Consider the following 125,963-nt stretch of genomic DNA (forward strand, 5'->3'; position numbering starts at 1 on the left):
GGTGTTATCAAGATTTACAAATGCATTTAGAAATATCCAAGTCAGTTTCCCAAGAACCGAATTCAGGACAACTTCTGAGGATGTTTTTCTCGATAAATCTTTTCATTACTCCCATTCTCGCTAACAAAAACTATGCAAAAAATTATTACAGCTATTCAGCACAATTTGGATTAACATAAAAACAGTTATTTCTTTAATTATTTACCCAAAAGTTTGCAATTTCAAATCTGTTAGCATAGAATTGCTTTAAAATGCGCCAGTTCTTTTAATGTTATTATTTCCTTATTCCTGTAAATAATTTCTAATATTACTTTGCACACCAAAACTACTCGTTAACTTTTTGAGAATATAAACCCAAAAGTTTGCGATTTCAGAGTTGTTAGCATAGAATTGCTTTAAAATGCGTCATTCGTCGCTGCATAACAAAATTCGATTCATATGCCTTCTATGACGTACAGAGATTATTTTCAAGCCCATCGTTGAATAAGCGACATTTCATGGTCGCAATAAAAAATAAAACTCATTGATGAGACAAAATGCCTTTTTTATTTATAGCTTATCTACATTGGACATCGCTAACTGGCATCCATAAGAGAAAACACGCTTGGTTCACCTAACATTTCGGAAAATTGTGCATTGGAGAAAAGTTGTGACGGAGTACGTGAAAAATTGCTTAGAAGTTTTCGGAAAAAGCTGCGGACATATATGCGTGACTCATTACGTGAACTTGACGTGCAATCAAAAAAAAAAAATTGTTGAGTTTTTACAAAATATTTAAAGCATAAAAAACAAAATATTTAAAGCATAAACAACTGAAAACAATGAATTCACGTAATGACCGACCAAGAATCAGTGAATATTTTTAATCAGGTTACTTGCAGCTGCGCCTGTTTGAATGACATCGAAAGAGTTTCAGTTTCTGCTGCGTTATCGTTCACTTTTACTTTCCAGATTGAACGATTGTTTAATCGCTTCACAGATAATTTCATACTTTATATAAATCATATAAAGTCTGGTTAATTTGAATGTATCAGTTTGTCTGGAACAAGTTCGGATTTTATTGATTTTTTTCACAAATTCTCGCAATATTACACTGAATAATTATGAGAAAGCTAAGAAACACTAGATAAACTTGCAAACCTGGCTACTAAGTTTCTGGAAATTTTAATTTTTTTTCTATTAGTGATACATAAGGACGATTTCGAAATTATGATATGATAAATGGCATATATTTCAACCTTTAATATTACCTTTACAATCATAAATTGACACTAATTGACAAGAAATAGAAAATAAATAAAAAGGAGAAATATGAACATACAGAAATAATATTAAAAAAATTATACTGATGATAATAAAGGTTGAAAAAAAAAATATAATCATATTGAATATTAAGCAAATGCAAATGAATAAATCAAAATTTTAAAATTTCTTGCTCTCTCTACTAACGTTTGCAATTCAGAAGTAAAATAACACAGAAATGTCATGGACAGATAAAAGATAAGAAGTGAATTAAGAAATGACAAATTATTTTATTAATAATTATCTATAGATTAAGAATAATTCGAGTTGTCTTCAGCAATATAAATACTTGATCCAAAAGAGGAATTAATAGTAACAGACTCACCGCTCCAAGAAGAATCATTTTGGAGTGCAGATAACAAACGAAATTTATTTTTGAAATTCGAACATTTTTCAAAGCGAACGACTTGCAACTAAGCGCATCATAACACCTAAATTTCAAACCTAACAATTATTAAATATGCCGGAACACGATTAACAAAAATCAACAATAAAAGAAAGGGTTAGAAATGCTTCAAACATTGAATGGTTCTATTCTTTCTAATTAGACGAAAAAAATTTCCCATGATTTCCATGACTTTTAATCTAAAAATCATTTCAAATATCTTTTCAATTATCATCGAATAAACAATGTACCAACAACTACGTACAATACAAATGATTAAATTAGCCATACAAATTGTTGTAGATATATGATAACAGAACAAATCTGACAATCTACTTAATGAAAATTAACGAAATTTTGAGAAGCTACTAAAGGATTATAAAAGCTCTATTAATTATATATATTTTATGCAAAAATGACTAAAGTAATATGAAAGGAATTATCGAATGATTTCTAAATTCTTGAATGAAGAATATCAACAGTCATTTCAGAGAAGTTCCAACTTTCCTTATAAGATCAAAAGATGGCCGCATGCAAAAAAAAAAAAAAAATTGGCGCGAAATGAAAATTTGAAATAGTACAAAACAAAATTCTAATTTTTTAAAGAAAAAATGAAAATATTCAGGATATTAAAATAAATCTTCAAGTTCTTTTTTTGCACAAATCAATGATATGCAATAATAATTGAAGTCTAAGAGACCGTTCTGATCGTTATTATGGATTATTCAGTAAAGAATGTCGCATAACTGAAATAAAACAATTTGAATATGAATTAGTTAAATTTCAAAACCGAAAAGCAAAAGAGGAGACGAAATATATGAGAAGGTAATAAATGCAATAAGAATTTTTCAAGCGAAAAAAAGAAGGAAAAGCAAAACAAATTCAGTGAGAATAATAAATTTTTGAGATTGATTATTTAATAATTTGACGTATAGAGAAAAGATGAACGCGTGGAATGTCAATCGTGCAGAATGCAAATTCGTGCAATAATGATAGTAATTAATAACAGTAGCTATAATAATAATAGCAATAATAAAGTTGAGAAAAGGTGCGAGTTCTCCGAAGAAAACTGCAAATTTAACAATGATCGAATATTATTTCCCATATGCTGGAATACAGACACAAACAAAAATCAACAATAAATAAAAGGATGGGGCAGAAATGCTTCATACATTAAGTGGTTCTATTCTCCATCAACCCTAAAAGAATACTGAAAAAGAGAAAGAGAGAAAAAAGCTCCTTTTTGTATAGAAGAGTGCTCACATAGATTACTTAGTTATACTGATTACTTAACAGTCTATATGGATCAATGTCAGAGCTCTCATAAGTCATAACTCTCTCTCTAAGGATCAAACGAATGATGGAATCTTTGATGCGTATTTGCACTTAACCCTTTTCCTATGACATTTATTTCTATCGTATTATTATGATTATTTTTTGCTTAATTAATGAACTTTGAACTAATTATTGCTTATTTCAGATTGCTTTGAAGTCGAAGCTTTGAAGAATGCTCTCTGCAAATGAAGAAGTCCCGGTAGTACCGGGAATATTTGACGTTCTCCGCTATTTGGAGAACGAACCTGTAATGCTACATGCATTACAGGAATTTATGAATATGAGGCAACACGTAATTATCCCATTTTTCAATTCATTTATTTATTTCTCACAAATTGATTAATCCCTTTCATTTATTCGTTTTTACTTGGTGTTAGTACTTTATCGTGCTAGAGAAAAATTATAAGAAATGTTATTAATTCATATTATGGGTTCTGGAAATAATGATAAAATAATCGTCATAAGTTTTTCAGTGTGAAAGCCTGCTATTGACCCGCTTGACCGAGGTAGAAGGAAGGCTGGCTGAGTATGAAGGGCGAAAAGAAGTGGGAGAAGAGCGGGATGAGGAAGAAGTGGAGGAGAGACCGGCACCTCAAGAGCCGGGATTTAATATTGAAGAGGCAGAGTGGGCATCTCTGCCGGAAAGTGATGATGAAGCCGATTGGCTAGCGGAAGCAGAGCGTGCCCCTCTGCCAGATAGCGAAGGCAGGGAAGAAAGCCCTGAGGTGCCGGTGGCAGGGGTGGAGGCAAGTGGTGAGGAACCGGAGGAGGAAATTCGAGAGATCGTCCTGTAAGCTTTAATTTAATGTATTGAAAAGAAATTAAAGCAAAATTAATTTTGCCAGTCATACAAAATGGATAAATCAGATTAAATCAAAATTTGTTTTAGAAGATCAAGGACGATAAGAATTACGGTTCCAACCACGAATGCGACGTTGGCTACGGCAATACCGGAAGCATTCCGCCCCGCAGATCTAGGGGAACTTCTGGAACAACTTCGAAGGGAGTTGGAGATGCCGCAGGTGGAGCCGTACACGGTGGTACGGGCGGAAGGAAGTGTCAACATCGGTAATTTTTTAATTTTAGCATGAAATGAACCATGTATTTGTATTTTAGTTTGCTTCACTTTTATCAATGAAATCAAAGACAAAACATCTATGCTGATGGATAATCAGCTCTGTCTACGCAAATAATATTTTTCTATTTTCAGTGTGCGGCATCTGCAACAGGCAATTTGAGACGCTGAAAGGGTGGCGCATCCATACGTCGAGGATGCATAAGCAGAATGGTAAGTAGTTTACGGCGATATTCCTAGTTATGCATTTGGCTTGGTCCAAAAAACAGCACTTTAACTATACATATTCTAGGTTTCTGTGCCCGTTGTGGGCATTATCTCCTGTTGCCGCCCTCATTTACGGTTGTGCAGAAAACTGCTGCAATGGAATTACACGCCCTTGACTGGTGCCCAAGGGCATGCGCAACCGTAATGAAAAAAAGACAGGTGAAACGCCGCCGTCTGAATCTTGTGGGGAGAGAAGAGGACACCCACCACCTCTTCGTTCCAGGTGAGAAATGTTTGAAATTCATGAAAAATTGGAAAGTTTGAAAAAACAAAACCTTGAATGATTAGAGAAAACAGAACATTCATCTCTTAAAAAAAAAAAAAAAACAGTGATTCAATAAGTTTTCCTAATCAGTGAATCGCTGTTTCAGACCAATAATACCGTCTGGCATTCTCCATGCGGTCGACCTGTCACTGCCTGTTTCAACAAGTTCTCCACCCTCTATTCAGCTAGACCGGTCAAGTGGGTTAGTAGATTAAAAAAATAAAATAAAGTAAAAAAAACAAAAAAAATAAAAAAACGAAAAAAGATTAGAAAAAGATAAAAAATAAAAAAAAAATAAAAAAGATAAAAAACAAAAAAAGCAAAAAAAAAAAAAAACAAAAATAAAAAAGACACTAAAACGAATGGAAATTAAGCATAATTTTAGGTAAGGATCATTCATCTATGCCATAACGCCATAATTTTTTCGATTTTTAGATTATTTTTAAAATTTTGGATTTTTGAATTTTAGATCATATGTCAAATCTCAAAGTTCCTTATGTTTTTGAATTTTAGATTACTTTTTAGATATTTCAAAAAATGAACTTTTTCTTTCAATTTTCTAACTTTTGAATCATTATGTTTTTGGGATTTGATCCTTTTTTTGGATCTTAAATTTTTTATATTTTCGATTATCTTTTTGAACTTTTTTTAAAGCTGTTTATCTTCTTTTTTTTAAGCTGTTCACCTTTTAAACTTTTATTTTTCTTAATACTTCGCACGAATTAATTTCAAATTAATTTTTTTTTTTAGTTTTAATTTTTTTTTTACGATTTTTTTGCAAAATTTTGTTCTGTTTTCATTTTTGATGCTACAATCTTAATTAATTTATTATTTTATATTATATTTTTTAAAGGAATATTTCACAATTTTTGCATTTTTGGGCCTTTTACCTCGTTTTTAAAATTCTTTGCCAATTTTCAATTTTCCAGATTTTTTTTGTCGCACATTTCCTGACTTTGCATTTCTATTCTTTCTGTGTTTTCTGTTAGTTTGGTTCATTTATCGTAAATTGACCTCATTTTTGACATTTTTTTCAGTTGTAACTTTGTTTAGTTTCTTTCTTGCATGTTTTCTGAGTATTTAATTTCACTAACTGCATGATTTCCGATAGATTTTCCTATTTCTCGTGATGCACTTTTGGCTGGTACTTAGTTAACTTCATATCTGCACGCAGTTCTGTTCTTTTAATTGTTGCATGCTATTCGCTAAATTCACACACATTATTCTGGAATTATAAATAAATTCGTTTTCTTTTTCTTTACTTTTGTGCATTTTGAAATAGCTACTAACTGCATCATCTTTCAGTTTATTATTTATTGTTATTGCATGAATTTTACACGTTCTAACTGCATGCTTCTGTTTTTATTTATTAATATTGCATGAAATTAGTGCAGCTCAACTAACTGCATGTTACTTACAGTTCATGCGTTCATTTTATTAGCTAATTGCATGCTTTTGTTGGTTACTTATATTTATGCATGTACTAACTACATGCTTTTTGCCGCTTACTGCCACTGTAAGTATCATATGTAATTTGATTGCTGCTGCATATAGTTTGCGTATAATTTGCGTGGTTTGAGTAACTCCATGCTTTTCTCTGTTACTAATTGTTGATGCATTCATTTTATGTGATTTCACAAGCTGCATTATTTTGTTTGCTACTTTTTGATGCATGTACTAATTGCATGCTTTACTTACTACTGATGCATAAGTTTTATGTAGATCTAACTAATTGCATGGTATTGTTTCTTAATTTTATTGCACTTATTTTACGTTTTTTAACTAATTGCATGCTTTTGTTTGTTATCTATTGTTAATGCATACATTTTGCATGGTTCATGGAATTAACAAGGTTCAACTAACTAAATGCTTTTATTTGTTAGCTATTAATGTCGCTTGTATTTTAAGTAATTCGATTAATTATATGCTTCTATTTCTTTTTTTTTCGCTGTATGTATTTTACGGGTTCAACTAACTGCATATTTCTGCTTTTTATTTATTCTTGATGCTTTCATTTTATGTAGGCTAATTGCAAGTTTTGCTGGTTACTTACTGCTCATCTGCTCGCTTTACATTTTTTTAACTGATTCTATGCCTTTGTGCATCTACTAACTGCACGTTTTCGTTTGTTATTTATGCATGCTGCATGTTCAACTAACGGCATGCTTTTTTGTTGTTTGTTGCTATCGCAAGTATTTGACATGATTTGATTAATTGTATGCTTCTGTTCATTACATTTTGTTGCTGCATGTATTTTACGTAGTATGAGTAACTGCATGCTTTTCTGTGTAACTAATTGTTGATGTCTTCATTTTACGTGTTTCAACTAACTGCATGCTTTTATTTGCTGCTTATCCATGCTGCATGTTTAACTAACTGCTTGCTTTTGCTAATTATTGTTTACGTGTTCATTTTACGTGGTTCGATTAACTGCATGCTTCTGCCTGCCACTTATTGTTACTGCATGTATTTTGCGTGATTCAACTAGCATGTTTCTGCTTGTTAATTATTTTGCATGCAATGCAACTTAACTAATTGCATGCTTTTGGTTGGTATTTCTTATTGATGCATTAATTTTACATCGTTTAACCAACTGCGTTCTTCATTTTAATTCTTATTGTTACTACACGTATTTTACGTGTTTGATCAACTGTATTATCTTGTCTGTTACTTATTTTATTGCAAGAATTTTATGCAGTTCAGCTGGCTCAAGCTTGTTCAAGATTTACTGTTCGTGTATTTCAGATTCAATTAGTTATTTAAGTGGTATGTTCAGGAAAAGAGCAAGAAAAGGAAATGTACAGAATGCAGAACTTTGTGTGCATTTTCAATTGGATTTCCGATACTGTTAGTTTATCATGAACTTTTCAGAGATTTTCGCATTTTTAAATCAATTGTGAAGCTAAAAAAATTTTTATTTTTTGAATTTACGAATTGATACCATTAAATATTTATCTTGTAACTAGCTATTAGAAATTACTGTTATTATGTCGGTTATCGTGCCGGTTCCCGTTTTATTCTATCTGAAACAAAAAACGAATAATGTGAGAAAATTGTCAATCTCTGTTTATGTCCCTTTGGTACTTTTGTTTTCAAATCAATTTTTATCATTTTCTTATGTAATGGTTCTCAAACTAATCGATTTGGATCTATCGTAAGCAAAATTTATGAATTGGTTCCTTTTTTTCTTAAAATTTTAATTGAATGCAGATTAGTGACATAAAACCAATGGATTTAGTAAAATTTTTATTTTCAATCAATTTTTGCACAACAAGGAATTACTTATTTAATGAAGATATTTTGCATATTTTTATACAAAAATTCTTGCAAATTTTAAATTGATAGGATTTTTTTTTCCTTTTTCTGCGTCCTTCTCTATTCATTGAAATGTTCAAGTTTGATTTTTGTAAAATCCCTTAATATTATAATACTGTGTTAATTTATTTGTTTGTCATTTTGAAGCATAATTTTGAATTACTTATCGGATGTGTATTGAGCTCTATTGTACCAAAATATTAACAAAAATGAGTTTCGAAATATTAAAATTCACTAAATATTTTGTTTCAAGTAAAGCATCTAATAACTACATGCGAATGCATGTATGCCAATGTGTGTCCATGTTTTTTTATGTAAATACGATTTATTTACCATTAGTGAATGTTGTTGTTATTTAATATTAATTATTAACTTTAATAAATCTATGTCACTTTTAATTCTATAACTTTTGCTGCAATTTTATATTATTTCAACAATTTTTTTTTTTTTTTGCAATTACTTTTATTTTTTGATAACATGCTGTTGTTTTCATGGCCTTCTTTCCCCTGATTTTTTTATGATTTGGCTTTTTTTTTAATTCATATTGTTATACTTCAATTCTTTTCCAAATTGCATTATAATGTTTTTAAAATATAACAATTTGCAATACAGTAATTTCTTTCTCTAATTGCATTACTGTGTATTTTTAGTATAAATGCTAGTTTTGATTTATTTAGTTAATTAGTAACTGTAAATTATTTTTTTGCTTCACATTTTCAATTAAAATTTTTCTTTGTATATGAGTTTTTTTTTTTTTTCAATGAAATTAAATAATTCATATTTTATTTGAATAAAAGTCATTTACATTAAAACTCTTTTCTCTTATGAATCATAAATCGTTTGAATTGAATCTTTTTCCCTTTTCTTTTTTTTTGTCAAAAGTGCTTAAACGTTCTCACTGTTTGGATATGTGTTTATACATGGAATAAATTCTCAGTAATAAAAAAATGTAGATGTGATATCAATCTCAATTTTTAAGACTTTAATTTATGAAATATGCTTAAGAAAATATTTCAAAACGATAAAAAATTAAAAAAAGATGTATGTACTACTGGAAAACAATTTTTTATTCCAATAAAAATGAATGAAGTTCATTTTTACAATCATTTCCAACGATTAGCCAATGTTATTGCTTGAAGTATTTTGCTGAAGCGAAGCAACGTTTTGGTAAATTTTGATTAAATTTTATTAAACAAATTTTTTAAATTTAAACTAAATGCAAATTAGGTTGGAACGGGAATAATTGAAAACATTGTATGTAACTGAAGTTGAAATAGCTGCAAGTACAAGTGAAAGTTTGTTATAATTATGATAACAAATAATGTTGTCATGATATTTTTATTATGATATAATTTCACTCATTTTTAGTCCTTTATCGCCAAGATATTAATAAATTTCTGTTTGAAAAGTTCAAGATCTACCAATATCTCATTTTTGATGGTTTAAGAAAAACCTTTTTGTCTGACTTCATTGAATGATTATTTCAGTACTAAATTTTGCTGGAGTTATACTCAAAACCATTTGAAATTATTAAATATTCAAAATGATAAGGATCATTAAATGTGTTTGAACTGATCAGTCCGAATTTTTACCACATCTACTATAATTGTACAAGCATGGGAAGAGTAAAATATAAAATAACAAAAAAAAAAAAAAAAAAAAAACAAGGGTAATGATAACTGGTGATAGTAGTCGAGAACATTACAATTTGAAATTATTGAATAAATGAGATGAAGAACAATGAATTGTCTGTTGTAATTTCAATAAAATGAATGTTTAATGTAGAAACTTAAAGACATTTAATGGTACCTGATTTCGATTGAGATTTTAAACATAATAAAAAAAGAGTGACAATGAAAATTTTATTAGTAATAAAGAGTGCAAGCACTTATTATTTTATTCTGCTTTTTTCATCAAAATAAAACATTAACAGGTGATGAATTAACAGCTTTCCTTCCTTTTATATGTGACTTTGGACGAATTACTTATTACTTAAGTAAAGACATAATTTTCTACATTAATATATTTGTTACATACCTACACAAAATTGTAAAAAATTTATTCTCAAATTTTTTGTAAGCTTTTGTCAAATACATTGCACGACACAACCTTGATGAGTAGATTTCATCCATCTTCGATGACTTTTACATCGTACATTTTGCATTAAACAGAAACTTACGTAGACTTCGACTTGATTGCTTTTACTTTTGATTGTTTATTATTTTTTTCTTCTAAATAAAATATCGTTTTCAGCTAAATGAATGACACCGTTTATTACAATGAAAGTAATTATATCGAAATAAATGTAAGCTTACCTTATTGTACAGGCCAGGGTCTCTCATGCTGTAAGTTTACAATTTTCATTTCAACTTACTTTTCGTTACGATTCTTTGTAACAAAGACATAAAAGATATTTTCAATAGCTCTTTTCATGAAAATATTGTTCATTGTTCTAATCAATGAATAAAAGAATTTTAGAGACAAATATGATAGATTGTTTGTGCCATTGATTGTTTATTTTTTAAATCGGTTGTGAAAAAATAGTAGCATGAAAATTACTGTATTCCCAATATTCTATTTATATTAAATAAATTCAATATTGTGCTAAATCACATATTTTGATAGTAAACAAAATCGCGATACGTTTGTTTAGCAGCTTTATACAACAGACGCCACGTGGTAGCGTGTCTCGCAACAGTTGGTAATGTTATTATTATTCCTTTCATATTGTTTTTAATATTTACAAAAGTGAAAGATGGATTTTTCAAATATTTCACACTGAATTTAATGATTGTTTGCGTAACATCGGCTATTGCTGCTTCTATAATTGATGCAATTAATGTTGCAAAACTATTTATTTCTATTACAGTAAGCAAATTACATTTGTAAGTTTCGCTTTCAATTCATTTCGATTCATTTTCAATTCATTTAGATTGTCACAAGTGTCTCTTTAGTTTCAGTTTGCAATAATAAAGTGTTTGGGATAATAAAGTACTGATGTAAAATTAATACCTACATAAGGATGAATAGAAAAAGATCAAATTTCTCACATTTTTTTCACAATTCAAAAAAATCAGATCTATTTTGTATTAAAATGATCGATATTGGAATTTCATGATCTGACAATTTGATCAACTTATAAAGCAATCGTTATTTTTAGATTTGAAATTCGAGAATGGATGCGATTTTATGTCAAATTAGGAAGCATTTGGTTTCATGCCTTAACACTCTATGCAGTCATAATTTGTTACTTACCCTACGTGAAACCTTTTTTTTATACAAAAAAATTTTCCAATAGGTAAGTATTATTCTTCATTTCTTTTACTTTTTACGATAGAAAATTATTATTATATTATTTTAATGTGAAATCTCAAAATGTATGTGTTGAAATAAAGCTTTGATTTGGAGTATAATATATGAAGGCTATTTCATTTTCTGTTCTTTTTTCCGCACAAAATTTCATTTGGTTTTTCCTACTGAAATGTATTTTCTGGATCTGAATTGAAATTATTGATGGTTTATTATCTTTTCTCTATTTTCAGGAGTCAAAAACCATACTATGTTGCATTACATACTTCAATTCTTATTTGGAGTACTTCTGTAACTTATCTATTTACAGAGTCCATATATCGTATACCTTATTTTCTAACACATATCACATTGTTTATTTCATTATTCATTGCTGCTCTAATAGTAAAATTTTATAAATTTTGAAACTGTAAGAAATTCCATCAAAATAATTATATTCCTTAGAATGAGGAATATAATTACGATTAGTCAGGTAGAAGTATTTGAGAAGGTAATTTTTTTCGTAAATTCAAGTAATTTCATTTTAACTATCACACACTTTTCTAAACTCAGTGATAACTTTAAATGAAATTATCAATGATCTCTGCAACAATAATCATTTCGTTATTGCAGGGATCGTTTAAAATAAGTATGTATAAACCACTCGGTGTTGACTCTATTCGAGTTGCAAAAGCGCAACAGAAGCGTTTATATTCATTCATTTTATATAGTTATTCCATTGAATTCATCACTTTGCCTATGTTTGGTAAGTTTTCATCATTTGTACTAATATCATTTTAAAGATGCTAAACTTTAATTATTAACAAATAAAAACTTATCACAACATTGATGCATTTTCACTGAAATTATAATTTGATTAGAAGATTTGCCAGAAGTCCTTTCAGTTCTCCTCAAAATTACTATCGTATCTTAAATTAGAAATGACGAGTTCATAAAATTATAGCTTAGCCTATTTCTTTTACTCTATCATATTTTTTTTTTACTGAAAATTGAGATTAACACAAGTACATTTTAGTTAACGCATGCGCAAATGTTTTCTGTATATCTGCTGGTTGCGAAAGCGATTTTCTTGCTAGTTATTTCAAAATGATACTTAATTTAATCATTTACTACTTTTATGAGGTAATTAATTAATCATTGCTTTCCATATCATTGATTATCTTTTATCTTTCCAGTAATTCCTCTTTCTTTCAGTGTCACATAATTTTAGATGCGATCGATCGCTATTATCACCATTACTATTCTTGCCCTTGAGCCATATCGCCATGCAACTTTTTCATTGTTTAGTAGAAGAAAATGGACTTCGGAAGTGAAATCAATTCAAACAGTGAAAATATACTCTGTAAAAATACCAAATGAACGAAAAATAAGACAGAATTTTCTTCCTGATTTTGCATTTGGATTCCATTTCTATAATAATAATTTACATATAGCGTAGGAACATTTGTGTGGGAAGAAATGCTTTGGTCGCTAAAAAAGACCAATACGAAATAAGCAAGTGCTGTCACAAAATGACAACGAAAGGTCACATCTGGCGGTGTTGACAGAGCAGAACGGTTTTTAATCTTTTCTTCGCAAGATTCCACATAGTTCTCAAAGGCACTAGCTGGCCTATGTATAATAATAATATATATCCATATCGTCCGATTTGAGGCCAAGTGGATGGCTGATGGTGATGGATATGTTTAAGGCTGAGATTGTTGCGATAGCCAGTAGCGAATTCAACACAGATCGCAGTCTTAAGGCAGCGATTATTGTTCACCCTGGCGATGTGAACCAAGCAGCTTAACTATCTCTCAAGCAGCCTCTATACTGTTCATCCTTGCTTGTTCGAAGATGATAATATTGGTCGCGTAACCAGTACAGTGGACATTTAGGATGGTGCGGAGGGAGCGCTGATGGAACGTTCAAGATCTGCTGTCGTGAAATTCGAAATAATCTCGCGAATGTCCAAATAACTTATAATATATATAAAATACTCACACTCATAATACTAAAATTTGTCTTAATTGAACATTAGAACTGTAAAACTGTTTCAAATTGCACCATGTAAGCAATCATCTATTCCCATTGTAGTTGAGCTTATCTGCTTGTCTAGACGTTTTCATCTCATAACAAATGGTATATGCATTGTTTAACATGTTAAAAACTGCTCCTTTGTTCCAAACCAAATTTGATTGCAATGTCGAAATACTGTAGAGGTTTTCTAAGCTAATAGTCCTTCTTTGAGAAGCTACAATATTAGAACCCATCCCTTACTATAGAAAGAGTAAAGATCATCTGATAGCTCTTTAATCACATAAGCCATCCATTTTTTTCATTTCATTCGTAGATTCTCTACAAATTTATCACTGTATCATTGCTATAGATTAATACCTATATACTGTGGTTACTAGCGAATAAAATCTTTATAACAAACCTTTCATTCAACACATTTGTCTATACCAATCGCAATAAGAAACAAGGATGACTCTTGAGTATACGAAAATCCAATTCAATCTCTGAGTCACAAGTTATAATCAGACTGAACCCTAAGTTTACGGTAATTAAATTGCCATGAGCCGGGAAATATGCCTGAAAGTATAATTAAAAGAACCAAAATATCAAAATCAAGAATTCGAGAACTTCTTAGCAAACTCGATCTAACCCTCTCGAGTCAAATACTTCCGCGAGAGGAACTCAAGCAACAATATGAAATTAAATGGCGGATCGTCAAAGAGAAAGTCACATATCTCGAATATTATGCTGAATTGTTCGAAACAGCCAATCAAATATGGTTGGAATATCATTCAGGGGATGACTGCCACAACGAAGAGGAAGGAGGAAGAAGCGAAATATGCCAATATGGTTGACGATTGACAAGGTATTTTAAGCTTGAGTACTAGAATTAGAGAAACTATCATTACCCTTGAAATATATAGTAATGATTATTACTTGCTACTTCAACATTTAAATCAAGAAGATACCAGAGAATCATTCTCAGAGAATGGTGTGATTCTCTGAGAATGATTCTCTAAGTAAAATACGCACAATTACTACTGATAATTTAGTGGGATCCAAATTTGTGAGGCAATTTCAGTAGTATCAAAGTAGCAGTTCATGAACAAAACATCCCAGTCATTCAGAAGTTAAACTACTTGATATCTTGTCTAAAAGGAGATGCATTGCAAACTATAAAAGATTATGATATAGAGCCAGAAATTTACGATGTAATAATGGGTTTACTAATGGAAAACCTTTCATTATAGAGAAAACACTTTACAATGAACTGAATTCCATCAAAAGAAATGACCGTTATTGGAAAACAACCATCTAAGCCATGCAGAGAGTACTTTGACAGCTTAAAAATTTAGAACATCCAAATATCGAAATTTTAATTGAGAATAAATTACCAGCATGGATAGTGAATAAATTATACCAATTAAAAAAAGCGTCGATGAGTTGATCAGTTAAAAAGGTATCCGACAATGCTTGACAAGAAATGAAGAAATTGCTAGAAGTCAAGCGGAGTCAAAGGAGAAGAAAGCAAATAGATATAATGTTAAGGATGAAACTTTAGCCTTAGCCACAATTAATTCACTAAAAGGAGACAATACAATCAAAACAAAAAGATCGAACGGATGGATTTGCCTACTGATGGAAATGAATGTAGCTGAATGTTCTACGCTCAAATTCCAGATGGAACTTTGCGGTGCATTACTTTTGTGATCTATGTAATTCGCATGGTAATTGTGTACACAGTACTTTGACAAATAATACCTCGTATGTGTTCTGGTGAATTCTGTGATGTGGCAGCATCGAAAGCTTTAATGATACCACTTGTTATTCTGACAGTTCTTTTCCTTCTACTAACACCTTGGTATCTTTTTTGATTTTGATTTTTCAAAAATTGAAATAAAATAGGAATAAAATTTGAAACTTTTAGCTTTTTTTTCTTCTAAATTATATATTTATACATTTTACAGCTGTTTGCTGCACGAAATGTATCTGTTTCAAGCGTCATAATTTATTGTATCGTGAACCATTCACATATCGCAAAGGTGCTTGGCCTTGGTCAACCCTAGAAGCATCAACATCAAGCGAAAGTGGTGCTGATTTTTCAGCAATGAGTGCCGCAGGTTATGAATATTATCCTGAAATTGGTTAGTTTTTTAAAGCTAAAATTGTGAGCAATAATAATTTTAATATATAATATTTAACGATGCTACCAATTTGTTGTGTATAAATTTTTTTTTTCTTTCTCTTGAGAAATATGTAAAACATACACACACTTTTGAAGGTATGAAATTAAACAATTAATTGTTTATTATTTTTTTTTTAATGACGTTGTTTCATATTGATGAAAAATCGCTTGTAAATTTATGCAAAAATTTATTTTTCAATTTTTCTTTCTCAGATATCCCACGTGCGAAACTAAAATCTGGAAATGGTATGATGGATGATCAGCAGCATCGATCGTTAGCCGTATCAAGACTTCATGACTATCTCGATGATGGTATGCGTATTCCACGTGTACATCTCGATCGTGATAATGATGCATTTGATTCTACGTCACAGTCATCAAGCGAATATACCATACGTGAAGAAATTAAACGACACGTGATCACTGATGTTACAAGAAAAGAAACCAAAAAAACATTAACCACTGCTGATATTCACGGCACTACCGCGGAATTTCACGTATATCCACCAATTGAAGTTACAACTGAATCACATTCATCATGCCAGGTTGGATTTATTGTATAAAATAGATTTCATTTATTCCATTAAAATTTACAATCATTATTCATTTTTTATTCTAAATTTATTTTGTGAAATTTCAGGTTGGAACACATAATTCTAGTTCATTGCTGGATAAAGATGAACAAGAAAGAGGTGAAAGTATAGCAGAATTTAGCATTGGTAATGCACGACGTGATTGGAATACAACAACGAGTAGAAATTGTGAATTTAGTACGGTTAGTGATAAATAATATCTATTTTATTTCAATTAAATAAACAAAAATAAAAATGATAAACGATCAATAAAGAAATTAGCAAATATTGATCCATACAAATGGATAAATATAAATATTTTCATAATTAAAGTAAAATTATTTGTACTAAAATTAATGATAAGTAAGAATATAAGCATATGATGTAATTTCATTTCATAGGATCGTGATTTGGAATCAGTTATTAGTGATTCAATAGCTGAAGATGAAGTTTATGATAAGAAAACATCAGTGAAACGATCACATAATTTTGAACCAACTATTGGAGGTGGTACTGAGCGCTATCGGACCGAAATTACTACAACGAAATCAACAAAAGGAGTTTCAAAATATTAAAATTCATTAAATATTTTATTTCAAATAAAGCATTTAATGCCTACCTTACGATTTACCTATTATTAATGAATGTCTTCTTTTTTTTATTAATTATAATAAATTTATGTTACTTTTAGTCGTATAACTTTTGCTATAATTCTATATTATTCAACAATGTTTTCTTGCAAAGTTTGCTAGCTTATATTTCTTGATAATATGTTGGTTTTTTCTTTCTTTTTTTTTTTTTTTTTTATAACGGGATTTTCTCCTTTTGCTGTTTTTTTTTCGTTTGTTTGTTTGTTTGTTTTGTCAAATTTTGTAAACATTTTTTTTTTTTTTTTTCTATATTGAATAGCTGCCTTTTTTTCATATATTTTCACATTAATTTGTTCCAATTACAGGATTGAGAATAAGTTTTTTCTTTGTAGATCCTCTGAAAAAATGTTTTGCAATACTTTTTGATCCATAAAGTATATGCAATATAATTTTGATTTAGAAGCAAACATAGCTATATTCGATAAATTTTTAGCAATAATATTCCTTCTTTAAATTGTAACTAACAAATTTATATTGTATGTTTGAGATAATAAATTCACATTGCCATAATTTTCCTCTTTTCATACATAATTTTTGAAATTTACAAATAAAAAGGAAAAAAATAAATTCAATTGGTGTTTTAATATGTACTATTATATACTAATTAAAGTATTTTTATTACGAATGTAAAAATTTTCGACTAGATTTGATTTATTAAATTAATTAATAATTGCATAAATCACTTTTTTTTCAATGAAATCAAATAATTTATATTTTATTTTAATCAAAAGTCATTTGAATTAAAAGTATACATCATGTATCGAATAAATGTCCTTTAAGAAAAGAGGTGAATGTGACATTAAGCTCAATTTTTAAGATTTTAATTTATGAATTATGCAAAAGTTAAGTACATATTCAATATGAATAACAAGTAAAGAAGATGTTAGAGAACAATTTTTTTCCAATAAAAATAAATGAAATTCATTTTGACAATAATTTCCATTGAGTTTAGATTCTATGTCTAGTGTTATTGTAGAAAGTACTACTATGATATGAAGTGACGACTGCTCTCTGTGAAAAATTTTGATTTTTTTTTTTTAAAGAAATATTTAGAATTAAAATTGGATGCAAATTATGTTGTATAAATAAAAAAAAAAAAAAAAAAAAAAATGAATGAAATAAAAAAAAGCAATATGTAACCGGAAATGATTAGAATAATAGCATAAATTAAAATTTTTTAATGCTAGTATCTCGACAAAACACAGGTGAAATATAATAATTTTAAGAAATATTTCTACAAATGTAAACACTTGCTTATTTAACATTGCATCACTAGAAATAGATGAAATTATAATTTTAAAAATTTTATGAGATTATTTGATGTCATTATAAATATCAAATGATTATATAGTTTAATATTCTTAATAATTCACTTTGAATGTTTTAGAGAGAACTTCCTCGTCTTACTTCATTTAACGACTATTTCAATAACTAAGTTTTATTTGAGCAGTATTCAAAACCATTCGAAATTATTAAATAGTTGAAATAAATGAGATCATTAATTTATGCTCGACATAATTAATGCAAATTTTCACAATGTCTACTACAATCATATAAGCATAGGACGACTGGATAATAAAAACAAAAAAAAGCAAAGATAATAATAAGTGACGGAGAGTTGAGATGAAGAATAATAATGAAATAATTCAGTTCTGATTTCAATGGAATAAGTATTTCGTGCAGAAAATTAAGGGCACTTAATGATATTATGATTTTGACAGAGATTTTTAAATTGATAAAAAGGAGAATCCTTCCAAATTAAAATAGTAATAATAAGTGCAAGCACTTCTTATTTTCTTTTATTTTCTCCATCAAAATAAAACATTAATAGATGATGAAGAACAAACGCTTTCTTTCTTTTTTATATATAACTTTTATTTATTGTGCAATAAAGATTGAGTAACGACTCATAACATTATAGATTAATATATTTGGCAGATATCTACAATACTCCACAGCAGAACTTCATTAGCTTGATGAATAGATTTCACCCGTGCTTCGATGACTCTTAGATGGTACCTTTTGATTAATTAAACGGAAACTTACGTGATCTTTGACGTTACCGCCTTTACTCTTTTAAATAAAATATTGTTTGCAGCTAAATGAATGACACCGTTTATTACAATGAAAGTAATTATATCGAAATAAATGTAAGCTTACCTTATTGTACAGGCCAGGGTCTCTCATGCTGTAAGTTTACAATTTTCATTTCAACTTACTTTTCGTTACGATTCTTTGTAACAAAGACATAAAAGATATTTTCAATAGCTCTTTTCATGAAAATATTGTTCATTGTTCTAATCAATGAATAAAAGAATTTTAGAGACAAATATGATAGATTGTTTGTGCCATTGATTGTTTATTTTTTAAATCGGTTGTGAAAAAATAGTAGCATGAAATTACTGTATTCCCAATATTCTATTTATATTAAATAAATTCAATATTGTGCTAAACCACATATTTTGATAGTAAACAAAATCGCGATACGTTTGTTTAGCAGCTTTATACAACAGACGCCACGTGGTAGCGTGTCTTGCAACAGTTGGTAATGTTATTATTATTCCTTTCATATTGTTTTTAATATTTACAAAAGTGAAAGATGGATTTTTCAAATATTTCACACTGAATTTAATGATTGTTTGCGTAACATCGGCTATTGCTGCTTCTATAATTGATGCAATTAATGTTGCAAAACTATTTATTTCTATTACAGAAAGCAAATTACATTTGTAAGTTTCGCTTTCAATTCATTTCGATTCATTTTCAATTCATTTAGATTGTCACAAGTGTCTCTTTAGTTTCAGTTTGCAATAATAAAGTGTTTGGGATAATAAAGTACTGATGTAAAATTAATACCTACATAAGGATGAATAGAAAAAGATCAAATTTCTCACATTTTTTTCACAATTCAAAAAAATCAGATCTATTTTGTATTAAAATGATCGATATTGGAATTTCATGATCTGACAATTTGATCAACTTATAAAGCAATCGTTATTTTTAGATTTGAAATTCGAGAATGGATGCGATTTTATGTCAAATTAGGAAGCATTTGGTTTCATGCCTTAACACTCTATGCAGTCATAATTTGTTACTTACCCTACGTGAAACCTTTTTTTTATACAAAAAAGTTTTCCAATAGGTAAGTATTATTCTTCATTTCTTTTACTTTTTACGATAGAAAATTATTATTATATTATTTTAATGTGAAATCTCAAAATGTATGTGTTGAAATAAAGCTTTGATTTGGAGTATAATATATGAAGGCTATTTCATTTTCTGTTCTTTTTTCCGCACATTTGGTTTTTCCTACTGAAATGTATTTTCTGGATCTGAATTGAAATTATTGATGGTTTATTATCTTTTCTCTATTTTCAGGAGTCAAAAACCATACTATGTTGCATTACATACTTCAATTCTTATTTGGAGTACTTCTGTAACTTATCTATTTACAGAGTCCATATATCGTATACCTTATTTTCTAACACATATCACATTGTTTATTTCATTATTCATTGCTGCTCTAATAGTAAAATTTTATAAATTTTGAAACTGTAAGAAATTCCATCAAAATAATTATATTCCTTAGAATGAGGAATATAATTACGATTAGTCAGGTAGAAGTATTTGAGAAGGTAATTTTTTTCGTAAATTCAAGTAATTTCATTTTAACTATCACACACTTTTCTAAACTCAGTGATAACTTTAAATGAAATTATCAATGATCTCTGCAACAATAATCATTTCGTTATTGCAGGGATCGTTTAAAATAAGTATGTATAAACCACTCGGTGTTGACTCTATTCGAGTTGCAAAAGCGCAACAGAAGCGTTTATATTCATTCATTTTATATAGTTATTCCATTGAATTCATCACTTTGCCTATGTTTGGTAAGTTTTCATCATTTGTACTAATATCATTTTAAAGATGCTAAACTTTAATTATTAACAAATAAAAACTTATCACAACATTGATGCATTTTCACTGAAATTATAATTTGATTAGAAGATTTGCCAGAAGTCCTTTCAGTTCTCCTCAAAATTACTATCGTATCTTAAATTAGAAATGACGAGTTCATAAAATTATAGCTTAGCCTATTTCTTTTACTCTATCATATTTTTTTTTTACTGAAAATTGAGATTAACACAAGTACATTTTAGTTAACGCATGCGCAAATGTTTTCTGTATATCTGCTGGTTGCGAAAGCGATTTTCTTGCTAGTTATTTCAAAAAAACACTTCATTTAATTATATATTACTCTTATGAGGTAACTAATTTGGATTATCATCATTATCTTTCTTCCTCGTCTTTAGTGCAATGTTTTAGTGTTATGTAATTTTAGATACGATCGATCGCTATTATCACCATTACTATTCTTGCCCTTGAGCCATATCGCCATGCAACTTTTTCATTGTTTAGTAGAAGAAAATGGACTTCGGAAGTGAAATCAATTCAAACGGTAAAAATATACTTTGTAAAAATACTAAATGAGCAGAAAATAGACAGAATTAAATGCTACTGAAATGATAATTGCACTTTGACCAATTTTTTCTTCCTAATTTTGAAGTTGCATTCCATTTCTATAATATCTTTTATATTATGGCTTGGCTTAGCGAACGAACATTTGTGTAGGAAGAATTCGCACATTCTTGCTGCAAATGCTTTGGTCGCCAAAAAAGACCAGTACGGAATAAGCAAATGCTGTCACAAGAAACCACAACGAAAGGTCACATCTGGCGGTATTGACAGAGCAGAACGGTTTTTAACACGTTGTCTTTTCTTCGCGAGACAGATTCCATTTACGTTCTCAAAGAGGCTGGCTGGCCGATGTATGATAATATGTGTCCCTGTCGTCCGATTTCAGGCCAAGTGGATGGCTGATGGATGTGTTTAAGGCTGAGATTGTTGTGGTAGTTTATTTGAAGATGATAATATTGGTCGCGTAACCAGTACAGTGGACATTTAGGATGGTGCGGAGGGAGCGCTGATGGAACGTTCAAGATCTGCTGTCGTGAAATTCGAAATAATCTCGCGAATGTCCAAATAACTTATAATATATATAAAATACTCACACTCATAATACTAAAATTTGTCTTAATTGAACATTAGAACTGTAAAACTGTTTCAAATTGCACCATGTAAGCAATCATCTATTCCCATTGTAGTTGAGCTTATCTGCTTGTCTAGACGTTTTCATCTCATAACAAATGGTATATGCATTGTTTAACATGTTAAAAACTGCTCCTTTGTTCCAAACCAAATTTGCTTGCAATGTCGAAATACTGTAGAGGTTTTCTAAGCTAATAGTCCTTCTTTGAGAAGCTACAATATTAGAACCCATCCCTTACTATAGAAATAGTAAAGATCATCTGATAGCTCTTTAATCACTGTAATCACTGCTTGTTGCAAGTCAATGCCCACTGTAGAAGGATTTAAATCCTTTGTTTTCATCTGTTTTTCTTTACCAATAAACTATAGTTCGACCAAAGCTCTCCGAAACCCAAAACAAATTCAATAAAACCTTTTCTAGGCCTTTCTCCCACCTCCTTTGAAAAGGCTTCTTAATCGTCATCTCCAAAGATGACAGTCGCATAAAACAAAGTTTTGGACCGCCTCTGCGATTTTCAATGATCAATGCATCTTACACCTGTTATTTTGTTCCTTACACGCCGTTCAGGTACTTTGTATCTTAAAGGATGTAATCGTTTCTTTTTGCTTTTTTAAATGATCTTTTTAGATAAATTGCTGTATGTGCAGAACTGATCTCATCCTTTACACCTGAAGTTCATCTACCAAACTGAACAAAATAGTAGCGAATAGATTTGTTTAGAGTATCATTCCTGTAGACGGACAGTTTTGTCTTCTTGTTCTCCTAAGTGATTGCCCTAAAGCTAATCAGTCTACCTGACCCATGGACATACTTTGTTTGACTGTGCACTTCGGTCATAATTGACTTGGGAAACCGCACCCGAGACATATGCAGTGCAACTTCAGAAAGGTCACACAAGTTTCCATGACACAATGAAGAGTTGCAGAGGAGATTTTACATGTAATCTATAATTAAGCTACAATTCAAAGTATATTTACATATGATAAATGATAAAGAAACTTATCACAGATCATTATTCTTTGGTAGAGGATGCATTAGAGCTTTTAATATTTGTAGCATTTATTTACTGTTAGTCTTTTTTTTTTTTATAAAAAATTCTTTTTACCATTTTATCGCTGAACCATAAATGAATCTGCATTCTGCTTGACTTTTTTATTTTTATTTTTTAGATTTTTATTTTAAAATTCAATGTTAAAAACATTGTAAAGAATATATTTTATCATCCATTCACAAATCAGTTGCAATTTGAGTCGTTTGTTTTATATCTTTCATTCAGCAATGGATATCTACCAAAATAAGAACTACGGAGTAGCTTTTTCATTGTTTATCTATAAATCAAAAAAAAAAAAAACAGTGAAATATTTTAATTTTTGATAAGACAAGCGATGAGCAAAAGAATTGATAGGAAAGATAAAATAGATAATATGTTCCTGGTTTTCTCATTTGTCATAGATGATAACTGCAATAATCGGATTAATTAATCCTATCACTTTTTTAAGTAAGAGCAGTAAACTGATGTTAACTTCTCGTGGCTTAAAAATCTGGCATGATTTTGAAGCAAACTGACTTACTTTGCCACTAGCAATCGTAGCAAATGGCCATTTTCCAATGATTTTGACCTGTTGAAAACTGATAGATGCTTAAAAAATTATTTTTATTTATATAAAAAAGTAAATATTATCGATGGTAATTAAGCTGTTGAGAGCCTTTCATTTTATGGAATAAATATTTAATTAATTATCATTTCCAGCTGTAGTCTGAATTTTCTAATATATTCAGCAGTTGTAGTCAGCATTTTCTGATGTATTCAGTAATAATCTCGATGAGCAGATGGTCTGTTTCTAAAGTTGTTTTCAGCTGTTGATAAGATATTTTACAATATCATTTAATTTGATTTAAATTTAATTATTATAAATGAGATGATGCATTCACATAAAACAGATAGCTTAGCTTCATATTTACTGATTTAACAATTTTGGAATCAATTTTAATTTAACATAGCTATGAATTTTCTAAATCTAAAAAACTAAATTATATTTTATTCAAGAATAGCAAGAAATTTCAGTTATGAAACCAATAAATATTACACTTTCTTCTAATCGAAATTGAATAGTACAGGAAAAAAAATTAAAACTTTCAAAATAATCTTTTTTATCTGTTTAATTCCATCTTTTTTAATGTGAATATTACTAAATATATAATTATTTAAGTAAAATTTATGTAATTGCTGAAAATTTCAAGATTCTTCTTTACGCAGTAAATTAGCAACGACAATGGCTGAATGCGATTGGTATATCATATTGAGATTTCAATCGATTATCACTGAAATTTTTAAAGCAAAAACCTAAAACAATTTTGTATTTTCCCTTATAAAAGGAAAAATACAAAATTTAAAGTATAAAATTCATTTAGAATATATTTTTGCTTGAAATGATCAAGTTAGTTTTACTAATTTGCCATTATTACTATTTAATAACTTGATAAACTATCATATTTGAAGAAGGAATAAAAAAAAAATACGCATATTTCGACTTGAGAAAGAAAGGAAATTAGCAAAATTTATGATCACTAATGAAAATGAAATAAAAGTTAAAAATTTATAAAAATTTATGTGAAAGCTACTACCATCAGCAAAAATTTCATTTCACATTCAGTGCTAGTCAGAAAAATTAGTCAACAAAAATAATCAAATAATAAGTCATTATTGATGACGAATTTTCTATCTCATAAGTCATTTTACAACATTCATATAGCAGGTAGCTATTTTCAAATGTCATACTAATTACCTTAATAAAGTTTTTAATGACTTAAGTCATATCATACTAAACGATAAACAACCCTAATGACGCGTGAGATAATAATTTCAGTAATGTCTGAATAAAGTGACATGAAACTTTAAATTGCAATTATGTCTTATTGGTGAGATTATTACCTGCAATAATTACTACCGCTATTGGCATCAGTTTTAACGCGCTATTAATATCATAAAGGTAAGACAAATCGATACCTGTCGATCAAATCAAAAATAAATTTACAGTATTTATTGTCCGAAATAATTTAAGCTTTCATATTGAATTGCAATTTAAACTTTCAAAAAGATTATTGAAGCCAAAAAAAAGACAATTCAAATGTATGCTTTTTTTTTTTTTTTTTTTTTTTTTTTTTTGTATATTTAAATAAGATGAATGAATAATCTTTTTTTGTAATGCTTCAAATTTCTACAAACATGGCGCATTTATATAGTTTTGAAAGTGCATCCTCTGACCTGGTGAGACTTGCAATAGTGATCGAAATAGTAATTACGTGATTAGTATTTCTATGTCACGTAGAAGATTACGTCACAGTTAACTTAAATACTTCCTTGATAGCGTGAAGAAATTATTGTTTTTAGCGGAATGAACGACACTTATTATTCTAACGATACTAACTCCAATATCAATAGCATTGGTAGTTTGAATATGCCTATATGTACAGGCTTGGGGCTGTTATGTTGTAAGTTTATAGCCCAATCAAACTTTATTTATCTATTCGTATTTAATCAGTTTTTAAATTAAATGCTCGAGAATTTTGTTCAAGATTTTTCTTGACGATTTTTTAAATTAATTTCTCGTATGAATGAAATGATTTAGAAACATCCATCATCTAGTATATTAGATTTTCATCTTTTCATGAAATGATTGTACATGCTAATTAATGAATAAAAAAATTTATCAACAAATATGATATATTGTCTTAGAAATTACTAAAATGATATTTAATGAAAAGTTATATTTTTCTCTGCAATGATCGATTAATTATTTTTGAAATCAATTGTGAAAATAACGACATGCAAATTACTGTATCATCAACTTTATATATTTTATTTTCATTAAGTAAGTTTAATATTGTGATTAAACTATACAAGTTAATATTACAAATTAATGTAACAGAGAAAAAGTATTAATAAATAGAAAAAATTTCTTCGAACAGAATTGATCATATATATTAAGCTTGTTTAGCAGCTTTATACAACAGACGCCACGTGGTAGCGTGTCTTGCAACAGTTGGTAATGTTATTATTATTCCTTTCATATTGTTTTTAATATTTACAAAAGTGAAAGATGGATTTTTCAAATATTTCACACTGAATTTAATGATTGTTTGCGTAACATCGGCTATTGCTGCTTCTATAATTGATGCAATTAATGTTGCAAAACTATTTATTTCTATTACAGAAAGCAAATTACATTTGTAAGTTTCGCTTTCAATTCATTTCGATTCATTTTCAATTCATTTAGATTGTCACAAGTGTCTCTTTAGTTTCAGTTTGCAATAATAAAGTGTTTGGGATAATAAAGTACTGATGTAAAATTAATACCTACATAAGGATGAATAGAAAAAGATCAAATTTCTCACATTTTTTTCACAATTCAAAAAAATCAGATCTATTTTGTATTAAAATGATCGATATTGGAATTTCATGATCTGACAATTTGATCAACTTATAAAGCAATCGTTGCATTTTTAGATTTGAAATTCGAGAATGGATGCGATTTTATGTCAAATTAGGAAGCATTTGGTTTCATGCCTTAACACTCTATGCAGTCATAATTTGTTACTTACCCTACGTGAAACCTTTTTTTTATTCAAAGAAATTTACTAATAGGTAAGTATTTTTCATTATTCTTCAATTCTTTTACTTTTACTTCTTTGGCAATTTATTTTTAACTTTTTTTGATGGAAAATTATTTATTTTTTTTAGTGGGAAATTTCACTATCTCAAAAGTAAAGCTTTCATTTGAAGTGTGATATGGAAGCTATTTCATTTTAATTTGCTACTTTTTTTTTCCGCACAAAATTCCATTTGGTTTTTCCTACTGAAATGTATTTTCTGGATCTGAATTGAAATTATTGATGGTTTATTATCTTTTCTCTATTTTCAGGAGTCAAAAACCATACTATGTTGCATTACATACTTCAATTCTTATTTGGAGTACTTCTGTAACTTATCTATTTACAGAGTCCATATATCGTATACCTTATTTTCTAACACATATCACATTGTTTATTTCATTATTCATTGCTGCTCTAACAGTAAAATTTTATAAATTTTGAAATTATAAGAAATTCCGTCAAAATAATTATATTCCATAGAATGGATCATTCCTGAACCAATCACGATTAAACAGTAAACAGTGCAGAAGTATTTGAGAATGTAATTTTCCAGGTAACTCCAGGTATTTCATTTTAACTATCACACACTTCTCCAAACTCAATGATAACTTTAAATGAAATTATCATTGATCCCTGCAACAATGATCACTTCATTATTGCAGGGATCAATTAAAGTAAGCAGATATAAGCCATTGGGCGTTAATTGTATTCGAGTTGCAAAAGCGCAACAGAAGCGTTTATATTCATTCATTTTATATAGTTATTCCATTGAATTCATCACTTTGCCTATGTTTGGTAAGTTTTCATCATTTGTACTAATATCATTTTAAAGATGCTAAACTTTAATTATTAACAAATAAAAACTTATCACAACATTGATGCATTTTCACTGAAATTATAATTTGATTAGAAGATTTGCCAGAAGTCCTTTCAGTTCTCCTCAAAATTACTATCGTATCTTAAATTAGAAATGACGAGTTCATAAAATTATAGCTTAGCCTATTTCTTTTACTCTATCATATTTTTTTTTTACTGAAAATTGAGATTAACACAAGTACATTTTAGTTAACGCATGCGCAAATGTTTTCTGTATATCTGCTGGTTGCGAAAGCGATTTTCTTGCTAGTTATTTCAAAAAAACACTTCATTTAATTATATATTACTCTTATGAGGTAACTAATTTGGATTATCATCATTATCATTTCACAGAATTCCTTCCTTATTTTCAGCGCAATATTTCAGTGTCACATAATTTTAGATGCGAACGATCGCTATTATAACCATAACAATCTTTGCCCTTGAACCATATCGCCGTGCGACTTTTTCATTATTTAGCGGAAAAAAATGGACTTCGGAAGTGATATCAATTCCAACTCAGAAAACAACACGAAATCAAATTCCGTTTAAGTAATAGCAGATGTTACGTCAAATTACGTTCTTTTTTTGGCTGTTTAATTGCTTTTGATAATAATTTAAATACTCACTTGTACGATCTATAATTATCAAAACAAAACAAAAAAAAAAACTTATTATTAATATATCAGCAGTTTTAATGTAATATTCTTATTGAGATGCATTTGTTTTCAAAAGCTATTTGATTATGCAAAAGTTAGAAATAAATTTGTCATTTATTGTTTATAGTTTTATCATTTGTGTTCAGCAGAACTTATAATCTAAAAAATGTATGAAACTTTTCAAAGAAAGGAAAGGTGTAGTCAGGTTATGATGAAGAGAGATAATAATGAAATTTGAAAATTTTCAAATCTGAAAAAAAGAAGAAAATTACTTCTTTTTTTCAGATTTGAAAATAAATTCAGAATTACTTTATTTTTTTTTTTTCGCATCATTCATGTTACGAATCCTATATAGTCCTAAATTTTGATGTTATGTACATTTAATGCATTTGAATAGTTTCAGTAATTCGTTAAAAAACATCAACAAAATAGTTCGTAATTTGAAAAAAGCATAAGTTTGCATATTTCGAAAATTAAATATTAGTTTTACAAAAGTTTTTTGCTAAAATTGTATGATATGGCGAATGTTTTTCAGTAATTGACCTAAAAAATATTAAAATAATTGTTTTAGTTCATTTAAAATATTTATTTGTGACATAGTTAAATTATTAAAACATTCTGTCGCATTTATTTTTATAGTTGTTTGAATTGACACAATGTTTTAATTCGTTAAACTTTTGTAATTTAAAATGACAGTTCAGACTTGAAACGAACTATTTTAATTGCTACAATTAATGCAAAAATGATAGAATAAAGAGGAGAAAGATGAGAATGAAGGAAAATTTATTTAAATTTATTTATTTAACTAGTTTTTCTAAAAACAAATTTCAGAAAAAAAAAAAAAAAAAAATAAGCAATAAAACGATTGATACGATGATATTGAATTGGCTTATCTCAGCATTTTATTTATTTATTTATTTATTTATTTTTTGCCGCATAGGGCATTATTTTCATTATTCAATACAATAAAATTAATTTAACAAAATATTATTTATTAAAAGAGATATAAAATCTTTAAATTTTAGTTAAAAGAAATAAAATCTTTAAATTTTATCTAAAAAAAATATAAAATCTTTAAATTTTAAAATAAATTCTTAAATATAAAATCTTTAAATTTTATTTTTTGAAATTGTGCATATCAGTTGCTGTAAATTAAAATTTGAGAAACCTCAGATACTCATAATTAACCAAATAAAATTGAAATACAATTAATCAAGTAATTTCTATGAAATATTACTTTGTTTTTATACCAAATTTAGAAAAGTAGCAAGTAATCAATTTGAACATAAAATGCTGAATCATTTTAAAAATGAATTAATAGTAGGCCAATGATTGTTATTTCTTTAAAAAAAAAAAAATTTCAGTAATTGAAATATTGTTCTGTGATTGAAGAAAGAGTAACAAATATTTTAAAAACAGTTGTTTTAATGAAATTAAAAGTATTATATATTTGATAGATTTGTTGATGTAACGCAAATGATATTCATTGTTAAGAACAATAATAGATAATGTTTGAAAAAAAAAAAAAATCATTCATTGTTGATAACAACTGATATCAGCTTTTCTCCTTTCCTCGTTTTTTCTTTTTTTTTTTTTGATAATATCATTATTAATCTTCAAACATTGTTAAGCACAAATTATTTAAAATGATAATAATATTGCATTGCACATACACTTTCTTATATATTTCAATTAACAATATCGATTAAAATATAATAAAACGATAATTTCACACTTATTCATTAATTTCTCTTTTCCAAATTTTTTATTATTCTAATAATTTTAAAGATTAGCGCTTAAGATGAATTAAACTTAATATGCAAAAAAAAAAAAAAAACAAAACAAAAATAGGAACAAAAAAAGAAGAAAGAAATAATAATTCAAGTATTTTTTTTTTGAAATTTGACTCGAAAAATTAAAGAATTTGATGTGTATCTAAAGCTAACTAATTTATAAATTTGCATAAATTTCCAATTAAAGAAGATGAAAATTTCATAGCATTAAAATAATTGTTTATATTAAATAGCATTATTATACATTACTTCCTTAAATGAGTATAAATCATCGAATAAACATCAACACTAAATATAATATTTCCCTTATTTTCTTCTTTTAATTGAATATAGAAAAAGAAGAAAAAAAAAAAAATTTCCTCTATAAGAATCTTATATAAAGCAATTTTAAATTAAATTTTAGATGAACTATTTTTTGCATGTAAATATTTAATGAAGGGGAATGTAAGATGAGAAATAAATGAATATTCTTCTTTTATTTCTCAAACTCTAATGACATCCACTTGTTGACACTTTTAGTACTTCATACTATTACTATTATTACTACTTTTATTAAGCATAATGAAAAATACGCTAATTAGATAGAATTATTTTAACTAATTACTCTAACTTAGAAGAGGTCAATCTCATCTATTTATCTACCTATCTATTTTCGCTTCTAAAAATTTTTTATAGTAACTTTGATAATAGAATTAATCAATATTGCCACAAATATCATATAAAAGTAAATTTTATGATAGATATATGATTACAATTATTAGTAGCATTTGCATTTCCTTAATCTATTAATGGCTTCCTCACTTTCCTTTTTTTTTTCCCCTTTTCACATCAAATTACTTTTATTACAACATTTTAACTAATTAACAGTCAGCTGACTAACATTTTAATTATCATTCTATCGGTGTACTTAAATATTTCATCAATTGTTTAAAGTAGAGAAGGTGCATTTATTTGTAACATTTTTCCTTCTTAGGTTCATTTATCATTACATCATTATTGCAGTACGATTTTTGACTAATATCGGATTAATTTGAAATGAATAAATGAATTCAAGTGTATCAAAGAGTGATAGAGGTTGTGTAATATTTGATCATATTTTCTTTTTTGTGGCATTTTTTGCAACAATTATCGATTTAATTTCATGCAATCCACGACAAGAAATTTGTATACCACATAAGTAAGTTAAATTTTTTTTATCAGAAAAGAAGTGAAATTTTAATTGATTTTTTTAAAGAAAAAAAAAAATAGTAATAAAACACTTCGAATTTTTTGTGTTTCCTCTATTCATTACTCTCTCATCTTTCCCAAATAGTAATAATTGATTCTCTCCTTAAAAAAAAAAACAAAAAACTTAATGATAACGATGAACGATAATTCCATTTCTTAACAGCAATTCAATCATTTATATAAATTTAATTTAATCCATAAATCTAAGTTAACTATTTATAGTTCTGTTGCTAATCATTCATTATGCTATAACATAATTTAAAAGAATAACGCGAACCAAAAACAATATTAAAATATGAATTAGTATTATGTCAATTTTCATTAGTTGTAATTAGAGTTCTCAACTAATCAAACTCTAACGCTTCCATTATTTTTATTTCTTGAAGAAAACGAAATTTCAGCTGTCCCGAAGAAACTGATTATGTATACTACACATGCTGTGAAAATCAGTGTTGTCAACGATGGCGAGCATGGGTTGTGTATGTTTTTAAAAATTTCGGTTTCTTAATATTCTTATCACTTTCGAAATGCTCTCTCACCTTTCCCAAATAGTAATAATTAATTCTCTACCTAAAAAAATTTTGAATAAAGTATAAGGATGTAAGTTTAAAAATTTCAATTTCTTAACTTCTTATCACTTTCGAAGTTTTGAAAAAAGTATAAGAAAGGTTGATATACACATATCACAGAATCATTTAGAATAAATTTTCGAGTCATAATTTGATACAATAATTTTTGATTACCCTATAATTAAAGTTATCTCTCGAGTATATATGCCTAAACTTAAGCAACATGGTTACTTTTCTTACTCTTCCTTTATCAGCTCATCTGTCATTTTCTCAAGATTGGAAGAAAAAAAATATATATATATATATAATTCCAGACCTGCTTTATTTGCATCAACCGCTTTCACTCTGGGTGCGTTCTTTGCATTTTGCTTTCAATGCCGTTGACGCTGTGATCAGTATATGAATTAAGTGAAAAAGCGAAATTATACGAAATATGCAAAAAGTTTCCCAATTCAAGTGATAATAAACAGTTTAACAGATTTGAAGGAAAGTGGAATAAACGAGCAAATGAAATAAGACAAATTTGCGCGTATTTTTTTTTTTTTTTTTCTATTAACAACTGTTGTGTGCTAGCCCAATTTCACTATATGAATAAAAATAATTAAATAAAATAAGACAAACAAATAAAGAGGACAAAAGTTTAACAAGACAACATGAAGCAATTCTCTTTCACATTTGGCAAAACAACCGTACATAAAAATTCGAGAACTTTGAAAACAGAAAGTTTTGAAAAACCAAAACTCATTCTAAAAAATATAAGTCATTGAGAAACAAGGAAAAAAAAAAAAAAAAAACAAAACCAAACTTTTTCTTCATATATTTTGAATCAACAAAGCAAATGCAGCAATCAATTAAGCAACAATTTCCATATGATGTTCTAAAATTGATGCAAGAAATTAAACTAAAGAAAAAAAATACCAGAAAAGAGACATATTTCACGACAAGAAATCACTGAAATTTGTATTTTGTAATATGTCATCAAATGAATTGGGTAACAATGACTGCTGCTGCTGTCCCAAATAGTAACCACGTACTGTCGATTCCTTAAAAAAATAGATTAACAAAAGTTTGTATCTTACATGTCATATAAAACTATTTGTAGTACAAACAAGTAATATATAGCAATGTGACAAATTAAATTTTATTAGCTCATGAATATGCCTTAAGTTATTTATCGGTCAAAATGATTGCTTCATCTCGGCAAAATATCCAGTTTTAAATTTTCTGGAAGATATCTTAATTTACCACGTAACTTGAAAACTCATTGTATGTTTAAATTCCTTATTTCAACTCTAAAATTCAACAATAACTAAATGCATGCATTTTTTTACGCTTCACATTTATTCCCGTGCTTTTTCATTCATCCATTTATCGTTTCATACTTGTGCAGTTTCTTCTCTAAGTCATTCAAAATCTTAAATCTATCAAAAAGTTTTTAAAAGCATTCAAATATTGAAAAATCTACAGTTTCAGAGATGAAAAACTTACCCAAGTTTCAAGGAAATCTGTCACCGTTCGTAGACCCGGTCGAGCTAAGCGTTCATGTATCACATTTTGCAAATCATCAAAGAAAAAAGAATCTAAAAAGAACTGATTTTTTAAAATAATAAAATCAATATCTCTTGACAAAAATAAAAATTCAACTATCCATAATGAAAAGAAATTAACTCCACTTTAAAAAAATGGCATGTTTCCCGAATATTTTCCTTGAGCAAATAATTATAATTAAGCTTTGAAATTTGACTTTTTTCTCAAATATGAAATCATTCAAACCATAATTTCTACAACAATAAAATGACAAAACCTAGATCTAGTGCAGCACGACCCACCATAACTTCACCATTGGGATATGCTTTCGGTATAATTAACTGTAGCGGTGGCACATTATGTGAGGCTTAAAAACAATATTACTGGACTCCAATATTCAAATTTTTGAAATTCTAAAAAAAAATGTTGAAATATTCAAGAGCTTGCAAATTATTTCATATAAACCTCTTCAATTTAATAAAATATAATATCGAAAATGTTGCTGCTATTTACATATTTTTCCAAACAAGCAAAAAAAAAGAACTTACTTAATGAAAATTTAACAATAACAGAATGCGAATCAGTCATCTGCTCTATGTTAGAATCGGCTAAAATACGATCTCCAAATGCTAGCAATTCCTGACGTACCGCTTCCGGCAATAGACCCTCCATCTGCAATAAGTAAAACATGATCTAACAGTTTCTTTTAAAGTCTCAAATAATTCAAAATACACAATATCTACAGTGATACGTTTCGAAATTTCTTACAAGACATCTAAAAGCAACTGGTGGTATATTTTAATGCATTATGTACCATCCTTTTATGCAACAAATAATTTATTAATGATAAAACTAATAAAAGTTCTACTTGTCTTAAAAATATTTCAAACACATAATTCAATTTCAAGACCAACCTGTGAAGATGTGTTATTCGATACAGCTTCTATAGGAGTGGGTAAGAAATCATCCATTACATAGAGATCTTCAACTCTACTACAGTCAGTAGTTGCTGGTGCACGATTTGCTTCTGAGAATGGTGGTAAAGCTGCTACTGTTGCTGCTGGCTGCTAAACATTATAAAAAAAATTATATATTTTTAATCTCAAAAGTTTAATTTGCATTGTGATGTTTTAAATTTATAGGTTAAAAAAATGTAAAATATATAAAAAAAAATTAAACTATTAGAACTAATAGAGTGATTCTTTCAACTAATAAATATTAATACAGGATCAAATTTCCAAGCATGTTCAAAAACATTTACAATACATTTTATTGCTCTAAGAATATAAAAATATATTAAAATTTATAAACATATGGTATTTGATACATGTAATGGAAAGACATATTGTCTAACATTTAAAGAGAATTATGGCTCAAAAAATACTAACCACCCTGGACAAACCATGATGCAGCACTACTGACTGTGTACCGGAACGTAATCCAGCATTTGGATTTGGATAGGGTGAATGTCGTTGATAGGTATGTTCTATTGAATGTCGTGCTACCTGTTGACCACTAGTCGTTTGCAACGGAATTGATGACTGCATAAGAGTACTTCGCACTGGACAATGAGCTACTGGAACTGATGATGGTACCATATTAGGTAACCCTTGCGATGATGCTTGCTGTTGTGATCGACTGGATTGCACTGACCACTGTCCTGCCGATGGTACACCAGTATTTGTCTGTACACGATCACCGTATCCAACTTGTGCTTCACTGTTTATTAACAAAACTGCATTTACCGCATCCACTAGTGGCTGTGGTTGTAACGTTCCAGTATTCAATGAAACCTGCTAAAAGCAAATTTTCAAATATTTCGTTGAACCATCTAAACAATTTCATAATTTGACATTGTCAAGACAATACAGCAGTCATTTATGCAAGAAATTAGACAGTTTCAAAAGTCACCGAATGTCACTGGAACACTATATAAAATAATACAGAAGCTTATAGCAATTTGGAGAATGCATTGCTTGAGGATATTTTAACTGATTAATCAATTTTAACTTTCGAGTCTCACAAACTTTTCTCTGCAAGATACTACTGCTAACATACTTTGTTGTTAAATCAATACGTAACATACAGACTATATTACTCACCAGAAACTGCTGTTTTTTGTATATCCATGCTTCTATTTGCAAAAGATACTCGAATGATACCCGTCTGCAAATAATAATAACTTGCTTAATAGCACCATTCTTTACTCATTTGCTACTACTCATTTTTGAATAAAAGAAGCAAGAAACATGAATTCATAGAAACATGACAGCTAAACTTTCGTAGCATAAAACAGTTAAACCAACGTAACTAAGCATTTAAACAATTTATCCAGTGATGTTATTAAATTTCAATTATTAAATTTCAAATGAAACATAAAATCACTAGCACACATACGATTTGCCATCAAGAACGTTGCACATTGTATCAAATTTACTTGCAGCAATTTCGTTGCCTTCCAGTCGACATTGCTGCGCACGTGCTCTTAAACTTTCAACATAAGGCCTTAATGAGCGTAACTTCTCGGTATACATACGCTGCAATATAGGTTAATTGATATCAGATTGAATGTTGTCACAAAAGAAAAAGCTTTAACTAAAAAATCATTTTGATCGATAAGACGAAACGTTAAATTTTAGAGAGTAAAATGAACAATGTATTGGATTTAACAAAGTTCTGAATATTTTTCTGAGATTTTAGATTCACTATCATATATTCTCTGTAATTAACCTCGTCATTTTGTTGCATGGCATTTCCAAATGGCAAATCTGAAACGCTTTGATTACCCGATCCATTGACATGCTGTGAGGACTGCATCGGCGATCCATAGTGGGATGAATTGATAAGATTTTCTAAAACCGATGGTTGATGCTGCTGATGGTGCTGGTGATGGTGATGTGGTGAAGCAGTAAGCTGTTGTGAAGGAGAAATGGGTGTTCCTCGTGGCATAAACGGTGCCGATGAATGAGTACGTTCAACGTACTGATTGGAACTTGTAGCATCGTAGAAACCTGTAAAGTCCATGGTGATGTATTATGCAATAATTAAAAGACAACAAACAGTATATTCATTGAAAAAAGGCTAGGGCTAATTTGTTATAGATTATTTCTTAACTATAAGCCAAGGAGGAGCGTATGTTGACATTTTTTGGAAACTCATGCATGACTGCCATGATTTTAAATCGTGCTAAGATAAAAAAATATTATGAAGAGTATGATGCAGAATCTTGAAAAATCAAAAATTTTTAAATTCAAATACCTGCTGAATAATAGTTGCCAGGAGGAGGAACTTCACGCTTCCATACACGAGCAGACATTGCATCCGATATTGGGATTTCTGCAGCACCACCATCATTGCCACTACTTTTCTGCTCAGTTTTCACACGACTATACATTTGATGATTAGGAGAGGTATTCTGTGATCCAGGAACAGAAGGAATTGGCGAAAGCATATTATACGGCACTTGGGGAACTACTGGATGTGTTACCGGAGAATGTTGTTGCAAGCTAGATTGTGACAACTGCATATTACCGCCAGACAATGCACCACTTGGTGATTGCTGTGACTGCATCATTGGCGGTGTTTGACAAAGTGAAGTATGATACCTATCCTGCAAAAAAAAAAAAAAAGAAAAAAAAAAAGAAAGAAAAAAAAGCCAAAAATTCGGCAGCAAGCATGAGTTTCATATGGAAAAAGGAAATTGAATATCAAAGTCAATACAAAAATAGTATCATATATGCATTATAAACTAATTCAAATATATACTATTTTAATACTAATTATATTTTTCTCATCACGTGAAACATTTATCAACAACTGAAATTTTGACAAAATAAACAACCAGAAACGTAGCAGTCAAATAAAACAAAAAATTATTTAATTGAAAAGAAAGGGTAATAAAGAGAATAAACTATCAAGTGTATGTATTACACAAGTTAATCTTCTATATGCTTACCATAACCTTTTGCTGGTGCTGCTGATGGGTGGGTTGCGGATCAGGTGGTATACCAAGACCCGCACTACGATAGTTTTGAGATGCCGACTGAATGCGAGACGGTTGAAGAAGCGACGGTACTGCTGATGGTTTGGCTATAAAAGGAAAAAAAAAAAAAACTATTACTGAAAAAAGCAAACCGATTAAGCTCCTCTAACTAGTACCCTTTAAACTTAATAGCAAAACTCTAATTAAATTGTATATTCCTACTAACGATCTATTTTGCTATCTCAATAGAACTTTTTTCCTATTTGTGAAATAATTTTAATTAATAATTAAGTAGATTAACTGAAACGACTGAATACTGCTACAGGCGCCCTAATAGTTCTGAAATCTACCTACATTTTTTAACAATTTCCTTGAAATTTCCTTACTTATGATAAATTTTCTCAGCATTATTCAGATTTCTTATGAACAGCTTTTAAGCTCCCTCTCAATTATATTATTCATATTTTATATTAACTAAACAAACATGTTGAAAAATACTTAAGATCATCTCAGATTTTGTAATGCCAGAAACAAAATACTTACAGTTACAATTGATTGCATTGATAACTTTAGCAATCGTTCGCATATACTCATCTTTGCTAACGCATTTGTTGAAAACATACTCCTCCACCTACAAAGTGCTTTTATTTCATTTCACGCACTGTATAAATACATTATTAATAAACAGTGTACTACAAATTTGGAAAAATGAAACAAATTTTTCAATAGTATCACATCACGCAGCAAGGTATTGAAAATGTAATTCAATTATGTCTAATTTTATCCAACAAAAGCATATAAATCTAATTAATCAGAATGTTCATGTGTAAACCTAAGTCTAAATTAGTTAGATTAGTTAATTAATTAGAATAACCAAAGGAATGAGAATGAGATCCTAAATTATGTGAATGTCAAATCTTGATATTTGTAATTTAAATTATGAACAACAATAACTAACCTGTCTTGCATCACCGGGTACAGGTAAATTTGGAGCATTTTGACGATTTCTCGCTAATTCCGGTTCCAGTCGATTAATAACATGATCGCGGAATCGTTGTGATGGCCAATCATCGTCCCCCATCTATTTAGCACATGACCTGCTCCTGACTCATCAGAGCCCGGTGCACCCGAATAAATCCAGTGCTTCGTACTGCTTACCCGAATTTTTTTTTTTTTTTTTTTTTTTTTTGCTCGATCTTATACACCGTCCACGATACCCAATGACAAACCAATCCTGAAAAAAAAAAAAAAAGAAAAGTCATAACAAATACAGAATGCTATGACACGATAAATTCGTAACAACCCATACTCCAGTACTATTTAATTTGTCATCTGAACATTCCAATCCTTACAAATTTTACATATCTCTCAATTATCATCCCAGATTACAATCATAATGGAAGTTCACAGTTCTTCCGAACCCTAAATAACCTTTCTCTTCCTAACTATTCTCTCATAAAATTTTATCTCCTACTCTATAGATGCAATTTTAACAAAAATGTTAGGTGTAAGAGAGAGAGAGAGAGAGAGGGAGAAAAAAAAAATGGGTAACAAAATGTGTAACTATTACTATCATTAAATCCAATCCCAAAAATTATAAAAAAGAAAAAATCAAGCCAGACTCTACCTTCTAATTTTTTCCATCTCTCTCTAGCACTTTTTAATTTCTCGTCATAATTATTCTATCATAACGGAAAACAGATATAATAGGAGGAAAAAAAACGTCTCGCAGTTATATTTGAAAGTCATATCTAAAGTATTTTCTCACTCATCGTAACCTATATGACAATAACAACTTATCTAATCTATATAAATTACTTCAATAAAAATGAAAACAAAGGACATAACATCCAAAAATGAGAATAATTCATAACTCGAATCACGTCCCAACTGATGCATGAATGGAAATAATAATAATAATAATAACAACAACAACATTAGCAATAATCGCTTCCTAGTCAAAATCAAAATTTTCTATTTATCCATTTAAAACTGAACTACTGAACTAACCTATCATTTAAATTTTACGGGAAAAGTACTATATCCAAATGTTTCAATCTAACAATATCAAATATATCATTTAATCCGAATTCTCATACGATTCAATTTTTGTTTTACTCTCATTAAAAAGTTGAAAAAAAAAAAAGTATTGAATGGAAATAAAAAGATTAAAAGTAATTAATTGTATCAATATGTTACAAAACAAGCTGAAGAGTTATCAACTGCTACAAAGAAAAGAAGAAAATAACAACGAACGATAATTTTATTGCAATTTTAAGGAAGTAATAGAATAACGGGCTTGAAAACAATTTCTAAATTAATTCAATCACTTTTTGCTTTTTAGTTTTCAAATCTCACCTTTTTTGATTCTGAAATTTCATTTTTTTTTTTTTTTTTTGAACACAAATTCATGTTTAACAACAGTATAATTCATGGTCTTAAATAAGCTTCTAATCTCCTTAAGCTATTCCCACCTTTTCTATTTAATTATAACTTACTCGTACTGGAAACTGTCCACAATGACAACTTCCAGAAGGCAATCCGAAACGTGTTATTGCAATTTGCAAACCATAATCAAAACGTAAACCATGCAAAACTTTTACAATCTTATAGTTATGTCATCTTTCACTAAAATATGATTAATAACGTATCAAATTTTCATCATTTTCTTAAAAATTTCTTGCTTTATAATTTGAAAAAAAAAAATCTCTTTTTTTTGAAAAATTCATTAAAACAAAATTCTATCTTGTTAATTTATTTATTTTTTATTTTTTTTTTTTTTTTTTTTTTTTAAGAAACGAAAGGCCTTCCTTTAAAGGAAACAATTTAGAAATATTTCAATAAAACTGAGAATCAATTTTATCAAGCTCAACTTTAAAAAAGATGTGATATTTTCTTATCCAAATAATGCCATATTCAAATCAATATAGACGTGCTCGATGACAATATACTGTCATCTCACATATAACAATATATCTATCTATCCATTCATATTAACCAATCAAATTCAGAAATAAAATAAGCAAGCATTAGAACAAACATTACTTACAATAAAGTAATAAAAAAAAAGCAACGAGAAACAAATAATAGCAAGGAACAAGATTAATTACGAAATAGTGTTTCTTCCTGTCGTTTCTTGGGAACATATGTACCCGGCTTATGTTGAGCCTCCGGATGATTAGCTAATTCCGGTGGACAAGTTGATACTGGACTCTCTAGAAGGCATTGCTTCAAATCGTAGAAGACTTCCTTATCTTCAGGTGTCAAAAATGTTATCGCTTTACCATGCTTTCCGGCACGTCCTGAAAATAGAATAATTACAAAGAATTAAGAAAACTAACTCATTTCTAATTTATATTTGAAACAAAATGTTTATGAATGATATAGAATGGATTATCAGAAAAATTAGCAACGTTCAACAAATAAAGAATTAAAAAAAAAAATGTCTTGATCGTATTTATCGAATACAACTGAAAATATATCTCTTCATCCAAACTGGCTCATTCTATTAATTTCTCCAGTTATTCACTCATTTTTCATTAATCTGTTTCATTCGTTTCCCAACCATACATATATATATATAAACTTTTTTTCTTTTTTAAAGAATGAATATTTAGAAATGAATTATCAATTAGTCATAAAAAATACTTTCATACTTTGATCCAATACAATAATGTTACTACTTTTGCTTCTTATCTTTATTGTTTTTCAACAGACTAATCAATCGATCACACTTTTACCAATTATTTTTCATTCACTCTCATCCCTTCCATTAAATAATTCCCTTCCTGTCCTATATAACAACAATCAATATAAACATTTAGCAACATTACAAAAACGTGGAAAAAAAATTGAAGTAAGGAGGTGAAAGTAGAAAGAGAGAGAGAGAGAGAAAAAAAAAAAACAAAGAAAATAAAATAAAAGAATAAGGAGAAGATGAAAGAGGAAAGCTTTTAATGCAATGAGATGAATGAATGATTGTATGCATAAGGGAGAATTTTAAGAAAAATCAAATTTTTTTTTCCTTCTTTTTCGCTTTGAGGAAGGAAATAACAAATGATTTTCATTTGAAATAATGAAAATCGTTTTAAAGAAGAAATAGTCTTTTTTTTTTTTCTCTCTCTCTCTTCTTCTTCTTTAAAAGAAAGAAGAAGAGAGAGAGAAAGAAAAAGAAAAGATAGAATGTATCAGTATTAGATAATAAAGTTGCACCGTTGAAGTGCACAATTTAATCGCTAACATAAATATAAACAGAGAAAAGCAAGAAAAAGCAAAGTTGATATGCTCTTTCATTTTTTTCTTTTTTGAAAATAAATTCATAAATGAATGAAATAATAAAATCAAAAAAGAAAAGCCAGCTTATTCTGTTTTTTTTTTTTTTTTAAAGCAAACTTCTTTGTTGCTTTTTTGAAATGAATTAAGTACTCTTCGCATTACCTATTCGATCAATTCTGTGAGTATAGTCTTCAATTGCAACGTTTGTCAGTCTTTTACCTTTTCTTGAGATACCACTGACCAACTTAACCATCTTATGATTTCTTTTGATTCCTTCAGTGATATATTTTCACTACTTCCAGTGAAACATATATCGTCAGAATATACTGATCTTAAGCTTACTTATAAACATTAAAAAATTCATAGTATTACCTGTTCGACCAATTCGGTGAGTATAATCTTCAATTGACTTCGCCATATCATAATTGAGAACCAAGGAAACATCTTTGATATCAATACCACGTCCAGCAACATCTGTTGCCACTAAAATATCTTTCGTTCCATCTTTGAGTGCTGCCAACGAATATTCACGAGCATCTTGACCTTTACCACCATGTAAAACACAAGGTTGAAAGCCCAATTTTGTAAGGCCTTTAGCCAACATATCTGCTCCCTTGAAAAACAAAAATAAGCAAAACTGAAAAATTACAAATGTTAAACTTGAAATTCAAAAAATCAAAACAATTTATATTTTTAAAGTAGGCTATAAATGTGGTAAAAAAAAAAAAAAACATACTCGTTTCTGATTGACAAAAATGATAATAGGCGGTTCAAATGCATCAGATGAGATCAATTCAACAAGTTTCTTGCGTTTACTTTCTTCACCAATCATATAAACGATTTGTTCAACGCGTTCTGTTGGCCTTCCAATAGAACCAATGTATACAACAGCCGGGCGTCGAAGGTATGCTCGAGCTAATCGCTCAATTGCTGGGCTCATTGTTGCAGTAAACATAACGGTCTAAAAAGAAATTCGAAAATTTTCAAAGCTAGGATTAAATTTCAAACTACTTGCTTTTTCTGTTTATTTTAATGCTAGTCTAGCTAAAAATTTCACTTATTTTTATCAATCTAAATTTGCAATTCAATAGATTATCCTAGCATTAATATCTTTATACAATTATGTGAATTGAATTACGATTAGCTTCAATTTACTGCATCGAAAAAAGTAGCTAAGAGTGCCATTCTGGTTACATTATTCATCAGAAATGATACTGCATTAATAATGTTACGATAATACGAATTCCATAAGACATTATCTCATTTTTAACTATACCATTATAGTATTATGAACTCGAGAATTCATGACCCAGAAAGCTCAAATCAATAATTAAACAGCAATTTGTGCACTTTATACTTAATGTACATGCACATACTAAACATAATAAAGTGCTTCTAATGAATTTCCTGGTTTTTCGATATTGAACACAAAGAACGTATCTTTAATTATAATCATTAAAAAAATTATATATATATATAAAACAATTTTTTCTTGATAAAATTCGATGTATTATATATGAATTCATAGAAATCTTAAAAAAATGAATTTTTTTTTTTTTTTTAGGTAAAATGTGTCATTCAAACTTTTACTAAAAAAGTTTTTCATCAGCAAAAAAAAAAATTTACCTGACGATATTTCTTTTTCGAATAGAAATTTTCCATTATGGATTCTTCCTTTTCTGCCTCTTCCGTGTCAGGTTTGAGATTCGTCACCGGAATATATTCAAGAACCTGTAAGAATTCAATAAAAATAGTAAAGGACAGATCATATCAAAAAATGAATAAGAACAATAATAAAAAAAGCAATAATAATAAAAAAAAAAAGTTAAGAAAAATACTTTCATATTTTAAAAATAACAGGAAAATATTAATATCTTTAAAAATTCACATTTATTTCTTTTTAATTTTTTTTTGAATTTAAATTATGAAACAAGAAAAGTATGAAAAAATTAGAGCAAATTAATGTTAAATTTACAACTCAAAAAGAAGAGAAACACAAAATTCGAGAATTCTCTATTTTACACGGACGTACTTTCTGTACTTCCGGTTCAAAACCCATATCCAACATTCGATCAGCTTCATCCAAAATAACATAAGTGCACTGATCCAATGATAAATAACGATTTTCCAAAACATCTAACAAACGACCTGGTGTAGCAATAACCACCTGAATAAAACGTCATAAGTTTCCTATGAAAGTTAAGCAAAATTAATCCAATTCAATAAAAAAAGCAGTAGTTCAAAGAAAATTGGTATAAAATAAAACCAATCCTATTTAACTATTAAACTGCATTACATTCGATCCTCATAAATTCAGTTCTCAAGCAATGCAATACAATTCTTTCATAATTTCATTTATTTCCAAATAAATAAAGAAGAAAAATTTGAAAGAATTTCTTTGAGAAAGATCTCAAAATGAATTGCCCAACAGCTTTTCTCGCTTTTAACAGCTTTGAAAACCAAAGAAATTAAAATTTCATCGCATCATAATGAAATCAAGAATTTATGATGTGCCTAGATTTCAACCTTTAAAAAAAAAAAATGAGAGAATGCGAGAAAATTGAAATTATAATCTTGTTTAAGCAAGAGATATGGAAAACACAGTTAGTAAAATATCAAAAAAAAAAAGGAAAAAAGGAAAGAAAAGAAAAGTTGCAAAAATTGCCACAATAATTTTCAGATATTATCGCTGGATTTGTAAATATTTCATTTGCAATCATGAAGAAAAATGAGTAAAACGAAATTACAATAAGTGAATTCACAATTTTTCTTCCTATTTCCTAAGGGAAATTATCAGTTATGAGAAGAAACTTCTCTAAAATAATATTTTAACAAAACTGAACTCAATAATCGACCGTGACAAATACAACGAAAAATTGAACTAATGAAGAGATGAAATGAAATTAACATGCTAATATATATATTATTTTGATATATCTCAACAAAGTTAAGATGTACTTTTTAAGCTGAAAACAGCAACAACTGAGATAATGAAGGATATTCATTTGTTTTGAATGTGGAAGATTAAATAAATATAACAGTTTAAAAAATTTTAAATCAAAAATAAGTATACCTCAACACCAAGACGAAGTTTTAGACCCTGCTCTTCTCGTGAAGCACCACCAATTACTGAAACTGTTCGAATACCAAGCAACTGCCCAAATTTAACCGTTTCCTCCTCAATTTGTTGTGCTAACTCACGTGTTGGTGCCATGATAATAGCATAAGGTCCCTGAAATACAACAATATCACTAAATAAAAGATAAAAGGAGAAGAAAAAAGTTCATAATTTCTACTTCTTGAAAATCTCTTGAAAATAAAAACTTCAAATTTTTCAAATTACACTTTTCTCATAAAAGTTTTACTGCAATAATTGACAATCTTTGATTTGCATATAACTTTGCTCAAAGAAGAAAGAAATAAGCGGATGATCCGGAATAGCTATGTAAGGAAAGGAATAAAAGCACTGCGAGAAAATCTTTAGCAGACAAAGTGATAACTTTGTCACTGGTCATTGGATAAAAAAAAATGGAGAAATTAAAAACTTATATGCAGTCAAAAAATGTTTCAATTAAGATTAGATATTAAATCATTAATTCAATTTCATGATATCTCAGGTCGGATGCACAAGCGTAAAACATATCTTAAAGCAAACAAAGTCATTTAATAAGGAAAACTGCAAAAAATTACAACTAAAGAAAAAAAAAATACCGAATCATAACCATCTGAAAATTAGCACATGCAAAGCAAATAGTAAAGCTTCAAACCATAAAGAATTACAAACATTTGCAACAGTAATATCGTAAAATTTGAAAATGCAAAAAACTTTTAACAAACAATAGAAAAAAAATAAAAAATAATGACCTTTCATATACATTCTTTATGTTTTATAAAATCATATGAGAAATATCAGGTAAAAATTAAAAAGAAAAAAAAAAAAAAAGCATCTAAAAACTAACCGTATCTTGATCATCGTTACCATGAAATTTTGGTATTGATGTTATCCATACAAGAAGCGGTATTAAAAAGGCAGCCGTTTTTCCAGATCCAGTTTCCGCTACGCCAATTATATCTCTGTTTTGCAAGCCGATTGGAATTGCCTGTCGTTGAATTGGCGTTGGCTCCTGAAAACAAATTATGTCATAATCAATTCTGTCAATTTCAAAAGAAAAAAAAAAATAAATTACAAAAGATGAAGATTTTAGTTTCAATAAGAACGCTATTGATGTTTCAGCAAAATAAATCTAACTAACCTTATAACCAATTTTCATAATAACATCAAAAACTTCTGCTGGTAGACCTGCTTCCTCCCAATTACGCAGCGGTTTCGGAACACGACCACCTTTAATCGAAATATTGAAATCTTCCCGGAATATACGCCAATCACGTTCTGTCATTTGATCTAAGCTTTTTTGAGTCCAATGTCTATTATCAAATGCTTCTTTCTTCTCTTTCTTCTTTACACCAGCCAATCTATAAATGAAATATACATATATAAGCAAAGGGAAAAGAAAATTATGCAAAAAATAAAAAATAAAAACTTGCAAATAAAAAGTACCGTAATTCTTCTTGCTGTTTCTCTTCTTTGGTTCGTCGTTTTTCCATTAAATTCGCATAAAATTCCGATTTTTGCTTCTTTTGAGCATTAACATCCATCCCAGCTATGGATCCTCGACCAAAAAATTGTACTTCATGTCTCTAAATACAATTCACAACTGTAAATTACAAAAATGATTTTATAATATATGCATATCAAGAAAGAAAAAAAAGCTACTGTACCACATGTCAAATATAGGCTATATATGGTAACCTTGACATGAGCCAATCATTTTTTCTCAGCATTTCTTGAAATTAGTATAAGAAGAGGAATTAGATATTTTATTAACAATTTTATGAGTTAATTTATGACTTTAAAAAAAAAAAAAAAAAAAAAAAAAAAAAAAAAGAAACTCATAACTAAATTACAAGCAAAAAATTGAAATTTGATCTTAAACTTATAAAAACATTCTTACATTTTGGTATAATTTGTTGTAGTCGTTTGATGTGTCTTCGCCAGCATCCCAATCAAAAATGAACTTTCGCTCATGCAAACGACGACCACGTTTTCGTTTCTCTCGTTGTCCTCCTAAATTTCGAAAAAAATATTTAACATTTAAATTTCTACGATCAGGAAATAAAATAAATGAAGTATAATTATATTGAAAAAATTGTACAACGCAATTCAAATGCAAAAAATGTAATATGAAAATAGGAAGAAACACAATAACAGTAAAGTGAAGAAAGCATTATACGGAATATTAAAAAACCCGAAGTTGCTGAAATAGAACAACAAAACAGTTCCTTCTTTACTATAATTCTTATTCATATGAACTTATTTCAGTTTTTCAAGATTGTAAACCCTATCATAAATATCTGCTAATTTCAAAATTAAAAATTTTGTTGAATATAGCAACAACGCAACACTGAAACTTACAGGCCAGATAACAATACCAACTTTAATATATAAACCTGAAATAGCCTAAAATTTTGAAAGCAAAAACTTGCCAAGATAACGTTGGCGGATAGCTTCATTAAGCTTCTCCAAATCTTTGTCGGTTTCTCTTTCATCTTTCACTTCCCCATTACGATCAATTTTTTCCGCATCTTGGCGCTTCTCACGACTACGACTACGTCGTTCACGACTTCGACTTCGTCTTTCACGACTGCGACTTCTCCTTTCTCGACTTCTACTTCTTCGACCTGATGATAAAAGTCAAAAATTGTCCGCAACCAACAAAAAACTTCAATAAAAAAAGCTCTCTATCAATTGAAAAACATTCCTTCAAAAACTTTTCACCTTCTCGATCACGACTGCGACTTCTACGACCTCGTTCACGATCCTTATCACGCTCCGTGTCTTTTTCACGTTCACGCTCACGTTCACGCTCGCGTTCGCGATCTTTGCGTTCCTTCTCACGTTCCCGATCACGCTCTTTTTCTATAAATGGTATGCAGAGTAACAGTGCAAAATAAGTAATGAAAATTACAAAACTATAATAAAAAAAAGCATATTTTATCTGAAGATAATAGCTAATAATACACAGAAATATTTGGAGAAAAACTTTTGAAACCTGTTCTCTTAGCATCTTGAATAAATGCTTTTCGTTTTTCAAGTAGTGCTTTTTGAGCTTCTCGTTGTTTTGCCACTTGTTCTTCACGCTTCTTCAATGCTAAAGCTTCACGTTCAGCACGTGTTAAAAATTTTGGCTGCAAATAATTAAGAGATAAAATCTTAATGATAAAACAATGATTACCATAAACTACATACATATAATGATATTCTCATTAGTATTATATCATAAATATCGATTTTATAATCACAATGGCATCGATATTTATAATATGAATAAGCGCAATAAAATTTCACCTTGCTGAATTAAAAGGTTTTGTAATATTGTCACATTACAACATATATATATTCTTATAATACTGAAAGATGCAATATGCATAGAATACATTATTTTCAACTTGCAAGATTTTGAAAAAAAAAAAAAAAGTTGTATCCTGGATTCTCTTTTCTATCAAATCTTTTAAGTCAAATATCATTCTGCAGTTTAGCAAGAGTACAGAAGGTAACATTTGCTATTCATATATCTCATAAAATGTTTTCAGGAAAATATTTTGAAATGTTATTACTATTTGATAAAGTTCGTAAAATTTCCTAAAATTTAAACAATTTTCTGCATATATCTAATATTGAATATTTCTAAAAAGAAATGAAACTCGTTTTCTCATAAAATTTTGTCTAGAAATTTGTACGTTAAATAGTAATAAAATCATAATAAAAATTTATAAAACGACTTATTTGCTCTTAACAAATTAATTCTCGCAAACCCATCCAGTTCTCAAGTATCTTTTTCATCTATAATGTAATTATGAATAAAATTTCAGAACTTTACAAAACTTTTACATAAACTTAAAGCAAATTTTATTAGCAAGAAAATGGAGAACAATTGAGTTTTCGGCGAAATTACAACTTATTAAAGTTAATAACGACATAAAAATAATAGCTAAGTTTATGACAAAAGCTATTAGATGCAAGATATGAAAAGGATGCAAAAAAATACACAAGATTTTAAATTTAAATACCGAAAATCATTATCAACATTTCTGTGTATTCTACAGACAAAGTTATGAAATTAGTTTCGAGAGTACTTTTGATTCAGATATTTACAAATAAATTGTTTTCAAAAGTTTGTTATTCATATTTGAAAGTAGTAAATGAATGAAGGTCGAATTTAAATTGATGATTCGTAGTAATTCGCAATTCATCAGTACATTATGCAGTAGGAATCAGAATTCAATATCTATCTATAATCTTTATTTCAAAAACTTTACCAATCTTTTACTTCCTTCTCTCACATTTCAACTAATCTTTAACAAAAAATAGAAACATCGTTTTCATTTTAAAAATTTCAGAAATATTCCAAAAATTTCAACGGCCATGTAAATCCATTACACAAATTGATAAGCGTTTTTCTTTTTAATTGGAATGAATTAAATAAATAATCAGTGTCTGTTATACCTAATTAAAGATTTAAAAAAAAAAAAAATAAATTTGTTATCATACCTATAGGCATTAAAATTACTCAGCCATAAATGGCAACTCAAATATGAAAGCATTACTTCGCTTGGATTCATAATAGATATAAAGAAATTATGAAAAGAAAATTTGATAAAATTTATTTTATGATATTCCATTTGCAGATATGCAAGAAATTTTTAATAAAAACAAAATTGAAGTGTTTTAAAATGAATGCATTATTGCAGATAGATGCATAAAATAGCATATTAATGCTTTATTAACTTTTTTTTTTCCCTTTTAATTTTATTTTGCTATGAGATAAAGAGATACTTTAGGAAGGGAATAAATGAATTTCATATTATTCATTTATATAAAGTAGTCAAAATAACTTACTGTTATTCCATTTGCATAATTCCTCTTTTCATTCTATATCTAATATAAGCAACTTAATTTATCATCAGAAGAAACGATGCTTGACATTTTTATCAACAATCCTAACAACTACAATGACAAATTGTCACATAAAATGTGAACACCTATTCTTTATCAAATGATATTTAATTTCGTGTCAATCTTTCAATTAAACAGTAAAATGTGAACACCTGTTCTTCATCAAATGATATTTAATCCTAATATGATTAAGCTGTCAACTACAGTCTCTTAATAAACAAGTAAAGCATTTTCAATTTCTTACAGTAACTCTTCTCTTATTACATTCTTTAATTTCTCTTTTTACGGTGTGAAGGCCTTATAGCCATCATTTTCCTTTCATTTAAAAAAATATTGTCAAATAATTGAAAAAGTTAAACTTCGAAAAACTCTATCGAATTACGAAAACCTTTCGAAAGTCCCAAAAAAAAACACTTATTACTATCAGCGAAGAAAACTGTTCCCATGGAGAAAAGATGACAAATTAGCTTGAATTTTGCCAAATAAAAAATCTTTTCTTTCTTTCTTTTTTTTTTTTTTTTTTTGTTTCGTAACATAATGACAAATAATGCCCAAATTTGTGTAAATAAATATCACTGAGAGATGGTTTGTTCAATTTAACAAATAGATTTAAATAAAGAGATAAATTTTTGTTGATTAATATAGCCATTTTCATTGAAAGAGACTAATTCTACCAGTTACAAATGATAATAAGTGATAACAAGAAATCAACATAGAAAAGTGTAATATTAAAATTCCAAAAAAGAAAAAAAGAAAAAATAACATCTAATATACCATTGATGTTGTCAGAATGAATGATTTTTTTTTCTGCTAACAAAACTATCTGACAATCACTATCATAATAAATTATAATGATATAAGAAAATAAATACCTTTGTTTCTGCTTCTTCCAATTCCTTCTTCTTAGCAATTAACTCTTCAATTGCTAATGGTTCTTTTCTTGTTGTAGACATCGTTTTTTTTTCTTCCTCTTTCTCTCTCTCTCTCTCTCTCTGTTTTCTTCTTTATCACTTTTCTTGCTAAAATGATGAAATTTTTGATCAATTTATTTCCAGTTAAATGAACAAACTATAAAATTTAAATTGAATAAATGATCATAAATAATATACATAAATTTAAAATTAACACATTAACATAACAGTATGACAATATTCTACAAAAGTTAAATAAAAAGAGAAAATAATGAGCGTAAATCACATGGTGTGCATTGAAATGTATTTTGGAAATATGCAGGACGAGAAATCCCTTTGCTTTCTTCCTTCCTTCCTTCTCCTCTTCATTCTCTCATACACTCCTATTCAATAATCAAACCACGAAACAAAATTTATTCTCTTTCATCACCATCATCACCATCATCATTAATAATTTCTTCGTAACCTTTCTCTTCTATTTCATTCTCTACAAAATAAACTTTTTCAACTAAATGAATCAAGTCCTAATTATGAACCACAAATGAACCTAAATGTAAAAAATTGAATCAAAATATTCTGCAATGGAGGATGCTAAAAAGAGGGAAAAGAAAAATAAAGATAAACAAATTTCGAAAGTCATATGATTGGCCGATGATGGCTAATGGCCGATGCTGCTATTTCTTTGAAATGTTGCCAAAAATTTCATTGAAAATTTTCAAACCACATAAAACATCGTCAATGTTTAATTATTGAAACATTTTTTTTTTAAAAAAAAAAAAGATTGTGTAAATTTTTCAATATGATTTTTTTTTTTTTTTTTTTGCAATATTTAGCAAACAAAAAATAAAATAATAAAAGAAAATAATCATACATAATTATTTTATATCTTCAAATTAGCAATAATGAAAATAAAATCAATTATTTCCTAACAATATTTATAAAAACATCAAAAAAAAAAAGAAAAAAGAAAGTTAAATCTTACAATTATTTATATATACTAAATTTCTACTATCATATTATACTTTACTATCAACATTATTATTAAATATTCTAGCTTTTTTAATCACTTTATTAACAATTGCTAAATAGATAAAGCCGTTCCCATCTTTATGTATATATACAATTTAAAACAAATTTTCCTCCCTCTCCACACTTCCATTCAATCTTTCTCTCCTTCTTCATTTTCATCATTTCCTCTTTTTCCTAGAGTTACAATTTGTAATGTATATAAATTACATGCAGTAGTTTTCAAGAAAAATTATTCTCTCTTCATTTCTCGTCTCCTCTCTTCCATCCTTACCGCCTGTAGATGAAATGCCCAGGATGTATTACTATTTACTATCATTGCTATCGATGCTTTCTCACTTTTCCAATTCAATTCAATTCAATTTTTGCAGTACTAATCATTCCACTTCAAGCAATTTTACAGCTAAAACATATCTTCTCCTTCTCCTTCTCCTTCTCCTTCCTCTATTTCTCAACAAATTTCAAACATTCCGTGTTCCTTTCAATCCAACAACTATCAAAATAGCAATTATTGATGGCAGAAACAGAAATTCATTCCATTCTCTTCTTTCATTCTTTTCTTTTTAACTAAACTTAATACAAACATACATACATACACATATTACCTTCCTCTTGCTCCAATTCACAATTCACATACAGCAGCACATATAATACATATTAACGTTTTGCAATAAATACACACATACACGTCACACACACACACACACACACACACACACACACACACATGCATACATATACATACACGCATAATACGCATTCATAACTGTCAACATTTCACTTTTTTTTCCCATTTATTGATTCTCTTTCATAAATGTCATAAATACCAGTCTGCGTCTATTTGACCACATAATATTATATTATAACATAATAACATAATATTATATTATAATATACGCATACATATGTATGTATGTATGTATGTGTGTGTGTGTGTGTGTGTGTGTGTGTGTGTGTGTGTATGTGTGTGTATGTATGTGTTGGTGTGTTTGCATTTAATCCGCTCCTTTTTCACTCTTTATACTATTAATTTTTAGCGCTTGCTAGTGTATCTTTCCAGTCATTTTATTTCAACGTTTAATTTATTCATGCGTTAGCGTACGTATATAGACGCATACGTAAACATACATATATTTATATTACGAACACATTTTATATAATCAAATATTGTAATTAAAAAAAAAAACCGGAAATTATATCGTATCTCAATTATCTTTTAGATATAACTGTAACGTTATTCAGTCATATTATATAAATTGAAAAGCATAATTTTTCTCCCTTCTTCACGTACGTTTAAGTTCATTTCATCTTCCGTAATTTTAGTGAGATAGAGAGAAAAAAAAAAGAAAAAGTCAAGAAAGCGAACACAGCATAATACAATAACAAACTAAAGTATGAAAATGGAATTTAGAAGTACTTTTCCAAAAAAAGAATCCATCCAGTTTACCAACAATATATTACTCGTTTTATGTAACCTATAAACTTACCTTTCCCTTTTTTTCTTATTTTTGTTCGTTTCTTTCTTTCCTTCTTTCTTTTTTTCTCTCTCTCTCTCTCTCTCTCTCTCTCCGTTTCTCTCTTACCAATATGATTACTCGATTTTGAAAATTTCAAATTTCTATAATCCTTTCATTTAATTCATTATCATAATTTGCATCATTTTAATTTCCACAAAATGTGAGGGAAAGAGAAAGAAAAAAACAACAGCATCTTACCTTTTACAATAGAAAACAAAGAAGTGAAAAAAAAAAAAGAGAAAAATTAATTTATATAATAATTAATAATTTCACTGAATTACCTGAATTTTTTTTCCTTTGAAAACACAAAATATTATTACTCTTTGCATTTACATTTCTTATAAATCAACCATTATTCAACAGACATTCTTACAATTTACCCTTCCCTTTATTTCATATTCTCAATGTGAATAATTTTATCAATTCCTACATCTTCTAGAAGCTATCAAGTCAATCAATCCATCATTTCCAATTTTCATCTTTCTTCAATCACTCATATGCAACGTTATTCCTGAAAGCAACATTTTCAATTTTATACTTTGCTCTTTTTTCACTTCTTCCTCTTTTTTTCTTCATTTTTTTTTTTTGCCAAGAAAGATTAAAAAATTAAAAAGCCTTTGTATAACTCAAATAATTGTTGCATTTAAAACATTTTAATGACTATGCAAGTGACACATACACATTGCTCACTAAATTTTGCTTAAAATTTCTTGAAAAAGAACCATTAAAACTTTAATAAAATAAGAAAGAAAAACGAATAAGATATCTTGAACAAACAAATAAATAAATAAACATTGATAGGAAAAAAAATGGATAAAAAAGAAATACTGTCCACACTAACTTCATTGTTACAATACTTATTGAATGATAAGAATCAAACAATAAAATATCTATTCAAATCAACCGTATAAAATATTATTATTACATCTAATCCATGATCAAGTCATTAAAAGAACATGTTAACATTGATTGATTGCTCTTTCATTTCAAAAAATTTTTTTCTTTTTCAATAATCTATGCAACAAAAAGTTTCCAAAGTGAAGTATTTCACATCCGATTATTACCATGACGACGAAATAAATAATCATAGCATATGCAAAAAATGTATATATTTATATTTAAAGAACTATTATATCAAAAATTATCTAATCACGTAGGTTTAATATATCAGATAATATACTGTCATAAAATACTATAATTCTATTGTTAAAAAGAAGGAAAATATTAAATAAATCTAATTTTAATCTTCTAATTTCTTTGAAAAGCAATCACTTAGCTAGATTGCAGCAATTAGTAATGTTGAAAATCATATTAAACTAATTAAATTCAGGATTTAGAGAATTTTATTGCATATAAGCAAGTGAAAAATTATTGCAAAATAGTCAGAATTAAAAGAAATGAAGTGGAAGCAAAACAAACGTTAAATAATTTCATCCCTACCCCCTCCCCCCAGAAAAAAAAAAAAAAAAAAAAAAAACAAAAAAAACTAAATGTAGCAAATGAGTTTAAATGATACATCAATTTTGAAAAAAAAAAAAAAAATTTCTTTATCTCTTGCTTAAAATTTAATTTACATAGAAAAAAAAAAAAAACAAAACAGATAGGAGCTCTTAGCACAAAGAAAAGAGATGTTTTTTTTTTTTTCTTTTTTCTTTTTCCTTACAAAATAGTGTAATTATAAGAGCTAATGATAAGAGAAATTGATTTCGATTACTTGAAAAAAAAAAAAAAGATGTAGCACATTACATCTATTACAGTTTACTTTCTATTTTGTCATACCACAACACTAAATTGGAAAATTAACCGAAAACCGGTATAATTTTAATGTTGATGAAAAAAAAAAGATAAACACACAAAGTCGGAAATGGAAAACTTTGTTACAATCTTCTAAAATGCCTGTTAAGGCCCATAAATAAAGAAATAATCTACTTAATAAGAGGAAAATGAAAGTTGAATGAATTAACACTGCACTTTTCGTTCCTCTCTCATCAATAAACTTAACTTATTTCAATAAATTCATTCATTCTTCAAATTTAATTTTATTCCTAAATTCATATCTTTTACAATTACTATTTGAGAGAAACACACACACACACACACAACTAAATCCATTATTGTGCTTCGATTTTATTTAAATTTGCATACATTTCTAAATTCAACCCAAACATACCCTAATCGCTTGTTATGATAACATTCCTAGTATTCTATGATTATTTTTGATCATTTTTATAAATGTTTCATCTTTTCCAATTTCAATCTTTTTTTCTAAATAATGATTCAATTCCTATATGTCTATCAAATTTTTTTATCAGTGATGATAACAATAGTGATCGTGTGATAATAGTGATGATAATTACGTTACATGTAAAGTATCAATGAATTAATAGTTGTTAATATACTAAAAAAAGAAAAAAAAAAAATGAATCCGCTTATAAACACACGTGTCGTTTTTTTCTAATTCTTCATGTATAACTTTTGATCTATATAATCAAGACTTTTTATTTTTCATTTTATTCACCTTTTAATTAGAAAAATAAAATTTAATTACCATCTCTGAAAAGTTCTATTTTCATGCTTATTAAATTGAATGAAGAGATATTAATTTGAAACATAATGAATATGAATAACCATTATAGTAGTGAAAAGATTAAAATTGCAAAGAAATCAAAAAATAATACAGTTTAAATCAAGAAAAGGAAATATTAAAATTTTAACATTTTAACGTAGACATTACTATCTTTCATTACCGTAAATAACAGTCTAAACTTTATTGATTTTCATTCACTTTAAATACAAAAGTAAAGTATGATTTTATTGTTTTTTGAAAAGAAAAAAAAAAAAAAAACTAGGTATAATATAATTAACCTTTATAATACTGAAATCAAATATTAATATTTGACAATTAAAAGCTTAATTAACTAACTGATAATAGCTTGATTACTTCGTCAATTAAAAACTTGTTTGATTAATTTGTAACTTCATAACAATTAATTGTATAATTAATTGATAACTTCTTTATATAGCAAATGAAAAAAAAAAAAAAAAATTCATTGAAATAATCTGTAACTTCTTAACGTACATTTTGCTAAGATTTGAATATTAAAAACTGATACAACTGACTAATTCCTAATTTTATAATTATCAAAATTATAACACAAAAAAAAAAGACATTGCGTTACAATGATAATAAGAATTTATGGATAATAATTACTACTACTTGTTAATATGAGATAAAGCTAGAAGAGTTCGAGAATGATCAAAATTGCAAAAATATAAACAAATACCTGTGAAATAAGATAAAACTGAATGATATCTCTAAATTTCATCCAAAAAAGAAAGAAAATTATATAATTGTTACATGCAACATATAAAAGTTAAAATGAAGGCAAAGCAAAAAGAAAAAAAAAAGAACTGAAATTGTTTATGTTAAAAAGGAAAAAGAAAGATAAATTTTCACTTGAAATGTTTGCTCGAGGAATAGCAAAGATTACAATGAAATTTATTAATTGCTAGCAGTAACTGATACTTAAATTAACTAATTCAATAATTTTCAATACACGTTTCGGGTTCATATTCAAGTTGCCGAAAATTCAATGTTTCGTATATTGTGCCATTAATTTTTAGGAGTTATATATGAGTTAATCTAATCTAGAAATCATTTAATTACAACTAGATTTCTAAATTTGTAATAATTTAAAATGTCGGAAAAGTAAATTATATTTTCGAAAGATTATCTTTTAAAAGCACAATTTGAGCTATTATTATCAGTATAAAATTTCGCTTTTAAAAGTAATTTTTAAGAATGTATTATTGAAGGAAATTTAGATAAGTAAATTAAAATTATAGTAATTGATAATTGAATCAAATATGAATGAATTTGAGGAAAAAAATTATCAAATTTAACTGAAAGTTAGGTAATTTAAAATTATTTTAAAATAATTTTGCTGAAAGTGAATTATTCTACTGATTGGTATTTGCAGTGTATATTTATTCTTAAAACATCTTATCATTGCTTAAAAATATTTTATTATTGCAGAACTATGATATCTTTCACGACACGAATATCACGGGTTACATTTTCTTCTAAACGTGTAGCACTTCCGGATGGCCCTTCATTGCATGATTTTATTGAAACAGGTTATTTTCTTCCTTTCTTTTTTTAATATATTTTTGTTCTTATTTCAGTATAATATCAAATACCTCTCATCTTATTGAATCCATTGAACTTTATTTACTTTCCTTTTACTTAGTTGCATACTTAATGGGTGAAAATTTTTCCTGCTACCTATCAAGCACAATTTGTTTTCAGTTTTTGCATCAATGAAAGATTATATTTCATTTCTTCTTGCTTATTAATCTATTGGATATTTAGAATGCCATAGTCTGAAATGAATAATATTAGATGTATTATTGGAAAAGTAATTTAATATGTTTTTTTTTTTTTTTTTCCTAGAGAATTTATTCATTATTTCTTCTTTTCAGGAAATTCAAATGATGCTGTGGAAAAATACGGAATACAGATGAAATTGGAAGCTAATGCTAAAAGATTGCGTTTACCACCATGGCTAAAACGTAGCATACCTTCCGTGGATAATACAAATTTTACTCACCTCAAGAAACAAGTGAAAAAATTAAAACTTGCAACGGTATGTAATCAAACACCCTCCATTTTTAATTTTTTCCTCTTTTTTTTGGTTTGCTGAATCTAGTTTATTATTTTGATCTATTGTGAAATTGCAATTATGTTATTTCCAGTTGAATCACTGAAACTTCCACTTTTTACAACTGAATAACTCTGTTCTTCATTATTTAAAGAACTTACGAGCAATTAAATTATCCTATTTAATGCATTATTTATTGGTGACTTGAATTGAGAAGTTGTTTAAATGGTTTTTTGAAATTTAATCCAAGCTTTTGAGTTTTATTTTATTTCTCTATTTGTAAAATGTTAAATTTGAAAAGTTTACAGGTTTGTGAGGAAGCTAGATGCCCCAATATTGAAGAATGTTGGAGTGGTTCAAATAACGTACCATCGACAGCAACTATTATGTTGATGGGTGACACATGCACTAGAGGATGCAAGTTAGTTTTTTTTTTTTTTTTGCATGCAACATGCTGTATTCAAAATAGCATTCTGATATATCTGTGCATTTGAAGTCATAAATTGTTAAATCACTTCAATTTATCCTTTGGTGTGATAGTAACTACTTGATTTTAACTTTTGAAAATACAGTATTTTAAATTTGGAGCAACATTTTATGAGCATGTCAAATATATGCTATCAAAATTGGAGTATGAATAGAAATAATCGTTTCTATATGAACATTTTTTTATTGTTTTGTTTAATCTTTTTATGATTTTTTAGATTTTGCTCTGTTAAAACCTCACTCAAGCCGCCTCCTCTTAATCCCGAAGAGCCAATAAATACAGCTAAAGCTATTGCTGATTGGGGAATCAACTATGTTGTGCTCACATCTGTAGATAGGTCCGTATTTATGTTCTCTATTTTTTATTATCTATGAGCTATTTTAATTTCGATGTTAGTTTTCATTGGAATTTTTGATTTCAGTTTTGATAGGGTTGAATTCCAGAGATGATATTGAAGATGGTGGTGCATCCCATATAGCAGCAACCGTGAAACATCTAAAACAAGAGTGTCCGAATATACTGGTGGAATGTCTCGTACCTGATTTTCGTGGTTCATTGAGTTCCGTCGAGACGATTGCTTCTTCCGGTTTAGATGTTTATGCTCATAATATGGAAACCGTTAGAAGATTAACACCATGGGTACGAGATCCGAGAGCTACCTATGATCAGTCACTGAAAGTTCTAGAATATGCGAAGAAAGTGAGGTTTTGAAACTTTTGATACTTGTGACTGTTTTCATCAAGTATGATCAAGTTTCCTTCAACAAATATTTTCTGTAATCATGCGAATTTTTCAGTTTCGTGCAGACATTGTCACAAAAACCTCATTAATGCTTGGTTTAGGCGAGACAGACGAAGAAGTTTTAACAACATTACATGATTTACGTAAAATCGGTATGGATTACTTTTTCTCAAATTAAGATTTCAGTTACTGATCTTTGAGATAGGCATGTAAGAGCTTGCATATCAAAAAACTTAAAATTTGCTCATCATTCGATGTTATCTGTCATGATGAATGTTACACAGTTCGGGGTGTGCAGCATCTTCAAACGCTCAGTATTTATTATACAAGAAAGCATATTTCAAGCATAATAAGCATAATAATTTCTATTATTTTATATTCACAAAAAAATGTGAGTGTATAAGTTCATTTTTGACTTAAAGGTGTGGATGCACTTACATTTGGTCAGTACATGCAACCTACCAAAAGACATTTGTTGGTAAAAGAGTGGATTACTCCAGAAAAATTTGAAGAATGGCGAGAAGTGGGAGATAAACTGGGATTTTTGTATACGGCAAGTGGCCCTCTTGTTCGATCATCTTACAAAGTAACTTGTTTAGATTTTTATAATTCATCAGAATTTTATATTGTACTTTATCTTTGTTGAGAAGGAATTTATAAGTTATAAACTTTGTTTCAGGCTGGCGAATATTTCTTGGGAAAAGTAGTAAAGAATCGCAAACAAGGTGTTCAAGAAAATTAGTGCTGTGAATATCATACTCATAATTTTAGTTTTATCATTTGTGGGTTATATGTTTGCTCATTCTTATAGTAATATTATTTGTATATTGTATATATCACCCACTGCTTAAGAATTTGAGTAAATTTTCAAATAGAAAGAATTAAATTATAGTGTTTAAATGGAAAACTACAGAATAGAATCTATATAAACAGACTGCTGAGGATACATTGCTTATTACTCAAACTATTGAAATAGTTTTCAGATTAAAAATTAAAAAATCATTTCTATTTATCAAGTAAATTAGCAGGAAAACGTTATTCTAACCCTGTAGAATAAGTATAAACTTAATAAGGGTGATTTAAAAGATGAAATTCCCAAACAATTATTCGCCAGTGTTTGTATGCATATTTTCTGATAGATTTGAAAAATTTGCAATAATTTATATCAATTAGCTTATATCTTTTTAGTTGTTCCTCCCTGAAAATGCTTTTTTTTTTTAAAGTAATATAGACAAGGATTGGTCATTAATGTTTTGCAGTTTTTCTCATTGTATGAATATAATTATGTAGATTTGCGAAGTGCTTTCCGATATGAAAATGACATTTTGTTTACTTATATTCATTGTGTTAAACTGTAAAAGCAAATTATAAATGCGCATCATCCGATTTATTCCTCGTCCATTTCTTTTTTTTTCTTTTTCTTTTTGTTGCATCAATCAAAATATATAACTGATATAAATAGCAGCAAATCATATAACCAGTCGATAATTCATTCAGCTGTTGATTGCAATTTAATCGATGTCAAAAAAACCCATCATTTTAATCAATCAAATTTAGTAGGAAAACTCTCATCGATGTTATGATAATTGAGAAGTTGATTATTTGGAGAATGTTATTTATCAAACTATCCATTAATTATTCAGGAATAATTTATTCTTATCACTCATATAATTCTAAACAAGATTTTTTCATTTTTTGTTTTTATTCAGATCTCTTCAACGCTATGAGTAGCATGCTGACGGGTCGAGCACGTGTTGTATATGTTGGCGATGAATTCATTCATTTATCCAAAGGTGGTTTGGATGGTAAAATTGTTGCATTCAAAGATTCATGGCTTGCAACTAGCTATGATTTGCAAGACTGGGTCACTTTTAAAGCGAAATCATACGAAGCTGTGAGTTATTATTAAAAAAAAATTTCTTCCTTCAAATGATAAACTTCATTTTTTACAGTTTAAAACTATCTAGAAGAAAAAAAAAAAAAAAAAAAAAATGAAGAAATGTTCCATAAAATGTCTGTTATCCCATTATTCTTCCATATTAGGATTATTTTCGTCATAATTCTTCTTGTTTCATTCTCTTCCTGTAGCTAATTTAAAGTTTTGAGATTATGTGAGTTTATGTTTCAGTTGATATATTTTTTTACAGGAACCTCCTCATTGTAATTTTGGTGTTCGATTCAAAGCTCTAGCAAAAAGTGTAAAATTTGAATCAAAGGCCGTAATGTCGGAAGGTATTGGGACATTTTTTAAAGTAGACGAACATCAAGGCCAGTATGGTTTTATTACGGTATGTTTCCGGTATGTTTTCGGAAAATAGAAGTGATATGTACATTTTGTGTTTTTACTTTGTTTATATGAGTTATCTGTTTCTAATTAATTTTTTTCCATCTCCAATGAATCATTGAAATTCACAAATAATCGTAAAAACTATTTTTTCTACTCACCTGTTGGTAATTAAGCATTTTTTTCTAATGTTTCATGCAAACTAGGGAAACTTAGATCTTTTATTGTCGTGCATTTTTTTTTTTTTAACAAACATTGCGATAATGCAAAGTTTTTCTTTTATTACACGAGCCTTTACCTTATTTTTGCAACCTTAAAGTCTCTTTAACATCGGAAAACTTATGAGAAATGTACTTCATTAAATTTCATTTAGACAAATGATGGTAATACAGTCTATTTCACTGCAAGCGTTGTTCGCCCGGAAACACAAGTAAATTACGTTTTCCTTTTTTTTTTTTTTTTTTTTTTTTTTAGTAGCTATCTGTCTATTTATCTATATACCTATTTTTTTTAGTATCTATATATCTGTTTATCTATCTATCAATAGATTGATGAGTATAGATGGAAGACAGGTAGTTTTGTTTTCAAATGAGTTGGCATTAATTTTCAGGGCGAACAAATAGAAATACGTAAATTTCTTCAATAAATTACCAGATTAAATGAGATGACTTATATTGTTTTCAGGATATTCGTAGTGCATTTAAAACTGGCGTACAAATACGATATAAAGCGATTGAACAAAAGCAAAATAATTGTCGTTGGAGAGCAATTGCTGTTTGTAACAAAAATGCTACATTTGAGAGCTTTTCGTCGCGACAACAGAAGCCTGCTGATATATCGAACAATAAGTAAATATGTGAAATTTGTTAAAATTATTTTATAAACTGTAGATATTTTTAAGCTACGTTAAGCTTTCGGAAGAATATCTCATTCGTCATACATCAATGTTCATGTTAATTTTATGGAACTTTTAAGTTCTGCTTCGAAATTTTAGACAAGTTGCTGCAACTCTTAAAAAAACATCTCAAAGCTCTACACCAACAGCGAATACTGTGACAAAGCATGTTGCAAACAATGAAGTGCATCCCAATGGCCTGGTAAATACATTTAGCTGACATAAAGATTCTATAGTAATTGCTCTAGTTTTTTTGATTTTTAATTTTTTTACTATATATATATATATATATATATATATACTGTAATTTTAGCAGACTGCAACATGGGCAACGAATAATTTGTCTCAGAATAATAATATACAATCGACGAAACAATCAAATTCAGCGCTTGATTCATGTCCAAATTCTGTTTCTTATTCCGAAACTTCGGGTGCTATAGGATCGAAGCTATTGTCGTCTACTTCTCTTCTAACGACGAATGCTTTATCATCATCAGCTTCATTTGTTGAATCTACAGGAAGTAAGTTTTTTGAATTTGTTATATCTTTTTTGAAATTTTAAATTTTAAAAAAAGTGTCTTGAACTTTCCAGGATTTCCCGTTAAGAAAATTTTCAATTTTTCTATGTGAGCTAATTTGTTTTGAAGTATTCGTGTTAGAATACTTTCAAGACTGTCGTCATTTTATTATTTCTCTTTCATTTTCATATTCTCAAATAGCAAATCTCATTTGATTAGGAAATTTTTTACATTTTTTTTTTTTTTTTTTTTTTTTAGGAGGGGTTAATTCTTGATAGAAAAATCTAGGTAATTATATCATTTTTTCAGCTGGTGATGCTTATGAAGATGCTGTCAGATTGATGGCATATTTTAGGCATTTAGTAACTGAATGCTCATGTCAGTCATGTATTTTACGTTAATGATCTCTTCGTGACTGATTTATAATTTATCTAATATCTAACTTTAGCTTTATTGTGCATTTAATGCAGTAAAATATACAATTGATACTGTTCTATTAACTATTAATTAACGTTCTATTAACTTCTTGGAAGTATGACTTTTCCAAATGCTTTCCATTTCCTAATTATCATATGATACTTTTTTTTTTCGTTTCTTCACATTAGCATTCCGTCAAACGTATCTGTTAATGTGTTCTTGAACATGAGATTGTATTAAATTTGAAATTATTTGAACTTAATTAAATGACTTGTTTCATAATATATCTAAATATATAATTTGAATTATCTTATTTATAAATTATCCTTTTTTTTTTTTTAATCTATTTGTAAAACAAATATACACTTCTGGTTTAACAGAAAGTTTTGCAGGCAATTTCAGTACAAATATTTCACTAATTTTTTTAACCGATTAATATAAGTTCGTAATGCTTCTTCTGTTGTAATTAGGATTTATGAATTGTTGAGTCTACTAAAAATATTTTTCTACTTATGCTTTATCACCGAAAATGGATCATGATCTCTTGTTGATGGTACACCTATGTTTAAATATATTAAATGTGAACATTGGCTATCCAATTCAAAAGAATCTTGTAGCATTCTATTGATTCGTTTAATCTATGCTTCAAGCAAATCTTTTTCTGTATAATCTTTATGGAGTGTTTTCTTAATTTATAATGCTCCTGTTTTGGTGTCATTGAACAATAATATTGCATTTTAATATTACTGTTGAACTGTTTGAATAATTTTTTTTTTTCTGTGAAATTGCATTTAAATTATTTATTTCTCAAATTAAAATATTGTCGTAACACAATTTGCATTGAAATGGTTCTCCATCGGATAAATTTATACTTTAATTTGTACAAATTTTTAATCATTTTACTTTTTTTTTTTCATCAGGGAAAGAACTAATAGATTGTTACAGTGGATAAATTTAATGGTTAGTACTAGAGTAGTATTAAGAGAGAAGTTGAAATTTTTTTGAGAGTTGAAATATTGTTTTTTATCTAATTTTATCCAAATGTTTATCAAAAACTGATGACATACCTGTTTAAATATATTAAATATAGATGATCATGTGGCTTTCCAAAAGGATTTTGTAGCATCTGTTGATTCCTTTAATTTATGCTCTAAAAGATATATTATTGTACGAATTTAATTAGCTGATTTATTTGCAGTATGTTGAACAAAAGAGTAAGAGAGGAGATAAGATTGGTTGTGTGATGTTCAAGTTCTACAGAATATCTATTCGAATTATTTGAAAGGTTAGAATTGTGTTTAGCGTATAAAAGTTCAAATCATTATCCTTTCGTATTGATAGAATTAACCGATTTCAATTTGGAAATTTTAAGCTGGAAGGGATTGAAGTGATTCATTTATAAAAGCTCATTCAATTCAAATTTGACTTAGCCATCTTTTGTTGATGCTTGTTTTCTAAGTTAGGCATTATCGTCTGTGTGTTATACAAATACTTTCAAAGATGTTTTCATTTTATTACAGGATTTCTATTAAACAATGCCGATTGAAATAGTGGCAAAATTAGATCGTGAATCCGCGGTATATCTTGCTGGGGAAGCTATACAATGCAAGGTTTTTCTTTTTTTTTTTTTTTTTTTTTTTCTGCTTTTTTTATTGGTTGCAAACTGTTATTGTGTTCTATCTAATATATAACTATTATTAGATAGAGTGATAGATCGAGCAATCGAGCTAATATTATATCTACGTTAACATATTAAGTTTGCATTTTTCCTAACTTTACTTATTATACTGTCCAATTCATTATCATAGATTATCATTCCAAAATATTCTAAGTCATTAACAATCCATTCATAGTCGTTTTTCCTTTTTCGCTCCACCTATAGAATTTAAACTGGGATTTTTTTTATGATAGAATTTAAATCTGATTTTCCTAAATTTCCCATCCATCTTTAATTTTGACCATGTATAGTCTACTAAATGTTCATATAAAGCAAGTATTATTATTTATGCTATCATTAATAGATTAGTCATTAGTGCTGTATGGCTAAAACATTTTTATCAATTTTTTTTTTTTTTTCTGATAAAGCTAATTTTCATAACTACTTTTCGATTTCTGGAATTTTTTTTTTCTGTGAAAATTCTCAAAATGCATTTCATTTTAGTATGATATATCCACAATATGTCATACAAAAATTAAACCATTATAATGTAACTCTTTATAAATATTATGTTATTAATGTTTTAGGTAATAGTACAAAATATTGGTAATCATGAGGAATCCTTAGCATGGGGAAGCGTTCATGTACAATGCGAACGAATTGTCCGAGGAAATAAAGCCGATATTCCTTTATCGAGAAAAAGTTCAGGCGAAGAAAAATCGAAAACGGTTGCGACAACTGCAATGTCACGTTCCGCTTTTACTGTTTTTTCTTGCCGACCGGTTATTTTATTTTGTGAACTGGTGTTACATACTGGTGAAAGTCGTAATTTTGAATGTACGCAACAGTTACCATTGGATTCTATACCACCATCATTCAAGTTTATTCTTATTTCATTTTGTTGCTTGTTAATTCATATTTTCGAAGAATATTTTTTGTGCTGCATGTCATTTTGGCCTAATTCACTTTATATCATAATGTTTACATGTTTTCAGAGGACATCTTGTGCGTTATATCTATAAATTGACGCTTGGCGTGCAACACGTTAAGTCACCAATCAAACTGATACACGTTCCATTACGAATCATACAATCTGATCTTGGATTGACGTTGCCATCCTCACCGACGCTTGTTAACCCTTTCATTAGCAACCGTAGTGTTGGGTAACAACTACTTTATTAATTTAGTGATGCTCGTTTTTGTAATTATGGATTGTTTGTGTAATTTTCACATTATGTTTTCGTTTTCACAAGCAATTTAGTTTCTTTTTTAAATTAAATACTTGCAATTCGACCTTTTCAAAAAAAAAAAAAAAATCCGATGTTTCAGACCGTCAATTGTTGATTTAGCTATGGAAGCGAGTGACTGTTTAACAGCACCTCATGGAGTTTATAGTTATAATATAACAAATGCATTCGGTCGAATTGCCAACTTTTTGCTCAATAAAAAAGCCTACAAATTAGGGGAAGATGTTATTGGGAGATTTAATTTCGATAACTGTGGCGTACGATGCCTTCAGGTTTATAAAGTTTTACATTTTATAAAAGAAAATTTTTTTTTTATTTTTTAAAGCAGTTGCTAGAAAATACTTAGTATAATTACCGCTTCTTACGCCGTGTTAGTTTTTTATCTTGTAATAAATAAATTATATATATAGAACGAAAATTCTAACTATTGAAAGATGAGTTTTCTCGGTTTGATGTTACATCGAAATTGAGAGTGTGATCATTTAACTCACTGATTATAAATTAAAAAATGGAAAGTATATTGACGTCAGGACAACAAGTGCGTCTTCAAATAAGCGAAGAAAAAGCACTCCAATCTTTTCTGATCTATATATCTTCCCTACTACTTTTTTTCACAAAAATTGTAGAAGTTAATTAATTTTTAATACACACTCTGCTCAGTTTATTATTTGTTCAAAATTAATTTCAGTTTGCTGTTAGCTTACAGTCAGTTGAAAACTTAGTAAATGAAGAATGGTGTTCACATACATTTGTAACTACCCATATGACTGAGCATATTGTTTGTGCATATTGGACTGAAGCAGCAATACGACTACATATACCACTTTCTGCAACATCTACGTTTTATACAGATACGGGTAAGTTTTCAAAGTAATGATTGAGTATAATGAAACATGAAAAAAAAATTTTGAGGTTTGTTTAAGATCTTTTAAATGCTATTTGGTAATACATAAAGAAATTTGGAAAACTGGCCTTTACATTTCCAAAATGAAAAAGCCTTTAAACCTTTACATTTATATAAGTTTGTATACCACTAATTTGCTAAATTAACGTTGAGAATAAATAGAAGTAATGATTAGTGAAAATGAAAAACTATCTCTTTAATTATGTAACCTTTCCTAGTCGTTTTAAGCATTAGTCATGTACACTTCTTTGCATTTTCATTTATTCTTTTAGTGTTATACCATTCATAGCATATAGCATATTATCCATTTTTGTATATTTTCCAGTTCATTTGAAATGGCGCCTCCATTTCGAATTCGTAACATGTAATGACTTTAATGAAGAAGTGGAAGAAGGTCTTTGGCAGGCACCTACAAATGTTAATATAGAAACTATGGCATGGGATTTGGATATTAAGGTTTGCTACTATTTTCAAGTACCAAATTTTTACTTCTCGTAGCCTCTAATGAATCGAATAAATGTTCCGACAATCTGATCAAATTTCAGGTTTTCCCATGTAATCCACATAATGCAGCTCTTACATTACCAAGTCCAACTACTCCTGCTTCCATTATTGTTTAAATTGTAATTTATATCACAGGAAGCTAGGGCTGTCTTTTTTTTTGTTACTGTATACAAAATGGAATGCTAAAAACAAAAATCCAATATGATCACAATTTTATACATTTAGTCAAACTTACAATGAAATGAAATTCTGTACAATTTGTAAGTCACCGAACTATGAAAGGAAAACTTTAACAAATGGATGAATAGTTGGCTCCTAACGTAGCCAACGATTTATATTGTTTCGAAATTCACACTATAATTATTAAAAGTACAGGAAGCAATAACGGAAGTTTGTGGTGAGAAATCTGCATCATATAACAATTTTTCACCTAGTTTGTTATTTTCCTGAAGAATATCAAAATTATCCTTTTTCATTACTATCCAACCACCGTACATGCACGAGACAACATAGGAATTTTCATCAGCAATGCGTATGCTCCATGCACTACCATTTATCTGGAAAATGAATGTTTTTGTCTGTGAATTAAGTTAATTTTGTTTTTATTTCCAAATATTTATTTTCTTCCGAGACTCATACTACATAAAAGCGAATTTTAAAATTTGAAATTGAAATGATTTGCCGGAATAATTCTACAATTCGATGAGTAGTATAACTCGAAATTCAGGTTTCCTTTAGGTAACATATATATATATATTAGCTAAAAAAGTTTTAAAATGTACAAAATTTTAATTTCTAGTTTGATTTGAGAATCATACGAAATTCTAGATTACAAATTACGATCCTCTAATCAAATATCTCATTATTATTTCTAGAATAAATTTTTTTATAAGTTTTAAAATGTCGGAAACAGAAATAAATTTGAAAAATAAACCTTTTTGTCAAGAATATATTGAGCGAAATTCCTAAGATCGATGCGATGTAGGTGATCATCGTATGAACCACTGATAACATATTCTGAATTTTCTGTATGAAGCGAAATGACACCGCACTGATGTGTCTTATTAACAGTTACTGGTTGTTTTGTACCTAATCGCAAATCCCATAGTTTTAGTAGATTATCTTCACCGCCCGATAGGATGCAATTGGTATCAAGCCAAGTCGTTGTCCAAACCTCACACGGTTCATCAGTATATGGTGAAGTATGTCCCAGAAAGGAGAAAGAAATGTTTCCTAAAAATGAAGAATACAAAAAAACATTGATACATGGAAAACTTCAAAATAAGTAGAAAGATGCTGATACTTCCATACCTCTCGAATTTATCTATCTTATCTAAAGATAGATAAATTATTTTAATTAATTTACTAACTAACAGAGATCTATGTCAGAAACCTGAAAATTATTCTACATTGCTTAGATTAATTACGGTAATCCGATTAACACTAATATTAGAGAATACTTCCTGTCTTCTGCTTTAAAGTACAATTAACAGAAGAAACCAGATATTAAGCGCTGGAAATGATTTCATTCTGTGCTTTTACTATTTATATTTTATTACCTTAATTATCATATCACTTTTTTTCCATTGGTGTGCTTTTATAGTTGAGAATGAAATTTAATGCTGAGATTTGATACAAATGTTATTCCATATATAACTTGAGGACTATTTCTACTTCCACTCTCAAATTTAAAAAATTACTACTCCAATTTCCACAGCTTCAAGATCTGAGCTTTAATGCAAAAAGAAAAAAAAAAAATACCCGTTTCTAGATTAATAACATGCACTGTTCCACAAACATCGGAGCAGAGTGCAAAATTTCCACAAATTGCAATCGAAAGTAGAATTTCCTTTTTGGTAACCGGCAAAATATGTGCAGCATCCAAATTACTATTGACCACACCAACTGATCCGGTTGTTAAAGCAGAAATAATATACCCATCAGGCTGCATAGCAAAACGGAAAACTCCTCCCGGTAAAGCGATTAATTTATCCACCTTATTTCCATGTAATCTGTATATGCTACCGGAATGAGTATTATGGTTATGCAGCTGATAAGTTGCAACAATACATTTCAGCGATTTCTTCTCTATAAATTCCAAAGCAGCGGGTTTTTCATGGAGGATGAGCGAGCAAGTCTCCATAATTAGACTTTCCCAAATCTAAAGATTTAGTTGGAAAATATACAACGAATTATTGCTGCCGAACACTTCGATCAGTTTCTATTAGACATTCTCGTACAAGAATCCGAGCACGGATGATATTTCGTTTCAAACGTTCTGAACAAATTTTATTGTTTGTATATGATGGTCGAATATCCTTTCCCAATTCTTCAATCACCTACAAAAAATATTTGAAATCTTATGCAATTCAATATTTATTCAATTCAACACTTAAGAAGAAAACCAATAATTAATGAAAATGACTGACGTGTCCACCGTTTTTCTAACTATTCCAAAGCCATAGGAAATTCGGAAGTCATGTTTGTATATTATTTTGAATAATAATGAGAATCAGTACTCAAACAATTCGTCAAAAAACAAATAATTAAAATCTGCGAATTTATAATTCGAAAATTCAAGAAGTAGGAAGCAACTAACACTCAATAACTGAGTGTATTTTGATGTTCCTGATACTTGGGCAGCCGGAACTGAATATTGCGGAAGTGTTGCAGTAGTTGATGATTGATTAGAGGTTAACTGCTGTATAGTATGTCCACCAGTTTCACCCGACATAACACTTGTCGGATGATTTACAGCACTACCTGAAAATCACACGGATGATGACTGATTAATAAGTATCAAAATTTTCTGAACCGACGATTATTTAAAAAACAAAAAAAAAGAAAACCGGCCAGTTCATTTTAATGTATCATAAATTCAACATATTATACATATATATATATATATATATATATATATATATATATCGAAATATCCGTAAATGAGTGCAAAGATCAAAATTTATTCCGGAAAACGGAATGGGGCAGAGACAACACGAGACAAATTATTCTACAATCGTTGCATGCTATGGTACATGAAATAGAAGTGCAATCCGGGATATTCAATGAATCATATCGGAGCTGCCGGATACATAAATTGGAATTGCCCATAAATTGGAATATCATACATTTCCTAGAATTGTTATTCTTTCCGGAAATTTTCTTTAAATTGTCCTACAAGAATTGTTTTATCCGGAAATCTTATACTGTGAAATCAGGATTATTTAACATTAAGCTTGACTCATATGAATGTCATAGTAATCTTGCATAATGGATTTAGGTATTCAACTTAAAATTTAAACAAATATTATTCTTTGTCCCAAAATTGCTACTAAAATTGTTTAAAATTAATTAAAATTATTACTTTTCCTAAAAATATATCAACTTTATTAGTTTCCTAATTCAATTTAATAATGTATTATATTCTATACATCTTTTTAATAGATAATTTTGAAAAAGTCTTTCATATATTCTATATCATACCTTTTGCATTTTAACTTATATTGAAAATTTTGAATACTGAATTTTTGCAGTTTGACTTTAGTCTAGAATCAATTGCCATTTATGGATATCTATGTGTTTAACAAGCTTTTAGAATTTTTTATCAGATTATTTCGGATTTTACTAAAATTTTTTTTAAGCGGAACATTAATCGGCTTCGTGCTATTTATTTAAGTGTTAAAAAAAGATTTTGTATTAAAATATGTTTTGAATTGGATGCAATAAATTAATTTTTCAGTATTGGCTTGGTAATATTGATTTGACTTGAAGAACATTAGCTGAATGGCTAACGTGAGATTTCATTTTTGTATTTTTATTATTATTATTTTTTTTTTTATAAAGGCTTAAAAGTTTATATTTTACTGGATAAATTGAATTTAAACTATGGAAGATAAACTTCCGAACAAGTTTGTTTTATGTCGTTCACATCCAGTAAGAAATCCGGATTTCTGAATCTTCCTTCATTATAGCTATTCTGGTTATGAATAATGATAACTCACTACTACAGGTATACAGGTATATTATATGAGATCTATTTGAATTTCAGACATATACATTTGAATTAAACATGACATGTGATGGATGCGCAAATGCAGCACGAAAAGTATTGTCGAAATTAGGTGGTATGTCAATCTTTGATGATGTATTTTTCCGAAATTTCAAAGAAGGTTAAATGCTGAAATATTTGATCAATAAGTTAATTCTCTAAACGAATTAATACCAAATATCGAAAACTGGTGGTCATATTTTGCATCATCAAGTGTTCCTTTCTTGTAATTTCATTCATTCTTTCTTTCACTTCCTAATTTGTTGGTTTTTTTTTTTTTGCAGATGATATATCAGATGTACAAATCAGTATACAGGATCAGCGTGTCGTTGTTACAACCACACTACCAGCTGATTCGATACTTGCAGTGCTGCAGAAAACTGGTAAAAAATGCAAGCAGATTTGTTGAAGGAACTCTCATCCACCATCAAAAGTTTTTTTTAAATGATTTTAATAGTTCCTTGAATGAAAAGTTCATGCTAATGCATTCTGGACTATGTATGGATTTGGAATTTTTAATCATGTCATCGATTTTCACCGTACTCAAATCCTGAATATTTTTCTGAATTTTTAGCGTGATATTTCCATTCTTGTTTTATAGCTTTCCTTTTTTCCATTCCTGTTCTTTGAGAGCGTTTCCAGTTTAGTTCATTTTTTATTATTAAAATGAGGTTTATCTAGGTTTTTGCTGCTGTATTCAACTGTTTTGTACCTCTACTATCCAGTTTTATTCAATTACATCTCGGTGCTTGAAGAGGAGAACAGGATCTTTGTCCAATTTATCATCGTTCCGAGTAAAGTTTTGATTTGACTATCATTTTATCTACTAATTATATTCATATTTTGTTCGGTACCTTGCTATATTTGTTCAATAATTTGGCTGCTATTCTAATTTATTCATTAATAAGGGATAATTAGCTTGTCTCCATTCTTTTATCTCTCCAAACTCGTACTTTTATATTAAGTGAAATGTTAAATCTGATCACAGTTGAGCACATTATATTGAAGTTTTATTTCAACACTTAGTTTTCACCGGCTTACCAAAGCATGCGATGTTTTAGTGGAAAACATTATCTGTCGTGTGCAAACATCACCAAATATGTGAGCCATACGAAGGAAATCAAATTTCGTGTATAGCATACGAACATGAGCATAATTACAATCCACCTGATTAATCATTTCGTGATAAAATTTGGGTTGTGCAGGAGGTTGATAAAAAGTGAGTGATCCGATACCCTGAATTATAGAAAAAAGGAAGCATAAGAGATTTGAAAACTAATTAAAGCGACTTAACTTAGAAAACCACTTAATTTCAATAAAACGTCTGTGCCTAAAAATAACTACTGAAATAGAGGGATAACCGAAATAGGCATTTCCCATAGAGAAACTATTGGCATCTTAGTTATTTTCTCAGAATAAAAAGAAGAATCATAAAAGCTTTATAAATACCTTAATATTATAACGTCGATAGAAATGAAATCGTTCTGTTATAAGCATAAATTTCTTTTCCTTCTTATAGAATAATGCCCGCGCTTTTGCTACCTGTAAATTATGGCTTTATTTTAGAAATTGTAGTTTTTCTACCAGAAAATCTCGGGGAAAGGATGTCGCTAATACTGTAGATCAGAAATCATCATATCATTATTTCTCGAGCGAAGACAAAAGCAACTGAGAATATACCAAAGACAAATGGTAGTATCACAGTCATAAACTTTTTTCCCCGCTATTTGGTATTTATTACTTCTGGAGAAAAAGATAAGCAGAAAGTTTAATAGTAAAGACTGACCTTTCCCTCCTTTGCGTACTCATGAAGTTGGACGAAGCTTTCATTTTCATTCTTTAGATAGTTCCGAATTCTTACGAAGTCAAAATAAGATGGGATAAAAATAACTGTACCCAATTCACACTTCGGCAGAATCTTTTCCTGAAAAGTCATTTGTATTTATTTCGAAGGTAGCATCTTCTCTATGACGCCGTATATGTGCATGTACATATCATTTCGTTAAAAAAATGTTCTATAAAAAAATTCATTAATTTTCAAAAGTTCGCATTATCCTTATTGACTTGGATAAAAATACCTTGAAAAAATTAAATCGGATATCAGACTGATTCTCTGCTACGTCAACATCGATTCGCTGCAACTCCTGGCAGTATGGAATCTCTATCTGAAATTGCCAAAATCTCCGATAACGGTATCAATTATTGCATAATAAAGAATTACTAGTTCGAGACTTTATGTTTATTCCATATTTGACCAAAACTATCATCATACCAGAAATTTCCTTCAATGAAAAAGTACTTTCTTATATCCTCATTGATCAAACTGAATATCAAAGTCAGGGAAAGGCAAGTTATTATTAATTGTATATTGCGGAAGTTGATTAACTAATTTCACGTTCGCTTGAAAGTTTAAATATCCGTCAAGTTTATAGTTATTAACCCTGAAACTTTAATCTATTTTGTACAAAAAAGAGGAAAAAACAAACATTATTTAGCAATCCTTCACTTCGTGTCAGTAGCTTGACAAATCCAGCAAAATTCTTACAATAAACAGCAAATAGTGCGTCACATTCCGCACGACGTTCTTCTGATATTAGCACTGTTTGCCTAATAATATAATTTATTTCCTAATTTGATAAATCCCATTAGTTTATACACATATTGTTCAAAAGTTAAAAAAAAAAAAAAGAAAAAAAAGACCTGTAAAATTTGGAATATTGTTCAAGGCTCCAACGCCGAACTCGTGATATATCAACTGTGAGTTTCTTGGGTTGTATATGTAAACTACTCATAATATTTAACAAATGTTCCCAATTTTGCATTAGCAATATGTCAGCCTAAATTTCTTTAACTGTTTTTCTTTAAATAACATAAGTTTTGAGCAGGAAAAGTATAGAAATCTTCAATAACTAAATCTAGCATTTGATTCCGGTAGATTCTGATATTTATGAATATTATTCATCCCGACAATCACTTTTCACCACAAAAATACGTTGTAAAAGCAACGAAAAATTCATAAAAATGACTGTTTTAAATCCCTTCAAAAAGAAAAACGAACCTACCTTATCAATGATTAACACTTCTATGGAAGCCAAAAAGTCCGTTTCACGTTCCTCACTACCTTCACCTACAATCATCCGTAAACCTAGTGGTGAAGCAATTAAAATATCCGATTCATCAAATGCTGTATAAAGTTTTAAACTTTTTTTGGCAATTGCAACACCAATCCGGAAGCAATCATCAATATTTCCGCTCATAAGTTCCCGGTAATCAACAGAAACCTGAAAAGTAATAAATAAAATTGCTGTATGAAAAAATGAAACGAAAACATACGGGCAATAAAAAAGAATACCTAATGGTAAATTTGATAAAACATCGATAAAACTTTTACTGATAAATTGATAAAAACATAAATGCGATTGAGATAAATGAACAGTCTCATAAAATTGGCGGTGATTTTTTGAAACTTCGACCTTTCTTTTTTCTGATATTTTGAAACCCGTATCGCCATACTCCGTTCTGAATCGCCGATAATTCGAAATAAACGGCTTATCTGAATCACCAAAAATTAGCAATCGAAAATTTTCAATAATTGGAAAGACATCCTTTTTCATTGGGCAAATAATTAGCACTTTTGGTCGAGATAATCCTTGATCACGTGCATTTTCGATATCATCATCGGTTAGTGTTCCCTGAACATGAAATTTAAACTTGAAAAAAAAATTTTCATTAGTCAATTAAAAATATTTTAATAAAACGTATAAAAATATGAGAAAACATATGATACAAATATAAAACGTGAATAAGTGATCATTCCTCTTTTCTTCCGCATCAAAACTTAGTCTCGAATCACATAGTAAAATTTTTGAAGTATATTAAATCGAAAAAAACCACATAGTATAATTTTCAAATCATACAGCAAATGTTGGGAGCAAGTATATTAAATGAAAAAGATATACTATTACTCTGTATATGTTCGGTAAAATAAAGGAATATTATCTTATCTATCTGATGATACAGCAACAAGATTTACTAATATTTAACTAATAATTAAGTAAAAATGATTTCATCAGAAAACAAAAAAAAATCACCTTTTCGCGACGTTCTTGCAAAAATTGCTTATTTTTTATTACGATATTTCGTGTTTGCGTAACATGATTGATAGCATGCAAACAATACAATGGCTAAATTATTTTCGCTTTATAGTTTAAAATTTTGATTCAACTTTTAAGAGATGAAAAAGAGAAATTAAGCAGGAGATTTCTCCACAATTTACTTTGCATTATGTTCACTATATAATTATTGGAAATGATGAAAGAAACAGTAACTGTGCAATCGATTTTTAATCCTGCTGCACACAGATCGATGTATCTGCCGATAATGGAATATAATGATAGCTGTGCTTTGCTTAGTGGATTTCCATTAAAAATTTCAAAATTCTTCACTAATCTTGAATTTAGACCAAAATTTCTAATTTCTTCCTGTTTTAGAGTAGTATCATCGAGTTTAAAATAACGCTGTTGGAATAAACCTATCCCAAGATCTTCCTGAAAAAAGGGTATTACATACAATAATTCACAGATTTTGATTAAAGTGCATTTAACAAAATAAATTATATGCAAATACCAACCAGAACAATACGCTTCGATTCATTGGTTGATGCTAATAATCCATCCGCAACAACTGGATCTAAAGTTTGCTCGAAATGTTGATGGAAGTAATTTGTGGTAGTATTCTCACCATCTCCAAATGCTTCCCCAAATTTTCGTTTCCCTTTGATCATGCCTTCTTTCAGTGCGACTTCAAACTTATAAAATTCATCGAATATTATGAAAAAGACTGAAATCCGAAGTACTATCGACAAAAGAGAAATAGCAACGATTTCCCCAACAAAAGTAACAAACTTATCTTTTAGTCGTAGGATTAGTAGAAAGATGTTCAATATGGTCAGATAGTGAAAATGGGAGAGGATAAATAGAAAAACAAAAATTCGAGGAAATATTTTTTCTTCAAAAAATGAAATATAATTCAATATAACATAGATCTATAAAAGGAATGATAATCAGGGTACATTCGTAAGGGCAAAATTATACTTCCTTCCAAATAACATTTTTACATATTTCCAAGTATACAGTAGTGGAGGAATACATTGTTGCAGACAAAAAATTCCACCGAAGTGGTAAATATATTTTATTGGAGACAATGAAATCTTGAAAGCCAAACAAATGGCAGTTACAAATATCATAAAATAATAAAACACAATCGTAGTTTACATGAAGAAAATTCTGTTAAAGAAGATACAGGCTCACTGTTCATTTGTAGCGGCTTGTTCAGGCCTCATTGCATCTGGTACAGGTGGTGGAATTGATAGAGGTTCAATGATAACGTCCTCTTCTTCTGAAATTGCAAACAAGATTAGTAAAATCACTAAATAAGACAGAAAAAGATATGTCATTCATCGAAGTGTTCCATTTATCGATGAAAATATCTGTGAAGACACCGTGAGTTATCTCCTACTTCTAGCAGGAAGCAAACCTCAACATCACCACAATTCTGAATGGTTATACGAAAACACACACAAAAAAAAAGGATTTGATTCAGTTAGTTAAAATTGATCTAGCCTTTTCCTAGTTTTTAAAATGAAACACCTTATTTTATCGCCTTATCAACAAATGAATTGACAAAACTTCTAACAATCTAGATACTCCTGTAACTAAATTTTTTTTTTAAAGCACTAAAAGTCTACTAAATTCGCTGCTTATTTGAAAAGGAAAAACTTTTTCGAAAGCACTTATATGATTATGAAAATTAAATATATATATATATATATGAAACTGAAAATCTCTTTTATGAATTATTCTACCCTTACCGTTAGCAACAACAAGTGCTAGCGGTGCCGGTGCTTGAGCACGAGAATTCTGAGGGGTATAACCACACTCCGAAAGAGTTTGACGGTCCTCAATTGTATGCCAGAAACCATCCTCGGTTTGCTTCTTCAAAATCTGCTTATTGATTGGCACCTAAAAATATAATTAATGAGTAAAAATTAAGTAAAACCTTTTATTAATTTTGTTAAAATATTAAATCTCTTTTATTAAAATCCCCAGTTATAATATATTCTGAAATCAAGTAAAACAAAACCGAAATAAATCAGCTCACCTTTAGAATACCTTCAATTATTTTCTTAAGTTCCAAAACTGTCGCATTTTCTTTTACATCACAAAAAATATGCGTTTTACGACGCAATATTTCAAAAAAGAGTTCCTGGAAATTCTATGTGATAAAATATGCCGAAAGAGATCTTTTATACAATCAACTTTCATTAAAAAGAGTATTAAGAGATAATTTGATATATTAACAAAACTTACATGTTTAAAAATTTAATACTAAGAAGTCACATACACACATACACACACACACACACACACACACACACACACAGATTAAAATAAGTTGAGGATGTGTGGCAAATAAACATATTCAGTCAAAAATTATCATAGCATTGTCAGAGAATTTGTCAAAAAAAAAAAAAAAAGAAAAAACATGACAACGAAAGAAAGAAAAAACGAACCATTTTACTAGTATCCACAGATGTGGATATTTGGTCAGACATTGAGCATTACTCAATAAGTCATACAAACGAAGTGAATGAATGAATGCTGCAAATAGAAATTATGTAAAAATTGAAATATATAAACTTCGAACACGATTAAATGAAGCGATCAGACAATAAAAATACTGTCAGTCTTTACAGATGCATAAGCTAACAAAATTTTTTAAACCAAAGATTCCAAAATTGAAGAAAAAAGGAATTAACTATCAAACAATCAGCGTTTTAGAAAGCAGTTAACATGAAACACTAAAAATAATTTGAATCAGATGAGAACTATCCTATTAAGAATTTTTGAATTTTTTAACCAAATCATTACAAGCTCCGATTATTAAAAAAGAAAAAACCAGATCATTAAAAGCAAGAAACATCAAACATAACTATGCACTGCTCACTCCTAAAAAATTCACAATCCCTTTTTTTGCGCATGACTGTTCAGTTTGATCATGTCAATTTGCTGGCCAATCCTTTTAACATAGTAAGAAATTCATCCAAAAGATAATTTTCATATCTTTGATGAGTAAAAAGGCAGAGAAAAATCAAATCAGAAAATCAAAATAACACATTTTAATAACAGAAATTCACTGTCCACGTAATATAAATGACTTCATTTAAAAAACTAATTAACAAACCTTTAATTCCTATTTCTATAATCTAATATTGCAAGTTCAACCTCGTTAATGATTTCCAAGAAAAGACTTTTCAATTGTTATGTAAAAAAAAAAAACACTTTTATGAGTTGGATCTCTCTCTGACACTATATATTTAAATCCTGAGATAAGGGTAATCGATGAAAGCGGAAATTTTACAAATAAAATGAGGAAAATAACTAATTTGCAGCATACCGAAAATATACGATAAACTTCTGAAGCTCAAGAACAGTTCGTCAAATTTTATTAAATCAAAATTAGTTGCATTTTACATTTTACATACAGACAAGACATGGAGAAACAGTAAATATATATGAAGTTTCGAATTTGAAAATAACAACAAAAAATGCTGAGACCAGCAGTTAACCTCGTAAAAACTTTTACAAGCATCACGAAAAAAAAAGTAATATCGTCATCATAAAGGATATTTCTCACTTGCTTTGTTGAGATCAAAGCTAATTTTAGCTAACCATTCTATATGAATAGCGTGCTGATAATATATAAAGACGAAAGCATCTATCTATATTTGTAAGATACAATATCCAAATTAGAGTATAACAGGTGAAATCTCTTCCTCCTTTATGACGATATTATTTTCAATATAACGTAAATGGCTTCAAATTATTGATGTTACATACTTGAAAATAATTTCATTTATATGGATGAGAATCTTTACTACCTATGCAATATAAAAACGAATAATACAGTGGTCAAGTGAGCACAAGAATACATTTTAAACACCCAGAGTGTTGACGAAATTTAGAAGAGAAAATATTTATAAATCTTTACACAACATTTATTAAATTATTGTCGATGACGCCATACATGAGCATGCAGAAAACTGATGACGAAAATGAATGTAATATATTAGTAGCGCACCTAAAGGCAACTTATACTTAACGTTTTTGATCACCAAGATCTTCAATTAAATTCGAATCAATATATGGCCATTTTGTTCCTATTATCTCCAGTATTTCATCCTTTACATCACCCTGCACCACTATTTCATCAGCTGCTGTTACTGATGAACCACATGCAAAACGTCCAGCAAATAATTTAGCGGTAGCTTTCAAATCCACATCTACAAATAAATTAATAAACTCAAGAAAATCTAATTACTTAATTTGAAGATGAAATTTCCATTACAACTAAACTAACAATTTGTACAGTATAGAAGTTAATATGGGAGAATTACAGCATTTAAATTTAAAGCTGTAAGCAAAATCGATTACATGTTAGATTTGAAATGAGCAAACAGAAAATCCAACTATCTACATCAGTTGAAGATGTAGTTCCAAATGTTCCGCAATAAAATGCGAGCAACAAAGAATAAAATGTCAACGTGTACCGAAATACCTTGCGATCTTTCTTTCACGTTAGTTTTTCTTGAAGAAATTTTTACTTTTTAAATGTAATTTTCTCTCAGGTACAATCAGGTAAAATTGCTTCTGTAATCCTGACTGTATCTGTACCTATAGAATTATAAGTTAGAATCAAACTTAATGGGATGAGAAAGAAAAAAAAAAAAACAAAAACAAAGTTACCAAATGAAGCTAGTCCTTTAATTACTGTAACAAATTTGTTTTTTCCACGAGCTACTCGTTGTAATGTAACTTTTGTTATCACATTCTTTTTTACTGCTGCATTTTTTTCGCTTACAATTTTGGAACCCTGAAAAAACCCAATTTTAAATACCAAACCGTAACATTTTTCCGGATCAAAGTACTACAGTGCAAATGCAATTTTTGTAAACATTTAAATTATTATCATAACAGTTAATTAATCCTACAATGTTCCAGATCAACGAAATATACCAATAAAAATAAGAGAATAGGTAGCAATAACAAGGATATGTCATGCAACTGCTAATCTTATCTAATCAAACAAGTCATCTCATCATTACTTTAATTCATTCACTAAATACCCACTGTCCCCTGCACATCCACTTACTTTGTAGACAGATAATAATATGAGTTAGAATATTCGCTGGATTTCCTGTTTTTCTCCTTTCAAGCAACCAAAAAAATTCCCAAACTTGTATCACAAATGAAATCGCAAATAGGATGAAATTCACCTTGCCACCTCGTTTTTGATGTTTTTTTTCGGCATCTGTTGACTCTTTCCGATCTGCCACATTCAATTTCTCGAACTCGGATGGTAAGTTAGCTTCTAGCCAACTTAAACATTTATCAGTCATTCCACTGTATTCGCAATATTCAAGCGGCATACTGCATACTAAAAAAGAAAAAAAAAATAACAAATAACAATTTGCAGTTCAAGAAAAAAAAATTTAGAACTTTTTCTTCACGAAAATGAAACTGAAAACCTCAATTCCTGAATGACACTGAATCTAAAGTTTTCATTAGCATCATTAGAAGAAACAAACAACCTCCACAGTACTGCACGGTGAGCGGATATTTCACCCGTACTGTATCCGTTGCTTCTCCTTCATCATCTGCCATTCCAATAAAGTTCAAAAATTAAATCAAAATGCAAATTGCAGCAATCCTACAAATACAAACTCATAAAAACCTCGTAACAAATATAAACAAAATTCGCACTCTTGCCACCTCCGTTAAGAATAACTGTAATTGTTGTGCCTTATTTTATAAAATTTGGGAAGGCTTAACATCTGCAGGCTAAATGAAACGTAACATCACAAAATGTATGCATGTCATACTGAATCGAACTTCCTTCAATGAATATGTCTAGTCGATAATGTTAATCTTTATGCTGTTATTAATTATGGGTACGTCATCATAATATAAGTACAGTATAGGCTTCATAGAGTAAAACCATATGCCTCCTTAAGCTTTTCGATGGAAAATTCCAAAAAATCAAACAAATGCTTTTTCCAAACATTATATTTCCAGCATAAAAGAAAAGCTACAAAAAGCCTTCATATATCACTTGGAAAGAAAGTGCAATAATCAAGTGTTACAACCTAACAAACAAAATTAACATCATTTATAACGAATACAGCAAACATATGTTACATTCCCTACAAAAAGTTATTGAAGAACCTAAATTTATCTAAACATTAAGAAACCCTAATGGAAGTAAAATCACGGTTACCTTACAGAGATCGATGATCAAGTTAAGGAAATACTAAACAACAAATAGTCCAGAATTCTTTCTTTTTTTCAAAGCTATTATCACAGCATAAAAATATGCGAAATTTAAAGAAGATGCAAAATACCAGTTTTACACCAAATTGAATTCTGCCACATAATTAGTATACCTGCATTTTGATATATATATAGAAGGAGACTTCAGTCATGTAATGATAGAATTATAATACACTTAAGAAATTTGTAGAAGTAAAAACAGTAAGGGTGTGCAAACGTGATGCCAAACGATAGTTAATATAATTAGATCATTATCGAATATTTAAAATGGAAAGTACATTAATAAACGCATCCTTTGCATTTTTCTGACTAAATGGGCATTACATATATTTATTTCACGCTAAACCCTATAATTAACTTTTATGAAAAATGAAAAGATTAAAAGCATACGAATAAATGAACTGAGATGAAAGACAACTCTTCAAAAGAAAATACATGGTCCATGAAAAATATACCACGAAGTAAAGTAAAATGAATTTTATACTGTAAAATTACAAATCGACCTTTAGAATTTCCCATTTTTGTGTATCTAAATCGCTTATACAACTGCATGCAATGATATTATCATTATTCTTCAGTCCTGTAACATCCAAACACAAATCCATATTCTCATTTCGCAATTTTCCATCCTAAAAATTTTGAATTATTCTTGTCTAAAAGACAAATAAAACTAAGATATATGTATCTCACATTATATTAAAACAGGTTTTAAGTTGCGAAAATTCAATTATAAACAAAAAAATCACCTTCAAAATCCATTTGTCTTCTTTCTCGTTTTCTCCACAATGCACTAATTGAACAGTTGTCTTATTAGTTCCTACAGTATCCCGATCAATTTTTGCGCAAGTTAACTCACGTCTCAGTATTCCATCATTTGTCAAAGAAAATATCTAAATGCAAAAAACACATTAGTGCTACGTTAAATTCCTGGAGCAGTGATGGAAAAAAAAAATTACCTTAGATAGTATTTCTGATTTATATATTTTCTTGCAAGTCTCATTCCTAAGATCATTTGAAAATTACTAAGACAGCAGGATGTTACTCTGATGAAACTATAAACATGGACTATTTCAGGTATGGTAAGCAACATTCATACTGCGTAATTATTCTACAATCTTTGATTATTTAACTAATTCTTGTTCAGAACATTTCAATCAAGAACAATAACTCGTTGTGGATTATATTCAAACTCAAAACATACTTGAGTTTGGCTTTTACCATTCTGACATGAAAAGACACAAAGAGGTATAACTTCATCTTCATTACGTTGTAGTGTATCCAAACAAAGTCCACTTGATGGATTTCGCAGCTAAAATTGAAGATATATTAATTCCTGTCATATAATGTGATAACCCAAAGTGCTCTTAACGACAATTTTTCACGCTAAGCACTGAATATCAAATCCAGTGGCAAGACCGAAGCCGTTTGTTCAATATCTATTGTAATAGTATAAAGTATCAACTTAAGTTCATTTATACTTTAAAAAATTAATTTACCGCGCCAAATGCTGCAACATTTTCATCTAAAACAAATTTATTTTTTGCAACGTTTTGCAAATACCACTTAAATGATTTGCATCTCAATTTTTGGCGCAAAGCTCTTCTTTCCGAGAGATCACCAACATCTTTTCCCTGTAAAACAAAATCATCTCACATATGTGCCCATGTGTTAAGTAGAAAATGACATATTTTTACTAAAGTTAATCAATTTTTCAAAAATTTACTAAATGGCTGCGGAATCCCTTTTCCAATTTGCATTATCTAATCTTTTCACTCTATTTGCTACCACTAATATTCATGCTATCTAATTCTAAAGCATACCTTTCAAGCTAACAGAAAATAAAGACCAAATAAAATCAAAAACTCATCCAAAAAAAATTCAACTTGCGACTACTCAAAATTATGACATCATTCCATAAACAAATTGTACCTTCAAATCTAATCGATGGATATAATAAAATTTTTTGTAATCGTCCATCCACACTTCTGCAAGTCTTTTTGAATTAGTACCATGCACATCTTTATTGTCACCAGGCCCAATCATATTATAAGGATGACCATCTCGAAATATATGGCCAACATGTGAGCAAGGAATAAATTCAATACTTCCACCACACATCCACACCTAAGACAATCAATAAGTAATCTGATGGACAAATTGATGGAAACCTAAAATAGTACAGTATTATTAATTTATCCACTAATGCTTGTCTTTTCGATGTTGCACTATTACAATATGATTTTTAAAAAATGACATTTTTAAAAAAGAACCCTAAATGACATTTCAAGATTTTCTCCACCCCATATATCCATTTTAGGATCATATCCACCAACTTCGAAGAAATATGACCTATCTACTGCTAAAAGACCACCTGCCATCGTTGGAGACCTGAAAATGTCGAATAAGATTTGTTTACAAAACCATTCTGCACTCTTTTGAAAAGTTATCACAATGAAAACATTAAAAATGAAGCCATTGGCAACAAAACCAAGAAGCATAAGAAATCTTGCTGATGTACAATGTGAAAAAATTTTACATTAAAAAATTGGAATTTTGAAAAGCCTGGCCAACCTGATTGGTTCCGTGGGATCTGCATCGAAATATTCCTTCGGCATAGGATCCCACAAAAAATGAAGGCTCCACGAAAACCCACCAACATTCGTAGGGCGGTCATTAGCCGAATAAGTTAATGTTTCTGCTGATATATGATTAATTATAGGACAAAGAACAGCTGACCGTTTATCTTTGATACGTGCCAACAGTGGCTCTAACCTATAAGAAGTAGAGAACTGAATCTCGTAAAATATAAATTTCTTTTTATAGGTAACAATTATCTTGAATAAGAATTGGAAGGAGTCTAACTTTTTAAGGCAGAATGCAATTGCTCATTTATTCAAAGTGATAAATATCTTGAGCCGTTACAAAACGTTCTTTATGAACAAAAAAAAAAATTTTCAAGACAAGTGTATTTGGATGACTAGATTTAGTAAACCTAGAAAAAAAATGAATTGCAAAACAAATGCTACACAGCATGTTACTGCTTTTTATTATAATTGTTATTATAAAATTATATAAAATTTAATCAAATGAATATAATAAAAGAACTTACCATCCTTCTCCTACTTCACAGTGAGAATCAAGAAATACTAATACATCACCAACTGCTTCTTTTGCACCTAGTAATTTCGCTCGTATCAAACCTTGCCGTTCTAGCGCTCGTACCAAACGTACTTTGTTACCAAACCGTTTAATGTATTCTTCTAGCTTTTCCTTTAACTCATCTAAAAGTACAGTCAAATTGCTGCTGCTGCTGCTGCTTACAGAATTTTATATCAGTGCTAAATAATATAGATTTGAAGTGGATGAAATCCCATTCAAAAGTATAAAAGGTTATCAAGAAATTCACGTCCTTCAAATTTTATGTAAGATCCCATATAATTTATGCAAATGGAAAAGAATTTTTAAAAAAATCTTCATTAATAACTTAAAGTAAGTTATACTTTATATCATGCACAATCCTTTAACTATTCATAATAACGACCGAACTACTGGAATATGATTGCAAGACAGATATAAATACAAAGCTATACACAGTAATACTTATTCCACTAATCATTTTTTTAATCCTAAAAATATTACTGCTTTTTCTAGTCAAAGAAAAAATAAACACACTGATAGAAGGAAAAAGAACTATTGATTTTTTGTATTTAAATTTTCAGCGGGCATGTTTATCTTATGGTTCACATTTTTGGGAAGCACTTGATAATAAATAATTAAATAAAAAGCAAACCTCTCTGACTAAAATCATCGACTAGAATGATTTCCTGTAGCAGTTTAAGTGGTGTTCTATTGATTACGGAATGCACTGTTCGCATTAGAGGTGACCATGCTTCATCAGTAAAAATAATCACCACAGAAGCAACTGGTAAATCATCAGAATAACTGATTTTATGGCACTGTTTGTGGCGATGATCTGGCAAACTCCGATCCAGTGATATCAAATCACTGCAACAGAAATTTACAGGATATTGAAGAATGTTGAAAATAATAAAGCAGTGTTTAAATCTTACTTTAACGCATCGCATGAGAGATAATTTAATGACCGTAATATTACAAAGATATTGGTATAAATGACTATCTGATATCATTCTTAACATTCTAAACACATAAATATTCAAACAACAAGCATTTTCTACGAGACAGAAATTGATGAAGAAAAATTACCACAAATTTATTGTAATACAGTATCTTCAAAGGATTATTGTACTTATTTAATGAGCAAAGTAACCAGTTGTCTTTACATCAGAATGTTACTATGTTAATCTGAGAGTAGGAAATATTCAACACTGAATATTTCGTATATTACTATTCATATTTCTTTTATTATGAAGAATCTGACTCAAAACGTTTGTATCAATACAACAATTCTTCATAAGAATTGCATTTTCAATAAGCCTTGCAAAAATGATAATGTAATATCAGAATTTAATGTGATAATAATCGCAATAATCATGGCTGCAACTCTCCCACCTATATCGTGCTTTAAAACATGCATTAAATTTTTAAAGCGTATTACCCTCTACAAAACATAAGTTAGAATAATTAACTTTTATCAGGCAGACAGTACTTTTTCGGTTATATTAATAACCCACCAACAATTCATAAATAATTCTGCAATAAGAGATGTAATAGCTCAGTTTTCTCTTTTTTTTTTTTAAATATTTTACACAAAATCTGATGTTTTTAAAATTCTTTACCACATCCTTTTAGCTTAAGAAATGACAATTTGTCTTCCTCCAAAATAAATAAATATGTGTTACCTTGCAACCAAATTCATGAACCATTTTTTCATGTCTGCTTCTCCTTGTACTTTTTGTTTTCCTGTCAAATATACTCCAGTACCATCTTCTCCGGGACCAATACGCTTCTTCGAATAATCTGGCACTTGATGCAGCATAACATCGTGCTCCCGCTTGCAAGAATTTTCAAGGATTGAAACACGGGAAAGAAAGAAAAGAGAAAAATCGTAATCCAACAAAAGTAGAACATTTCAACCGCAAGGAATATTCAATAACTTAGAATAGGGCAACCTCCAGTGATCGCCAAAACTGTATCTGACTAATAACGAGGATGTGTCTTTTGGTGACCAAATCTGTGTCTGGTTTTTCATTCAATCGTCGCTGATGAACGTGGTGTGGAAAACGGAATGATTCAACCACCGGATTAGGTAATGGCGATATTTGTTATCTGGCTGATAAAGTAAATTTAAACTTAACAAAATATAAATTTCTAAATAAAAATGCATACTTTCCGTGCAAGAAATTGAAACTGCAAAAGATTACGTGCATAGAATACTACGAAAAGGACGAGCATCATAGCAAACATAACGTTTAGTAATACGGTTGCTTTGTAACGTGGAATAAAATATCGTATCATACTGCAAATTATATAAGTAGAAGAAATAATTAAATAACTAAAAATTTTAAATCTGAACTTACTATTTAAATATAACATAATCAAACATAACACAATGAAATGCCTTAAACACGAGGAACTCATAAGCAATTAGCTAAGTAAATAAGATAACATTTAATGATTAATTAAAAATTAAGGCGAAAACCTATTTAAACAGTATAACCATTAAGAAATTGAATATTCGATTAGGGAATGATGTAACATATTTAATAGTATCATCCAGTAGAAATAAGTTTCCACTAAAATTTAAGAAGTAATAATAATAGCAACAGTAATAATAAGAGTAATAATAATAATAATGATTAATGATAATGACAATAATAATCAAATACTTAAATTTATTATGGCCACAACATAAAACCCCAGAAACCTTCCACCAGGAACCACCAACCATCCCCAAAACATTTAACAGAAAATGGTAAACCAAAAAGTCACCGCTGCCACCAAATTCTGGCCTAAGTAGTGCGGCCCGGTCTCTTGATTAGTGGTTCATTGTGAAAATTAATTCTTACAATCTTATCTGCGATTTGTTAAGTTTTAGTATTTATTTGTTTGTATTAGAATAAAAGCAAGAATAAATTGAAAATGAAAATATTCTTTTGATCAATCGAATGGCTGATGACTGATTATTTAAAATGATTGATTATATTAAAAAAAGAAAGGAACTTTCAGTTATTTTAAAATTTTGACTTTTATAAATTGCAATGATTTCATCAAAATTGTTGAATGGAAGAAAAAGCATAAAATCTTTTTAAATTTAAATTATTTGTTATCAATATTTCCAAAAATTTCTTTTATTTCATTGACAAATTTTTGCATTTAATCTTTCTTCGTCTTTAATTTTCTGACATTTCCTACATTTGCTTATTGTTTCTATTTCTATCAATGAAAAAAATGATACAATTATCACAGGAATTAATGATTTTCTTATATAAATAATGGCAATTTTTTTTTTTTTTTTCATTTAATATTTTTCCATTTTTGTTAGATAATTTCTCTCAAAGAGTAATTAAAATTGAAATTCAAACTCATTTATCATTTGTATTTATTGAAATAACACTCAAGCACATATTTATACCATTTTTCCTATTTAAAATAAGCACATTTGTATAATTAAAAGAAATATTTTCATTTTTCAAAAAAAAAAAAATCGATTAATTCAATTATTTCTTCAAATAACATAATTTTCACTTACTTAAAATAGTTGCTAACAAAAATTACACTTTTTTCTTTAAATGAAAAAAAGAAAGAGCAAATTACAAATGTGAAATGTAATGAAATAATTTGAATTAATATCTTATTAAATTAGCTAAGAATATTATTACCCAAGCTTTTATTTCTTCATCTATAGTGATAGTAGGCCAAGCAAACTGTGGTGCTGATCTTTATGTTATACAAAGATACAAAATGAAAAAAGAAGAAGAAGAAGCTATCTGAATTATTTAACTAGGCTTAATTTTTGAAATAATAATAGCCTAATGCAAATAAATTAATTGTGGCACAAATGTGACAGTGGTGAGAGAGAGAGAGAGAGAGAGAGAGAGAGAGAGAGGGAAAAAGAAAAGAAAAATTGAAAATGCTAACTATCAGAATTAATTTTCATATCTATGCTAAATATCTAAAAAAAAAAAAAAAAAAACGACTGAGAAAAGAAATTTTTATGTTAAAATATTTGAAGATTGATTAGTAATGAAAAAGAAAAAGAGAGGAAACAAAGAAATTATCAAATTTTACATTTTACAAGTATGATAGCAATATTAAGGAAAGAAATAAATTCAAAATGAATTATCACTGATTTAATATTATCAATGCAATCATTATAATCATTCGTATTCCCCAAAAACTATCAATTGCTGAAAAAAAAAAAAAAAAAAAGGAAATGAAAGAGTCCATAAAACATACTATTAAAGTTTTGATATTAATTATCGAATTTATTAAAATCTATAATAATGAATTTGTTAAAACTCAGAAACAAAAAGAAAAATATTTATTTAATTTGAAAAAGAGGGAAGAAAAAGCTAAAGAAAATAGAAGATTGATGACACACTTTTCTTGCTCTCACTATTCAAATAAATTAAATAGATGATAAGAACTGAAAAGTTTTCTAATAAATTTTTTAAATTAAATTAATCTATAAATTGCAAATAAAATTGATTTTCACGTATAAATTTTAACTGCACATTTTATAAATGATAACAATCATTTTTCCAATTGAATGATAAGAAGGGTTTTGCGAATTTTCATAGATGACATATAGGTGACAATACTACTAAAAATGTGAATGTGCTAGCAAAACGTGTTAAAATGAAATTATTCCTAAACTTTTGAAAACAAAAGGTTAAATAAATGACCCTTCTTCATTTATAGAATGACCTTTTCTTTATATGGGACCATAATATAACATAATAACAACACTATTTTTATATTTTTGCATACATTCAATTTGACCTCAACTTTTGCTCAATAGGATTTTTTTTTGTTTTTTTCTTTTTTTATTACTCCTTGCATCATCCATCATCATTCATTCGCGTTTTTCATCTCACAATTCTTTTTTGATTACTTCTTCCGAAAGTACTGAAAATATTTTACCTTTTATTTAAGCTAAAAATTTTTTAAATAAATTTAAGATTTTTTTTTTAAAATTGCTTTCCTATTTTCTTAATTACATTTACCTTAACACTAAAACTTTTTCATCTTTGAGATTCTAGCATAAATAAATCATAAAATTATTATTCACTCTGCATTAATTAATCTATATGAAGGTAAAACTTCACTTAATTCCAGAAAATAAATTCTCATCAACTTTTGCAAGCTAATATCTATAATATTGTTGCTTACTAGCATAAAAATTTTTAAAAATAATAAAAATAGCTTAAAGAAATCTTTTCACCCTAAAATTGCCACATTTCTTGCTAAAGACCACACAGTAAATTTGTTAATTTCAAATTAATTCTTATGCCATGCGATTGACACTCCTCTGCAATCTCTAGATAGGTGATTAACCTTTGACCTGAATAGAACTTTCCATATCCCACCGACAACAATCGATCTAACCTTCCCTTTTGTTCTTTGATCAGCAAATATTAGCATAACTGTTATGTTTATGGATAATTGTTAACTATCACATCAAACTGATTCATTATGAACTACTCCAGCTATCAACTAACATACAAAGTAAATTTTCGAAAAAAAATTAATCATAGTTTTTCATTAAAAAAACTGAAAACTCATTTTGTTATTAGCATTCCATTCCGGTTATTCGGAAAAATTCTTTAGGAAATTCGCATTGTTAGCTTGTTTCATTGATTAAATAAAATCATGCATATATTAAACAATATCTTACATAATAATTTATAATGGAAGCAACGAATTTAAAAAGCAAAACAGATCTTTTTACTACAATTAATAATAATAATAATTAATTATAATATTTTCTAGTAAAACAGAACAAAAAGGAAAACAATGAATAACAATGAAAGATACGAAATTCACTGACACTTTATTTGTTGCGAAATATTAACAATTTCTGGAAAAAAAAAATAGACAATAATTTAAGAGAAAAGAGCCACTTTGTTGCTTAAATTTACATTTCTCTCAATAATCCCTCCAATAAAACTTATCTCAAATCCTAAAATGATTCAATAAAATGATTCAAATCCTAACTATTTTGATAATATATGCAACCACATTCAAAATATTCCAGATGATACTCATTTTCATTTCAAAAATTTTGCCATAGTGCTTACCGTTCCTCTTCTAATCACTTCCCTAGTGCTTTAACTGAAAGAATTGCTAAACAGAATTTTTGAAATTACAAAAATTTTCACCTAAATAGTTTTAAGCGGTAAGAAAATGAATACGAAACATAAAAATATCTTTCAATACAAAAATACCATTTTTTTAACATAAGAAAATAAACCATTCCAAAAAAAGTGAGTTCAATTATTGATATAAAACGTTGTACTGATTCAAATAAAACGATGCTCAAAGAAATTAATGCTGTACTGTTCCATCACAAATTCTAACTATGTCAAACAAAATATGTTAAAATGTAAATGCAGCACTTTTCTTTTTCATTTTTGCTTCAACTCATTTATATCTAATCATTTGATATATCCAAATTACATGTTTTGTTAGTGTAAAATTATTGAGCACCAAAACTAACAAATTATTTTCCCAACAGCAAAAAGAAAAAAAAAAGAACACATCAAAATGTCAAAAGTTTTTTCTTTGTTCAAATAAGTGACAATTAATCAAATTGCTGAAAAAGAAATAGTTGAAGTTGTATATAATAAGTAAATAAGCGGAACAAAAGTGAAGAGCACTTCTAATATAAGCAACAATAGAAGGAAACAAGTCATGATTTACTCTCATCATAATTTCACTCTTTATAATCTATCAATATTTTCCTTCTTTTTTTCTCTTCTCCACTGGTAATTCTAGGTATAGAATGAAAGCTAAATAGAATGATTAAGAAGGAATTGGAAGGAAAGAGAAAGAAAAAAAAAAAAAAAAAAACATAGGAGGTGCAAATGAAGAGGGAAAAAAAAATGTGGTAAGAAACATAATCTAAACTTTCGAAATTTTTCCATTAAGTTTGAAAAATTCTTTAAATTAATCTGCAAAAATGAGTAAGACGAGTAGGATTTAAAAATGAAAGTAAATATTTAAGTTCAGAAATTTACCACAACACTCTGTAGACGAATTATCATCACACTTTTCAGATGGCACAGGTGGAAGAAAATCAAACAAGTTTCCGTACGTTGTATTTAGTTGCTAGTTTAAATACCCACATAAGTAAGACATGAAAAATTAATTTATCATAAATCATCATGCGAATGTGAATGAAAACTGTTTGAATTCGATTGTAGATCCATACTAAAAGCATGCATTAGTTGTGACCAATATGGTTTCAAAAGCCAATAAAAGTAACCAACACAAAGCGTGGTTAGCATAACAACAGTAAGTAGGGTATGTGACACACGTTTCTTGACTGGCTTTTCATAATCACCGATACGGCAAACAGTCTCACCATCGATGTAGTTTCGAGCGATAAATTTCAAAACTTCATCCAGAAGAATAACGGGGAATGAAATTTTTAGCACTGCGAACCATTCCACTAGTGTAAGTGGTGTAATCTGGAAGATCGTTGCCAGAATTTCCACGTATAAGATAACAAAATGTAATGACAGCGATAAAGCTATCGATGACATCAACCAGATGTTTTTCCATGGTGGCATTACCAAAAGCGATTGATTTTCCGATAAACTGTAAATTGCACATTTTCAACCGTAAATAAATATTTCAATTTGTTTATTCCTTCAACACATTAATAACTATGATCAAGAAATTCTTTTGAAAATTTTGGTTCCAAAAGTACATCATGGCAATGGTTATCTAGGAATTCTAAAAGCTATTAAGTAAAAATACAACGTCAAAGGATTTGTAATAGCAGTTTTTTCCTAAGTTATTTCATCCTAGCTGCAGAAGTAAACTAGAACAGATAAAACCTGACTACTGATTTAACAGTGCAGAAAATCTGCTACATCGAAAAGAAAAAAGAAAACCTATTTAGTGCGTTGAACATTTCAATTGTAACTAGAACTGAAAGTGCCATTGCATTCGGATGTGCATCCTCAAAAACAGCACAGTCAAGATCGGCAAAGTTTTCTGGTTCAATTTCGCAACGCATCCAATGTGTCAATTGGTAATAACTGATCTGTGGACCATCTTCATACAACAAAAACCACCACATCGCTGCACCAACAGTTGCTAATCCAACATATGCTAAAAAAAGAGAAACAGATGTGCAAAAAAAATATCAAATTAATTTCATTTTTATTTCATGTTTCAGTCATTTCGATCATTCAGTGGAAAAGATTGCACAATAATGGGAAGAGTATACAAAGAAATTTGAGTAATAAGTGATTAGAAATTTTTTTTTTTTTTTGCATTTCTGTTAACATTCTGTAGTGATGCATCATAAATAATCCAGACAGACAGCATCACCAGAAACTTTCTTTTTTTAAAAAGAAGTTATTTTAATATGACAATAAAAACTTACATCCGACAGCCATGTAACGAAAGAAAAGCCATTTCGAGATAAGCGACTCTCCAGCAGAACGTGGTGGTCGGTCCATAATATCCAGATCCGGAGGATTAAAACCTAAAGCAGTAGCCGGAAGACCATCGGTGACTAAATTCACCCACAGTAGCTGAACGGGAATTAATGCTTCGGGTATGCCTAATGCTGCTACTAAAAAAATCGATACAACCTGAAAAATTCTTTATTCAGGAATCAATAAATTCAGACTATCTATTTTTAAACATTCTGACCTTCTAATTCCATCTAATTGATTCACATGCTTGTGTAAAAAGACCAAGCTATTATATTTCGACACTGTTTTATTATAATTAGACATTTCAGAAAGAGAGGTAACGCAGTTTAGGATTCAGTTAGTTCTTCATTCTTAAAATCTCATCCTTAAACTGCTCCGAATTATTCAACATTTCGAAGTGCTAATATTTAAACTAGCAGTGTGAATAGATTTTGAAAAACTTTTAAAATCCTTATTTTCCATAAATTCGAAACGCAACCATCTAGGTTTTTTCATTCAATTTGGAAAAAAATAAGATTATTTCAAACTAATTTTCATTTTCTAACTAAGAAAAATGAAGCGAAAATATTGATCTGAAAAAATCTCGCTTTCGAATAAGAAATATATTAAACTTTGTGAAACCTCGCCAATATTTGATGAAATAAGATAACGAATAAATTGCTTCATGTTATTGTAAATAGCTCGTCCTTCTTCAACAGCAGCAACAATTGTCGCAAAATTATCATCAGCTAGAACCATTTCTGACGCTGTTTTTGCAACAGCTGTTCCTGAACCCATAGCAATGCCTGAAATCAAAAATAATTAACTTTTGCAAAAAAGGATAGAATCAGCAAATAGAAGTACTTGAAGGAATGAGAAGAATCAGAAAATGATTTAAATAATGCATCTTTAATCGTGATAACGTTTGCATAGCACATGTCATCGTAACTTATGAGATGAAATATCGCAAAAATAACATTCTTTTTATAATGAAATGTATCATTTTTATATACGTCACAAATACAACTCTAAAACCATACTACTTAGTTATCAATGAGTGCTATAATGATTTAAACTTGCTCCTCATACTTATCTGAAACTTGGCTACTCACTACTACAAGCAAACATTATGAGAGTGCATCATATGAATACAAATATTCAAACTGCTAGTACCATACCGATTTCGGATTTTTTCAGTGCTGGTGCATCGTTTACTCCATCGCCAGTCATGGCAGTAATTTCACCATGGGACTGAAGAAATTCAACAATTTTTGATTTATGAGTGGGTTCAACACGTGCAAAAAGTTTAGCTCGTCGGCAAGCATCGCTTTGTTGCTCTGGTGGTAGATCGTCAAATTCCCGTCCGGTAAATGCCTTACCTGAAATTCTTTCCATATTGTGATAAAGTCATTATTTTTTTTTTATTCCGAATGATCCCAACCATATTTTTCATCTTGTTTACAACAATAACAGCTACAGTAATGGCAATATTAATTCAGCAATACACCATAATTCACTCGACAAATAAATAAATCGCATATATCATAGCCATTAACATATAAAATTGGAACATGAAATTTTCATTTTTAAGTGATTTTGTAAATGAAATTATGGTGATACTACCGGTAGAATCTTCGTCCTCAGCAAAAAGTCCAATACGACGACCAATAGCTTCTGCAGTATTTTTGTTATCACCGGTGATCATGATAACTCGGATACCGGCCATACGACATTCTTTAATTGAAGGAATCACTTCTGCTCGTGGTGGATCTAACATGCCAACAACGCCCACAAATGTTATATCCTTCTCGTAAAGTATAAACTGTGACGAATCTTCCAAATTCATACTACAAAACATTTCTGTATCATTTGAATATGTGCCGAAAATTTCACTACAGTACAGTAAGATTAATTGTTTGGTTTTTAAATGTAATTAATACAAGTGATTACATTCGAGATATCATGCGACTTGGGGGAAAAAAAAAAAACTATTCAAATTTTACACTACAACATCATCCCCCACTTTTTTCCGTTCAAAAAATGATAATAAATTACGTGCGAGGATCTGGAGGACTATCGATTGTTCCCAAAGCTAAACATCGTAAAGTATCCCGTCCGGTACCATAATGAATGCACTGATCAACGATTTTCTGCGTTATTTTTTGTGTTAATGGTATACGCTGTCCATTCACTCGAACATGAGTACACCGATTTAGTACACCTAAAAGAAGAAATCATGAGAAAAACAGTAAAACAGATATTTGATAGTTGAGGCAATAATTCAAAAAGCATTTGTAAATAAACTTGGGCATTTACATATTTCTGATAAATGATTTATATGCACATTTTCTTTAAAAAATGCGAAGCAAACTACTATACTCTTACTTTTCTTTTTTTACGAAAAGTATTTTTATGACCCTACAATTTTTCTTACAAGTTGCCAGTATATCCAGCACAGCGCTTGGGCACATAATAAGAGCATCATACTTCTCCCTAGTCTCATTTATACAAGCATGCATAAAGCTGTGATACAGTTTAAAAAAGAAAAAAAAAAAAAAAACGTAAAAAAACTTTAAAACAAATTTAATGTGTCTTCTCAATCTCCATGTTCTGGTTTATGAAATGAGGTAACCTGGAAATTTCGACACCAAAATTTTATTCTTTAAATTCAAGAAAAGATTTGATACTTTAGCACAGAATATATAATGAAAGTAACCTTCTGGTGCTCCTTTCACAAACATTTTTGCATTCGTCCCACCGGATGATGGTATACAAAATGCGCTCATACTTTTCCGATCACGTGAAAACTCCAAAGTAAATTCTTTCTTCCATTTTTGTTGAATCACTCGGTTACAAACATTTCCCAGATCACGAGGTGATAAGCCCACTTTATTCGTTCCATATACATTCATTTTTTCGCATAAAACAACTAATGCTGTTTCCGTTGCTTCACCAACTTTCTCATACATATGTTTCGTCTGGAAAATATAAACAAACATTTTCAATGTTTTAATTATTCCATTTCATCTTAAACTCCGTAAATTACAACATGCCAAGACAATCAAAGCCCTAAAAGTAATTTGTGAAACCTCTGATAACTACTGGTTAAAACACTATATTCTGAAAGCTTAAAATGAAAATTATAGTTAATTTTTCATATCAGAATTGCAAAAAAAAAAAAGAAAAATTAAACTTATATCATACTTCGTTATAGTCAACAGAAGAGTCGTTGCACATTGCACAAATAGTTGCCAATTCTGTTAAAGCCTCAAATTCACCACTTGCACAGTTTATTTGCCGTCCATGATGAAATACCTGAAAAAAAAATCAAGTTTCAATCAAGTATAAAAATTTTTTGTTGAAACGTGACATCTATTTTTACTGATCGTATCGTTTGATCAGAAGAAGCGAAATGTAAATAATAACCAATCTCAGTTGCTAACCACTTCATCCCAAATGATTATTAATGTTCACAATCTTATGAGAAATATCCGTTCCAGATAAAGCACTGCTTAGCCATATACAAAAATTTTGTTTTATTCAAATATATCCTACCAAAATTCTACAAAACTATAGAAATTATGCAAAAAACCATTTGTAATAAAAGTTACGAATACTATGTCATTTATTGCAGAATTTCTTTCCGGTTAAATATTGATAGAATTAGTTGAAGAGACATATAATTAAAATGCAAAACAAATAATTTAAATAAAGTAAATCAAATTTGCTACCTGTCCTGATGGTTCATAAGTTGATCCGCTAATAGTAAATTCGAGGAAATCAATATCGTCGCCGGTTACTTTGCTTGCAACAAACATTTTCGAAACACTCATTTGATTAGTAGTAAGTGTTCCGGTTTTATCTGAGCAAATTACGGAAGTACAACCCAAAGTTTCCACTGATGGTAACGAACGCACAATAGCATTTTTTTTAGCCATTCGACGTGTGCCCAAAGCTAAGCAAGTTGTGATAACAGCAGGAAGACCTATAATATTAATATGCAGACAAAATTCGCTTAATTTCAATGCCATCACGTCCTCAGTTTCTAAACACCAAACGTCAAATGAATGTGTAAGGTGAGAGGCATATATCATTACATATCAATTTCAAAGATTTGAAGAAATGTGAAAGTTCGATTTATGTTTACAATAGTTTTCCGAAATTTATCCAATAACAAATATCTTTTTTCTTCATTAAATGTAAACAAAAAAACCTTCTGGGATAGCAGCAACAGCAAGCGCAACAGCAATTTTGAAGTAATATATAGCACCTTTGATCCACGAACCACCATGAGCAGGATCGTTGAAGTGACCGATATTGATCGCCCACACAGCCACACAAATAATTGAAATAACCTGGAAGATTTTTCACTGAAAAAAACTACAAATTAAAATAAAAGTTTGCGGGAAATGTGTTTACAAATTTCTAGATTTAATTCAAATTCCAAAAAGTGATGAATGAAAACAAAGCAAATCACACTTTGGACAACTGTTCACCGAATTCATCAAGTTTCTGCTGTAGCGGTGTACGATCGGTTTCAGTTTCAGCCATTTCGGTACGGATTTTACCAATTTCCGTATTTAACCCAATACCAAAAACAACACCACGAGCCTAAAATAGATAGTATTAATATGATCTTTACGCGCATTCATAGCAATCAATATCCCATCTGCTAATAATTTAAGAAAATATACATACCTTCCCAGCAGCAACGTTTGTTCCGGAGAAAAGACAATTCTTCTTATCCTGATTAACAGCCCTTGGATCAGGTACGCTATCCGTATATTTAATTACAGAAACTGATTCACCGGTAAGGATTGATTGATCAATACGCAATGTTGTTGAATAAATTTTTATCAAACGTAAATCTGCGGGAATTTTATCACCCACTGAAATAATGATAATTCTTTGTACAAACAAGCAGATTAAAACAGTAATATATTCTGAAAGTATTGCAAAGTAAGTGAATGGGACAAATCAATAGTGCAATCAGGTTTGTATCGATCTACTCTAACAGTGATTATAATTTTCCACTACTGTTGCACATTTTTTGAAGATACAATAATATTGTTGAATATATCCGCTATGCAACAATAATCGATAAGGATGTAAAATTATATAATTTGCTGAGTGAAAGAACAAAGCGGACGATCACAAGGATACGTCGACAGAATTTAATTCATTGATTTCAGAATATAACACGATTTCTACTATCTTAATATAAAAAAAAGAAAACATCCAAAAAAAGTATGAAAAATATTCTTCACTGAAAGATACCTGAAACCTCAACGATATCACCCGGCACAAGTTCATTAGCACGAATCATCTGAATTCCGTGCTTCCCTTCACGCATTACTTTTGCCATCTCTGGTTCGTATTCTTTAAGAGCTTCTATAGCACTTTCGGCATTCCTCTCCTGAAAAACAAATTAAAATTAAAAATCAAATTTAATGAAACAAAAATTTGATTATTCATAGTTCTACTGAAGGTGAACACGCTCCAGTTTTTCAGTTCAATGAAAAATTCCAGTCTATTAATTTTGGTAAAAAAAAAAAATGAGATTTATCTCGTGAAGTGAAATGTTTACTGCAGCAGGGTAAATTGTAACAGTATCGCAGGAATTCTTACTGTTCGAATATTCAGTATGGTTGGTCTAATATTCAGCACAGTTAATCACTTAGTCTTAATTTTACTGCCTGATAGTTCCAGCTAAATTCAGTTTGTTTCCTTGCTGTAAATGACAATGTAACGATAAAATATGAAGAGCTATAAAAATAAATAAATAAACTTACTTGCCAAACACCGACCGTTGCATTTGCTATTAAGATAAGCAAAATTACAAAAGGTTCAACGAATGCAGTGACCGCTGATGTTTGATCGTCGTGTTCTTCAAATAAGGCTAGCACCTTAAAAATTATAAAATGATCACAAAAAAAGGAAACTGATATTTATTTCAAAGCACTGATAAATTTTTCAAAAATAAATACATATACTTACGAATGAAATGATAGCAGCAAGAAGCAAAATTTTGACAAGGAGATCGTCGAACTGTTCCAATATTAATTCCCATAATTTCTTCCCTTCTTCAGCTGGCAGTTCTAAAGTTCAAAAAGAATTTTTAGTCCTGAAGTTTTAAAAAGAATTCCAATTAACCAGAATTTAATAAATTTCTCAAAACAGTCCATGTGATTACTACAAGGAACATTTTCCAGAGTTTGTTCCTTTGTTATCATTTCCCAAACAATTTCCCATTTGACCGCAAAGTCCTAAAATTAATTAAATGGAATGTCAGAATATTACGTTAGAATTATTGCATATCAAATATCTAAGACAGAGACGGAATTACAGAAGTGCACAAAACATCTAAAATACAAAAATTCTTTTGAGATATTTTGCTGTTTATGTGGAAAATGTTAAAACAACGCATACCATTGGAGCCATATTTTTCTCTGTTTTGAAGAACCTGTTTCTCGGTAAGGCCAACATCACCACTGACACCGAAATACTGTAAGACCTCATCGGTTGATTTCGTGTGGGCGTTCTCCATATCGGTCCCTCCTTTTTAGTACTACGCCCTGAAACGATCATAAAATTGAAATAGCATATATATTAGTAGTTTTGGAGATAAAGATTACGCACAAAAAATCAACGCAAGAATTAAATGCATATGTTTGTGAAAAAGTTTACCGACGAATAATTCTTCTGTATAAAGGTTAATATGGAAAGTAAATGAAAACGTATTTCCCACCGATTAACATGTTGCATTTATTAATCTTTTCAATTATAGGCATTGTGGCATTTGTATATTTCATACTATAATATCGACCTAATCTTCAATCAGAATAATCTGAACCAAACAAATTAAATTAACTGAAAGAAAAAACAGAAATCAAAACTCAGATTTAAAGAAAACATTATAAAAACCATTAACATGCCAAAAATCAATCAGAAAAAATATCAATTGAAGAATAATTTTTTATTCATTTCATACATCAACATATCTGTCATACATAGATTATTTAACAACGTATTCGAGTAGCGTTTACAAGATGAAAGGATTACATAAAATTGATTACCAAATCATATAGCATTTCTAGAAGTGATAGTGAAGTGAATAGTGAAGAAATGAGTGCTGAATGATGGAAAGATAAGGGAAATAGTATGATTACGACGGCAAACGATAAGAATTCATCTGTGGTATTTGAAAAGTACCAGACAAAACAGCATGCTAACATTAAATAATATGCAAAATATAACAATAATAAAAACCAGGTACAATTTTATACTTATTCAATATCAAACACCAAATAGTATGATTTTTCCCAGAGAACATAATTCCTAACTTTGCTTTCATTACTCTAATATAAACGGAAATACATATATATTTGGCCATAGATACAAAAACTAAACAGTGAAAATACAAGAAATATTTATCAGCTTTCACATTTTTTAATTCGAATTTCCTTCAAATATAATTGCATATATATGCTATTATACTTCAGCTTATCTACAATGTAGGTTTCGGAGAAAAAAAAAAGAACGATTCATCGAAAACGGAAATAAAAATAATGAAATAAATACAACGTTCGAATTTGATATGGAAATTTTTTATTTTAATTTTATGTTAATTCAGCAATAAAATTGCCCTAAAATTAAAGTTTAAATTTCATTTCGAAAATTCAGTTAGACTAGGAAAATACGAATTTTCCATCATACAAAAACTTCCCGAATTATATGAACGAACATTTCAATCAATTATATATATATATATCAACACATTAATATATGTTCTGTCACGTGAGTTTTCCAATATATGTATAGTGATTACGTTCAACTACATTAACATAGGTAATATCACTATGCGTTCACATATGTCAAAACATACATTAAAAAAAAAACTTGTACAAATCGATTTTTGCAACAAAGAATTAATTTTGTTAAATACAAATCATTCTATCATCCAGTTATTTAATAGGATTCAAGCTTTTGTGGATAATGGAATACATTAAACGATGAATCAACTCTTTTATGAAATGGACGTTGACTGAAAAATGGAGCAATTTTAGGCAACCATAAAGGTTAATTATTGAAAACTAAACAGTTGCATATAAAGTAATCATATATCTCACTAACTTCTTAACTGATCTTACAGCAAAAAAAAAGATTAAATAACATTATTTCAATCTTTACAATGAACATTTACAATACATACATTCTGTATAGGTAAATCGTAAACGAATACATATGAAAGATTAATTTTGTAAAAGGTTAAAGGTCAATTCTAAATCTTTAAATATCAAAAAAATACTAATAAATACAATCATCTTTAATCTTTAATGAAATTTTCACTACAAACGATCGATTAGTAGCACCAACGCACACTCAATGCCATCTCAATGAGAAAAAAAATTGTTATTGGAAAGTGACTCAATATAACGATGGACCGTATGGCCCAAAACGTCATCGTTATTTCCAGTTCAATTTATTTTCAATAATTTCCTCTTTCGGGAAACAGATATGCCTGAGACTGTGTTATCGTATGATTCGTTCCGGCTCATTCCGGTTTATTCCGGTATTGCTTATCTTTTGATGGATGCTTGTAGTCCTGTTATGTGTTTTTTAATCCAAACTGTTTGCATTATTTAGATTTATTTTAAAGAAATTTTTAAAAATTGTGCATATTTGTTGAATTTCTTTTTTCTTTTTTTGAAGTTATAAAAGTACAATAATGATTTAATAATGAATGCATTCGCAAAGTTTCTGCTGTTTAAATGAAGATAATTGAATATATCATTGAAATAGTTGGATGTAATAGAAATTGAGTAATGCTAGAAATTACTAATTGTTAATTATTAATTAGCTAATATTAAATATTATTTGAAACAAAGGAGATAATCTTGCATATTGCATTCTATGATGTAATACTAATAATTTCATATATTATCCTGTGTTGTTGCAAAAGTAAATTGATGGGAAATGAATTTTGAAATTATTTGAGATGAATTGTTCATTTGAAAGAATTTCGTTTATTATTTTAATATGCCTCAAATATGTCATCATTTTTTCTTGACTATATTTCTGTCATATCAGATGAATCAGCTAAATCAGTTGGTTTAAAAAAAAAAAAAAAAAAGAGGAAAAAGAGGAAACGACAACTACAAATGAACCATAAATTTTCAACATTTATTTATGCCTTAAGAAAAAAAAAAGAAAGAAAGCATCAAAAATATCCGAAAATAAACCAACTGAAATAATAAGAAAGAGGAAAAAAAAAATAAAATAAAATGAAGATAATAATTTAATCTAAACAACGAAAAGACTTTATTTCATAGATCATTTTTTTTCCTTTCATTCTTTATTTTTTCTATATTTATTAACAATTTGTTATGAATGATATGTCAGTGCTGTTTTTCTTTCAGTTAACTTTTTTTTTTTTTTTTTCCTTTTCATAATTTAATAAAAGAGATATATAAATAAAGAAAAGTTTTATAAAAGTATAAAAATTTTATAAGCTATTATGGAAATTATTTTTACTTAATTACTCCACTAATCTATTAATATTTTTCAACAAATAAAATGCAATGCAATAAATACTTATCAAATATTAAAGTATTTATTAAACAAATGAATTGTTTGAAAAATAAATGCGAAACCATATTTATATTACTTTTCCTGTTAGATAACTTTGAAATAAATTATTATACTAAATAATATGAATATTTATTATACAATACCTACTGCTAACTATTTTATTCCTTATAATATGCGAAAATTATCATTTTTTATTTAAAGTTGAATTTCCTTCTTTAATTTTTTCTCTATCCTCATTACATATAATTAATAATTATAACTTATCGCTATTTTTAGCTCCAAAACTTGTTCAAAGTCTTAATTTAAAAAATTTTGATTATTTTAAAAAAAGAAATTATATTATTCGTTGATTCCAATTAAAAACTGTCATAAGTGATTAGATCTCAAATTCAAATTACAAATGTTACATCGAAAAATAATTAAAGTTTGATTGTAATTGTGAAATTTTAGTCAAATATTTGTACAAATTTCAACTGAAATAATATAACAGATACAAGCATTGATTAGCAAAATTGGAGTGAGAAATTTAATTGAATTCCTTTTTCAACTAATAAGCGATAAATTTAGGCTTAACGTATATTATAACGATGAGAAACATTGGCTTTCTTTTTTTTTTGATTGAAATGAAATTTGGGATCGAATTGCAATATATGAATACTTTGTCAACTATTTAGATATCATTTTATTAAACTAAATTTGAAAATAAAATCTGAAAAATCTAGAAATTTTTACTAGGAAAGAAGTATGGAAGAATGCAAACGAAAAAGCGCAAATTGTTTGCATTATTTATTTGCTGCAATCATTCTTCTTGTCAACCTAAGCATACAAAAATCGTTCTTCTTTCGTGTCAACTTAAGTAAACAAAAAATTCAATTCATTCAAGCATGTTGCAAAAACGGAAAGAAAGGAAAAAATTGTACTATAAAACAAAGAAAAAAGATAATAAAATAAATTAAAAAGATTTTTACTTATATATTACGTTTTTCAAAAAAAAAAAACACTTAAAAAGAAATGATTTCAAATTTTAAAATTATATTTAAATTTCTTCTTTTTTGTTTCTATTTTATACAATAAATTAAATTTAATATGATATGTTTGCTATAGAAAACGAATTTTGTATTTCAGTAATTTGTTTGGTTATTCTCATTCAAATATTAAATTTATAATAATAATAGTAATAATAATAATATTAATATAATAACAATAATAATAATTTCTTTCAAATATCAAATTTGTAATAATAGTGATAATAATAATGATTTTTAATAGAAAATAGTTTTCCCACTATTAAAATTTAATTATGACATTTAATATGAATAAAATTTTAGGCAATATTTTTAATTATTATTTTTTTATTATTTTATTTTACTTACATCTTATCCTCATAGTTTATTTAACTTATAGCTAATTTTATTTATTCTTTGCTTAATTTTTTCTTTCATATTTTACTTAACTTATCTTTGATTAACTTTATTTTTATCAAATAATCACTCAACTTACATTTCTGTATTTATTTTAAAATATATGAAATATTAATTTGATTTATATATGACATTACTTTACTTATTTTTATGCAAAGAAAATTTAAGTAATAGTTTTCCGACGAAAATGAAACATTTTCAAATGTCTGGAAATACAAAATAACTTTTATTTATAGTTCCTAAAAATATCATAAATTTTCCTTTTAAACTTACAACTTGAAAATGTCAAAGTTTCATTTCTGCAAATAAAATTATGAAAGAAATGGAATACAACAATTAATTAATGAACAAAGACTATTATTCTAAAAGAAAGTGAGAAAAGTTAAAATATGAAGAGAGAAGCTAATGAGCAATTAAAATTTTATTTGTCTCTCCAATGTTCAAAGGAAAAAAAGAAAGAAATTTTAAATTTTGAAAAAACTTTTTTTAATTTCATATACTATAACATAACTTTTTTTTTTTCCAATTTCTCTCTCACTTTATCTCTTTCTCTCTTTAAAAAAAAAAAAAAATATTCTAGCTTAAATGACATTTTTAAAAGTATTTTTGAAGTGGTACTACTAAAGAATTGTTGTTAAATATGTCAACTGTTTATCTCCATTGACATTTAACATTTTTTGTCAACTAATGCTTACTTTCACTGATGGATTTTTTTTTTTTTTTTTTGAATAATTTGAAAGATTAAAAAAGAACTTTTCCTTTCTTTTTTTTTTTTTTTTTTTTTTTTTGTGCTACAATTTTTTTTAAAAGAATGAAAAAAAAAAGACGAAAGAAAAAAGCTCAACAAAAGATTTAAACAAAATTTCATTAGGATAATTCAAACATCTATCAAATAGGCAAGTATAACTTTAAAAAATTATCATTTTAAATATTCAAATAATTATCAAATAATAAGTGAGGATTTTAGCTAAAATTTTTGAATGATTATCAATCATCAGATGCAAATTTTGATTTAATTTAAATAGTGATGTAAATACTTTAGTTTAATTAAGATAATTTATAAAATAATAATTGCAAAAATTTTCAGTGGAAATTGTTGAATTGTTATGAAAAATATCTGAAGTTTTAACATTTTTCAAGAAATGATAAGAAACAAAATAACAATTTATTATTTGAAGAAAGTCAGTTGCAATGATGGAGAAATTAGCTAAATGTTAAAAAGAAAACAAAATCTTTTTTTTTTGCTTCTTTTTTGAGTTAAATTATATTTTCAATGATGATAAAAGTATTTATCAATTTAAAATTTTTATCCAATCATTTATTCCATTTTCAATTTTTATTCATTCTCTTTTACCATTTACCATACTACCGATATTTTTTAATGCCAAATTAATGATAATAATAATAATAATAATGAATTGATAAAATTTTCAATTTATTATTGAATTTTCGTTGTTTTCGATTTTTTTTTTTTTGTTACAGTAATTTTACTAATTTAATTGTTTATAAGAAATACTTTAAAAAAAATAATTATTTTTTTAAAATTTCAATTATTTTTTTGAAATATTTTTTTTTTCAGCCAATTCTTTTTTCTCTTTCCTTATTCACAAATATTTTTTCAATTAAAAGAAAAAGAAAAAGTTTTAAAATGAAAATTGATCAGATGAAGTTGAAATATGTTTCGTAATTAAACTGAATATAATGTGATATAATTAATTTTAAAGCATTAGATGAAATAAAAATAGTAGGATAAATTTAAATTAAACTTATGATAATGATGAGATAATATTGTTAATTGATTATGATAATGATAATAAAGCAGGTAGCAACTTCAGTGTTATTTACTGATAAGAAATATTTAGCAGCAAACAAACTGACATAAAAAGTTTTCAAAATTTAAATGATTCAATAAATTTTAAAATTACTACAAACATTCCATTGTTATTTTGGTATCGCCACATGTGTGCAACATTTGCAAGAAGTTTACGTTAAAAATTTTTGTAAAAGACCACCTGTTAAATAATTAACCGTGAACTTTCTCGTCAGGTGCTATTTTGCTTATGTATTAACACGTGAACATTTGCGCCCATTCATCTTACCATCACTAATTTTCTTTTCTTTCTTTCTTTTTTCCCCTCTCTCTCTCTCTCTTTCCCCTTCTGTCTCTCTTTTAACCTTTGAACTTTTATTAAAAAGGAATTGATTTACTAAGTTATTTGCATGAAAAATATGATAAAGAAATAATTTTTGATTGATTTATTAAAGTATTTTATTGATATTTCAACAAAATATTTTTTAAAAAGCAGTAAAAAAGAAATAGAAGAAAACTGAAATGTACTCTTTTTAATAAAAAATTTCAAAAAAAAAAAAAAAAACTGAAATTTTTGTTAAGTTTCATTTTTCTTCTTTTTTTTTTTTTTGTAAAAATTAAAAAAAAAAAAACAGAAAGTTAAAAAAGAAATCAACATGTGTGGTGAAATGGAAAAAATAGAAAGATAGGGATAGAGGGTGAGAGAGGGAAAGGGAGAGGGAGAAAAAAGAAGTAATATTAACACAAAAGGATATTTGCATAAATTGCATTTCATTTTATTTTTCATTTTCTTCAAATGATATATTTTATTTTTAATTAGTATTAAATAACACATAAATTTAGTTTATAATTAAATATATATGTACAAATTTTAAATTGAATAAAAATTTTAATATTACGACTATTCATAATTTAACATAACTAAATAGTTTAATTTCATTTAAAAAAGAAATATCTTTTTGTAGTAATTTTTTAAATTCTGTGATATAATACTTTTTGCATTATACCTTTCTTAAATTTGTACAAATGTTTGCATATGCAAATATGAATAAACATATATATGTATTTTTATACATTCATTTTTTCTATTTTAGACAATATTTTGTAAATCATTGGAAATACATAAATGAAATTGTTTACTGTGCAAATTGCACATAAGATAAACAAATAAATAAATAAATGTATGCATAAAAATATTTCGACATATTTCCATAATATTTATTTTAAAATTTATGAATACAAATGTAAAATACAAAATAATTTTTCAATTCCTTCAAAAATCCAAAAATTATTTATCTACAAAAGTATTTAAAAATTGTAAAAAAAATTACATAGAAATGTTTCATTATAAAATGCGAAGAAAAAAAAAAAAAAAAAAAACAAACAAACAAACAAACGAAGAATATTTTTATAATTTAACAAAATGATAATAGTGGAAATTTGAAAGAGAATTGATTTAAAAAAAGAAAAAAAAAATTCAAAGCAAACAAAATAGCTAAATAATAATTAGTTATTATGTAAATATTTTTGAACAAAAATGATTTTTAGGGTGAGAAGTTGCATCTTAAAACAACTGTCTTTTTCAAATTTTTCTTTTTCCACTTTTAAAAAAAAAAATGGAAAAAGAAAAAGAAATTTCTTTACATTTGTTTTAAAGAGGAAAAAAAACAAACAAACAACAAAAAAAAAAAAGTTTAGCAAAATGAAGAATAAACTGTTATGTATTTTGCACTTCTCTTCATCTCATCCAGAAAATTTTTCAACCAAAAAATTTAAGTAAGAAAAAATTTTTTATTACATTAAAAATTTTGCTCATTTAGTATTTTTTATTGATAGTTAAAAGTTAAATTTAATTAAATGAATTTAACAAACAATTTTGCTTGACAAATTCATCATTTCAATTTTTTTTCGTCTTTTTTTTTCGTTTTTTTTTTTTTTTTTTTTGAATTTAGTATCAATTAGCAAGAAAAATAATAAAATTGTTATTATTTAATTTGTATTTATTTGTTTGCATTGTTTACATTTCATCGCAATGCTTATATTATAATTCAGATAAAAATCAAAAATTTATTATTTTACCGTATAATTATTATATTTCATTTGTTTTTCATCTTTTCTTTTTATATATTAAAATTTACTAATTGATTATTCATTTATTTCATTATAAGTTAAAATGACAACGTTTCGTATGTTTCATAGTTTTGGTTCATTTTTTCTTTTCTAAATTTTTATTTACTTGCTGATAAATTTATATCAGTTATGATAATAGTAATGGAACTGATTTATTAAAAGGGTTTAAAGATTATATTTGAATTATTATAGTGTTTTTCTGAAATTAGCAAATTGGAATGCAATAATTTGGTTTCATTCGATTAGTGGGCAAAAATTTTCGAGAGTGTACCAGTAATATTCAGCTATTTTAGAATTAATTTTAAATTTATCCAATTTTAATTTTAAACTTAAATTTACAAATTAATTTTGGATATATTCAGTAATTTGCTGAAGTTTAGCAAAGAACTCAAAAATGAAATGAACAATAATTAAAAATTAAAATGAATGGATAATTACAAAATGGAAATAATTAGTAGTTGATGATTTGACAAGCTAAATTTATATCTGATCAAATTGTAATATTGAAGACGAGATAATTAGATTGATAAAATTAAAATTATTATCAGTAGTTAATGATAGAAATCTAACTCAAAACAATTTTATTTAAAACTAAAATTAATCTAACATAAACAATCATAAAATTGTTAACACAATTTTAATTTGTAATCTGCTCGTCCACTTCAATTTCATACTTAACATTTTGCATCTTTTGAATTCAAAGTTATATAAAGTAAATATATAAATTATTCAGTATGTTATTTAGTTCAGTTCCAAAATTTTTTTTTTTAAAAAAAAACAAGTTTTTTAAATAAAAAATAATAATTTTTCATTTGATTAAGTTAATTCAAAATTAAGTAAAATTACAAAAATATTATCAAACAGTTAAATAATTAAATGCAGTGCATTAGCATTTACAATGATAGAAATAAGAACAATAACAATAATCTCAACAACAATAATAATAGTAATAAATTATATGATTTAAAAGTTTTTCTTTTTTCAAAAAAAAAAAAAAAAAGAAATTATATAATAAAATTAAAAATAAATGAAAATTATAATTTTTATCCAATAATGATTTAAAAAATAAAGTTAATCGTATTACATTAAATTGAATGAATATTAGTTTGTAAATTTCAAAAATTTTTTCGGCAGAAAAGTAAGAAAAGAAATGAAAGCTAACTGATGAAGTGAAAATGTTAGATTGAAAAAAAGTTTAAAGAGAAAATGTTTAGTAATGTTAAAGGATTATTTTTATTTTAACTTACGCTTTTCCTTCAACGAATCATCACTTTTACTCTTTCCTGTTTTGTTGTCATAAGTTTTCAGGACAACTGGCAAAGCAGTTGTTCACTTCGATTAGCTATAGCTACCACAAATGATAATTTAAAATTAATGAAAGAAATGAGAGAAAGATGAAAGGAAAAAAAAAGAAGAAAGAAAAAATTAAAGTAAAAAGAGATTGTTTGATGAATGTAATGAAAAATTTAAATTTTAGACAAATAGTATAGATGGTAAACTACTAGAGAATTGAATAAATAAAATGAAATGAAATGAAAAAAAAGAAAAGTACGAGAATGTTTGTAAGGAATAGTTTGCTTTAAAATTTTTCAAAAAGAAAAAAAAAAAAACAAGAAAGATTGTCGGTTGAAACCTGAAATTATATACAAATAATATAAGTATAACCTAACTACTAACTCAAATGTCAACAATGATTGCAATTTGATAACATCGTATCAATTACATAGTTTAACTATACCTATTTACCTACCAATCTTAAAATACGTTTATATCATACAGGTTAACTTAACAATATTACTTTAATATACTGTAATCCGAATTATACTGTAATTTAAAAATGTTGTTGAAATTTGATAGGTAGTATCATATATCATTTTTGTAAAAATTATATGCTTATATGCAGTGTTTAAAATTATGATTAATAATATTTGATTGTGAATTATAATCTGAATTATAACCTAATTTGATTATGAATTATAACCTACTTAATATAATACTTAAAAAATTACTTGACATATGTATAAAGCTTAAAATTACCGAAATATTATATTAAAAAAAAAATATTATATTGTAAAAATGTAAAATTATCATAATTACTGCTTAATATTGCAATTTGAATTTGTACTACAGTAACTCTTTTTTTGCTTACATTAAATTATATGTACATTATTGAATTTGAAATTGACAAATTAGTGATGATAATTTAATATATGGCAGTTAATTTAAATATTTAAACGTATCGATAAAAGTTTTAAAAAAAAAAGTTAAAAAATAATGAATATATTTTAGCATATTAATTAGTATGATTAAAGTAATATATATTATTACTTACAGTGATTTATTCATTTATTAAAACAAATTTAAAGTAAAAATGTTTGTATTAATAAAATGAAAAAATAAATGAAAGAAAAAATTGAGAAATTCCATTAAATTATTTCGTTCCATTTTATTATAATTTTTCAATAATTTATTTCCTTCACATCATTCGATTTTTATTATATTTCATTTAAATCTTTTTTATGAATATAACAAAATCTTTGCTTTTCTTTTTTTATCTCAAATCAATTTTTTTTTTTTTTTGTTGATAATTAAAATTTCCTTAAAATGAAAATTAAAAAAAAAATCAATTTTTAAATATTAATTTCGTCTTCTGTCTCAAATATAAATTTCATTCGAGGAAATGATTGAAAATTCTTATTTTTAATTATTCCTATTGGAATTATTGGTTTATTTCAGATCAAATTTAGCAATTAATAATGAGATTTTCGTTAAATTAATCAATAAGTAATTAAATTTGAAATAACTTAAATAATTAATAAGTTTTCATTAAAATCAATTACTAAAGATTTTAGTAAATCCAATGACTTCACCTATAAAAACATCATAAAAATGTGAAGGAAAGAAATTTCATTTTAATAATTTTTTAGCTATAAACAATTTAAAAGAAAAAAACTTTTTATTCTTACTTCTTTTTCAAAAAAGAAAAAATTTGAATAAAAAAATTGAATAAAATTATGCAAATAATAATTTTATTTAATCTCATTTTCGTTATAATTAGTGAATAAGAGTTGAAATTGAGGAAATTTCCTTTCTTTCTTAATTTCATTAAAAAATATTTTCAAATTTTAAAAATTATTTTATTACAGTACAAAAATATCAATGATGCAAAATTATGTGTAAAAATATAATTAAATATGAATCCGAAAGCTTTATGCTAATTCCGATAAATTATAGTTCATATTTTAGCTAAATTAATTTTAGCTATAAATTAAATTAAACGAAAAAAAAAACTGCTATAGCAATTGTTTTTAAATGTTATACAAATGATTTCAATAAATTTTAATATTGAAATAAGCTGATAAGTTTATTATTTCTATGAAATTGGACAAATACAAATAATAGAATTATGAAATGAATGTATAATTAATTAATGCATAATTGTGTAATATAATTTTACTAATGTAATTAATACATGTGAATTACCGTCTTAATAAAAAATAAATAAAAAAGATAAAAAATAAAAATTAAAAATATAAAAATAATAAAAAAATATGTATATAAAATAATAATAAAAATAAATATATATGAAAAATATTAAAAAATATATAATAAAAATATATTAATAAAAAATTATATAAAAATAAAATAAAAATGTAAACATAAATAAAATATAATTATAATTTTATATTTATGATATATAATTATGATCTTAATAAAAAAACTAATGATTTTATTATAAAAATTTTAAAAATAAATCGAAATTACAGGTTTTAAATTACAATTCAGCAAGTTTCAAACTGTAAATTATTGTTTCATAATAAAAGATTCATAGAAATTACTGAATTGATTAATTAAAGCATTAAAATGAATTAATGAATATTAATATAAATTATAGATTATTAATGAAACTCAAAATTCAGAATAATTAATTAAATTATTTCTGGCAAAAAAAAGACATTTTTTTTTTTTTTTTTGAATTCTGTATTTTAAGTTCTTGAGGCGTAAAGTCAATTTAATATTTCAACTTAAGACAATTTGACCTTAATTTTAAGTTCGAAGAACTAAAAAGACTTATAGTTATTGCTAGATCTGTTTAATTGCTCGTAATTTTATAAACAAAATTTTATATTGTAATTTTATTTTATATTGTAATTTTAATTTTAAATTTTAGATTGCAATTTTATAAAGAAATTTTAAAAAATATTCTTTTATTATTTTCATTAATTTCAACAAATGTAATTTACCAGAATTTAGTTATGCAAAACTGTTATACGAATAATTAATTTTGATTTCATTCATTGTTAATTTCGTGTGACTCATTGAAAAAGAAAAATAAAAAAATGAGAATTAAAGAACTGTTTATTACTGAATAGATAAGTTAAAATCAATGCTTCTTCAATTATTAATATTGTAAATCATTTGTTGAAAAAAAAAAAAAAAATTAAATTAAATTGAAATTAATTTGGCAAAAACAAAAAAAAATGCAAAATTAATTACGGTTGATAATTAATAAATCTCTTTTAATATATTAATTACTACTCAGTATAGTTTATCATCATTTTACTTTATTAAAAATTACCTTATAAATTGGGTAGATTATATTAATTTTGATAAATTTAAAAAGAAATGAGAGAGTAAAAAAAGAAAAGGGAAAAAAAAATTGAAAAATATTTACAAATGACGCTATTACTTTACAACATTTGAACTAATAATTATTTGAGAAAAATAACAATTTTTGTGCTCGACAATTTCATTAGGTATTTTGTTATTTCTTGACGTAGCAAATGCCTAACAAAAATTGCAATAACAAAAAAAAAAATGTTTTTTTTTTTTAAATAAAAAGTATTTTCTTTTTTTTTTCTGAAAAAAGAAGAAAAAAAAAGATAATAAATATAATTATTGTGAATTTATTAATACAAAAATAAGGTATAAAGAAATAAATTAAAGTTGAATTTTTTTGAAATGATTTCATCTTTTTTTTAAATTTATTTAAATTTAAAGAATGATCAGGTATTATTTTGTCTGTGTAATTATACTTAGAGTAAAAAAAGATTTGCAGTTGTATTCATGAAAACAATCATATATAATTTGCATGCATTGATGCATGCTTGTTTGGTTGTCATGAATCGTTTTGCAATGAAAGAAATTACCAAATATAAATATTATAATTAATGAAAAGGATGACACTGAATTAAAGAGGATGAAATTTAAGTAATTTTAATTATGAACTAAAAATAACGATTTTAATTTAATTATAAGAAACAAAATTCAAAGAACATTTGATCTTTTATTTGAATCATTAATTATTTTCAACTTTTTCAAACTTCATAAAAAATCAAATTTGCTAGCATTATTAATTACCATATTTCATGTATTTCATTTTAACATATATTAAAATTGTTGACAACTTATTATTTATCACTTGCAAATATTAATTCCAACATTTACAAAAATGCATATAAACACACAGTATAGTAAATTTAAATTTTATACTAATGAATTTTCCCTCATCAATTTCTTTCATTTGCCTAAATAGTTTCATCAGAAAGAAATTGAATAATTTGTAGAAAATTTTAAATTTAAATTTATTGTATTTATACAGAAGTGATAAGTATTATTCAAAATTCTCACTTGAAATTGATAAATAATTAATCAAAAGAAAAAAGATTGAAATGATTTGACATAACTGAAGGAAAAGTTTAACCTAAAAAAAAAAAAAATAGCAATAAAAAGTAAATAAATTTGACATTAATTAAACAAATGGTAGAATTTTATCAACAAAAAAGCTTTTTCATATTATATTTGACAATTAAACTTGTCATTCTAAAATTTTGCTATTTTGCATATTTCTATCATTCAAAATGTCAATTATCATTTAAATAAATGATTAATTAAATGATTTTTTATCTTCGGAATCATTGAAAATTATTTCTTTCTAAATTAATAATTAATACTTTTGAATATACTATTCATTCGTACAAATAAAATAATAATTATTACATAACAAAGAGATTAATGCAAGATAGAATGAATATTCATTCAATAATAAATGTCAAAAATGAATTGCTATGAAAATTTATAAAATTAGTTCAAATTTAAATGAGAGCCAAAAAAAAAATGGCCATATATAAATAAAAAAAAAAATAGATATCAATATCAATCATATATTAATGATTGAATTGTAGATGTAAAATATAATTAAATTGTAATTTAATTAATTGATCGAAATATTCTATATTAAATATCAGCGAAATGTTTATGATCAAATTGTATTACATTAAATTGAATTAATATCAATGAGAAATAAATTAACTGACCAAAAATAAGATGGTATTGATGAAAAAATAAATGAAAACAGGAAGTGTTGCTTGATAAATTGCTTGTTAGCATTATTAAAAGATCAATCGATTGATTGATCTTTCAAATAATCTCATTGATTAATTGCCCCATACACATACCCGAAATAATTTCTTTGTAATATTACTTGTTAAATTATTTCATCTAATTCATTTTAGGTTATCGATAATGTAATAACAAAAAGATGATGCATTTAATTTTTGAAATAATTCTGTCAAAAATAGTTACTAAATTGACAAACTATTTAAAGTTAGGTTAAATTGATTGAAAATGAAGCTTTGATGCTAAATTATTACCTTATTCAATTTACTCTATCAATATTGTAAATAGTGATTTTAGTTAAAATTGATAGAATTATGAAATATTATTCCCCTAGCTTGCTAAACGTTGTTCACAACATCTTCCCATCAAATTTAAATTTCAATCTTATGAAAATTCTTTCTTCTTGTAATAAAATTCCTCTGTCGGCTGCTTTTTATCTGCTATATCAGCTGTCACATGAATTGAATCAGATAACAATTTAATAAGATTGATTTAAGCTTTAAGAATTATAAAAAATTCTTTTCTTATTGATCTGTTTTAGCTGTCATACAAATTTCTAAACACTTTTGTTATGCGACTCCAAATGAAACACACATTAAATAACAAAATTTGGGAAAATAAAAAAAAAATTTTTAAATACATTAAACAAGGAAATCGGTTCTAAATTAACAATTTTCATTTTAATTAAGTTCCAAAACTACTAAAAATAGCATTATTTTGAACTTAATTGATTATGTTTTATGCATTGTACGAGTGCTGGTCATATATGGTGTTAATTAAAATTTAATTATTTTCACTTCTCTAATATTAAAAAAAACTTAGTTATTAAAGTTTATTTTCTTATTTATGTTGTCAATTGACCACACCGTAAGCGACCGGTACGTATGCAATGCATAAAATTAATCAGTTGAGTTCAAAATAACTAATTTTTTTTAACGAATTGATATTTTTTAATAGTTTTAACATTTAATTAAAATCAAAATTGATAAAACTAGAAATTATTTCCTCGTTTAATATACAAAAACTCTTGGAAATTATAAAATTTTCACCAAAATCAATTTTTAGATTTGAAATAATGCTTAAGCGTAAGCCTAAGTATACCTTAAGCCTAAGCCTAAGCATTATTTTATTATTTAAGATGTCAAATGACCACAATGTATGTGACAGTTCCCGCACTATGCGTATACAATAATCAATATTTTTTTATTAAATGATATTTTTTAATAGTTTTAACATCCTTTAAAATTAAGTTTTGATCATAGTAAGACTTCTTACCTAGTTTAATATGCAAATACCTGTACAAATTATGGGATTTTTATAAATGGGTTATTTAAATTTGAAATATAAATTAATTTTAATTGTAAAAATGAATTAGAATCGTGAAAAATTAAAAATTTAATTAATAAGATATTGATTGAAACTTAACTTCTAAAGTTTATTTTATTATTATTGATGGTCAAATGACCACGATGTGTGTGACCAGTACTTATGCAACGCATAAAATTCAATCAATTAATTACAAAATATCTACTTTTTTAATGATTTGATATTTTTTAATACTTTAAATTTAATTAAAATTAGTTTTTGATATTATTTGAATTTATTTTATAATTCTAATAAATTAATGAATTTTCATAAAATTTGATTTTTAAATTTAAAACAAAAATTAATTATAACTGTAGGAATTAAATAAATATAACATAATCAATTAAGTTCAAAATATTGCTATTTTTAGTAGTTTTGGCACTTAATTAAAATAAAAATTGATAATTTAGAACATTTCCTTGTTTAATGTACGAAAACTATTACAAATTTTAAATTAATAAAATTTTTAAATAATAAAATTTTAATTAATAAAAAATTTAAATTAATAAAATTTTTAATTTGTCCTACATTTAATTCATTTTTGCAGCTAAAATTAATTTTTGTTTGAAATTTTAAGATCGAATTTTATGAAAATTTTATGATTTGCAATGAATCAAAGTCTTTTTTGTATAATAGACTACGAAATAATTTCTAGTAATATCAAATTTTACTTTAATTAAATGTTAAAACTGTTAAAAAAATATATATTCATTAAAAAAAGTTAGATATTTCGAGCTTAATTGATCAATTTATATGCATTGCATAGGTACTGGTTATTTACGACTGGTCATTTGATCGGCATAAATAATTAAATAATCATTCAAAATTAGGTTTTAAACAATGTTTTATTTGCAAAATTATTTAAATTTTTAACTTTCCACTGTTCTAATTCATTCTTACAATTGAAGTTAATTTTTTTTTCAAATTTAAGTGTCAAATTTTATGAAAATTCATTAATTTATTAGAATTTTGCATATTAATCTACAAAATATTACATCTACAAAATTTTTTAATCTACAAAATTTTTTTTTTTTTTTTTACACAAATTAGGTTTTTTTTTTTTTTTTTGCCACTGTTCTAATTCATTCTTACAATTGAAGTTAATTTTTATTTCAAATCTAAATATCAAATTTTATGAAAATTCAATAATTTGTCAGAGTTTTGTATATTAAACTATAAAATAAATTCTAGCAATATCAAAAACTGATTTTATTTAAATGTTAAAATATTAAAAAAAAATCAAATCATTAAAAAAATTAGATAATTTGAACTTGATTGATTAATTTATAAGCGTTGCATAGGTACTGGCCAGTCACGGTGTGGTCAATTGGTCAGCATAAAATATTAAAAAAAACTTTAAAAAATAACTTTTAATCAACATTTTATTAGCAAAATTAATTAAATTCTTTGTTTGTCACGGTTTTATTTCATTCTTACAATTGTAATTAATTTATTTTCCAAATTTAAATACCATAATTTAAGAAAATTGTGCAATTTGTAAAAGTTTTTGCATAATAAACTATGAAATAAATGCCGGTGTTGTCAAATTTCAATTTAATTAAAATGTTAAAACCATTAAAAAATATCAATTCGTAAAGAAAATTTTGAGCTTAATTGACTAATTTATAAGCGTTGCATGGGTACTGGTCATTTATGGTGTGGTCAATTGGCAACATAAATAATAAAATAAACTTTAATAATTAAGCTTTAATCAATTTTTTATTAGCAAAATTAATTAAATTTTTAATTAATGGCGGCTTTAATTCATTCTTACAGTTAGAATTAATTTTTATTTCTATTTTAAGTATCAAAATATAGGAAATTTGTACAATTTTGCGAAATGAATACATGTATTGTCAGAATTTATTTTAATTATACGTTAAAATATTTATAAATATCAATTCTTAAAAAAAAAAAAAAAAAATGGATATTTTGAACTTAATTGATTAATTTGTGTGCATTGCATAGGTACTGATCGCATACATTGTGATCATTTGAACAGCAAAAATAATAAAATCAAGTTTAGAAATTGAGTTCTGAATGATATTTTAGAAGCAAAATTAATTAAACTTTTAATTAGTCATAGATCTAATTCATTTTTACAATTAATGCTAATTTTTAATTTAAATTTAAAATTGATTTTTATGAAAATCCTATAATTTGTAAGAATTTTTGCATAATAAACTGGAAAATAAACCCTACTATTATCAAATTTAATCTTAATTAAATGTTAAAAAATTAAGAAATATCAAAACATTAAAAAAATAGATATTTTGAACTTAATTAATTTATAAGCTTTGAATAGTACTGGTCACATACATCGCGGTCATTTGACATTTTAAACAATAAAAAAATGCTTAGGCTTAGGCTTAGGGTGTACTTAGGCTTAGGCTTAAGCATTATTTCAAATCTAAAAATTGATTTTGGTGAAAATTTTATAATTTGCAAGAGTTTTTGTATATTAAACGTGGAAATAACTTCTAGTTTTATCAATTTTGATTTTAATTAAATGTTAAAACATCGAAAATTATCAATTAATTAAAAAAAATGGATATTTTGAACTTAATTGATTAATTTGTGTGCATTGCATAGGTACTGATCGCATACATTGTGATCACTTGAACAGCAAAAATAATAAAATCAAGTTTAGAAATTGAGTTCTGAATGATATTTTAGGAGCAAAATTAATTAAATTTTTAATTTGCCACTGTTCTAATTCATTCTTACAATTGAAATTAATTTTTATTTCAAACTTAAATATCAAATTTTCTGAAAATTCATTAATTTACTAGAATTTTGTATATTAATCTACAAAAAAAAAAAAATGGTAGTAAATATAAAAAACTAGTTTTAAAAAAAATGTTAGTATATTGAAAAATATCAATTCATTGAAAAAAAATGGTTATTTTGAACTTATTTGATTAATTTGTATGCATTGCACAGGTGCTGGTCATCTACGGTTGCTCATTTGATCAGCATAAATAACTAAATAAACTTTAATAATTAAGTTTCAATCAATATTCGACTAGCGGGATTGATTAAATATTTAATTTATCAGGGTTTTAATTCATTCTTACAATTGAAGTTAATTTTTATTTCAAATTTAAGTGTCAAATTTTATGAAAATTCATTAATTTATTAGAATTTTGCATATTAATCTACAAAATAAATAGTAGTAAATATCAAAAACTAGTTTTAAATAAATGTTAAAATTTTGAAAAATATCAATTAATTAAAAAAAATGGATATTTTGAACTTAATTGATTAATTTGTGTGCATTGCATAGGTACTGGTCACATACATCGTGGGATATTTTGAACTTAATTGATTAATTTGTGTGCATTGCATAGGTAGTGGTTGCATACATTGTGGTCATTTGGCCAGTGTAATTATTAAAATAAGTTTTAATAATTTTAAATATCAATGGACTAAATGTATCTGCCTTCTCTAAAGGAGAGGGAAGATTCACTTTATTGAAAATGAAGTGCAGATTCTCAACACTGTTGATCCTTGCATTAACTTTGACCTTTACAATGAGTTTCTCTTTTATGTATGGTTGAATAAACTCAGTAAATTTCCTGCATGTTCCAATCATTCTTTCCGTTGAGTTTCACACATGATTGTACCTTGTAAATGAGCTGCTTATAGACATCTTTGATAAATTTGATGACCACCGAACCAAAAGTAAAACTAAACCATAACAGAAATCAGATATAGGTGCTGATAAGAAGTATGCATGGTGTGACGTAAAACCTATTTGCTGCAAGCATAATGAGCCAAGTTCAATCTGCTTTGAGTAGTAATCTTCTGTGTATTAGTAACCTTGTCTTTCTTCTGTTTTTCAATTATTCTATCTATATTGTCGCTGAAAAATTTGCCTAACTTAGGAAATATTTCTTTTGCTGCGATTTTATAGAAACTACTGCACGAATGAGTTTGACTAAGTCAGCAAAAAAAAAAAAAAAAAAAAAAAGTTCTTTTAGTTTTTCTAAGCTACTGGGTTCAGATTGAGATAGCCTCCGTAAATTTTGGCACTCAATTTTAACTTTGGACAAAGGATTTTACGGTCAATGGAAATAGCACTGTTGCTTTTATGCATCCTCTCTATTAACTTTAGCTGTCAACTATCACCTTTCTTTTTGTTACTAGGAGTACGTGTTTATGCTAATGATTCTTTTATTATATTGTGGGAGATAGTCTCATGTCTAATTTTTCTTCTAGAAGACCCATTTGTTCAACTTTATCTTCTACGTTTAGTTGACTCTGATCTAGTACTTATAGCGTATTCTCAGTATTCTTCAATCTATGTAATACTTTTTATAGAAACTTGTAAAATTTCGTATTTGTTCATTTTTTTTTTAGAAAATATCTGTTTAATATCGTAACAGATTAATAATAACGTTAAAAGTATATTTACTTAAAGCACAATAAAAAATTGTGCCTTTACCGGATTTTTCTACTGAAAATCTAGCATTTTATTAGAAAATTAAATTGTAAGACTGTAGAAAAGGTATTCAGTGTTTATTTTTCTTGACTGTAATGCAATATAGAGAGATTATTAAGTACTAAAATTAAAGTTACGCACTATTTTAAAATTTATGGAGGTTTCGTAATGCACTGCTTAGACCTGGTTGTTTTGATCCACACATTACTATTTGTTTGCCCGATATAAAGAAGATATTTAATACATATATAAAGAAGATATCAATAGCACCAGTGAAGACAGTTGCGAGAGGGACACCTGGTTTTGGGGGGGAGAAGGGGAGGGGGTAGTGACCTAGTAAATTTAGTGAATGAAAGAGCAGAATTAAGAAGACTGTTACTATGGGTAGCTTTGAATATGCACGTAATGATGGGCTGGAAAGACGGTCTCTAGTGACGACTCTGAGAGGATCCGAATACCAAAAGCTATTGTGCAACAGTCGAACTCAGAGTCTTCAAATGGCAAACTTTCTGCGTTTGCACACACCCAATTAAAATTAAGCTGATTTGAGTTTATGGCTTTATTACGTCCTCTACTTAGCATGTTTTGATTTATATCACATACTGTAACCTGAACACTCGGCTCTCTTCTTACTATTCTTATTGCTATGTCTCCCAATTTTGACGACTTGGTGTCTTTGCCAGGAGTTGGGAGAAAGAGTGCTAATGTATTTTTAAATTCAGGACTTGGCATTCCAACATTGGCAGTTGATACTCATGTTTTTAGAGTGAGCAATATAATTGGCCTTGTGAAAGAAAAAGACGTGTTCAAAACAGAGAAATCTCTTTTAAATGTAGTTCCAAAAAAATACCTACTCTATGCTCATCACTGGCTAGTTTTACATGGTAGATATGTTTGCAAAGCACAAAAACCCTCGTGTAAAACATGCATCCTGTTGATAATTCAAGCCAGCCAATAGCATACTCCCCATTTTGTTTAACTATGGACGCAAGATAATTGCTGTTTTTATCCTCTAATAGCGAATCTTCAACAATTGTTCCTGGAGTTACAATTTGCACTACATCACGTTTTACTATAGATTTATAGCCCCTGTTTTTTGCTTCATCAGCAGTTTCTAACTGATCGCAGATTGCTACTTTGAATCCTAAATCTATTAACTTATGAAGGTAAGATTCACTACTATGCGCTGGAACTCCACACATTGGTACCTCTTGCCCATACAAATTACCTCTCTTAGTTAGTACTATATTCAGCAACTTCGCAGCTTTAATAGCATCATCAAAAAACAACTCATAAAAATCTCCCAGCCTATAAAATAACAGATGATCCTGATATTGAGCTTTTAGGTTCAAATATTGCTCCATCAAAGGAGTATTTTTTTCTCTTACGAAGTTCATAACATTTTTAAATATGTTGCGTTAGCAATAGCTTCAACTTTATTATATGGATAACATAGAATTTACATAGGAATACTTTATACTATGCAAAGGCAATACTACTATTTTTTTAGAAAATTGTGCATATGCAATAGATCTGTGGTAGCCTCTTCTATAAGCCATAACTTATAACTAAAATTATATAGAATTTTGGCTTTTTGAAAAGCCCAAACTGCCATTTGCGGAAGGTATACATGTAATCTTTTTGCCAAATTGAATCACAGCGTAGAAATAGCAACCAGAGAAAAAAAACAGAAACCCTTGCCTATTTCTATCTTTGGGCAAAATTCCCTATTTTATTGTGAAATGGTGTACCTTTGAATTGTATAGCAAACTGAAAATACTTTTTTAATATTTTTATCAACAAATTAAGTAACATATTATTCGCTAGTAGACAAAATTGTTCAACAGTTAGGTTTTTTGGACGCTCCCCTATTAACTCTGGCGATTTTAAATCACCGAAGTTACATGCTATATCGTAGTCATAGCCAATCTTCATCTCACTTCCCTCTCCAGCGACAACAGAGACCTGATTAGCAAAGGTTGATTTACTAAATGAGCCGATAAAACCAGAAACAGTAGAAGGAATTCAATATTTGCAATGAAAGACACCCAGTTGTTGAAGTTAACGATAAGTTCATTGCAAATAGCATCAATTTGTCTGGTATACATCTAATTACTGGCCCTAATATGGCTGAAAAAAGCACTTTCTTGAGGCAAAACGCTCTCATTGCAATTTTAGCTCATATGGATTCATTTGTGCCAGCAGATAGTGCACATATTGGAGTGAATGATAAGATATTCAGCAGGGTTGGCGCAACGGATAATATAACGGCTGGTTATTCCACCTTCATGGTGGAGATGATTGAAACAGCAACCATAGTCAACCAAGCAACAGACCGTTCCTTGGTAATACTTGATGAAATTGGTAGAGGAACAGGAGTGTATAATGGCTTATCTATTGCTCAGGCGGTAATTGAACATATTCACAATGTAAATAAGTGCCGCGCTATCTCTGCAACTCATTATACTAAAGTAAGCAAATACTTGAAAAGTGTCAAGTGTTTCTGTGTGAGAATAAAAGAATGGAAAGAGGAGGTGATCTTTCTACATGAAGTAGTTGAGGGCGTTGCAGATGAGTCATATGGAACACATGTGGCAAAACTTGCTGGTTTTCGATGCTAGTACACATAGGGAAGCATTATTGCTGCTTAAGGAAAGCTCCAATGATTTGATATATAAACACAAAGTTATGAAACAAGCATACTCTTCTTCAGCGGACAATCGTAGTTTTAGTCAGAGCAAATTGAACATTGAAAATTATTTACTAAAAAAAAAAAAAATAAAAATTGATGTGGAAAACGAATGAATTACTTTGCGAAGTGTAAAGTAAGTTTAATTGAAAAGATAAATAAAATAATCTCTAATATGGTAATAACTACAGCCAGTGCAGTAGCAGAGGTTGAACGAATGTCTATTTTGTTGAGCCAAGTAAAGCATGAAACTCTACTAACAATGCAAGTTCTAAACGAGCATAAGCCCCATTCTAATGCACCTTTACACCACTCATGGATAAAACCTACAGTAAGTATTGCAAGAAATATCATCATAGACCAAAATCCACAATAGCTTATTTTAGATAAAGAAATAGCGCAAGGAAAAAGAAAAGCAATTTCTAAGTCAAATATCATAAATAATATTGAAACTAAATAAAACTTAATGTCAAAATTTTTTCTTGCTCTTGATAAAGGGTTAAAACCGCACTCATATGTAGAAAGTTTTTCACTATCTGGTTTGCTTATTGCAAGAAACATAGGCAATACACCCAAAGCAAGAGATAGTATAATTGACACGCAGATAAAAATTGCTATAGCTAAATATTCACTCATTTAATAAAACTCGTAGAAAGCAACACTACAAATTTACATGCTTTCCTAATCTTTTATCACCTAAAATATCCATATGAAAGTGCGGCACAACTTGTTCCCCGTTTCACCGCAGTTAGTAACTAATCTATATCCTGTTTTTTCTAGGTTATATTTATAAGTTATCTCTCTTACAGTTTTAAAGAAGCCTACTATTTCCTCCGCAGAAGCTTTAAAAATAAAATCATCATATGAAATATATTGACTTTTCGTTACAACTAAAATGTGAAATGGTGCATCAGGATACTTATCGTAAAATGCCAAGACATCCTCATCCTCATAAACCTTCTTGCAACTCACCCCTTAATATTTGAGCAAAGATGTTATTGCTATCATAGTATTTATTGCACATGCTTTAGAGGCACGACCACCTTTTTCTCTTCCTGGGTTCAGAATAGGTGTAGATGAAGGGCTCTCCATTTTACTGTTAGAGACATCTCCTTCAAAGCGTAGCCTTCTGCCCTTTATGTCCCCTACCAGATGTTTTACCTTTACCACAACCAATACCTCTAACTATTAATTTAGGCTTTTTTTCTTCAATAATTCAGTAAATATAGAGTTTAACTTTATAACATTATTCATACTTTACCTGTTTCCGACTACCTCGCCAATCTTTTTACTTCTTTTGCTCGCTACTTGACGAGGAGATAACATATTATCAAAGACCTGTACATATAATACTGCACATATAACGTTATGAGGATTATTCGATCTAGTAGATTTAGCTACTACATCTTTTATGCCCAACACCTCAAAAACCGACCAATCGATCCCCCAGCAATAATGCCTGTTCCAGCTCTAGCTGCTCTTAAAACTATTTCACCAGAGCAAAATTTAGCCTTAATATCATGGTGCAAAGTTCTACCTTCACGTAAATACACTCTAATCACCGATTTTTTTGCAGCATTTACAGCTTTTATCCTCCTATAGGAGGAATTAATGCAAAGCATTACTTATAAATTCTTTTACAGTTTCATAATTATTAGTTTCGCAGCGGTTGTAACATAATTCACTATTTTCTTTTGTATTTTTATGTTAACTGTAAAATTCTTTTCTTGAGAAAGGCAGCTAACAAGCAGTTGTTGTCAGTAAATCTTCAGCTACAAATATTTAAGAAATCCACCAAGTAAGAAAAAGACAAAAGAAGCCCTAGTTAATATCTATTTAAAAACACTAGCGTTTTTTTATGTTTTAAATACTTAATAATCGCGACTTAGTTGTTTTTTATTGCAACTAACCTTTAGTCATAAATGTTTTAGAAATTTACTAGGCAAAAAAGGCAAAAGATATATTGTGGTAGATAGTATTTATTCTCTAATCCTGCAAATTAGCATATTATACTCCTAAACGCTTTATAAGCGAGTTTCAACTTATATAGGTAAAAAATTAGAAATATTGTGAAGACATAAGGTAATATAGTGCAAAAAATTAAACATAAGATGCTAACTATATAACACTTTATTATTTTAATCTGCACAGATTGAAGGTAACTTAATACCTCCAGTATCAGGATAAGGGGGCTAGCGAGGTTTGTTTTTTAATTGCATATTTTTTCTTAAGTAGTTAAATGGCCATTTTGCAATGAATTTTGTCAGTAACCACACTAAGTTTCTTGGTTGCTATGCATCAAAATTCAGCAGCTATATATAACTTGAATTTATTTATGGTGTGCATTATGAGGTTGTCTTTCTTAGATTCAAAAATTACTGTCTACTTTACTCCATGAGAAGATTATGCTCAGCAAGTAATTAATACAATAGATCAATCTGAGAAATCCATTTTGGTTCAATAATACAAATTTACTCTTGAGAAAGTGGCTAATTCTCTAGTTGAAGCAAAAAAACGTAGCGTTGATATTAAAATTATTCTAGATAAATCATAGCACATTCAAAACATAGTGTTATGCACAAGTTATTTGAAGAAGGAATACCAATTTGGATTGATTACAATCCAGAAATCGCTCATAATAGAATATTAATTATGATGACCACAAGGTTATTACAGGGTCGTCCAATCTCAGTGATACAGCTGAAGAAAGAAATGCTGAAAAATTACTAACTATTGCGAGTGGGCGGTGCTGGTGGGAAAGCTGTGAACAACATGATCCAGTCTAATTTGCAAGGAGTGAATTTTGTTGTAGCAAATACCGATGCTGAAGCACTAGAAAAATCATTATGTGATAAGAAAATTCAGTTAGGTATTAATTTAACTAAGGGTCTTGATGCTGGTGCTTTGCCTGATGTTGGCAAGGGTGCAGCAGAAGAGTCAATGATGAGATAGATTATGGAGCATATAAAAGATAGCCATATGCTTTTCATCACGGTAGGGAGAGTGGTGGCACT

At 27.8% G+C, this 125,963-nt stretch overlaps 17 protein-coding genes across 22 annotated transcripts; 9 read left to right on the top strand and 8 right to left on the bottom strand.

Moving 5' to 3' along the window:
* Nucleotides 1-3,194: 3,194 nt before the first annotated feature.
* On the top strand, nucleotides 3,195-5,040 carry Bm17438 (Uncharacterized protein; the record flags this gene model as incomplete). Its single annotated transcript, XM_043077884.1, has 6 exons — nucleotides 3,195-3,314; nucleotides 3,496-3,812; nucleotides 3,912-4,090; nucleotides 4,233-4,310; nucleotides 4,390-4,587; nucleotides 5,015-5,040. 6 exons carry the CDS (start codon nucleotides 3,195-3,197, stop codon nucleotides 5,038-5,040), a joined length of 918 nt encoding a protein of 305 aa, XP_042933818.1.
* Nucleotides 5,041-11,698: 6,658 nt separating this feature from the next.
* Bm11096 (Uncharacterized protein) lies at nucleotides 11,699-13,042 on the top strand (the record flags this gene model as incomplete). The annotated part of the gene is made up of 4 exons (XM_043077885.1): nucleotides 11,699-11,743; nucleotides 11,866-11,998; nucleotides 12,269-12,375; nucleotides 12,944-13,042. 4 exons carry the CDS (start codon nucleotides 11,699-11,701, stop codon nucleotides 13,040-13,042), a joined length of 384 nt encoding a protein of 127 aa, XP_042933819.1.
* Nucleotides 13,043-14,889: 1,847 nt separating this feature from the next.
* Nucleotides 14,890-16,583, top strand: Bm11097 (Transmembrane cell adhesion receptor mua-3 precursor, putative; the record flags this gene model as incomplete). Its single annotated transcript, XM_043077886.1, has 5 exons — nucleotides 14,890-14,944; nucleotides 15,219-15,395; nucleotides 15,650-15,981; nucleotides 16,077-16,211; nucleotides 16,410-16,583. 5 exons carry the CDS (start codon nucleotides 14,890-14,892, stop codon nucleotides 16,581-16,583), a joined length of 873 nt encoding a protein of 290 aa, XP_042933820.1.
* A 14,188-nt stretch (nucleotides 16,584-30,771) lies between these two features.
* Bm14731 (Uncharacterized protein) lies at nucleotides 30,772-31,908 on the top strand (the record flags this gene model as incomplete). The annotated part of the gene is made up of 3 exons (XM_043077887.1): nucleotides 30,772-30,905; nucleotides 31,357-31,434; nucleotides 31,839-31,908. 3 exons carry the CDS (start codon nucleotides 30,772-30,774, stop codon nucleotides 31,906-31,908), a joined length of 282 nt encoding a protein of 93 aa, XP_042933821.1.
* Nucleotides 31,909-32,459: 551 nt separating this feature from the next.
* On the bottom strand, nucleotides 32,460-38,114 carry Bma-mdt-15 (uncharacterized protein; the record flags this gene model as incomplete). 2 transcript variants are annotated; one of them, XM_043077888.1, is made up of 13 exons in its annotated part: nucleotides 32,460-32,567; nucleotides 33,013-33,104; nucleotides 33,329-33,418; nucleotides 33,600-33,723; nucleotides 33,966-34,118; nucleotides 34,440-34,847; nucleotides 35,154-35,217; nucleotides 35,449-35,588; nucleotides 35,782-36,062; nucleotides 36,310-36,661; nucleotides 37,007-37,140; nucleotides 37,577-37,664; nucleotides 37,992-38,114. In XM_043077888.1, the coding sequence occupies 13 exons, from the start codon at nucleotides 38,112-38,114 to the stop codon at nucleotides 32,460-32,462; spliced, it is 2,157 nt and encodes a 718-aa protein (XP_042933822.1). The 2 variants fall into 2 exon arrangements, with proteins under 2 accessions (XP_042933822.1, XP_042933823.1); XM_043077889.1 differs by lacking the exons at nucleotides 35,154-35,217; nucleotides 35,449-35,588; nucleotides 35,782-36,062; ... (2 more) ...; nucleotides 37,577-37,664; nucleotides 37,992-38,114 and having other exon boundaries at nucleotides 34,440-34,649.
* A 2,021-nt stretch (nucleotides 38,115-40,135) lies between these two features.
* On the bottom strand, nucleotides 40,136-50,275 carry Bma-ddx-23 (the record flags this gene model as incomplete). Of its 2 annotated transcripts, none has more annotated exons than XM_043077891.1 (14): nucleotides 40,136-40,335; nucleotides 41,681-41,921; nucleotides 42,045-42,269; nucleotides 42,935-43,039; nucleotides 43,341-43,475; nucleotides 44,382-44,540; nucleotides 45,268-45,432; nucleotides 45,562-45,781; nucleotides 45,867-46,006; nucleotides 46,321-46,433; nucleotides 46,853-47,047; nucleotides 47,145-47,285; nucleotides 47,419-47,554; nucleotides 50,195-50,275. In XM_043077891.1, 14 exons carry the CDS (start codon nucleotides 50,273-50,275, stop codon nucleotides 40,136-40,138), a joined length of 2,256 nt encoding a protein of 751 aa, XP_042933825.1. The 2 variants fall into 2 exon arrangements, with proteins under 2 accessions (XP_042933825.1, XP_042933824.1); XM_043077890.1 differs by having other exon boundaries at nucleotides 46,853-47,019; nucleotides 47,138-47,285.
* Nucleotides 50,276-56,816: 6,541 nt separating this feature from the next.
* Bm5051 (lipoic acid synthetase, mitochondrial precursor, putative) lies at nucleotides 56,817-59,407 on the top strand (the record flags this gene model as incomplete). Its single annotated transcript, XM_001896204.2, has 8 exons — nucleotides 56,817-56,913; nucleotides 57,259-57,422; nucleotides 57,746-57,858; nucleotides 58,142-58,261; nucleotides 58,368-58,623; nucleotides 58,721-58,817; nucleotides 59,088-59,251; nucleotides 59,345-59,407. The coding sequence occupies 8 exons, from the start codon at nucleotides 56,817-56,819 to the stop codon at nucleotides 59,405-59,407; spliced, it is 1,074 nt and encodes a 357-aa protein (XP_001896239.2).
* Nucleotides 59,408-60,388: 981 nt separating this feature from the next.
* On the top strand, nucleotides 60,389-62,763 carry Bm11098 (Uncharacterized protein; the record flags this gene model as incomplete). The annotated part of the gene is made up of 7 exons (XM_001896205.1): nucleotides 60,389-60,559; nucleotides 60,813-60,953; nucleotides 61,323-61,379; nucleotides 61,634-61,797; nucleotides 61,944-62,046; nucleotides 62,158-62,365; nucleotides 62,672-62,763. The coding sequence occupies 7 exons, from the start codon at nucleotides 60,389-60,391 to the stop codon at nucleotides 62,761-62,763; spliced, it is 936 nt and encodes a 311-aa protein (XP_001896240.1).
* A 1,551-nt stretch (nucleotides 62,764-64,314) lies between these two features.
* On the top strand, nucleotides 64,315-67,207 carry Bm5056 (the record flags this gene model as incomplete). Of its 2 annotated transcripts, none has more annotated exons than XM_001896206.1 (7): nucleotides 64,315-64,389; nucleotides 65,024-65,316; nucleotides 65,432-65,599; nucleotides 65,766-65,955; nucleotides 66,372-66,540; nucleotides 66,913-67,043; nucleotides 67,133-67,207. In XM_001896206.1, the coding sequence occupies 7 exons, from the start codon at nucleotides 64,315-64,317 to the stop codon at nucleotides 67,205-67,207; spliced, it is 1,101 nt and encodes a 366-aa protein (XP_001896241.1). The 2 variants fall into 2 exon arrangements, with proteins under 2 accessions (XP_001896241.1, XP_042933826.1); XM_043077892.1 differs by having other exon boundaries at nucleotides 65,024-65,181.
* Nucleotides 67,208-67,423: 216 nt separating this feature from the next.
* Bm6542 (WD domain protein, putative) lies at nucleotides 67,424-69,825 on the bottom strand (the record flags this gene model as incomplete). Its single annotated transcript, XM_001896207.2, has 5 exons — nucleotides 67,424-67,648; nucleotides 68,026-68,324; nucleotides 68,853-69,179; nucleotides 69,301-69,430; nucleotides 69,691-69,825. The coding sequence occupies 5 exons, from the start codon at nucleotides 69,823-69,825 to the stop codon at nucleotides 67,424-67,426; spliced, it is 1,116 nt and encodes a 371-aa protein (XP_001896242.2).
* Nucleotides 69,826-71,230: 1,405 nt separating this feature from the next.
* Bma-cuc-1 (heavy metal-associated domain containing protein) lies at nucleotides 71,231-71,950 on the top strand (the record flags this gene model as incomplete). Its single annotated transcript, XM_043077893.1, has 3 exons — nucleotides 71,231-71,260; nucleotides 71,424-71,572; nucleotides 71,821-71,950. 3 exons carry the CDS (start codon nucleotides 71,231-71,233, stop codon nucleotides 71,948-71,950), a joined length of 309 nt encoding a protein of 102 aa, XP_042933827.1.
* Nucleotides 71,951-72,168: 218 nt separating this feature from the next.
* On the bottom strand, nucleotides 72,169-75,922 carry Bm6511 (the record flags this gene model as incomplete). Of its 2 annotated transcripts, XM_001896210.2 has the most annotated exons (11): nucleotides 72,169-72,375; nucleotides 72,589-72,681; nucleotides 72,926-73,063; nucleotides 73,218-73,304; nucleotides 73,626-73,746; nucleotides 73,840-73,976; nucleotides 74,202-74,420; nucleotides 74,613-74,831; nucleotides 75,231-75,323; nucleotides 75,468-75,686; nucleotides 75,770-75,922. In XM_001896210.2, 11 exons carry the CDS (start codon nucleotides 75,920-75,922, stop codon nucleotides 72,169-72,171), a joined length of 1,686 nt encoding a protein of 561 aa, XP_001896245.2. The 2 variants fall into 2 exon arrangements, with proteins under 2 accessions (XP_001896245.2, XP_042933828.1); XM_043077894.1 differs by lacking the exons at nucleotides 75,231-75,323; nucleotides 75,468-75,686; nucleotides 75,770-75,922 and having other exon boundaries at nucleotides 74,613-74,753.
* Nucleotides 75,923-76,444: 522 nt separating this feature from the next.
* On the bottom strand, nucleotides 76,445-77,752 carry Bma-elb-1 (Uncharacterized protein; the record flags this gene model as incomplete). The annotated part of the gene is made up of 4 exons (XM_001896211.2): nucleotides 76,445-76,536; nucleotides 77,009-77,159; nucleotides 77,299-77,403; nucleotides 77,711-77,752. The coding sequence occupies 4 exons, from the start codon at nucleotides 77,750-77,752 to the stop codon at nucleotides 76,445-76,447; spliced, it is 390 nt and encodes a 129-aa protein (XP_001896246.1).
* A 1,543-nt stretch (nucleotides 77,753-79,295) lies between these two features.
* Nucleotides 79,296-80,861, bottom strand: Bm14035 (Density-regulated protein homolog, putative; the record flags this gene model as incomplete). The annotated part of the gene is made up of 4 exons (XM_001896212.2): nucleotides 79,296-79,480; nucleotides 79,944-80,070; nucleotides 80,474-80,634; nucleotides 80,789-80,861. The coding sequence occupies 4 exons, from the start codon at nucleotides 80,859-80,861 to the stop codon at nucleotides 79,296-79,298; spliced, it is 546 nt and encodes a 181-aa protein (XP_001896247.2).
* A 1,157-nt stretch (nucleotides 80,862-82,018) lies between these two features.
* Nucleotides 82,019-86,484, bottom strand: Bma-gly-9 (glycosyl transferase, group 2 family protein; the record flags this gene model as incomplete). The annotated part of the gene is made up of 10 exons (XM_043077895.1): nucleotides 82,019-82,156; nucleotides 82,274-82,417; nucleotides 82,729-82,836; nucleotides 83,024-83,158; nucleotides 83,448-83,651; nucleotides 83,798-83,915; nucleotides 84,099-84,299; nucleotides 84,637-84,808; nucleotides 85,318-85,532; nucleotides 86,348-86,484. The coding sequence occupies 10 exons, from the start codon at nucleotides 86,482-86,484 to the stop codon at nucleotides 82,019-82,021; spliced, it is 1,572 nt and encodes a 523-aa protein (XP_042933829.1).
* Nucleotides 86,485-89,541: 3,057 nt separating this feature from the next.
* Nucleotides 89,542-99,647, bottom strand: Bma-sca-1 (Calcium-transporting ATPase sarcoplasmic/endoplasmic reticulum type, putative; the record flags this gene model as incomplete). Of its 2 annotated transcripts, XM_043077896.1 has the most annotated exons (18): nucleotides 89,542-89,576; nucleotides 92,035-92,270; nucleotides 92,570-92,789; nucleotides 93,067-93,277; nucleotides 93,743-93,906; nucleotides 94,279-94,479; nucleotides 94,724-94,947; nucleotides 95,156-95,321; nucleotides 95,817-96,078; nucleotides 96,305-96,415; nucleotides 96,832-97,085; nucleotides 97,314-97,455; nucleotides 97,580-97,711; nucleotides 97,799-97,989; nucleotides 98,378-98,516; nucleotides 98,893-99,006; nucleotides 99,098-99,198; nucleotides 99,530-99,647. In XM_043077896.1, the coding sequence occupies 18 exons, from the start codon at nucleotides 99,645-99,647 to the stop codon at nucleotides 89,542-89,544; spliced, it is 3,021 nt and encodes a 1,006-aa protein (XP_042933830.1). The 2 variants fall into 2 exon arrangements, with proteins under 2 accessions (XP_042933830.1, XP_001896249.1); XM_001896214.2 differs by lacking the exon at nucleotides 89,542-89,576 and having other exon boundaries at nucleotides 91,823-92,270.
* A 22,739-nt stretch (nucleotides 99,648-122,386) lies between these two features.
* Nucleotides 122,387-125,901, top strand: Bm17439 (Uncharacterized protein; the record flags this gene model as incomplete). The annotated part of the gene is made up of 2 exons (XM_043077897.1): nucleotides 122,387-122,867; nucleotides 125,690-125,901. The coding sequence occupies 2 exons, from the start codon at nucleotides 122,387-122,389 to the stop codon at nucleotides 125,899-125,901; spliced, it is 693 nt and encodes a 230-aa protein (XP_042933831.1).
* Nucleotides 125,902-125,963: the final 62 nt, after the last annotated feature.

This window comes from Brugia malayi, assembly GCF_000002995.4.
Source record: "Brugia malayi strain FR3 genome assembly, contig: Bm_v4_Chr1_scaffold_001, whole genome shotgun sequence".
NCBI classification, from domain to species: domain Eukaryota; kingdom Metazoa; phylum Nematoda; class Chromadorea; order Rhabditida; family Onchocercidae; genus Brugia; species Brugia malayi.